General features: G+C 46.0%; 2 protein-coding genes across 2 annotated transcripts; both read right to left on the reverse strand.

The window, feature by feature from the left end:
• Nucleotides 1–505: 505 nt before the first annotated feature.
• On the reverse strand, nucleotides 506–10,132 carry LOC135990642 (CUB and zona pellucida-like domain-containing protein 1). The gene is made up of 9 exons (XM_065638461.1): nucleotides 10,051–10,132; nucleotides 8,147–8,282; nucleotides 7,730–7,941; nucleotides 6,503–6,653; nucleotides 4,752–4,975; nucleotides 3,707–3,879; nucleotides 2,721–3,106; nucleotides 2,137–2,405; nucleotides 506–681 (listed from the first exon to the last, which is right to left on the reverse strand). Exons 1-9 carry the CDS (start codon nucleotides 10,130–10,132, stop codon nucleotides 506–508), a joined length of 1,809 nt encoding a protein of 602 aa, XP_065494533.1.
• An 8,100-nt stretch (nucleotides 10,133–18,232) lies between these two features.
• DMBT1 (deleted in malignant brain tumors 1) lies at nucleotides 18,233–103,032 on the reverse strand. Its single transcript, XM_065638984.1, is given in 43 exon segments — nucleotides 18,233–18,375; nucleotides 18,870–19,164; nucleotides 19,457–19,496; nucleotides 24,711–24,790; nucleotides 26,955–26,984; nucleotides 27,467–27,787; nucleotides 31,850–31,974; nucleotides 44,921–45,192; nucleotides 45,813–46,201; nucleotides 46,768–46,940; nucleotides 47,185–47,396; nucleotides 47,705–47,924; nucleotides 49,448–49,759; nucleotides 50,752–51,063; nucleotides 52,055–52,366; nucleotides 52,799–52,840; nucleotides 53,328–53,639; nucleotides 54,090–54,131; nucleotides 54,631–54,960; nucleotides 55,934–56,277; nucleotides 57,201–57,516; nucleotides 57,949–57,990; nucleotides 58,478–58,789; nucleotides 59,781–60,092; nucleotides 61,181–61,609; nucleotides 62,654–62,965; nucleotides 70,930–71,201; nucleotides 72,339–72,727; nucleotides 73,125–73,297; nucleotides 74,396–74,604; nucleotides 74,816–74,965; nucleotides 80,169–80,192; nucleotides 81,553–81,559; nucleotides 82,336–82,647; nucleotides 82,892–82,939; nucleotides 96,936–97,150; nucleotides 97,379–97,532; nucleotides 98,724–98,938; nucleotides 99,167–99,320; nucleotides 100,512–100,726; nucleotides 100,955–101,108; nucleotides 102,300–102,514; nucleotides 102,743–103,032. Coding segments are annotated over 43 exon segments (9,225 nt in total).
• Between the last annotated feature and the right edge of the window lie 25,162 nt (nucleotides 103,033–128,194).

Genomic DNA, 128,194 nt, shown 5'->3' on the forward strand with positions numbered 1-128,194 from the left:
CCTACTATTTTCTTCTTCTTCAGGAAAACCGGTGGCTTTTGAAGACTGTCGCATCTTGATGGTAGCATCTCACAGGAGCAGATTTTGGAGAGACGATCATTTCCTTTGAACAGACATTTCACAGTTGTCTCTGCTCAACTCATGCCAAGCGCAGTTTCAAAGTGATTAGAAAAGAGTTGTTTTGTTTTTGTTTGTTTAAGAACAGAGGACCTAAATTATCTCATACTTGACAAGTCACTTTACACCTGTAAAGTTAGTTTTTTAGATGCTAAGAAACGCCCTGAGGTAGACACATTCATTTTCAGCTCAGTGATTTAAGATACAATGCTGGGTCGAGAGGGTTTTTTAAATTACAAAAAAGTTGAAATATGTTTCCAAGTATTGTTGTATTCCAAGGCTGTTAGTTTATTGCTTTTTTTAGTCATGGTGGTGTTTTTTTCCCCTCTCCCCTCTTTGGGTGACATATCTGAATAGAAGTTGACACATTTGAAATATCCCAAAATAGTTAATAGGAGCTCTGGAGCTTTTGGTAGCTGTATCCTGCTTGATGTTTGATGTGATATTTTAGTATCACAGCTACCACAATGATAATATTTGAAATTAAAACCACAAATGAAAGAGTGTAGAAGCTGTGTTGTTGCAGGTTCGGGGTTTCTTCAGCCTCTGCTTTAGTGAGGGATTCTGTGTAGAGAAAAAATAAAGTGAGGTGTTTAAAGTTTTGAGCACCATGTCATTTCGATTAAAATTAAATAAGTGGTTTTTTTCAGATGTTCTGGTTCTGAGGAGTTGACCCACACCTATTGCAAATTCTGAATCTGTAGTACTGAAGAGCTGTAAAAACTTGTAATAATTGTGCAAAAGAGCATCACAATGGTACCAAATTCCTTGTTGTTGCTGCAGCCAAGTTTCTGCCAAGCAGAGCTGTCGTTACTTTAGAACCGGCTGGATGGGAGACACGTTGCTGAAGCAAAGCTGGGCAAAAAAGAAACTCGTGGTTCTAACTCTGCACCTTCTAATGGTTTACCAGCTGGTCCTGAGTAAAACTTGATATTTTTATGTAAATCATGATACTACGAGGATTAATCTGTGCTTCGTAGTACTTTGAGTGTGGTCTATTTGCACTTGAATCCTTTTCACGTTATAGATGTGCCCAGTTTTTAGTGTATGGGTGCAGAATCTTTACTGAAATAAATGGCAACATGTTTAAAATGCAAGAGTTCAGAGAGGCTAATAATTATTAAAAAAAGGAAGAAAATATGCCTACTGCTATTAAGAGCACAATTAATTCTAATTTTTTTCTAGATGTGACCCTTGAAAGCAGGCGGCACAATGTGCTTTTCTCAGATGAAACTTTGGGCTCAGTAAAGGTTAGAACAGTGAGCATAGTGGGAGTGACAATACAAGCTTTTAAAAATAGCTTTTCCATATCTTGTAGTCTACGTAAACTCTCAGTACTCGCCCAGACCACTGCAGAGCTGGCTGCAAATTGTGCTGAAGAGTTGGGGCACTAAAGCTTAATTGTCTTATAAACAGCTTTGCAGTTCTAATTGAAAAGTGTGATGCTTTTGATTTCTGCTCCAGTGACTGTCCTCTTCCCATTTTTGTTCTAATGGGTAATGTCTGCAGTGTGAGGATTTAACCCAGCGTGGAATAATAATTCATCTATGTTTATAATCTGGCAAAGCTGCTCTGTAGTATCGGCAAATAAAACTGAGTGAACCGAGTGGGCTGTTGTAAACACACAGGTTATAACAAAGCTTGGCTACCATTTGCAGCGTGCCTTTTATGTGGTCTGTGACTTGAGAAATGAGCCCTGGTTCCTATTTATGCTTCATCAAAAAATGTCACGCTTGAAAATCTGGAATCTCTTGCCATTTGTGACTCTCTCTGAGTACACAGATCCTGCATGTGCTACTTTTGTAACTAGGAGTGAGTGCTGCTTTGTCTCCTTAACCCAAAAGAACCTCAGTCTGTCAGTTTGAAAAGGACTTCTGGGATCTTACAAAACACAAACTGCCTCGAACCTGTTGCTCTGATGCCGCAAACTAGTGTAATTCACTTATTAGTGGAATGAAGGTAACGGATTTACACAAAGGAGGAGCTTAATCAGATTCTTAATGTATCTGTTGTTCTTACCTGAGTGACCAGCAGACCTGAGGTCTCTTTTCAGGCGGATGGGACCGACAACAGCGTTAGTTTTCCACAAGTATGAAGAAATATCTCTTTTTTGCCTGGAGATGCAGCCTCTGGTACAGCGGGAGTCGGTGTCGTTGCTGTCACAAATTACAACATCGCACTGGAGATAAACTGATGGGAAGTACCGCAGGAACCTGAAGGCGTTAAATTTGAATCTTCCATAGTGTTCAAGTGGTGGGTAGGTCACCACAGTGTCATCTTTATTGCAGCTGCAACAGAATTTACAGACATGTTAAAATAGTCCACATATAATAATCATTCTTGCAAACTGTCAGCTGTAACTACAGCATTTAGCTGGGGCATTATTTTTACACGAGGCCGTACAATAATGTGGTTTTTTTTCTTTCCCCAGTGCAATGTGGCGCTTGTTTTTCCCAGCTCTGTTTAGGTAATGCCTTTAAATTTCTATGAAGTTTAACTTTAAACCCCGGTCTGCCGAAGAAGCTAAGTGGGAGAGAGACAAAAATAAAAGTGTGTCTCCATCTCCTAATATGTGAGGAAATAAAATTAGTGTAGAGTCTTACCCACTTCTGATTAAGTCATACGTTGGTGATCCAAAATCGGGTTGTGGTGATGCTATACAGGTATCGACAAACACCAAAAGATTTGGGTCGGTGGAATGAAGACTGACTTGAGTAAAAATAGTTTCGTTCAGGTCTATGTAATATGGGGACTCAAGTATAGGATTGGAGAATGAATCCGAGTCGTAGAACGAGATGCTAACGTCGTATCGTCCCACAGAGGTTATATTTTGGATTATGTTATTTTTTGTTATGTACATGATTTCTACGGTTGAATTGTTTTCCATTTTGCATTTCGCAATAATCTCTAGGCTCTTTTGACGGGTGATGACGTTCCCAGTTGGAGAGAGGGACACGATGTTGGTGTAAGTGATGCTCTGACCGTCATCCTGCAAAAGGAATCGTATGAAGTGCTCAGTTGTCATTACAAGAGCAGCGCACTTGAAAGCAATTGTGCTGAAGTTACAAAGCCGCCCAGCTTATCAGAGGCTCAAGGTACCCTTGAAACGTGAAAAAGGTTATAATTAAAAAAACATTATTGACCATCCTGTTTTTTTCAAAACACTGAATGTGCTCAAAAAGGTTAAGGAATGCTGTGCAGAGCGTGGAAAATACCAGAGCTGCGCTTTTGGGAATCTTAATGTTTTAGCGTTTTCCTCCTTTCCTTGTGACTCCGGGATAAGTCCCAGCCGTATCGCTGGCAGAGAATGTTAAATTACATACCTAACCTGGTGCTACTTCTGATAACCTGGGCTGGAGAGGGAACGAAACATTTGGGGTTAATCTGTGTAGATTCTCCTGCCCTCCCTTTGAAAGGAAGAGGAAAAATGTTCTTTCTGCTTCAAAACTGGAAACATATAATTGGGTGAGCTAAGTGAAAAGTAGATCTGCTGTTACCTCATTCGCATCCTGTTCATAAACTGCTCTTACAAGCCCCTGTCATTCACAAGCTATTGTTGGCTTCACGTGACATTTTCTTCCCCCTTTACCTGTTTAGTTGTTCCACAGCTGGTTAATGGGAAGGAAAAGACGATGGAATCTGTTACAACTGGTCTGCAAGATGGATCGTTCAGCTGCAGCTGGGTTTCATCATAACCAAGGGAGGCCAGGTAAGACTTGCTCAGAACAATTGTCATGCTGTCTGAAGAGCAGGTAAGGGATGCTGCCATTCAAAGAGAAATTTAAGAGAAAAAACACAGGACAAAGCAGGTTACCACAAACTCTGCTGCGCTCATTTCTCCTTTAGTCTGGATCCTTGAACCGGTTGCATGGTTCTTGATTTGTCCGAGTCTGAAATGGCTCATCCGCATCTGAGGCCACGCAGAAGTCAAAACAAAATTTCATGCTCGACTTAAAAAATATTGGAGAAGCAAAACCATGTAAAACTCATGCTGGAATTTTAACTTTAAATCCAGTAACACAGAATAAATCACAGCCTTTTTAAAAGGGAAAAGGAAGCAAAGTGCTATTGCAGAGTGGTGGGTGAGAAAATTGATTTATGACAAACATTGAAGCTTTAGAAGGTCCCTTTCCACGTCAGTTGATGAGAAGGTGGGCATGCAAATGTATGGAACCAATAAGGAAAATAATCCAGCTCTGGGGGAATGGAAATTACAAGACACCTGAACCCCATTTGACCAACCAGTGTTGGACCATTTTCCGGAGTACATTGGAGGGGAAAAAAGCTATTTAAACTAACCAGTCAAAAAAGTTTTATCTTTACATCTCGAGGATGCTAACAATGCCTCTTTTGTCCAAAAGAAGGGAAAACTCAGACTTTTAGTGGTGCTGGCCAGAAAAAGGAACAAAAAGTGAAAGAACAGACTTTCTTTTGCAATGGGTCAGTTAATAACTCACACTCCACAGGTGAGACTAATGTGGGGCTTTTGTATGTAAAGAGGGTTGATGACTACCAATAAAAAGGCTTAAAAGCTCACTATCAACCATCGATTCTTTTTGATATTTATAAGGGGAGGGAAGAATTGTGTGTGAGAATAAGAAACAGCATCCTCTGCTTGTATCGAGTGCACTCACCATCAGGCTGCACAGGAGCGGGCAGTGGAATGCTGGTGTATTCAGCCGAAAATCCTCTGTAGGAGTTGCTGTCGTCTGTGGACAACACGACTGTAATAGTGTTCGATGAAGACTCAAATGAGGGCTGAGTACGGCCACAGACTTTCCCTATTAACCCGGTGTTAGTGGAGGGACCGTCATAGACCGCCACGAAGTCAAACCGGCAGTTTTGGTCGAGTTCCAGGCTGTACGCAGAAAAAAAAATAATAATTACAGGGAAATCTGAGTGTGGAGAGCGTTGCTCATACTGGATAGAGGATCCAGTGCAGATAAAGCGTAGGAGGAATCTGGTCGACTGAAATAAGAATGGAGAATAAAAGAACAGCTAAATAGACAGTGTTAAAATCAAATAAACTATGGAAAACTCTCTAAGGCAAGAAATGCTTAATAAGAGCATGATTCTGCTCCCCTTGAAATAGCAAACATTTTGCTATAGCTCTGAACAGAAGCTGGATCAGCTATGGTTTTAGATCTCTGATACTCTATATTTTGATTGCTACTTATTTACTAAAAATAACCACCCTTTCAAATAGATATTTATATATATAAAATATATAAATAATCCTTTATCCTAAAGAGGTTTTAAAGCGTAGGGTTGACTTATGGAGCCTCTTGTGTATGTCACCAGGAGAAGGCTCTTGCGCTTTTTACCATATCTTGGTACTCGCTGCCCTCGGTGAAAAGCACCAGCTGTGGTGGGTGGACACCTGGGCACCTCCAGAGCATCATCGCTGCTCCTGAATCAGCAGATGGACCCTGGCCAGGACTGGTGAGAAGATGCACCGCACTGCGCAGAGTTCATCATCTCAGAGCGTGGTGGTCAAGGTAACGGTTTCCTATAGAATCCTACACATTTCATACTGAATTCTTATACAGCGTTCTGCAGGCTGAATATCTCAAGATATGTTCTTGAAGATACTGCCCTTGGAATTCCCTTGGTCTTGAGAGTTTGCTTCCTGCACAGTGTCAACTGATGCAGGGAAAGCCAAAAGAGGGCTCCCAGCCCACCACATACGGGAGACCAACCCTGATGAAGGTCAATATGGGCCAGTAAAGCCCATGCCAGTGTGGTTTCCTTGTGCCAAGGCATCCATTAGCACCTTGGAGGTGTTTAAAAGATGCATAGATGAGGTTCTTAGGGATATAGTTTAGTGGTGGACTTGGCAGTGTGAGGTTAATGGTTGGACTCAATGACCTTAAAGGTCTTTTCCAACCTAAATGGTTCTATGATTTATACTTGGAAGTGCTTAAGCCAGGGCTACACTATTTTCTTTGCTGAACGGCCAGCAATACTGAGGAAGACGTACTTGGGACAATTTTTGCTTTATTCTTTTGATCCTCAATTCTAAATTGCAATTACAATGCACGGGATGGTTTTAAACATGTTCCTTATGTAGCAAAAGCTTTATTTGTATTGATGGACTTAGTTAAGATCATTCAGGCTAGCTTAAAATGGACCTGCACCTCATGGCTGCTCACCTGAAATGCTTTCCCTGTTTCACTGATGGACACTGCAGTAGCTATAGAGTAACATATATAGTGATGTGGAACACATTGCAATTACTTTATCATAAGAGTCAGCAAAGCACATTTGGTTTAGGGGTATAGATGTTCTAAAAGTTTGGAAGCATTTTTGCTCCTGTATTTAAAAGTGATGCCTTTAAACAATGAAAAAAAAAAAAGAGTAATAGAGCATTAGGGTATTTACTCACAAAAAATCCTGGAACTGTAAGTTTATCTTTGAGTTTTTGTCTGTTTGTATGTGCCAGATGCAGTATGTAAATTCAGGGTGAGCTGCTGGGTAGTTGGGGCTAGTAAATGTCCCGTTGGGACCAGTTAATTCTCCTCCACAATTTACAGCATCTGAAAAGAAGAGTAGATAATGGTATATTAATGAGCCATAAAAAATAAAGATCTAAAGTTATGTGACTAGCAGGATTGTTTCTTTAGGATTCCGTTCCTCTGGAAATCATTAAAGGTACTAAAGACAGAGCTTCTATAGAGTTTCAGGTCAGGTGGATGTTACAAAATGAGCCTGTTGTCACGGTGGTATATCTGTGAGGCACAGTGTAGTGACAGCCGAGACGGCTGTAGAGGAGCTGGCTTTGATTCTGTGAGTAATTAATTATATCTACATTTTGAGTAAATCAGGTGCCATCTTGAAAAACTGGTAATGAAGATGCTATATCAGCCAAAAGAGACTTTGTATTAAAGGAATCTATGAGGTCTTGGCCATATGGAAGTACAAAATTTTCAAGTTTGAGTGAGATTTTACTTGATAAACAAAGGCAAAATAAGATCAAGTCAGTGGAAACCTCAGAAAGACAAATGTAGAGTAGAAATAGGACACAATTTTTCAGCAGCAAAGTTCAACACGGGAGCAGCACAAACTAGGATGTGGTGACTACTCTGTAAAATTGAAGCTTTTAAGAGTTTAATACCATGCCATTCAGATCAGCGGAATCCAAGGAAGTGGTCACAAGCTAAGACTGGTTTTGTTCAAGTTATTCTTACCTTTTAAGGAAAAAAGTAAGGAGCTTGATGAATGAAAACCCCTACTGACTTCTGGGACCTGTACTCGGCTGTTCTGACTGCATGGTCAGATTTTCTTTCTGGGTAAACAGCATAATATTTGCAAACCGAGTAAATTTAGTAGGAGCCTGTAAGTAAAAGTAGACTCCCATAATGCCTTCTTTGCAATTGTTTTTCTGAGTAAAATTTAACTTTTTAGGCTCTCTGCAAGTGCACTGTTGTTTTGCTGCTCTTTTCCTTTTACTGGTTTTCCTCCCACACCATTCTCTATGAGCTGAAGGAGTGAGACTAATTAAAGATTCTTCTAATAGTCTCTAATTGCTGTCCTAAACTTTCCCTTAATAGGAAGTTTTCTTTTAACGGTGTAATTCAACTGGTATGAATGACTGCATTAAGTTCCGACTTACCTGTTTCTGAAAAGAAATAATAGAAGACAAAGAAGTTTCGTGTGAAAACCACAGAGTTTGTTGTTATGAGGAAAGTTAAACTGTCAGAGGATGATTCAAGTATTGGGATGGCATCAGTGTCACTACATATTTGTCCAAGAAGAGTCGAATTCGTTGAGGGACCATCATATACTTTAATACTTTCTGTTTCACAGCTTGAAGAAGGAGCAAATCTATTTAAAAAATAAAAAACCAATCAGACATAATAAGAACTATCTAAGCTTGCTGATAAATATACAGGCTCTTTGGATTCCACAAAACAGATTCAATACTCATTTTACTAAAGTAAATGCAGAGAAATATTTGGAGGCAATATTTTTCTGTGCTGTCTTCTAATGGAATGAAACAATACAAAGGCATCTGGAGAAAAACACCTACTGAAAATAGGAGAAAATGGCCCGAATCGTTTCATCTGTAGTCCTCTGAATTTGCCAGATGCAGTTTGCGTCTGCATTTAGTTCAATGGCCAACGCTTTGCTGGGCTGATTAAGTGAAGCACCGCAGCGAGGCGTACCTATTGAAAATAGCAACAAAAACCAGTTTACAAGGACATCTCTCAGGTTTTCTCTTGCAATAATATTTTACCCTCCCCTATGCAAAACCCCTGGGACAGTCCGCTGTGGAACAGACAAGCAAAACCTTGTACTATTTTTTTTTCCCATTTATATTACTGCAGTTTATGAAAGAATCAAATAGTAAAAGGATATTAGGAAATACTTTTTATCCTCATTTTCCTAGTAGCTGAGGGCAACGCGTATCACAGATGAAGCCAATGGCAAAACTGGATAAGCGAAGTTCCTAAAAATCATTGAATCCAGTTCTGAGGCTCAGCCCTAGACTTAAAACTTTTGGGAACCTGCGCTCAGGGTATCAAACAGGCTTTTCAGATTTGAGCTTCTAAAGGACTGTGTGGGATTACTGCATATTTACTGCTGCACACAGTTCTGATCCTCTGTCTCCATAAGGTGCTGCTAAATGGGAAAATCTTCAGAGAATGGCAATGGAGATGATAAAAATAGAAAAGAGGTGCTAGAGGTCTGTAAATTTATAAAGAGGGTTAATATGACATATTCTCTTCCAACACATTAAGTCTGTGGCCTGGGAGGAAATCAGTAAATTGTAGTTTTTGAAACAAAGAAAAGGAACTGGCTCTTTGCACGTGGGTCTTTGCTGCAGGGTGATGCGGGTGGTAAATTAAAACATAAAACAGGCCAAATCCGTGGAAGAAAAAGCCTTTGGTAACTGTTAAACGCAGAGGTAATACTTCTTCTCTGTTTCAGAAGCATGTTTGTTGGTGACTGGGAGAGGATTCTGGGGAAGTATTATGCAGACTTGTATATGCATTCCTGTCTGAGCATCCTCTCTTGGCTGTTAGCGGGTTCAGGATATGGGGCTTGCTGGGTTTAGACCCAGTTCTTTTATGAAAAAAAAGAAGATGATCCAACCATGGTTGACATCACTAATATCACTTAATGAATGTTAATAAATTATGAAGTAGTTGCGGAAATGGCCATTGTGTAGGAAACTTTAGGAAAAAGTTTATAATCCAGTTTAAGCATAAGATCTTTCTAATTTAGTATTAATCTAAAACTCATGGTCTAAAAGAGCAGGAAGAATTTCCTATACAGTGTGTGTGGTCCCAGGTAAAAAGATGAGGCTTTCTGACGAGATGCAGAGGGAAAAGCAAGGTTTAGGAGAGACCTTTCTTGTTGCTTATGACACCTCCCAGTTCTAAGAGCATTACAAAAGCAGTTTTGACCTGCCCTCCCTCTGCATCCCTCTGGACTCTTCTGCAGCCCTGCATTAAAACTTTATTATCTTACAGTAGCCACCCAGCATTAATCAGGTAAATTGCTGATTTGAGCACAGAATGGTGATCCCAAATCAAGCAATAAATGTCTACCTATTGCTTCTGATTGAAGAAGGGAAAAAGGAGCAAATAAAAGCAACTGTTGCCCAACTGAATAACTTTATTCCTGTTACACCAATATGGTATTAATTTATAAATGCAAATTTCAGTTCCAGAGTAAAATATCTTCAAAATCAAGTTCTTAAGTTGAAAATGTGCCATAGGGAGTCATGTTGGAAGTACATTTTTTGTTGTTGTTTAACATTTTTAACACTTGCTGGCACATTCTGGCGCTACTATGGCGCAGCGGTCCATTAAAATAAGATGCACTTTTAGAGATATGTTTAACGTTTTCCCCTTTAGTTACCTATATTACCTATTGTGCAAAAACTAATAAGATTTCACGGGTGAAAAGAAGACTAGATTTCCATACCTTTGGGTTCTATTGAGTTGTCTTCAGCTAGGACTAAAGCGGCGACGAGAGGCAGGAGGAGGAGCCGTCCGAGCACCCGCATTTTGGTGGCAGCTGGGGAGGTGAGGCTTTTCTGACTTTTATACCCCCTGCTATTTCATAATCATCTTCTATTACATGGTATTGCGGAGGGAAGGTTTAATCAGTTACTATTCCTTTCTAGCAGATATAAATGAGAAAGTAACAGCTGCGCCCATTTTTTTTTTTTAATATGTACTGCATGGAGTAAGTTTAGCTGTGCTTTTGTCAGCTCTCGTGGGTTCAAGGCGTGTTTTTCAGCTGATTTTGCTGAGCGTCTGTTGGGGTGTGTTGATGTGAGCAGGAATGTTCTGGAAGGGACTGACGGATTCCCTAGGGAGCAGTTGTACTTTGTACTAGTTGGCAGGAACTTGGCTCTTCCCACTTTCATTTTGACACCTTTCCCTTTAGGTTATGCCGGGCAAATCGTCCCCTGTCGTTGCTGAGGTTCCTCAGGTTGTGAAGTGTCACTATCATAGTAGAGTTGTCGTTAGTAATAATTTCCTTTTGCTGAAACATTCATGGATGAACAAGGCCAGATTCATGTTAGTCACAGATTTAGAAGAAGGAGATCGCAGTGCAGCCACTTTGCAGGTGAAACTTTATTAGTCCCATAATAATAGTAAAAAAAAAAAAAAAATCAAAGAATCAGCTTTTTTTTTTTTTTCCTCAAGGTAAGGACACAAACACAGTCCTCAATTCCTTGTAGCATGAGTTTCTCTTGCAATATATTTATGCTGCTTTCTCTGTCTTTCCACAAGGACCCAAGCTCTGGAAAACTAGAGTATTTCCCCATGCAGCGGCGGGTGCCCAATCTTTAAAGCTTCTGGAGGCTGCGGTGGTGCCAGGGCCGCAGATGTGCCGGTGCCCGACCTTGGCTCGGTACCCGCACCGTGTGGGAACAGCCAGGAACCCGGCTCTGTGATTATTCCCAACGCAGGGAGCGGGTATCCCACAGCTGCGCAAACAGCTCGGCTTTGGAGTCTACTAGAAAAATCAAATTGTGACGCAGACCTCCTTGGAACACATCCAGGTACCTTTTATAAAAACGAATTTTTCTGCAAAACTTTTTTTTTTTCCTTTTATTAACAAACTTGAAATATGATGCATCTGTAATGATCCTGTATTTCTAGTCTCAGATCTCTGACACCTTTAAAGCAACTAACTCTGATTTTTAGCTCACTTTAAGGATTTTGAATGTAACTCTCTTTATCATGACAACGTACTTATACTGCTTTTAAACACGGAGGCATTGAACACATGTATGAAGATGTTGCATAGCATTTGAATTCCCTTTAGCTTTTGGAAATGCTAGATTTGCATTTATTCTGTGTAGCCTTTCATTTCTTAAACCCACACACATACGTGCCAGGAATTTTCAAATGCTAACACCCATTTTTGTACACACTTAATGTGAGAACTGGTGTGTGGAGCCCTGCCAATCAACGGTGTGTCCATCAGAACTAAGAAAAAAAATGCCAATGGCTATGATACCCTGGTAATTTACTCTGGTAGTTACAGGCTGGTAGCCAAACTGTTTGGAATCAGGTGTATATGAGGGATTAGTAAATGTTTTTTTGTGCTGGAGTTGATACTAAGGGACTGGACCCATAAACAGTGTCCCCGTGCTCGTGCTACCAAGCTGAGCATCCAAATTGTTTTCAAATCTTGTGCACTAAGCCCATGTTCAGATATCAGGTGATGCTGAAATATTAATGGCCCGCTTTGGGGTTCCTGCCTCAAAAGAAAGTCTCTTAAGAATGACTGTATGGGAGATGTGTTAGAATTGCAGCTCCTCGGAACAAATTAGCGCACCTTTGAGTACAAATGAGCAAGGATTCAGCTGTTGTGACACTTATTTACAGGTGCTTTCTCTCACTGCCTGCAGCCAGGAGCGCAACAGCAGGGAAAATGTGATTTCGAGGACTTTAAATCATCACTGGTGAGAAGCCAACGCTGAGGCTGAACCACCAGGTAGGAGATTAGATCCGGAATGTTCATGGCAGTTCTGCGTGATTTTTGACATTTGGGAGGTAAGTTATTCATGGAGAACATGAGTTTCGGAATAACTCTGGCCCCTTTTTTGAAGAGATGAGGCATAAAAGGAAAAATAGCTGGAAAAAGTGGGGTTTTTTTTGCCTTGTGTGGCACAACCTCTAGGTGTGGGCGTCCTTATTCACTAATCTACAAGCGTTCACCATATAGAAGCTGAGAACTGGCCTTAAAGATGCTTTTCACAGTCAGGCCAAGTTCACCAGATTCTCAAAATTTAATCCATCTCTTTCCCTGAGTTGATTGCTGCACTCCTGTACAGTTCTGCAGTCAACAAGATATTTATCTATATTATGAATTGAAAATTATTATTTTTTTTTCACTAAGTCCTTCCGAGTGGAACAAGTGAGCATTAAAGTACAGAAACACTTTCTTAGCTCAAAGTGATACCATTTGAACAGATATTGAAAGAAAAAGGAAGAAGCAAATGCTTATAATGAAGTAAATTTAGATGTAGAAGAAGCAAAAGCTTATAGTGAAGTAAATTTAGATGTAAATTGTTTTATAGTTCTAAACCCCAGTAATAAAAACTGACATATAGAAAGACTATAATTGTTTATAGGTATTTCAGAGATTGTATCTCAATACATGTACAATTTTTTTCCAAATATTTTTGAGTTCCTATTTGAGGAAATTGCTCAGACATTTTTGGTTACAAGGGATACTTATCCTTTACGTCTCTATGAGCTCAGAAAGCTGATAGACAGGTAAGACAGGTTAATCTTCCTTAAATGCGCAGTATTTGAGCTCATTGGTACAATGCGGAGAAGTGGAAGAACTATGAGAGAGGGGAAAAAAAACCTTGATGAGAAAAATCAGCCAGCTGATCCAGTTACTTTTTGTCACTGAGAGTATTTACTGAAGTTTAGGGTTTTACAAATCTGGAACACAGATCCAAATGATCTGAAATTAAAGGAACACAAGTACAGTTAAGATTAAAATACCTTTAGATTTACACCCGTTAGTAAAACATATTTTTAGGAATTAGTAACAAATATGCAACACGCTGGTCATGTAAATGAATGATTGACAAGTTATGGTTAGAAGAACCATTGTTGGGGCTGTTGTTATTGGGGGAATTATAATAATGACTGGGCCACTTGTGCTTCTTTTGCCTCTTGTCCTGTAGCCCCAGTAGCGTTGGGAAGGATAATCGTATCTGCTGCACCCCAATACTCTGTCTTGGGTAAATGGGACCTCTGAACTTGAACTGGAGAATCCTCTGGCCTAGTAAATAGTAGCTCCCACAGGTTGGGTGCCTTACACACCTGAGGAAAAAGGAAAAAACCTTTGTCATACAAAAATTGTGATATGGTCACCAATTCCATTTGTTTCATTGGTTACAAGAAACTTTCCTTCATGAATTTCTAACTCTGACGTTAATCACAATTCACAGCACGGAACTCCTGAACATAGATGCAACTATATGGAACTTAGATATGCATGTACAATATGTAACACAACATATGTAAATATCACCTATGTAAATGTGTAAGTGTAAAGCACCTGATGGAATTTTAAATATGTGCAAAAGAGTTACATACGGTATAATCAGCTGTACACATTAAGACTAGGAAATGGTAGTAGCAACAGTTCTGAGGAATAGAGTTGTCACAGACAAAGGGCTCTTGTCAAGAAAAGTCTATGGGCTTGAATACTAAATATGACATAATTACTAGCATTAATGGGAACAAGATTTAATTCTGTTTATTCCTTTGTGTATGTAGGTAGTCCAATGCTCAAATGCTGCTTTGCATCTGAAGTTCAGTTTTCTGTACATTGTCAACACAAGTATGTGTGTTTTATCGATGCAGCCGAGTGCCCTTTACCTATGTGTAGCTGATAGGGCCAGACTTTAATAGAAAACCTTACCTGTTATCTAAATATCTGAGGCAGAATATTTTCAATTAATGAGCAGAACTTGCAATTCCAATTTTGCAAAAGATAAATCCCATTGTAGAAAACATTATGTAAGGTTCAAGCCAGATACCACTGAACACGTCCAAAGACTCACATTCCAGTGGGGATGCAACTTTGGGAAGTGCAGAGAGGTGACATTCTAGGAGTGAGGTGATCTAAAACAAATCTGAATTTATATTGGTGTAGTGTGTCTGCAGTTTCCTATTCCCTAGTGCTTTCATCATTGCAGGTTTGGTTGTTTCTGTTTTTTCTTTTCCTTATTGAGATTGAGAGCATTTTCCATCCTTTGATTTGTATGGAAGCCAAAGGAATTATCCCCTAATTTTAATCCTAGATCCATGAGATTGTACACAGAGTGGAGACAGGGAGCTGTGCCAACAAAAAAATCGTATTATGACTTTGATAGGTAACTAAGGATGTAAACCAAAGTAATGCTGTGTTACTTAGGCATGGTAATGTCTGCTGCTTTGGGAGCTGGAGCCGCTGACGGAGTGGATGAGTTTGTTGCTGTGAGAAGGGAAAATATAAGATTAAACATTGTCCACACTCTTGATGATTGATGATTCACATGCATTGATGATTGATGATTCACATGATTGATGACTCACATGCAAAACAGTAAACTGTTCACCATGGTTCAAGAAACGACCAGAAATAACTGCCTGGTTCTTCAGCCGTCGTGGACTCAGTCAGGGCTGTCAAAGAGAAGGTAAAAGCCACATTTCAGTGACCGTTCCATTACCAAGTGAGCAAAGCAAGGATTGTTAATGGGGAGGGAATCAGTTTACTCCCAGGATCAAACATTAGACCAGTTCTACTAAAGCTAAAGCCACACATACCTGCTGTTTCTGATGTCGTGTCTTCTGCAGGGGCTGATGCGAGACAGGAGAGAAAACAAAACCGCAGTTAGCTGTTGTCCCAGCACTGGGCAGGCGCGAGGTACCCGAACCCCAGGAGACCTGCAGGTCTCATTCGAGGGGCATCAGCCGCAGCTCCTGGAAGATGCTGCTCTGCCCAGGGTGGGCGTCAGCAACGGTGGTGCTCCTGTACTGATACCAAGCCCCTTTCCCTCCTTTATTGTGTATGGAAGCCAAGGGAAAGACCATTGGGATTACCCCAGAAGCTAATGGTTAAATCCACAACATTATGCACACAGTGGAGACAGGAAGCCAGTCAATATGTGTTTAGAGTTTGGGCAGACAACTAAGCCCGTGAACCAGAATAACGCTATATTACTTACAAGTGGTAGTGTCTTCTGGTTCAGGAGTAGGAGAGACTGCTAGTGTGGGAAAGAAAAGATGAAATTAAATCTCGTCTGTGTTTCAAATGTATATTTTTGCCCCAAGACCCATAACAGCAGCCTCAGCTGCTTACAATATAACAAGAAGCCATGTGAACCATCAGGAACACTTGACTGCAGGGCTGAAGCCAGCCCAAGTACTACTGCATTTGACTCCGAACATACGCGCTGCGGTGACACAGCCGGAGGGATGCTGTGTGTCACCTCAGAAAACCCTACAGCAGGACCCTGAGCTTGGGCAGGGAAACCAATGGTGCAGCCGCACAGGGCACAGCTCTGGCAGCCTTGCCAGGAAGGCAGGTAGTCTGCTAAACCCTGACTTGAGACCCAAAATGGGAGTGCCTGACATTTAATTCCTTGACTTGGTTTGGGACCACCGTGTGAGCCAGGGATCCTTCTGTCCTTCACGGTCCGACAGCACCTCTGCTCACCACGGCTCAATAAGTGACCAGAAATAAATACCTGGTGTGTCAGCCACTGTGGACTCGGTCGGGACTGTCAAAGAGGAAGGAAAAGCCACGCTTCAGTAATTTTTCCAATCTTGAGTGAGCAAAGCGACGTTATCATTTGGGTGTAATTAGGTATAATGAGATCCTAAACCAAACTACATTATAGCAGTCTAGCCCATAGTTTGGAATTTGTATAAAGCAGCTTGTGGTATTTACACTGCTCTTGGGGGTGGATGGAAACCAGGAGCTGGTGTCCATCTGAGCACTTGAAATTCTTTGGGGCTAACGATGAATTAAGTGCTCTCTCAGCTCCAAGACAGCATGCATTTTGGCTCAGTGCTGCTAATCAGCACTCTGCGGTGGGATAAGTTGTATTTGACTAAACATGAGATAAACGAACAAACACTGAAATACTCCATACCTGTTGTTTCAGGTGTGGTAGGCTCCAGAGGGACTGTTGGGAGAGAAAATAAAAACTATCAAAAGAAGGAAAAAAGATTGATGGTTTCAGTTATAGAGTGATAAAAGCACCAGCACAGACCGGGCTCTCCCCAAAACTGTGATTGATGTGATGTTTTCTGAAGCCTTAGAGAAATCTACAGATGTTTCTGCTTAGCTATTGGTGTTTCTGACATGCCATTTGCATTGTCTCCCCGTTCAATGAGTACCTCTGTTGACATGGGGCAGAGAATAAATAACAGAGAATTAATAAATAAAATGAAAAAGGTGAGCACCTTCACAGATAACACCAGCGTCCTCCTTGTGGTAGCAGTCACAGAATCACAGAATCACAGAATGTTAGGGATTGGAAGGGACCTCGAAAGATCATCTAGCCCAATCCCCCTGCCAGAGCAGGAACACCCAGATGAGGTTACACAGGAAGGTGTCCAGGCGGGTTTTGAATGTCTCCAGAGAAGGAGAATCCACAACCCCCCTGGGCAGCCTGTTCCAGTGTTCCGTCACCCTGACTGAGAAGAAGTTTCTTCTCAAATTTAAGTGGAACCTCTTGTGTTCCAGCTTGAACCCATTATCCCTTGTCTTACTGTTGGTTGTCACCGAGAAGAGCCTGGCTCCATCCTCCTGACACCCATCCTTTATATATTTATAAACATTGATGAGGTCACCCCTCAGTCTCCTCTTCTCCAAGCTAAAGAGCCCCAGCTCCCTCAGCCTTTCCTCATAAGGGAGATGCTCCACTCCCTTCAGCATCTTTGTGGCCCTGCGCTGGACTCTCTCCAGCAGTTCCCTGTCCAGTCGTGCGTGCCCAGCCCCTGGTGAGAGCACTGCTCCAGGGAGGACTCGTCCCCGCTGCATGCCACCTCGTCCAGGAGAATAACTCCTGTGCCTTCCCCAAAAGAGGTTTCGTATTTGACCGAGAGCGCCTGCCCGCAGCCCAGCTGCCTGCACACAACCGCGGCGGCGCTCATGTCCCAGTCTCAGGGACATGTCTTGGAAAAGCAGAGGGAAACGTGTGGGCACTCGGGAGCCTCAGAAATGGGCTTTCCAGGTGCATTTATCAAATAGCAAAAGCCAGCTTTGTGGTGATGTACAAAAAGTGGCAAAACCATGAAATTAATCTTACTGTAACAAGCCACATTGTGTCAGTTCATCACCTATCATAAATCCTTAGTCTCATGGAGTGCCATATACACCTGAGTGTAAATATATCTCTATTTTTTTTCTCTTTCAGGCTCTGATGTATATGTCTGTAGCTAACATAACTATTCCTATTGATACCAGCATTCTTTAACAGCAAAACTCCTCGCATATCTCAGAAACTCAACTTACACACATTTACTTGCTCTGAAATTTTTACCTATAAAATTTTTACCTTCCTACCAGTGTTTAAGTTACTATATAAAATATATCAGCTGTGAAAGCTTTGCAAGACCCATTTAGGGAAAACTCACCAGGTGGAACGGGCTCTGTTGTGACTGTGGGAGTAACTGGCTCTAGGAAAGGAAATGGAAAAGTACATATCTAGTTTTACTACAGAAGATACTAAATAACATTCTTCAGGTACTATGTGAAAAAACAAACCAACCAAACAAAACCCAGTAGTGACTTCGAGCACCTCATTCATCTACCGAAACATCATCACCAAAAGGCAGAAGACTGCAAACTTTTTAAAATGTCAGTGGTTAATGGTTGCAGTTACCTCGCAGGTGTAACCTTTAATTGTGTTAAGTGTCAGACATACCCACCAAAGAGACAAGTGTCTGCTTGGGCCATATGTTTAATTCCACTTGAGGCCTTTACTAAAAAAACCTAACTCTATTAAAAATTTGCTTTAATTTTTCCCCAGGGAAAGGTATCTCTGGGACAAGCTGTAAACCAGCATTCTTTGTGCCAGATCCCATCTGCCCCTTTAAGCCAGTTACATTAAATCTTGGTCATTTTGGGCTCATAGAGGATATGGATCATCATATGGATGAGCTTTGCCCATGGACCACCACTTGCCCCGGCACTGGTGGCACAGATGCTGCAGTGACTCGGGTTCTCCAACTGCACACGTGTTTGCAGTCAGAATACAGAATTGCTGGAAAACTGGGAATTGATTTGGAAAAAATCCTAAAGGAAGTTACTAAAAACAATTTCCTACTAAATACAAGAAAAGGAAAATTGATTTACTAGTCATATTTCATAATTTATGGGAAATCAATGCTAGGAGGACTGAAATGCAATAGTGATGGTGTAAAATTATGACTCAATTAGTAATGCATAAAGCAGTCTGATAATGGAATAGGAAATGGCATCAGATAAGACTGACAGTGAGGTTCCAGGTTGCCAAAGGGTTTGAGAATTAAAATAAAAATATAAAACCCATATAAACCATAAAACCCATATAAAACCTCACATAAATGAATCAACAGAATGAGCTAAAAAGAAAAAAAAAAATGTGATAAAACACAGCAGTTCTCACAGTTGTTGTTTTCGTGCCTGAAACCATTCCACTGATGGGAGCGAGTTGCGCATCACAGTTTGAAGGTCAGCTGGCATTGCTCACGAAGCGATGGTTTACGGGACATGTGCTAGCGTACCTGCGCAGATGACGCCGGCGTCCTCCTCGTGTCGGCAGTTATGGACAGTGACACCTCGGTGGGAGCACTGCCACAGGTTGTCCTCGTCCCCTCTGCACTGCACATCATCCAGGAGGATGTTCCCAGAGCCTGGACCAAACTGGGCTTCAGACACAGCCGGGAGAGCTTCTCCGCACCCCAGGCTCCTGCACACCACCTGGGCGTCCACCAGCTCGCAGCCGTCGTTGCAGACCGTTCGACGCCCCCCAGCATCTGCTGTCACCGTCTGCCAGTCGCAGGGACAGAGCGGAGGCATCTGCCGTGGAGAAAAAGCCCACAGCTGTGTCAGTGATGTTCAGCCGGTCTGCAGGCCAGGTGCCACTCCAGGGAAGACAGGAGCAGATAGTCTGCTCTGAGAAAGAATCTCCCCTTGTATTTCAGTGCTGTTGTGGGATGTTATGAACACTTGAACCCATCTTTCTGCCTCCAGTACACAGGGGGCATGGACATAGTCCTCTGCTACAACCTGTTGATCTTGAAAACGATCCTCCCCATGAAGCTAGCTGTCACCTCTCCCCACTTTGTGCAACAGAGGGAGGGTTTTCTACCTTTTCTTCACCCTCGTTCTCATCTATACTGTAGTGCCGTCTAAAGGACGAACACAAATACCCAGAGCAAACTTTTTTCCTGGGATATCTTGCAATTTAAGGGATTTTTTTTTTCCTTTAAGTAATGCCTGGTTCAGCTGCTTTTCCCATCCTTGCAAACCCTCTGGCATAACAGATGGTTGGCGCAGCATCATTTCCCCAGAATAGTAGCAGAGCTATTTCTACAGGCCAGGCTCATTTCTGAGTGCTGGGTACTTACAGAATACTCCAAACATCTATCTCACTTTCAGAGAGAAAGGCTGTTAGAGATCTGAAGTTTCAAATTAGTTTTATGGGCCTGGAGTGTATTTTTCTTTCAGAGAAAGAAATCAGAGACACTGCTGACAACATAATTGAGTTCCTCCTATTTTGTAGCCATCATAAACTGCACCAAGTATACACACCTGTCTTACTCCTTGGTGGGTCAGTGATTACAAGGTTTTCATTTTGGGACATTTTGCTGCCACCTGGCAGCCGTTTGTAACCAACTAATGCACATCTATTCAGAATGAGAGCCATGTTTCCTAGGACTCTTTCTCCTTAATTCCTTTTTGCTGACCATGATCAAAGCTCCTTCCACCCAAGTACCATGTTTATCGTTTGCTTCTGCAAATGTTATCTGTAAAGAAATGCCAGCAGCAACGTGCTTGGCTCATTTCCCAAGATCTAGGTCTAAACTCCTGCAAGACCGCCAAACGCGATTTCGGGGAGAAAAGATGATAATTAGAGACAAAAGGTAATAAACCTGTTGAGCCAGGTGTTGAGTATTCACCAGCAATGGGCAATTAAAAAGTTTAAGAACTAGACTACATTAGCTGTCTAAATCCGGGTGGGAATCATGAGAAAGAGACACATTAAAAATTCTATATTCAGATCTTGACTTAAATTACAGGCAGAAATAAATTTGTTGTGATTCAGCTGATGTTAAAAATGGCTGTGTTGGGAGGGAGGCCTCTTTCCTATTCAAGTCTAAGTAAATGAAGTATTTCATTCACCTGAAATATGAACAATCTGAAATTTTGGGAGGCTCTTTTTCACAAAATAAAGGACTGATTAAGTAAGAGTCCCAAAAATCTTTAATGTATTCCTGTGGAGGTGTCTACAGACAGCTGAAAGGCAAGTTTTTAACTTTCAACAAATTAATAGAAGAAAATAATATTTGCACCTCTTCAAAAATCAATATTTTTTTCTTAGTTAAGTGCAGAAAATAATCAAAGGAATTAAAGAACACTTAGTTATCCTGAGCTTTTAACCCAAAGAATAGTTTACCTACAGTTTGCACAAATAAAAGTAACGAGATTATTATTTGCAGCTACAGAGGAGCCTTCCCCCCACTACTTTACCCATTCAACAGTATCCCTGTTACATGCAGTATGGATAAATAAGACGAAGTTGTTTGCTCAAGTACTTGGTTAAATAATTACAGGCAAAGCCCTTAATAGTTGCAAGCACATAGTTCCATAGTAATGAGGGTATTATTAGGAAACCATATATACACTGTGTATTATGTTCCTTAAGGCTGAATAACAGTCAACTCACTCATTTAAGAAATTCACATTCAACTTCTGAAAGCCACGCAAATAAAAGTAAATCTTGAGTAACCACATTTATTTCTCATTTTCACTGGTGTGTGCAGAGAAGTGCAAACTCCTTTCATTCAGCTGGAATAGAGCCCAGTCTAAGTAAGGCAAGTGGCAAAGTCTGATCAAAGCTCTGTAAAATGTTCTTCAAAGTAGGAAAGTTTTCATTTTGAAAGTGAAGTGACTGGCAGGAAAAAAAGGCAGAAAACCACTGACTGAAATGTCTTCTTCACTGTGCTGAAGATTTGCCTCTGAATTTCTAAGACAACACTTGTAGAAATTAGGGTGGATGGATCCTGGATTTGGAACACGCAAATATTGCTCAAAATACGCTGAACGGACGGAGTAGTAAGCAAATCTGTATTACACTTCCCAGTGCTGCTACTACTGGTATTGAGTCACAGCTCTGACCTTCTGACAGCATAGATAAGGCTGTAGAAGACAAGCGGTGTTTAAAAAAAAAAAAAGGTTGTAAATAGAGGAGTTATCAGTTACTTTGCTAATTGTTTGTCGTGTTATGCAGCATCTTGGACTAGCAGATAGTAGGGGTGTTAAACAGAGCTGCTGTACTGTAATGAGATCCTCAGCTCTTGCCACTGAAACTGGAACAGGACAGACAGAGTGGCAGAAGGCAAGGAGGCAATCTGTGCCCTCTCTGGAGAACACGATGAGAACTCAAAGTGATTTTCATAAACTGAATAAATGTCAAAAATCAGCAAGCTGAAATTCAATAAAGACAAGTGGAACGTGCTGCTCATTGGCAAGAGAAAACCAATGCACAAAGGCAAAATCATCCTTTCAGCTGGCACAGAAGGACCATAGAAAAACTGGAAGATGATAATATTTACACTCCAGTGAGCCAGTCCAGCCTCAGTCTTGCAGCTACTTATTCTCCGTGGCATTAAAGAGACCTCAGCTGCTCTGCCGGTGATTGCACATTTAAGAAAGATAGAGGTAACGAGGAGAGCTTGGATGAACAAATAAAGAACATAACAGGCTTGAAAAATCGTGAGCTCTGAGGAAAACTTTAGAGAGCTGAATTTAGTTTCTGTGAGAAGCATCTTTTACTATTCTGAAAAGGGCTTTAAAAAGAATGTCCACCTGACCCTCTGCTCCCTGGAGTCCACAGAGCTAATAAACCAGCATCTGGAGGCACTACAGAAAGTGTCCATGGATAAAAGGACTTGGAATATACATTTTTTGGTGTGTCTTGGAAATATCTGTCAAGTTCAGAGGTAAAGTACACACAGTCATCTCCCCTGGTGGAGTTTTGCATAGGAGTTTAAAGCCTGTTGGTGCTATCAATGCTTCATTAGGAGGCAGGACAGCATGTTCTCTATATTTCTACCTGAGTCTCTATTACCACATAATGCCACGATAAATAAATATTTAAAGTTTGGATTTTTAAGCTTCTTAGCTAATGGAGAATGAAGCAGCATGTTCTTATCCCTCTTTATTAAAACTTCTTTGCGTACATTTTCCATACAGTATGGCTTTCCCTTAGCTTACTTAGACTCAAAATTGATTTTACAATTATGAACTTGACTTTGTAAGCTGTGCTTAGGATTCCTGGTGTAGATACTGCCTCAGTTTCTTCATGTATTGAAGTAGATTCAAAGGAGGAATACAGGTATGTTGAAGGGACTGTGAAAGGGTTGAGGAAACACATTACTGGAGAAAAATATCAATCTCTTTGGTGGAAGAGTCCAACAGGCATGAGTGGGAAGGTACAAAGAACCAGTTTCTGTACCGTGTCAGGTGGTGGGATCTCCGTCTTTAGGACTGGGAAAGAATTGTCAAAGATTATTGAATCTTTAAGGTGATGATGTCACAATCTGATTTAACAATTGATGCTCTCCAGCATAAAGTATCTACTTTTACCCACACAAAACCACCAATATTTGGGAACTTGTGCTGATACAATAGTATAAGCACCTTAAAGCCCCAAATCATTCGTAAGTACATATCTCCCAAACTTTGGCAGCCGAATATTTTAGAAATGAAGGTTTTAGAAGTTGGATTCTTTCTTCACTGAGATGATTAGTTAGCAGTTGGCTGATCTTAAACTTTATGAAGTTATTGTAATCCTACCAATGTAATCTAATTTAAACAAACTTAAACACTATTATTGTGAGATTTTATGGCATAGAGTCTGTTCTTACCTGTAGTCGCTGTGGAAGAGATTTCTGGATTTGAGGTACTATCACCTCCTATAAGTGGGGTGGGTGAAATCGATGATTCTCCAGTAGTTTCAGAGGCTGTGAGAAGGAAGAAACATGGAAATGAGAGGGAAAGAGAATTCAGGTAATGCTGAGTGACTGAAATCCGCTCTTGGTGAATTTAATTGCCTTCAGGCTTTGTGGAAAAGGGAGTCTGTGTATTAGCTGTCCCCCGCATCCACAGACATGGCTCAAACATGGATCTTCACATTAATATTTTGCATTATAAGCATCACAAAAAGTTTCAGATTTCTCTTACTGAGAGTAACAAAAGCAAAAAGAGTGTGAGAAGCAAAAATAGAAAGGAATGTTGTAACTTAGCAGTAACATTTATCGTTAGTTTCCCAAAACTGCAATAGGACAAGTTTTGTCAACTTTATTAAGAAGTTCAAAAAGTAAAATAACAAAGGGTATTCTGGCTGAAAAGAGGGAAATGTTTCTTACTACTGCTCCTGGCTTATCTAACTGAAAATCTTTCTCCCAGAGGTAGAGTAGTCAGTGGCGAAAGGAGAGAGAGAGGCCATCAGGACTGCTGCTGAAATACAGCATCTATTTTTCCTGCGGTTCTCTGCTGGATCTCCTTGCCCTGTGAAACGTCACTGTTAGCAGGTAGGAGCTATGACGAAGACGGGAGGAAGGCTGGAGGTAGAGCCAGCTCTCCCATCCCCAGCTTGCTGGGCTGAGCCTGCAACACCCTGGGCTGGCAGAGGCTGAATCTGAGCTGAGAAATACTCAAGAGGGACTACAGGACCTGCTGGTCCTCCTGGGATGGCTTGATAAGAAAGTCCAAGCGTGGAGGCTTATAAATGGTTTAAAATCCACATAGGTAATGTTATAAATGGTAAGAAACATAGATTGGGTGGCTTTCCCCTAAATCATGCTTCTTCAAGAAATAAAAATAATTTCCTCCAGATTCTATGGTTCCAACTCTGTACTATTCAGCTTGCCCTGGAGCAGGCGTTGCATTTGCAGCTCCTAACTGGAGTATATAATCATAGAATCACAGAACAGTTTGGGTTGAAGGGACCTTCCCAGCTCCCCCAGCGCCCCCCCTGCCATGGGCAGGGACATCTGCACCAGCTCAGGTTGCTCAGAGCCCCGTCCAGCCTGGCCTGGGATGTCTCCAGGGATGGTTCAGCCACCACCTCTCTGGCCAACCTGGGCCAGGCTTTCACCACCCTTCAGCTTTTTCAAGCGACGTATGAACTTTTCAGCAGTAGTAGCAGTACCGGTGATAGCCTGCCCATGCTGCCAGAAAGCGAGCAGGTTGGTACCACACAGATGAAATTCATGGACAAACATAAGCTGCACTGAGAGACAGTAATTTTCTTGGCATCTCCACTGATGTCCCCTCCAAACCAAAACTTATAACCATATTCTTTCTAACCTGCTGGATGTTGTGCAAAGGCCCTTTACCTGTCGGCAGCGTAGTCGGGGTTTCTGATGTCGTGTTCTCCTCTGTGTGGTAGTAGAGGCATCTGTGCTGCCAGAGGAGACTATAAGGATGAGAAATTAAATGGTTGCAAGCAGCAATTAAAAACATAATTGTGATTTGAGAAGTTAGTGGCTCGCTTAGTGTCTCAAGCTTGATAAAAAACTGCATTTTTGGTTTGCTAAATAACTGGAGAGGGCAGAGCTCCAACCAAGGGAGCTAAGTACAAATGCCTGGCTGTGCTCCTTAATGTTTCTCAGGTTTTTACAAATCTTAGACACATGAATCACAATGATCTGGACACTTTTGTTTATAAAATTAAAAGTGTAGTATTTATAGCTACAAGGTCAGAGGTATTAATTATTAAATGCATATTTCCTGCTAGCCTAATATTTTTAGAGTGAAGTTGTTGTAAGGACATTGTTCCTTGACATAAACATTTAATTCGTGGTTGTCTGCTGTGAATATTTTACAGATTTACACGGTCACACCTTAATCCATCTGAAAACCCCAAATTAAGAGAATATATATTTTAGATAGCACTTGCAAAATGTCTGTTCTTACCTGTATAAACTGTGGTTTCAGGATTTTCCTCTGGGACAACGGTGGACTCAGAATCTATAACTGAGGCCAAGAGAAAGCTGACGAAATCAAAAGAAGAGAGACTGTCAGTAATTGGGAGTGGACATATGAACTGAAATCTTGATGAAAGTAAGTAGATTGGGCTTTGCAGGACAGTGAGTCAATGCACAGCCCTTTATTTTTGCTGAAAGAAAGACTTTCGCCTTCATTTACTGTTTAATAATAGAGACAGCAGATATTTCTGGCTGCAATCTTTGACTGCTAGAGATGCAATAGTAATTTGGAAAGATGTAAAGGGACCACTGTCAGGGGAAATAAGAAAAGAAAATCCCTGGACTCTGAGCTTTGGTAACGTGGCTCAGAAGAACATCTTCTAATAAGTGATTGGAGACTGATGCAACCAGTGCACCCCTCAGCAGGTTATAAACACACCTGATTTCCATCCTACCTTTGCACTAACTTGAGAACCAGGAAAAATTATGCAAGATTATTAAAAGAATTGAAGCTCAAGAAAATATCCAGGTAAGAGTGCCTCAGACGAACTGATGGTAAAGATCTCACTATACATACATGCACTCTTGATAAATGTATATGCAGATAGACTTAATCACATGCCCATTTTCCAATCACATTTTCCTGTGAAAATGAAGATGATTGTCTCTTCCAAGGCTAATTACATGCAGGGTTACTAAATATTTTTACTGAATTCCCAGTGTTCCTCTTGTCTGCTCTAAACGAATGGCATATATCATTCAACATTTCCACACATGACATTTGCAGTTTCTTTTTTCCCCCTTGCCTTCGTCAGTAGGAGTTGGGTTTTCTGTGGTAGTTGTCACAGCAGTGCTGTCTGTGGAAAATGTTGATGCAGAAGTGGAAGTTTGGGGGTTCTCTGGGGATGCTGGAAGTTAGAGGAAAGAAATTATTAGATAACTGTAAGAATGGTCATGAGAACTGAGACACTGGTGAAAGGATTTAAGCATCAGGTTTTGTGCAACACTGGCTTAATGCAAAAGACTTCAGCTTCTGACAGAGTGATATTTCTGTTGATTAAGAGCAGTTCTAAATGAACGTCAGAGATAGAGATGTGCAGAGCATGGAGCACCAGTTCAAGACTACTGCAATGTGGTTTTGCAGGTTCAAGTCTTGAGAAAAATGATTTTGTGAACCACTCCTTCACTTCTGGGCTACATAGGATCAAACCCTGCATTTTAGCGGCCACTCCTCTGTGGCTGTGTATTATGAAAAGCTTTAGTACTTAATGCTTAAAAACCCTAGGACACATGAGTAACATCCGTACTTTAAGGTTTCCAGGGTGCTATCACTATTTCAGGAACAGCAGAAAAAAATAGAAGTCAGAAACCTAGACATGGAGTGTTAAGACTCACCTTATGTTTTCCCTAATTAGTAGTAGACAAGTGGCTAATACAGTTCCTATGAGCAATCCAAAGAACAGAAATAATGTTACAGTGGATGAATAAATAGTAATTTGGGGCAATAATTAGTGATTCAGAGCATGTACCTTTCCAGAATACTGTCTGCCAAGGAGCTGCAATCACATGATTTTTGAGTTAAATATTAATCCTTGGGCATTTGGGAATACTGTGAAGAGCTAATGGACTTACGTCTCAAGAGCCCTGCCCTACCTGTCGGTGCAACTGTGGAGCGTGCCGCACCTGCGAACATGGAAGAAAAGCAGAAATTCACTTCTACTGTGCAGTTATTTATATTGCTTCAAAACAGGCTGCTTCTAGCTATGCAATCATTGATTTCAGATATGTTTATGACAAGAGTATGAGCTTTTATTTTCTATTCAGACATACTTGGTTCATTTCTGGATGTGCTTCTCCTCTCAACTGGCTGCCTTTCTGCTTTTTGGGGAATGGCCTGTAATCAGATGTTGACTAAAGCAGTCCTGAACTACCTTCTTTCCACCATTTTTATACTCACTGCTTGCCACCACCTATCTTGGTATTTTATCCAGGACATCCTTTTGTTCCTTGATCACACAGACCAGCTTAAACACAAGGAGCCTCCACGAGCACACAGTTCAGCTCTAGTCTGATTTCCAAACTCTGTTTCTTGCATTTATGGTCAACAGGAAAATCCAAAGAAATTATTAATAATGCATAACTACTATTTTTTTTTTTTTTCTCACCTGAACAGATGACACCAACATCCTCATTATGTCCACAGTCATGCGTGCTCCAGCCAGCATGCCGACAGTCCCAAAGGTAAGATTCGGTTCCTTCACATTGGACATCATCCAGAAGGATGTCTTCTTTGCCACGGCCAAAGTAAGACCATCCGAAGACAGAAACAACGTGGCCACAGCCAAGTTGCCTGCATACAACATCGCCACTGTTCTTACTGAAGTGATCGTCACAGACTGTCCCCCATTTCCCTTCATAATAAACTTCAACCCTCCCGGCGCATTGGTCTCCTCTAGAGACCAGTCGTAGTTGTGGCTCTCCTGAAACTAAACCAAAAAACAGGTGAACATCTCAATTTGTTTATTGCCAGGATATCTACACTTCTTATGTGTAAGGCTGCATCCTCGTCTGTGCAGTGATGGGCTGCTCAGTGTTTCTGTCTTCCCAGTAGCCAGAGCTTACTGGGGAACACCCACAGTGTGCAAAGCTGGGAGCTGAACAGCAGAGCCCAAATTGTGGTTAATTCAGCCCTGTTCACATGGCTCTGCTGCCTACAGGACCTGGTCTGCCATGGTAGGTTATTGGCTGTGCTGATGAGATAACCAGCTCACCTCATGTCACTCCACAGGGGTGCCAGGTAAGTTCTTAGTCAGGACCATGTCTCACCCTCTTACCTTTGTGTCTCAGGTGGTCTCTTATCCATTTTGAAAGTTTGTTCCATATTAAGTTTTGACCTCCAGTTGAGCCTCCCTGTGAGTTCCACCACACACCACTTGCTGTGGCAGATAAGAAAACGTATTAGCATTAATGTAACATATCACAATTCTAGGCATATTTTATGTTTTACTGTGAGATGGTACCCGGTATATGTTGATATAGAGTAAGATACAGTAAAGTGTTGGTATGTGGTGTGTTTTCAAAGCAATCCTGTGGTTCCTTCCTGTGTTTGGAAGGACATGCTCATGTCCTCAGTGGAAGATGACTGTAGAGGACTTTATTTCATGGCAGCACAAAGAACAAAGGGATCCAGCCCCAGAAATCCTAGTGTGCACCCTTCAGCTCCAGTGAAGATGTGGTCTTCTAGGAGATGAGCTCTGCCCAGTTTCACTGGGGCAGTAGAAAGGGTTTACTCACCTTTGCCATATGTGATTACTGCAGTAGCAGGGGAGGCTGTGGACCATTTGTCTGTGCAGATCATGCCAGTTATTTTGGCTGACAGCCCAGCATGTTAGATTAAAAGACATAGGTGAGGTTTTTAGGGACACATTTTAGTGCCAGAGTTAGGTTATGGTTGGACTTGATGATCTTGTGGGTCTCTTCCAACCTAAATGATTCTATGATTCTATTAAACCACTTTCTTCGCAAATGTCTGCTCAGGTCTGCATGGGAAGCCCAATTTTGTCTGACTTTGCAATGAAGAATATACTATATACTGCATAAGATATTTAAAAATGTATGTTTGATTAAACCAGACCATGGCATCATTAACTCAAAAAACCCTCACCCTAGCTCAATTATGCACACAAGCATGATAGGGATTTGAAAAAAAACCCAGAAACCACTAAATCAAACGTGGTTCTGAAGGTTGCGTGACAGGTGTTTTGTAAGAAACCTCTTTTTTTTTTTTTTTCTTTCTTTGGCTCTCTGCCCTATGTGCCCACATAAGTTCAGGGACACTTTAGAGATGGATAGGCAAGTATAGAGAAGATCAGAATTTTCAAAGTAAACTGGAGGCTTTTTCTTTGTTTTCAACAGCAAGGGATGGATTCGTAGGTGTCTAAAAATATGTAGCAATGTTGGTGTTAGAGCATTTCTTAACTGGTGCAAGTTGTTTTCCTAAACTTTCTATGACTGAAGTGTTAAGTTGAACAGTTATAGTAAACAGAGTAATATTTTGATTGGTATGAAACCCTTCATTTCTTCTTGATGTCTAATTAGCGTAGCTCTGAATGTCAAATATTTATCTGCTCTACCCAGCGTTGTGCTCACTTAAGTGGGCTCCATCTGGCTCTGCCTTCCTTAAAGCCTGTTCCTCTCCAAACCAGCTTGCCCACACTCAGCACTGGTGCTGGATCCCACCTGTCGCCCATCAGGTTGCTTGGATGGGGAGGGAGCTCTTCCTTCCAACAAATCTGGATGGCAAAGTGATGCTGTGCAAAACCACAGATGAGCCAGTCTGTAACTCCTTGAAAGGAGTTACACTTTGAGTGTAACTCTGAAGCCCAGTTTGAGAAATGTCACACTAAGTCCTTCCTAAAAGCTGCTGGTTGCTTGCAGATCCTAGGGGATGAACTGGTCTTTCAAAATAATGTACAAACATGCAGTGTTATCATATGCTATTGATGATCTGTAGTTTTAGTCACATAAATACCTTTGATAATCTACATATATTCATTGAAAGAAAAAAAGGATTTAGGCTTCCAGGAGTCAAAGCAGTGTTTTTCAAATGACAGCTTTTAAAAATAATATCCTTGCTCTTTCATAATTAGCATGCTCTGAAGAGCTGTACCTTTTTCAGTCACTAAAATCAGGAGAAATTTCATTTGGAGATTTTTTTTCAAATCTTCAGACATTCACTTTCACAGACTTTAATGATACTGAAGTCTTGGGTTTGCAAGACAGTATCCTAAGTGATTTTTCCAGTCAAAGTTAATCCAGTCTACATACATCAGGTCAAATCAAAGACAAGAGTCAGCCTATTGAATAAGAATAAAGACCATAACATTACCGAAGTGCTGGGATTTGACCACCTTCTTGAAATGCAGCTTAGTCCTCTTTGATGCTGAACTTTCCTCTGGGCTGCCTTTGCTCGTTGTATAAATAATTCAATGTAGCCAACCTCTTAATCTACACTCTGTAAAATTATCTCTTTTTGTAAGGGATTGACATTACTTTATTCATGGTGCCTATGCTGATAACTATAGATCAAAGTATCTAATTCAAACTAGCAAGATTATAAGGAAGGTTTGGGGCTATTGTTTGAAGTTTGAAGGAACATGGCACTGCATTAAAGTATATTTTCACCTGGGTCTGGCAGGCTGCTCTGTTTCTTATTCTGTCTTTCTCTACATTTTTAAATGCAGAAGTGTAGAAGAATTTAAATTCAAAACTGGAACATAAGAAGAACATTTAGAGAACAACTTAGCCAAACTATTCCACTTTAGAGAAGAGAAACAACAAAAATATTCTTCAGATTTCTTCAGCCTATGGATATACGGATTTGATCTGAACCTTTGAATTAGAAGACAAACCATCAATTTTATGGAACAAATCTTGCCTGCAATAGTCTAGGATACTCTTTTCCATCACTTCCCAGCAAGCTGGTCTGTATTAGTAACTAATTCTGTCTGTAACATTTCCCTGCGAACATGAAAAGGTTTTAGACACAGAGAGAAGAGAAGCACTTAACAGGAGCAGCCAAGTGAGACTCACTTGAAGGTGCATTTTCATTGCAATTGTCTGTTCTAACCCAATGCAGTTTCAGAATTTATACTAAATGGGTTCTGGTCTACACCAAAGGTGTGTGCTGTGCAATTTGATCTTTCTTCCTCAGCTTCCAGATCAATGTCAAGGAAGTGATTTACTGACTATTTTCATTTCACAGGGTACATCCAGACATCCGGATAAGTAGATCCAGATCACAGAGCTGTTCCGGACTGGCTACCGAGATCTTCCCAAACACTCCCCAGGCACCTTTGTGGCTGTGTCCTGATGATGTGGTTGTTCCAGGAAGCAACAATTTACTTTTGGAGATTAGGCTGTTTGGTAAGGATTCTCATACCACTTAGTTAAGTCTCTTTCCAGCTTACAACCCTACTAAATGAGATTAAATTGATGTGAGAATTCTGCCAAAGGAAGAGTAGCATCCTAAAAATGCCAGGAAAGTCTCAACGAAATTATCTGTCTGCTACAGGTTATTCCTGTAAGAAGCAGTTTCCATGATTTTTTGTATTTCTCTGGATCCTCTTTAACCTGGGACTAGAGCCCTCCAGTGTGTTTCAGATCTGCAGGTCTCTCACTTGCAACCTACAGAGCAATAAAGCGGCTGTAAGAGGTATTGGCCAAGGCGTGGTTGGGTAAGAAGAAACTAGAAGGAGGTTTTTATTCTACTGGCAAGAGACACGAGATCATAGGATGGGAGGTGGAAGATATTGCAATGTCAGTATAAATACAAATTAATAAAAGTCTAGGAGAAAACATGAAAAAAAAGTCATCATGAAGAGAAAATACACAACAGGTCATGACAGATATTGTCCTTTGGCACCTGTTTTCCTGGTAGCTTTTCAGATTAGGTGACTTGCATGAAAAAAAAGAATCCCACCTGGAATGACTATGCTATACAACTGCCAAAAGACTGGCACCTAGCAAAGCCATCTCTATCAGGATACCTCCAGCCACACATTTTTCTCCCTGGCATGAGGTGGTGGTATCAAAACTACTCTGGCATCTGATACTCCAAGGGATGCTTCCAGCTCCACCTCACCCTGTACTACAGGGCGAAGATGGGTCTCAGCTAGAGACATAAACCAAACAAAGCTCAATCTTCTTGGCTGACTTAGAAATGAACATAAATTCTTTCTTTCTGTGAATGCTTTTCTTGTTTTCTTAGCACAGTATGATGTGTGATGTCTGTCTAGATACCCCTGTTTTTACCTTCACAATAACTTATTGAGCAAAACCAGTCAAGTATCTAAACTCCTAGTTCCATGTGGGGATTACTTTAAGTCAATGTCATTTCCTGAAGTGACTAAGTGGGTTTATCGTAGATCCTTATCAATATATTGCAATCCAAATAGCTCTAAGCTGGGCCTGAACAGTATGGCATGTACAACTTTTCTTTCCTGACAGCAATTAACCTACAATTAACCTATTTTATACAAATATTTTTGACTTCTGAATTAAAAAAAAAAAAATAGCCCAAAACTCCAACAGAAATCTCATGAAGGTTTTCTTCTCAAGCCAAAGAGAAACAGATTCTTTATGTCTTGTGATTTAACCCAAGTCTAAGTGCTCTGGATTTAAAGATTTGGATCTGAGCAATGTTCACAGAAGACACAGAAATCTGATACATGTATGCCATTTCAGTGCACTTCATGACTATCTGATAATGAACCTGTTTATTCTTTGGCTGTTGCTGGACTTTCAATGATATCCTCTCTAGGAACTGTAGAGTCCTGTAGAAATAGCTAATGTGTCAATCTGCTGACTCAGCCAAACAGCACGCTCAGCAGCAAAGCTAATTGCCTAAGATATCCCGTGCAGCTGGAGCATGGCTATTAATGGAAAGTGGGGCTGTAATTCACATTATCTAGTTGTAGGCACCTACTTCATCTATGAACTAGGCTTTTAATCAGTGGCATTTCAGTGCAACTCTGTTTGGAGCCTAGGCATTGGGGTGGGAAAATGTGGGGGACATGGCTGAATGCAAATATCTTGAATATGAATCATCAAGATTTGCTTTTTCAGCATTCCTCAACCTTTTTTATAAAACAGGTCCCCAAAAAGACATCAGTCCCAGCAAACATGTGAACAGCTGAAGACTCCATTCTCCAGCTCTTGCCTAATGAGGCTGGATCTCACCTGAGTCTATTTTACACCATATCTAAGAAGTAATGGTGGTAGGTGTGAATGCTAGCAAGGGCTAATCTGTAGTGAGAGGTGACAAAATAATGACCAGTTTTCACATTAAATACTGCAGCTCCTGTCACAGACATTGAAGGCACTATTAGAAAGGAGGTGGTAAGTCTTGAGTCCAACACTAAGCAAGCAGATTAATCCCATGTGGCAGGAACCAGCAGTGATGACAGTAGGGTTGACCTTTGTGGTCTTGGAATAGCAAAGCTGCTTCCCAGAACATCTTCTTAATGAAATCTGTCAAAATTCACTCATAGAAAACAAACAGCATTTGTCTGTAGTGAAATATTTTCACTAGTTTGGGTGTTAAGCTTTCTTCACGGAATGAAGTTTTGCTGCATTGGCAAAACTGCCCCTCCCTGGAAATAGCTTTTGTCAGCTTCTTCAAACTACATATGGATTTCAGAGCATATTTCATATTGTGAAATACGAACACACAGAGGTCAGTATGCACAGAGGTACTTATATTTGTAAAGGTAACATATTCTCCATAAGACACCTTATACTAAGGGGCAAGTTCTCCATGCTGCTCTATAGCTTTGATCAGGCAGCTTCTCCATCTCTAGTGACCAGAAGTAAGCTCACCAAAGGCATTTAAACATCTAATTTTCATGGAAAGCTGTAGCGTTATAATATCCATGAGTATGTGGGTCTAATGTAGTTTAAGGGGCTAAAACCAGCAGGAAAACGCAAAGCTGTTCTGGAGGCTCCTGCCGCTGGAGGGCAGCGAGGCACTGTCCTTAGGGAGTGAGAACACCTCTGGATAGCATGGTCTAACGTCACAGTGCTTTTGTAGAGTCCATCAAGAGGCCTCCACTTTAGCAAATACCTTTGAAAGTAGACAGAGGTGAAAATAAACATATGCAGAAGAGACAGCTACAAACAGCAGGACAGATGTTTGCATTCCTTACCTGTCTTCCATCAAAGTCGGAGGAGGTGTCTCTGGCCAAATGGAGATCAGGAGAAACTCTGACCCATTTCAGGCACACACCTGGTTCATATTCCTTTGCAACTCTTCACTTGTTATCAGTTAATTAGGTAATAAACCATCACACCTGACAGCTCTCATATCTACTGTTTGTAAAGAATGCCATTGAAATATCTTTGAAGGGATCAACTAGGGCTGACTGCCTTTCTCCCGTGTGTATATTTCTTGTACAAATACTTATTTGTATTTCTTCTTCCCTGAAAAACAAAATTACTAATGTGTGTGAACTCAAAAAATTATGAACTTTTTTCTGTGCTATTGTGACTTATTTGTTATTTCTTTAAATATACTTACTGCACTTTTGAGAACATTGCTTATGTAACAAATCCCAGGTTTTGCTGAACCTGTCACATTCCCAACAGTCTGGTAATGGCCATGTCTAGTGTCCTGCCATAGTGGGGGTGTTTGCAGTGCCCTACAGAAACAATCCCAGGAGGTCTCACCCAGTGGGGCTCTGGTGATGGATCATCATGCTGAAACCTGGATTCCCACACACCTGAACTCATCTGCTCTTTCAGGGCTGACCTGAGGAGACAAGGGAAATATTTCTCTTGGGTCATGAAACACCATTGGTAAGGACCCGCTTAGCTTTTTAAAAAATAGTGTCTTTTGAAGCATGATGAAAAGTGATTTAGTTAAATACAGTAAGGGCAAGAAAAAACATTGATTTTGGAAGAAATTTCATGCATTTTTTCATCTTTTGTTTCTAAAAGCAGAGAAGAAGGACCAAGTCTGGAGGGATTTTTGAAGCCTTCAAGATGTACATGTAAATGAAGGTTCCTTATTTTTTCTACTTTGAAAAAAGACCTGAGAATGAGCATGGGAATAAAATAATATATTGTCAAAGAGCAGCAAGGTGGAAAAGACGCAACAGGAAAAGTGAACAAGCAGGGGAGCCAAAGGCTACCTTTTTTCTGCTTTTGCCAGCCACAACCCTTGCTGTCTCAGGGACGGCAGTAATTCTCTGGTAACAGTAGTCCTTGCCCTGGTGTACACACTTATCTCTGCACGCCTGAGATTAGCAGGGCTCTGGGTGATACGTGTGCGTGATAAAGGATGATAAAAAGCTGTTGTACAGCTTTGCAGTATGATTAGCATTTGGAAATGGAATATTCTGTGGAGGTTTGGAGACCCTGGGTACGTATCTGGTTGCTTGCTCCTGTTAAGGCCCATGACATTATACATTCACTGCTAACATTACCTGTGTCACCTATATGAAGCTGTGTAGTGCCCTAATATTTGTTGCTTAGCTGCCCAGACATATTCTTAATTACAATTAAGATGTGTATTTTTGCAATGCATCCCTTTTTCATGTTTTCGCTCTGCCAGCCATTCCACTAAATTAAACCCTGGTAAGTTTTGAAGTGAAAGGTATTTTTGCACACTGAAGAATGTATAGAGAAAAGAGAAAAGTCCAGGTGAAGTAAATCACATCCCTGATGATACAACTTTCAAACAGGTTCCCTGCATTTATGGTGAATTTATTGATAAAGCAAAGTGGAAACTTTACATGTGAAGCCATATTCTGTGGACAAAACTGAATATCGAGTGCTTGTAACAAATTCCCAGTCCCAGAGGAGAATTGCCTTGGGATAAGGATGTCACCATCCAGCCTCTGGAAGCCCCAGTCCACCCTTGTGAATCCTGTGAGGGCAAATCTTTATCAGAAACGAAGGCTGTGCCAATGTAAATTGGATATCGGTGATCTTGGCTCTGCAGGCAGTAGGACAGGCCGTTTCATCCTGTTACCAGCTAAAGCTTTGTGTCAACACAGGTTGCTTGTCTTGGTGTGGGCTGCATTCTTGCAGTTTTCCTGCTTTTCATGTTCACATGGAGAATAATAAATTAACAAAGAGGTTTTCTCGGCCCCTAGCAAATCCCTTTCATCTCAGTAGGTACCATGGGTCATACAGCACACAGTGCACCCTAAAAGCATTTATTATCACAAAAATGGAAGTGGACTTCTAGTGCACAGAGGGTGCCAGGGAGTTAGATGTGATTAATACCGCCTTTAAATTTGTTTTAAGTAGATTTTGATAGTAAAAACAATGCAATAAGAAACGGGGACTGAAGCGCACAGTCTAAGCAAATGCCAACCCTGTCAAAGCCAGATTTCTTCAAGAATAAGATTAATTCATGAAAGACACATTTCTATTTAGAGCTTTATCTCTTGAGAGTTTGAGGAGACCATAACTGCTCTCAGGATTTTGATTCAGAGACATCTCTATCTAAGAATAACCAACATATTACTGATTTAAAAGTGCACTAAGACAACACAAAACCAAGCACATAAATGGCCAAACCCCAACCCAATCAACTTCCAAATTAAAGTCATCAAAGCTCACATCACACAAGAGGAGTGAGGAGTACCCTGAGCCAATGTTTCCACTGATTGTAATTAATTGACTCCTTCTGGCACTCTTTCTCATGAGTACCGCTCAATTAAGAAAAAAAAAAGGAAATTCACAAATGCTTCTCTGGAGAAAACACTGGGTATTGTGCCTGCATAAAATTCAAGGACTTTGATGCAATATTAGAGCCCTAGTAGAAGACTTCAGCAGGGCCCTTTCATGGTTCCTGCTGTCCATCAGCCCCTGTGGCACTTCTGAGAGAGCAAAGAGAATGGGAAACTTTGATTTTCCTCAGGAAATTAACGTAGCAATGCTGAATCTCTAGCCATGAAAATGTTTCTACTTGATCAATCTGCTTGTAATATGGCTTATTTTCAGTTTATTTGAATACCTAGTTGTTTCCAAGCATGAGGAGAGAATCAAAGCACAGGACCAATAGATTTCCAACACAACATGTATAAAGGGAGATTACTGCAGGAAGAACTTATTGTTAGATGGATTATATAAATATATCATTTTCTGAAGAGTGTTTTGACATGAACAAACAGCACTGTTAGCTAAGGTGAAAGGCATGGGGTGATGGGAGGATAATACAAACACTACTTCTCTGAGGAGCTGTGGTCTCCAAGAGAGGAGGCTGTTTGGGATGTCATGTGGACCTAGAATATCTCTGCAATGGAGGACACATGGCTTCCCTTTCCTCATTCCAGATTGTGGAATCCTGTGTCAATCAGGTTAAAAAAGTTTGTCTCGCAGTTTTCTTACTGGGTACATCAATCCTAGTGGACTCTCTAGAGCAAAGAGAGCAGAAATGGTTTGTATTCTCCTACTCGAGCTGGAGGTCAAGAACGTCAGTCATAATATACTCAAGCTTGTGAATCTCAGATAATTAGCAGAAGAAATCACTGAGACTTTGAGTTTGTGATAAATAAAATTCATTAGAAAGAGGCTTTCCTCATCATTCCTCATGGAGAAATCCAGTTCTCATGGAGACTGGGGATCTGTAATGTGAACCCATGATACCTACTGGTTTGAGTGGGCTTTGACGCAGGTTACAAAATTTGCCAATATTGATTTTGGAGGAAAACACAAGAGAGAGGGAGGTAGCTCTGAATAGTGTAAAGCACAGTACCTGACCCCTGCAGACATCCTCCGCACAGCATCTTAACCAGTCAGCATGGGACTCATGTTGACTGCATTCCCTATAACGCTGATAAAGCAGGTTTTGAAATTTATAAGCATGTAGAATTAAAGGGTGCATGCTCTGCAGTTTGACCAGCCTTATTTTGTTTGAATTTAGTGATTTCATACAATGGAGGTATTTTTAAATTTTAAAAACTTTCTCTTACTTTTTTTTTTTTTTGGCAAGACTTTGTTTATGTTATCTTGATTTTTTGGTTACTTTAATTACTGTTTGAGGCTTCTCTCTTCTACAGACCAGTGGTTAAACCCTCCCCTTGGCATATCCAGTGGCAGCCACTGGCCGAGAGGAACCAGCTGTTTGCAGCCATGGAGAAAATAAGTGATGTCAAGCAAAAAATGATGGCAGACAGTTTCTCCACTGTCCTGCAGCTGAGCTGGGCTGGGTGTGTTCCTGTGTCCCCTCACAGACCACAAGCCCCAGCCCACGTCCGTGGTGGTGGCTCTGCCCGGGGTACACTGGGGTGGGCTGAGAGGGTTGCAGGGATTTGCAGCACCTCTCGCCCTGGCCCGCTTGTGCTGTCCAAGAACCCAAACAGAGTGAGTTTGAACAAGCAAAGCTGCATCTTGGGAACCTTTCGGGGCAGAGGTACCACGAGCAGCTGAGGTCTCAGCTCCATGTTCCTGTGGCTCACACAGCCAGGCCCTGGGCACCAGAGCAGCTGTAAGCATTACTGGAGCAATGCGCTGCCTAGGAAACAAAATGCTTTTTTTTTGAAATGCAATGCCAGAACCCCCTTAAGACTGTACAAATTCTAGTCTCAATTTCAAACAGTTAATTTTCAGCTTGTTCCGCAAGCGTCATCCCAGCTGTCATACTTCACAGCCTTCAGAAAGCATCTCATGTGATGCCTGGATTAATCCTTGCAATGTTGGCAGAGAGAAGTCCACTTGTCTTCCTCAACAATGCATTCCTTGGAGAAATCCAGTGAACTTTTAAGAAACAAAGAAGGCTTGTTTCGCGCTGGCAAGGCTCGGATTGAGTGTTTACTCTACATGCACAGAGTGCAGCTTTCCAAGGCTCTCTGCCCAAGCTGCCCAGGAGCTCAAGAAGAAACTGAAGCAACAGGTTTTGGCCACCGTCCTGTAACTGGGGCTTCGCAGTTGACTTTCTGGGCCTGCAACTAGGGATGGCAGGATCCAGTGTTTTGGAAAGGCGTGGATTTGCTATATTAATATGAAGTCATGCTCCCCGCCACTTCTTTGCACGGGAGAAGAGACTTCACACCAGCATAACTCAATTTTCATAATATCTTATGCAAAAAAGCTCTGCTCAAATCCAGGCTTAGCAATGGAAGACAGTTGGAACTAATACCAAACACCTCAACATCCCCAGCTGAACCTGTGTGTGAACCTTTTATAACCAGGTAACTTCAGCAAATGAGGAGCCCTCAAGTCAGGGTCCCTTTGTTCTAGCAGCTGGTCAGGCACAGAAGAAAATTCAGTCTTTGCACTGAGTGCCTAATTTTATTCAGTGCCTAAATCAAAAGGCAAAAACGGATGAGGGAGATAAAGCAAGGAGTAACAAGATCTTGACATGCACTGGGAAGTTAACTATGTGGTAGGAGCAGGGGTGAGAGAGGAGGAAAAAGAAGGAAGAAAGGAAAAAATCATATGGAAAAAACATAAGAGACTTAATCCCCATCCTAGTAGATGGATTTCAGCCTCCAAGACTCCTATGCAACACTCATCTGACTGCAACTGTTCAAAACCCCACATTTTATCTATTCTGTTTAGACACTCACAGAAAACTTCCTTAGACTCAACAGGTTTGTATGGATATATCTGAGGACAAAATACGGCTCTCACAGTCTTCATACAAAAAGAGAAAAGAAGAAAGAAGCCATCTCTCTGAAACTATAGTTTCTGAAAACTGAAAAAAAATACACAAACAGAAGACAACCTTCTTCAAACTGGGTGTGTTCTTCAGAACAACAGCAGCACAACTAATTTCTACATCACAACCTGTGACTAATTCACTTATTTCAGAAAGAACAACGAAAATCTGCTTGCATGGGTACCAGGTGATTCAGGGCAAAAGAGCTGATCCAAGTGTTATCCTAGGAAATCAAAACAAATGTCACTTCCAGTAACCCAGTTGGGTCACTCACATGTTTCCTCAGCTACGCAAAACTTATTCAAATATACTTTTTGTGTCATAGTTCATGAGCCTGAGATAGAAAATCTCCTAAAATACATGAGCTGCTGTGAGAATTTTAGTGTCTCCTTAGTTTTTTCCCAGCTAGACAGAAACTGCCAAAACAAATAATAATAACATTTTAAAACCCCATGAAAACAAAGCTACCAAAATAGAAAAAAGCATAAGGAGTTTAACAGAAAGTGTGCAAAAGGTTGTGTTTGGGTTCAGAGATGCTGGACAGCAAAGGGCTGCAATGCTTATTATTATTATTATTATTATTATTATTATTATTATTATTATTATTATTATTATTATTATTACTAATCTTGAACTTGTCACAAATAAAGGGCAATGTTGGGTCAGGCTCAATAGATGCCTTTGCTGCTTTCTCTGAGTTTATTAAGTGTGGTGGAAAATTCAGCAACCCAGCTGCAGTGGCTGGCTGCCTGATTTCCCATTCAAGGTAGATTCTAGTGCAATCCTGTTAAGAAAGCTTGGCCTCGGCTGGTGAGTCTGGAGGAGTTATTAAAAAAAAAATCAGTCCGGTGAAAGTGATATCCAGAGCATATTAATTTAGTTCTTTAATTGGAATTTGCTGCAAGCTTTCAGTCTCAGGCATTAAAAGACACCTAAGTCAGAAGCGTGAACAGAGGGTTATGCTTAGCAACTTAATTTGGCTTGATATCAATGAATATCTGTGAACTTCTGTGTCAAGGCACAGGGAGAAAGTAATGAAAATTACACAAGAAAAATTGTGTTTCTTACTGATATGCTGCCAACCCAAATTAGCTTTTTTTAGTCTCAATCTACAAAACATGGGGATTTGCTATGAAAAACAAATCTACTTGCTAGCTATGGGATCCAGAAAAAAAATGACATTTATTTATACCCAATTATAAATATTTTTATAGCATGTTCCTGGGAAGGAGGACTACGGAAGTGAATTATCTGCTTCATACTTCAAAATTAGAACAGCAAGATAAACAGGACACCAAAGCACAGGAAATTCAGCATACAAACAAGCAAACAGAACTTTGTTTCTGAGCTTTGCTTTAACTCCACTGCTGGGCAAACAGGTTGTACAACAACGCTGGGAACGGCACACTGGAAGCAAACCATGGAGCCTATACAATATTTTATACAAAAAAGGTGTATGTATTTGAAACAAAATTGCTATGGATCCATTCTCTTTCCATGAAAAAGCCCTCCTCAAATGTCACTTTAGGGGAGTTGTTCAAGGATGTGCAGTTTTGTTGGAGTTATGAACACCTGTAGCTGCACGGTCTGCATATACATGGTATAATTCAATTATTATCTTCTCCCCACACAGCTCACAGTACACAGGTTGACACTTGTAAAGGGATTTTAGCATGATGTTACAAACAAGATGTTCAGTTGGTGCTGAGATTGTTGGTTGAGTACATACTACTGAGTGGACAAGTACGTACTACATGGTTAAGTAGTGACAGACATGCCAAGTGATGGCTGGTGTGTCTGCTCTAAGGGTGGAGGAGGTGACAACAACTGCAGCTTCCAGAAAGCTCATTTAAAAAGAATAAGTGTCGTGTGCTCCATGTGCTCCTGGTTCTTGACATTCTTGTGTTTGCAAGCATCACTAAGTAGTAATAGTTGGCATAACACTAAACCCCCCCCGAAATGAACAAAATAACAAAACAAAGGGAAAAAAACCCCAATTTTAGTTTGTGTTTTGGCTTTAATTCTCTGTATTTTCAACTAGGACATGAAAGGCAAAACCCACCAGATCTTGCTTTTCATGTTTTCATGCACCAATGATAAATGTTTATGTGGTATTTGGCTGTTTGCGTTGCCAGCATATTTCAGTCTGATTTATCAATGTTCACAATACACTCTGAAAGGCTGGGTGAGTCCTGAGAAGCCGAACTCTTCATAACAACAAAGCATACACCCATGGGGGGGGAAATATATATATATATATATATAAATATATATATATTGTCATCAGCAACCAGAAGCACTAAAAATTGAACAAAAATCCTGCTTTTGGAAAGGACACACAAAATGTCTTTCAACATTTAAATGACATTTAATTGAGACTTGAAAATTCTCCTGACTGAAATTTGATATCTTGGATGAGATTTATGGTTTTTCCAGGTTTAGGATGTATGCCAATGGGAAGGCATCCAATTGACTTGACAAGCCTTTAGATAAGATCGTGTGATTCAGCCTTAAATATTGCAAACAAAACACCTTTAACAGTTCAGTATCTTTTGAATTTAGATTTATTTAATCTAGAAAAGTGAAAACTTATTGCAAAAACCAACATCAATCTTCAACTAGGTAAAATGCACCTAAAGAGAAAGAAGAGAAAATGACTCCTCATGACCAGGAGGGACAGACCAAGAACTGAAGGGCTTGACCAGCAACAGTGAAAACTGAGGATAGATATCGTGAAAAGCCTTTTCAACAGTGATGCTAATTTCAATAGTGAGTCTCGTTAAGAGAGAGATTCGGCAAGTTAGGGACACGTCTCCTGGGAAGAGGTTGGGCTCAGGTGGTGGAGCTGAGGGTGCAGATGGAAGCTCCAGCTGATGTGCTTCAGATGCTCTGGGCGAGCAGCAGTGCCCGTGGCCGAGGAGGAGGAGGCACCGGGGTGGGTGGCACAGAGGATGAAGGCAGCAGCAGCAGGGACCTCACAGCTCCGTGGTGTTCATGGGGAAAAGTGCCACAACGTGGCCACGTGGAGAACGTAGTAGAAACCAAAAGAAAAGGCATTTCTGAATCAAGAGTCAGCAATCTGGCTTCCCAGGGCAGATATTTTCTGTAAATTTGCATGTGCAGAAAGAAAAAGAATTAGCTCATTCCTTTTGAAGCTTACATTAACATATTTAGAAATTCCCCATGCAGTATTTCAGAAGCAGGGGCTCACTACATCACTTGGAAAAAATTTAATCCAACAGACCACACTCTTCAACACACTAAAACATCGGTTTGTATTTTAATCAGAGACACATTAATTTGAAAGACAAAATAGAATTATTGCTTTGTAAACTTTCCTTCCTTTGATTTTAAATTACACTCTTCCCATAACAGATTACTTTAGCTTGGAAATCTCTGCATTTTATAAATAAACACAGATCTATTATTGTTTCAATGAGAAATTTAGCATTAAAAACACTGCTCGAAGTTATTAGAATATCGTATAGCCGCAATTGCAGATGCCATGGTAAGATCAATTTTTACATTGCCTTTCCAGAAATGACCTATTGCTGCTCCCCAAGTTAAATCTTCCTCCCTTTTAATAAACCTTGAAATATTTATTGATGCCTCATTCATATTTTCTCTCCAGCTCACAAAATTACGATGCATTAGATAAATGGTCTTAGAAGCATGTGGGAAAAGAATTGAAGAGGAGAAAAATGATAAAATTATTGTACCAAACAACTTGTGAAATGAATGTTGAAATTATTTCTTAATCATTTAAGGGGTGTTAGGATTACAAAGGTGTTCTAAGGCATTCTAACAGGCTGGGATTGATTGTAGATAAAGATATTGCAGCTTCTGGCAAATGGCACATATGTGACTGTCATCAGTGAAGCAGTTTGGTGGCTCGTAATATGTGACATTTACCCTGTAGTCATTTAGTGGATGATGCCGACCTTTGATCTCACATTATCCCATGCGAAAGAGGTTTCTTCAGCACAGGCTTCAGAAGAAAACCAGCGAGAACAAAAACAACAACAGCCAGGACGGCAACAGCAGCAATGAGTGGTGCGAGGGGACCGTCAGCAGCAGCGGGAGGCGCAGAAGGGTCCAGCCCTGCGAGTGGAGGCACAGAGGGTTTGGTCTCAATATATTAAAGATCAGGGCACAAAGAGCTGCTGTGTTAAAAGGGATAGATCCTAGATGAGAGTCAGAAATAAGCTAACTTCCTACAATTTCATTGCTTTGAACTGTTTGATCAGGCTTTGTATTAGCAGGGATGACAGCTTAACTAAGCAAACTTCATAAGCAGAAGACAACGGAGGAAATTGGATGTTTCTCAAGAAGGCTGGGAGTTTTCCCCCTGCTGGCCACCGCGTTACACAATCAGACTGGAGCTAATTAGATCAATGGAGTAGTAGCACTAAAATGGGTTACACGCTACCTCTCCCTTGGGACAGCCAAAGAAGTTTTATTTTTTATACAGGCAGGTGAAGACAGGAGGTTTGCAAGGTGTTGAAAGAAGAAGAGATTTGTAGACATTTGGGTCAACCAAACAATCCCTCCTTTTTATGGCAAAGTTAACAAAAGCAGATTTCAGAGACAAATGTCAGAATCAATCATAGAATCATTTTGTTTGGAAAAGACCTTTAAGATCATCAAGTCCAACCATTAACCTAACACTGCCAAGTTAACCTCTAAACAAAGTCCCTAAGCACCACGTCTCCATGTCTGTTAAACCCCTCCAGGGATGGTGACTCCACCACTGCCATGGACAGCCTGCTCCAGTGCCCGACAACCATTTTTGGGTGCTTTTGAAATGAAGCAGATAGCAAACTACTGTGTACAGATTCACTTGCTTTAAGTCAGACAGCACCTAACACCAAATAACCCTTCACATGAATCCTCATCAGAAACATGAAGAAATTGGCAACAAACATTTCAGAACAGTAATTCAATTACTATGAAAACCACAGTCATAGATTTTACTGAGTGGCAATCACTGGGAGGAGTACACGACATTGTCATATCATAGAATCATAGAATCATTTTGGTTGGAAGAGACCCTCAAGATCATCGAGCCCAACCATAAGCTAAATCTAGCACTAAATCCTGTCCCTCAGAACCTCGTCTAAACACCTTTTAAACCCCTCCAGGGATGACAATTCCACCACTGCCCTGGGCAGCCTGTTCCAGTGCCTGACAACCCTTTCTGGGAAGAAATTCTTCCTAATAACCAATCTGAATCTTCCCTGGCGTAACTTGAGGCCATTTCCTCTTGCCCTATCAGTTGCTGCTTGGGAGATATCACAGAGCGGAATGCTAGGAGGGAGGCTATTTTATTGCAAAGTGAAACGGTGAGTTAATGGTAACATGATTTTATAAACTGCAAGCACAGCTGTGGCTTTTCTCAAAGCCCGGAGTGGTCTTACAGTAAATATGAGAGAAATTTATTTCACTTTACCAGTTTTCCTACTCTGAGCACCCGCTTCTCGAAGCCGAACTGGTCCGGCAACCACATGCACCCTTTCCTCAGCAGAACTTGATTCTCTCTTGGACCTGCTAGTGCAGCCCTGGTAGCAGCGGGAGGAATAGTCCCCGAGCCTGCACACCAGCAGCTCGCACTGCAGGTACACGGACGTGTGGCGCCTGATGAACTCAAAGGCATTAAACTTGAACCGAGCCAAGTGGCTGTCGGGGGAGTGGTAGGTGGCATAGGAAGAATCTCTAACACATCTAGAAAGAAATGAAAAAAGAGAATTAGTCTTCATGGGTACACGTATATACATTCCTGCAAAAATAGATTTTAAAAAATTATATGATAGACAGGACTAAGAATATAATGACATAAAAACGAAACTTTTATGGCATAGTATAAACTTTTTAAATCTAGACTTAAGCTCTATGAAGCAGCAAGAGAATTGACAATTTTTTTTTTTCCCAAGAGAAGGAGACTATAACCAGAAAAGAGGGGAGAACAGACTCTTATTAATGTCTGTGCTATACGAGGCATAAAAAAATGAGTCTAAAGCTTCACCTGGTTTTACTAAAATATTTAATGCCTAAGATGACAGATTCCTCCTGCCAGTTTTCGCTATCTTATCTACCTTACTCCCACTACTTTGAATTTTGCATATAGGACAAAGATGAAGTAAGTGAAACAAAATGTTAGTGAGGTCTAAATGGCATTTCTTATTGCCAGGCTCACACTGTTAAAAAAAAAAAAAAAATCAAAGACCGATTTTAACAGTCTTTCGATAACAAGATCTAAACCAATTCAGATTGGCTCTAGTACTTTAAATAAATGCAGAAAGGCTATTACAGCTATGCTTCTAATGACTTCAGAAAGCTCTTACCCATGCTTGATTATATCATAGGCCAGAGTGTTAAAATCATGAGGATCAGGTGATGCCACACACGTGTCCACAAACATCATCAGATTTCGGTCAGAGCTGTGAAGATAAGCTTGAAGGTACAAATTTTGGTTCAAGTCAACGTAGTATGGAGAGTCGTGCACTTGCCGCAAGAACGAGGAGGAATCATAAAAAGTGATGTTCACATCATATCTTCCGAACTGATACTCATTCACGTCTATAGTATCCTCAGCGACATACATTATTTGCATCCATGTGTTCTCTAGCATTTTGCAACTGATATGTAAATGAATATTCTTTTTCCTCTTGATTATGTGCCCAGAAGATGTAACTTTGATCGTGTTGGAATAGTTGATTGTATCATTGTTCTCCTGTTTAACATGTAATTTAAAATGAGGAATTGCGTTTTTGTCACGTTCCATGTTCTAAGCTTCGATAGAGTAATATGCAATTAAAAAATATAGATTCATCTTAAACTCTTTAAACCAAGAAGCTTGATGTTGGTCTCTCCTGCTCACGCATTGTAAATAAACCTTCTGAAGTATCCAATTAAATAGAAATCAGTGGAGAAAAATTCTTTGTTAAATCCAAGGCAGAACCAACTCATTGAACATCTGTACAAAACACCAGTTGTGTGGAACACAATCATCCCAGACCTCCATGGCATTTACAGGACTATGTCTGCTTTAAATCACAGAAAGTTATATACTTCCTCCCATATTTTCCTCCCTAGAAGCTCAGTTCTAAGTTATATACTTCCTCCCATATTTTCCTCCCTAGAAGCTCAGTTCTATTAAGTATGAGGATTCCCTAAGACATGGAAACCTAAAACCCAGGTCTTGTTGGTTCGCTTCTTAGCACTGTGGACCACAATGTTCCTTTCATGACCGTTTTCAAGTCGGATCTTACAATTCCACATGCACAATGGTGACCGTACCTCTTGTATCGTCCCACAGCCATTGTAGGGAATGTTGAATACGACCTCGCGTGGCGTGACTGTTGGTGTACAGCGATGGTCATTCAGTGTGACCATCTGCACTGAGTAGCCTTGGGACCGGAGATATTCTCTGCTAACCGCAGCACGCATGTAGTCTGGCAAGCACAGAAGGGCTGCCAGGAAAAGATGATACAATATATTAGTGACTTCAGGAACTTGTTAATGATTAAAGGTTGTAACTAAACCACATGCTGATTTTTTCTTAATTTAGAAGGTTGGCAGTTCACATCCCAATCCATCACATTTCACACGCATCATTTCATTTCCCTAACGTCTTTAAATATACATAAATATTTATTTTTCAAACAAAAGCAATAGACAGCCTTGTCCATTGAGAAACACTGACTGGGAACTTACTGGTGTTGTGATGTGTTGGAATAGAGGAGTAGTGAGCTTGAAACCCTCTGAAGGTGTATCTAGAATCGCTGTGAAAGCGAACGGTCATCATGTTTGAAGAGGATGTGTATGTGGGAAAGGAACCAGAACAAAGTCTCCCAAGAAGCGGGGAAGAGTGTGGAGGCCCATCATAGACTTCAATGTAGTCGTCCTGGCATCCACCGCTTTGCATCCTGGTGAACAAATGTCAGCACCTTGTCAAATGTGTTTCAGAAACTCTGATTTAACTGCCTAACATGTGACAGAATCAGCACCTAAATTTTTTGTGGCAGAAGTTTTATTCATTTTATATGTAGCTTTAGCAGAAAATCGTGAGCAGAAAATACTACAGTAATCCAGATTTTTTTCTAGCATTCCAACTGCTGGATGTTATTGAAAATATCTTTAAAATTGGGAAGGTTGTTTATTTCAAATAAGTTTTCAAACTTCTCAAGTAAGTTTTGACTTTGTTATTTGCCCAGGGAATCAATATTTTACTTACACAATATCTCTAAATGTGAGCATAACACGGAAATTGTTCTCTACTTGTATTTCCCACACACAGTCAGCGTTGTTTGGGTAACTTCTAGGGTAGAAGGGGCTCTGCAGTATCCCAGAGGAATTTGAGATTGAGCCACCACAAAAATAAGGTGCTGCAGAAAGAAATGGAAGAGAATTTACTTAGAGTGACCTCCACAATATTGTACTTGAGCTGTATGTGTCTCATCCACAGCTCCTGAGAAGCGGGTCTCCCTCTGACTGCAGATGATATTCTGTATGATTCAAATCAAAACAAATATTTGGGTTTGCATTAGGTTTTCTTTCATATTGTATTCAGCATTCCCTGCTACATCCATGGTGTCAGGCCACCCTCTTCAGGCTGGGCTGGTAATATTGTCATGCTTTATGCTCTGGTCTCTCCTTTCTGTAGTTGGGATCCGATTCTGGGAAGTGTCAAGATGGTAAAAATGGAAGTCTTAAATATATCTCATTTCTCCTATAAGCATAGCTGCAAAAAGCTTTTGTGTTCCTGCCAGCATGAATGACGTATGATTCTGATGTTAAACACATAGTTAATCCTAAAAGTTTCCTTATAGGAAGGAGAGCACAAGCTCTGAACTTAATTCCTGCAAGATAAGACACACAAAGGCAACAACTCCCCATTTTATATTCCAGCACACTCCTCTCTGCCTCAGGATTTTGGGGTTCTGGGGTATCCCAAGCTTGGCAGCATCAGCTGTATGTACACACTCCCTCTTTCACTGATTGGCCTGGATGGGCCCTCAGAAACTTCCCTACTATTTTCTACTGTGAATGCTCAAGCTCTAAATCTAACATCTGCTTTCTAATGCAAAAATAGCAGGCTGAAGACCATAAGAGCTCTAAGTAAGCAGAAGAGCCAAAAATTACCCACTGCACACAGCTTCTCTGAGAAATGACCTGTGACTCTGAAAGCAAATGAAGAACATTTCAATCAAACACGTATAATTTTGAAAAAGAAGATATGTTTCTTAAGGATATTCTAAAAGAAGACAAATTAAGTTATGCCGTCAAGGAAGTAGATAAAGACAAAATGGAAAATTTTAAAAAAAATCAGGAGAAAAAATGATTTATGAGTGCTATATAGAAATCATGACAATAAGGAAACTACCACACACACACAAATAGTCAGTCAAATAACACTGTGCATTTCCTGGAGTGGTTTGATGTCATTACCCTTTGGATCTTCAGTTCTGAAGAAAGTACATACATCACTTTGCCAGTACCGATACATGTGGTTAAGTGAGATTTAGACAACACTTTCTAAGCCTTGACCCAGCTGAAGAGCCCCGTGAAGAAATGACGTGTCCACAGCTAACAACTATAACTGCACAATAAGAATCACAGAGGTGCAAGGGGTTATCACAGCTGGTCTAAGAATTACCACACAAGTTTAAAGTGATATTGCCACAGATACAAAAATCCAATTCAAAAACCCTGAGAGGGAGACACCAATAAGAAAGGTGAGAAGAGCTCCAGAAGAGCATTACCTGATGAAGGTGTCGTGGTGTCCAGAGGATGTGCGGGTGAGGAGGAAGAAAAGCCACAAGTGAGATTTGTTGTTCAGAACAAAGATGCTGAGGTGTGAACGTGGCTCCAAACTGAGTCACAGGGTACCACGACAGGGATCATGGCAAGGAGGGAATGGGGACATGGGGGACCATGAGGTTCACGGGAGAGCCGGTGGCCTCTGCTCCCCACACACCTGCACAGATGACGCTGGCATCCTCTCCGTGCCCGCAGTTGTGCACACCCCAGCCCCTGTGCCTGCACATCTGGAGGGAGGGCTCGTCCCCGCCGCACTGCACGTCGTCCAGGAAGATGGGTCCGGAGCCGGGGCCGAAGCGCGCGCTGCCCGGGGCGTCCATGGGCTGGCCACAGCCCAGCTGCTGGCACACCACCCGGGCTTCGCTCAGGTCCCACAAGTCATCGCACACCGTCCCCCAGCTGCTGTCCCTGTACAGCTCCACGCGTCCCTCGCAGCCGTTCCTGCCACCGGAGAGCCGCAGGCTGGTGCCTGTGGGGAGACATGGAGCTGGGTCAGGGTCCCTCCAGCACAGCACCCACGGTCCCCACTCCCTGTCCATTTTGGAGATTTGCCCTCAGGGACCGTGAGCTGGGGTGGTGTAGACCTACACGGACCAGGGGAGGACAGTGAAAGAGCAACAACCCTGGGTGCACAGAGAGCAGATGTACCTGCCCAGGGAAATGCTGGTGGTCCCTGGGACCTGTCTTTGGGGCAGGGGTGCTTGAGGCACGGGGAGATTTGCAGAAAAAGCCTTTGTACAGCTGAAATGTAGCCCATCCCCTGAAGGGGACCAACCATGCAGCCTGGAGATGTCATGGGCAGAGGGGAGCAGCAGCCTCTGCTGGGCAAATTCAGGCCAGCCCCTCGCTTCCCCTTCTCTCCTCTCCCCTCTCCTTTCCTGCCAGGGCTCAGCGCAAGCGTGTGAATAAGCTGGGTGGGCATGAATTACCTGGTGTGTATGGCCATTCAGCAGGAGGGGTTGAATGTGGAGCTGCAAGGAAGACAAGAGAGCGAATGAAAGGGCAGTGAATTCAGCAGGCTTGTGGCCATAGACATAGACATGGACATAGAGATGGCCACGGCAACGGCAATGGACAAGGACGTGGAATAGCAAGGCTGAAGTACTGATGGGTGACAAGAGTGTTAAACTGTGTCCTGCAATCCCCCATACAGACAACCCTGATGTGACCCCAGGGCTCACCCATTCTCCCCACACCGCAACCCCACCATCCTGCTTTTTTCCAGGAGCCCACACTAAGCACCTACACGTGTGAGTGTGGAGTTCCTGCTGTGCCCTCTGTGTGCAAAAAGGTGGATTTTGTGTGATATGTGCTCCCAGCACCAGGCAGCACAAGCCCCCAACCTCACAGCTCTGCCCCGGCTCTACCAAGGAAGGGAAGCACGGCTGCTGCCAAGGGACAGCACCCAAACGTGCCCAGTGGGACCACCAGGAGAGCCAGTGTCCTCTGCTGCCCACACACCTGCACAGATGACGCTGGCATCCTCTCCGTGCCCGCAGTTGTGCACACCCCAGCCCCTGTGCCTGCACATCTGGAGGGAGGGCTCGTCCCCGCCGCACTGCACGTCGTCCAGGAAGATGGGTCCGGAGCCGGGGCCGAAGCGCGCGCTGCCCGGGGCGTCCATGGGCTGGCCACAGCCCAGCTGCTGGCACACCACCCGGGCTTCGCTCAGGTCCCACAAGTCATCGCACACCGTCCCCCAGCTGCTGTCCTTGTACAGCTCCACGCGTCCCTCGCAGCCGTTCCTGCCACCGGAGAGCCGCAGGCTGGTGCCTGTGGGGAGACATGGAGCTGGGTCAGGGTCCCTCCAGCACAGCACCCACGGTCCCCACTCCCTGTCCATTTTGGAGATTTGTTCTCAAGGACCGTAAGGTGGGGAGGTACAGACCCATAGGGACCAGTGGAAGGCAGTGCGTGAGCAATGACCTTGGGAGTGCAGAGAGCAGATGCTCCTGCCCAGGGACATGCTGGGGGATCTGTGGGAGCTGCCTGGGGACAGCGGTGCTTGAGGCATGGGGGCTTTTGCAGAAAAACCCTTTGTACGGCTGGAGTGTTGCCCATCCCCTGAGGGATAACAACCATGCACCCTAGGGATGTGATGGGCAGAGGGGAGCAGCAGCCTGTGCTGGGCAAACACGGGACAGCCCGGCCCCCCTCCTCTCCTCTTGTGCCGTACTGAGGCTCAATGCAAAGCTGGGAACAAGCTGGGAGGGCATGAATTACCTGGCGTGTATGGCCATTCAGCAGGAGGGGTTGAATGTGGATCTGCAAGGAAGACAAGGGAGTGAATGGAAGGGAAGCAAATATAGCAGGCTTGGAGCAATTGAGATGGCAATGTATGCAGAGACAGCCATGGTAATGGCCATGGCAAAGGACAAGGACATGGACATGGAAAAGCAAGGCTAGAGTATTGATGGTTGACAACAGCATTAAGCTCTGTCTTAGCATTCTCTGTTCAGACACAAATCTGATGTGCCCCCAGTACTGCCCCATTCTCTCCATGCCATGATCCCACCATCCCGCTCTTTGCCAGTGAACAAAGAACCTACACCTATGCATGGGGAGAGCCTGCTGTACCTTCTGTGTGCAAAAATGGGGCTGTTGCATGACTTCTCCTTCCAGCCACAGGCAGCAGAAAACCCCAGCCTTGCCACTCAAGCCTGGCTCTGCCAAGGGAGGGAAGCACGGCTGCTGCCAAGGGACAGCACCCAAATGCACTCAGTGGGACCACCAGGAAAGCCAGTGTCCTCTGCTCCCCACACACCTGCACAGATGACGCTGGCATCCTCTCCGTGCCCGCAGTTGTGCACACCCCAGCCCCTGTGCCTGCACATCTGGAGGGAGGGCTCGTCCCCGCCGCACTGCACGTCGTCCAGGAAGATGGGTCCGGAGCCGGGGCCGAAGCGCGCGCTGCCCGGGGCGTCCATGGGCTGGCCACAGCCCAGCTGCTGGCACACCACCCGGGCTTCGCTCAGGTCCCACAAGTCATCGCACACCGTCCCCCAGCTGCTGTCCCTGTACAGCTCCACGCGTCCCTCGCAGCCGTTCCTGCCACCGGAGAGCCGCAGGCTGGTGCCTGTGGGAAGACACATGGAGCTGGGTCAGGGTCTCTCCAGCACAGCACCCATGGTCCCCACTCCCTGTCCATTTTTGAGATTTGGCCACAGTGACCATGAGCTGGGGTGGGGTAGACCCACAGAGACCAGGGGAGGGCAGCGAGAGAGCAATGGGAGTGCAGAGAGCAGATGTACCTGCCCAGGGACATGCTGGGGGATCTGTGGGAGCTGCCTGGGGGCAGAGGTGCTTGAGGCATGGGGACGTTTACAGAAAAACCCTTCGTATGGCTTGAGTCTTCCCCATCCCCTGAGGGAGACCAGCCGTGCACCCGGGAGACGTCACAGGCAGAGGGGAGCAGCAGCCTGTGCTGGGCAGACACAGGACAGCCCGACCCCTCTCCTCTCTCGGGCTTAGTGTGAGACTGGGAACATGCTGGGTGGGCATGAATTACCTGGTGTGTATGGCCATTCAGCAGGAGGGGTTGAATGTGGAGCTGCAATGAAAAAGAGGGAGTGCATGAAACGCAGTGAATGTAGCAGGCTTGTGGCAATGGAGATAGCTATGGACATGGAGAGGGAGATAGACATAGCAATGGCAAAGGACATGGAAAAGCAAGGCTGGAGTACTAATGGTGACGAAAGCATGGAGCTCTCTCCTGCCATCCCCCACCCAGACCCAAACTGGATGTGCCCCCAGGGCTGGCCCATCCTCCCCACACCACAATGCCGCAATCCTGCTCTTCACCACCACAGCAAGTACCTATACCTGCAAGCATGGAGAGCCTGCTGTGCTCTCTGTGTGAAAAGTGGTGGCTTCTGTGTGACACGTGCTCCCAGCACAAGGCAGCAGAAGATGCCAACCTCACTGCTCCGCCCCAGCACTACCAAAGGAGGGAAGCATGGCTGCTTCGAAGGCACGGCACCCAAATACGCCCAGTGGGACCACTGGGAAAGCCAGTGTGTCCTCTGCTGCCCGCACACCTGCACAGATGACGCTGGCATCCTCTCCGTGCCCGCAGTTGTGCACACCCCAGCCCCTGTGCCTGCACATCTGGAGGGAGGGCTCGTCCCCGCCGCACTGCACGTCGTCCAGGAAGATGGGTCCGGAGCCGGGGCCGAAGCGCGCGCTGCCCGGGGCGTCCATGGGCTGGCCACAGCCCAGCTGCTGGCACACCACCCGGGCTTCGCTCAGGTCCCACAAGTCATCGCACACCGTCCCCCAGCTGCTGTCCCTGTACAGCTCCACGCGTCCCTCGCAGCCGTTCCTGCCACCGGAGAGCCGCAGGCTGGTGCCTGTGGGGAGACATGGAGCTGGGTCAGGGTCCCTCCAGCACAGCACCCATGGTCCTCACTCCCTGTCCATTTTGGAGATTTGTTCTCAAGGACCGTAAGGTGGGGAGGTACAGACCCATAGGGACCAGTGGAAGGCAGTGCGTGAGCAATGACCTTGGGAGTGCAGAGAGCAGATGCTCCTGCCCAGGGACATGCTGGGGGATCTGTGGGAGCTGCCTGGGGACAGCGGTGCTTGAGGCATGGGGGCTTTTGCAGAAAAACCCTTTGTACAGCTGGAGTGTTGCCCATCCCCTGAGGGATAACAACCATGCACCCTAGGGATGTGATGGGCAGAGGGGAGCAGCAGCCTGTGCTGGGCAAACACGGGACAGCCCGGCCCCCCTCCTCTCCTCTTGTGCCGTACTGAGGCTCAATGCAAAGCTGGGAACAAGCTGGGAGGGCATGAATTACCTGGCGTGTATGGCCATTCAGCAGGAGGGGTTGAATGTGGATCTGCAAGGAAGACAAGGGAGTGAATGGAAGGGAAGCAAATATAGCAGGCTTGGAGCAATTGAGATGGCAATGTATGCAGAGACAGCCATGGTAATGGCCATGGCAAAGGACAAGGACATGGACATGGAAAAGCAAGGCTAGAGTATTGATGGTTGACAACAGCATTAAGCTCTGTCTTAGCATTCTCTGTTCAGACACAAATCTGATGTGCCCCCAGTACTGCCCCATCCTCTCCATGCCATGATCCCACCATCCCGCTCTTTGCCAGTGAACAAAGAACCTACACCTATGCATGGGGAGAGCCTGCTGTACCTTCTGTGTGCAAAAATGGGGCTGTTGCATGACTTCTCCTTCCAGCCACAGGCAGCAGAAAACCCCAGCCTTGCCACTCAAGCCTGGCTCTGCCAAGGGAGGGAAGCACGGCTGCTGCCAAGGGACAGCACCCAAATGTGCTCAGTGGGACCACCAGGAGAGCCGGTGTCCTCTGCTCCCCACACACCTGCACAGATGACGCTGGCATCCTCTCCGTGCCCGCAGTTGTGCACACCCCAGCCCCTGTGCCTGCACATCTGGAGGGAGGGCTCGTCCCCGCCGCACTGCACGTCGTCCAGGAAGATGGGTCCGGAGCCGGGGCCGAAGCGCGCGCTGCCCGGGGCGTCCATGGGCTGGCCACAGCCCAGCTGCTGGCACACCACCCGGGCTTCGCTCAGGTCCCACAAGTCATCGCACACCGTCCCCCAGCTGCTGTCCCTGTACAGCTCCACGCGTCCCTCGCAGCCGTTCCTGCCACCGGAGAGCCGCAGGCTGGTGCCTGTGGGGAGACATGGAGCTGGGTCAGGGTCCCTCCAGCACAGCACCCATGGTCCTCACTCCCTGTCCATTTTGGAGATTTGTTCTCAAGGACCGTAAGGTGGGGAGGTACAGACCCATAGGGACCAGTGGAAGGCAGTGCGTGAGCAATGACCTTGGGAGTGCAGAGAGCAGATGCTCCTGCCCAGGGACATGCTGGGGGATCTGTGGGAGCTGCCTGGGGACAGCGGTGCTTGAGGCATGGGGGCTTTTGCAGAAAAACCCTTTGTACAGCTGGAGTGTTGCCCATCCCCTGAGGGATAACAACCATGCACCCTAGGGATGTGATGGGCAGAGGGGAGCAGCAGCCTGTGCTGGGCAAACACGGGACAGCCCGGCCCCCCTCCTCTCCTCTTGTGCCGTACTGAGGCTCAATGCAAAGCTGGGAACAAGCTGGGAGGGCATGAATTACCTGGCGTGTATGGCCATTCAGCAGGAGGGGTTGAATGTGGATCTGCAAGGAAGACAAGGGAGTGAATGGAAGGGAAGCAAATATAGCAGGCTTGGAGCAATTGAGATGGCAATGTATGCAGAGACAGCCATGGTAATGGCCATGGCAAAGGACAAGGACATGGACATGGAAAAGCAAGGCTAGAGTATTGATGGTTGACAACAGCATTAAGCTCTGTCTTAGCATTCTCTGTTCAGACACAAATCTGATGTGCCCCCAGTACTGCCCCATCCTCTCCATGCCATGATCCCACCATCCCGCTCTTTGCCAGTGAACAAAGAACCTACACCTATGCATGGGGAGAGCCTGCTGTACCTTCTGTGTGCAAAAATGGGGCTGTTGCATGACTTCTCCTTCCAGCCACAGGCAGCAGAAAACCCCAGCCTTGCCACTCAAGCCTGGCTCTGCCAAGGGAGGGAAGCACGGCTGCTGCCAAGGGACAGCACCCAAATGTGCTCAGTGGGACCACCAGGAGAGCCGGTGTCCTCTGCTCCCCACACACCTGCACAGATGACGCTGGCATCCTCTCCGTGCCCGCAGTTGTGCACACCCCAGCCCCTGTGCCTGCACATCTGGAGGGAGGGCTCGTCCCCGCCGCACTGCACGTCGTCCAGGAAGATGGGTCCGGAGCCGGGGCCGAAGCGCGCGCTGCCCGGGGCGTCCATGGGCTGGCCACAGCCCAGCTGCTGGCACACCACCCGGGCTTCGCTCAGGTCCCACAAGTCATCGCACACCGTCCCCCAGCTGCTGTCCCTGTACAGCTCCACGCGTCCCTCGCAGCTGTTCCTGCCACCGGAGAGCCGCAGGCTGGTACCTGTGGGGAGACATGGAGCTGGGTCAGGGTCTCTCCAGCACAGCACCCATGGTCCCCACTCCCTGTCCATTTTTGAGATTTGGCCACAGTGACCATGAGCTGGGGTGGGGTAGACCCACAGAGACCAGGGGAGGGCAGCGAGAGAGCAATGGGAGTGCAGAGAGCAGATGTACCTGCCCAGGGACATGCTGGGGGATCTGTGGGAGCTGCCTGGGGGCAGAGGTGCTTGAGGCATGGGGACGTTTACAGAAAAACCCTTCGTATGGCTTGAGTCTTCCCCATCCCCTGAGGGAGACCAGCCGTGCACCCGGGAGACGTCACAGGCAGAGGGGAGCAGCAGCCTGTGCTGGGCAGACACAGGACAGCCCGACCCCTCTCCTCTCTCGGGCTTAGTGTGAGACTGGGAACATGCTGGGTGGGCATGAATTACCTGGTGTGTATGGCCATTCAGCAGGAGGGGTTGAATGTGGAGCTGCAATGAAAAAGAGGGAGTGCATGAAACGCAGTGAATGTAGCAGGCTTGTGGCAATGGAGATAGCTATGGACATGGAGAGGGAGATAGACATAGCAATGGCAAAGGACATGGAAAAGCAAGGCTGGAGTACTAATGGTGACGAAAGCATGGAGCTCTCTCCTGCCATCCCCCACCCAGACCCAAACTGGATGTGCCCCCAGGGCTGGCCCATCCTCCCCACACCACAATGCCGCAATCCTGCTCTTCACCACCACAGCAAGTACCTATACCTGCAAGCATGGAGAGCCTGCTGTGCTCTCTGTGTGAAAAGTGGTGGCTTCTGTGTGACACGTGCTCCCAGCACAAGGCAGCAGAAGATGCCAACCTCACTGCTCCGCCCCAGCACTACCAAAGGAGGGAAGCATGGCTGCTTCGAAGGCACGGCACCCAAATACGCCCAGTGGGACCACTGGGAAAGCCAGTGTGTCCTCTGCTGCCCGCACACCTGCACAGATGACGCTGGCATCCTCTCCGTGCCCGCAGTTGTGCACACCCCAGCCCCTGTGCCTGCACATCTGGAGGGAGGGCTCGTCCCCGCCGCACTGCACGTCGTCCAGGAAGATGGGTCCGGAGCCGGGGCCGAAGCGCGCGCTGCCCGGGGCGTCCATGGGCTGGCCACAGCCCAGCTGCTGGCACACCACCCGGGCTTCGCTCAGGTCCCACAAGTCATCGCACACCGTCCCCCAGCTGCTGTCCCTGTACAGCTCCACGCGTCCCTCGCAGCCGTTCCTGCCACCGGAGAGCCGCAGGCTGGTGCCTGTGGGAAGACACATGGAGCTGGGTCAGGGTCTCTCCAGCACAGCACCCATGGTCCCCACTCCCTGTCCATTTTTGAGATTTGGCCACAGTGACCATGAGCTGGGGTGGGGTAGACCCACAGAGACCAGGGGAGGGCAGCGAGAGAGCAATGGGAGTGCAGAGAGCAGATGTACCTGCCCAGGGACATGCTGGGGGATCTGTGGGAGCTGCCTGGGGGCAGAGGTGCTTGAGGCATGGGGACGTTTACAGAAAAACCCTTCGTATGGCTTGAGTCTTCCCCATCCCCTGAGGGAGACCAGCCGTGCACCCGGGAGACGTCACAGGCAGAGGGGAGCAGCAGCCTGTGCTGGGCAGACACAGGACAGCCCGACCCCTCTCCTCTCTCGGGCTTAGTGTGAGACTGGGAACATGCTGGGTGGGCATGAATTACCTGGTGTGTATGGCCATTCAGCAGGAGGGGTTGAATGTGGAGCTGCAATGAAAAAGAGGGAGTGCATGAAACGCAGTGAATGTAGCAGGCTTGTGGCAATGGAGATAGCTATGGACATGGAGAGGGAGATAGACATAGCAATGGCAAAGGACATGGAAAAGCAAGGCTGGAGTACTAATGGTGACGAAAGCATGGAGCTCTCTCCTGCCATCCCCCACCCAGACCCAAACTGGATGTGCCCCCAGGGCTGGCCCATCCTCCCCACACCACAATGCCGCAATCCTGCTCTTCACCACCACAGCAAGTACCTATACCTGCAAGCATGGAGAGCCTGCTGTGCTCTCTGTGTGAAAAGTGGTGGCTTCTGTGTGACACGTGCTCCCAGCACAAGGCAGCAGAAGATGCCAACCTCACTGCTCCGCCCCAGCACTACCAAAGGAGGGAAGCATGGCTGCTTCGAAGGCACGGCACCCAAATACGCCCAGTGGGACCACTGGGAAAGCCAGTGTGTCCTCTGCTGCCCGCACACCTGCACAGATGACGCTGGCATCCTCTCCGTGCCCGCAGTTGTGCACACCCCAGCCCCTGTGCCTGCACATCTGGAGGGAGGGCTCGTCCCCGCCGCACTGCACGTCGTCCAGGAAGATGGGTCCGGAGCCGGGGCCGAAGCGCGCGCTGCCCGGGGCGTCCATGGGCTGGCCACAGCCCAGCTGCTGGCACACCACCCGGGCTTCGCTCAGGTCCCACAAGTCATCGCACACCGTCCCCCAGCTGCTGTCCCTGTACAGCTCCACGCGTCCCTCGCAGCCGTTCCTGCCACCGGAGAGCCGCAGGCTGGTGCCTGTGGGGAGACATGGAGCTGGGTCAGGGTCCCTCCAGCACAGCACCCATGGTCCTCACTCCCTGTCCATTTTGGAGATTTGTTCTCAAGGACCGTAAGGTGGGGAGGTACAGACCCATAGGGACCAGTGGAAGGCAGTGCGTGAGCAATGACCTTGGGAGTGCAGAGAGCAGATGCTCCTGCCCAGGGACATGCTGGGGGATCTGTGGGAGCTGCCTGGGGACAGCGGTGCTTGAGGCATGGGGGCTTTTGCAGAAAAACCCTTTGTACAGCTGGAGTGTTGCCCATCCCCTGAGGGATAACAACCATGCACCCTAGGGATGTGATGGGCAGAGGGGAGCAGCAGCCTGTGCTGGGCAAACACGGGACAGCCCGGCCCCCCTCCTCTCCTCTTGTGCCGTACTGAGGCTCAATGCAAAGCTGGGAACAAGCTGGGAGGGCATGAATTACCTGGCGTGTATGGCCATTCAGCAGGAGGGGTTGAATGTGGATCTGCAAGGAAGACAAGGGAGTGAATGGAAGGGAAGCAAATATAGCAGGCTTGGAGCAATTGAGATGGCAATGTATGCAGAGACAGCCATGGTAATGGCCATGGCAAAGGACAAGGACATGGACATGGAAAAGCAAGGCTAGAGTATTGATGGTTGACAACAGCATTAAGCTCTGTCTTAGCATTCTCTGTTCAGACACAAATCTGATGTGCCCCCAGTACTGCCCCATCCTCTCCATGCCATGATCCCACCATCCCGCTCTTTGCCAGTGAACAAAGAACCTACACCTATGCATGGGGAGAGCCTGCTGTACCTTCTGTGTGCAAAAATGGGGCTGTTGCATGACTTCTCCTTCCAGCCACAGGCAGCAGAAAACCCCAGCCTTGCCACTCAAGCCTGGCTCTGCCAAGGGAGGGAAGCACGGCTGCTGCCAAGGGACAGCACCCAAATGTGCTCAGTGGGACCACCAGGAAAGCCAGTGTCCTCTGCTCCCCACACACCTGCACAGATGACGCTGGCATCCTCTCCGTGCCCGCAGTTGTGCACACCCCAGCCCCTGTGCCTGCACATCTGGAGGGAGGGCTCGTCCCCGCCGCACTGCACGTCGTCCAGGAAGATGGGTCCGGAGCCGGGGCCGAAGCGCGCGCTGCCCGGGGCGTCCATGGGCTGGCCACAGCCCAGCTGCTGGCACACCACCCGGGCTTCGCTCAGGTCCCAGAAGTCGTCACACACCGTCCCCCAGCTGCTGTCCCTGTACAGCTCCACGCGTCCCTCGCAGCCGTTCCTGCCACCGGAGAGCCGCAGGCTGGTGCCTGTGGGGAGACATGGAGCTACATCAGGGTCCCCCCAGCACAGCACCCATGGTCCCCACTCCCTGTTCCCCTGGATAGGTCACAGACAGAGGGGAGCAGCAGCCTGTGCCGGGCAGATTCAGTCCAGCCCATCCCGCCTCCTCTCCTGTTGTGCTAGGCTGGGGCTCATTGCAAGGCTGGGAACAAGCTTTTTGGGCATGAATTTCGTGTTGCGTATGGCCATTCAGCAGGAGGGGCTGAATGTGAAGCAGCAAGAAAGAAGAGTGAGTAAATGAAAGTGCAGCAAATGCAGCAGGTTTGTGGCAATGGACATGGATGTCAACATGGAAATGGAAAAACAAGGCTGGAGAGCTAATGGGTGATGAGAATGCACAGCACCCACGGTGCCCAGATGGGCCCCTGCCGCAGGGAACCTGCATGATTGCTGCGTGGCCAGGGATGGGTCTGGTGGGCAAGAATTACCTGCTGAATCCATCCAGTCTGTGGTGGTCTCGAGAGCTACGGATGCAAGTAAAAATCTAGTGTCAATGAAAAAGGCTCCGTGGACAGTCAGCACATGTCATGTACCCTGTAGTAGCCCATCTTCAAGGAATCCTTGTCCTGTGGCGCTTATGCGGAGGTTTTTCATTCACTTGAAATGACCATTATCACTTTTTTGTTTCACACAGCCTTGTGTTCCCTAGACAGGAACCTCAGGCCCATAGAGGTCTAACCTGCATTACAAAACATTTCATGCAGCAGGTCTCTCTATTCCAGTTATATCCCAAATCCCAGAGCATGTCTAGGAAATACCTACGGTACTATGCATGCAGAAACTGCAGGGGCAAAGGCAGAATGATCCCTTGTCACAGTCCCCGCAGCTGCAGTGAGAGGAAATCCCCCCCTGAACAGTTTCCTTCACCAGGAATGGCTACAGAGGTCCTGGCCCCAAGCCTCAGCCTCCCCAGTTTACCAGCTCTTCTCCATGCTCTGCTTGCATCCTCTCTGTGGACTTGGGTGTCAGGAGTAGCCTAACTGGAGTGACCCAGGGATGGGAGAATCCGTCCAGTGCACTAAGGAGATCAGTGAGTGACAGTGGACAGGGTTACCTGCTGCGCTGGTCCCTGCTGTGGTTGTCGTCTCTGCTAGGGTGGACATCTTCAGCAGGGTGGTCTGTGGTGGTGTGCTGGATGTCTCTGCTAGGGTGGACATCTCCACTGTGGTGGTCAGTGGTGGTGCGCTGGACATCTCTGCTGGGGTGGACATCTCCACTGTGGTGGTCAGTGGTGGTGTGCTGGACATCTCTGCTGGGGTGGACATCTCCACTGTGGTGGCTGGTGGTGGTGCGCTGGACGTCTCTGCTAGGGTGGACGTCTCCACGGTGGTGGTCAGTGGTGCTGTGGTGGTTGTCTCTTCAGGAGAGGTCGTTAGTGCTGCAGTGGTTGAGTCCTCTGTAGAGGTCGTCTCTGCTGTGAAGGTTGTCTCCAGTGTTGAGCCTGTTTGCCCTGTGGAGATTGGCAGTGCTGTAGTGGTCTCCCCTATGAATGTGGAAGAAAAACATCACCCACATGAGGATCAGCTTGTGCAATGGGTACATCTGTGTGTTAACTATGATTATGGATCAGACCAGCGTGAATATGGCCATCTTGAATATGGCCAGTCTGTTGTAGCCACTGGAGCTACAAATGCAAGCAAGAAATAAATGGCACCTAAACAGACATCAAACATAGCACACATATGGTAATAGAGGTATCGGAGCAAGTTTTGTTATCACCAGTGATTTCTCGGTTCATAATGATTTGTTGTTATTACAGGAGAAAATAACCTACAAATGAATTACCTTTTCTTAAAAAGTAAGGGGAAAGTAAAATCAAAAAACAGCAAGATGACACAGTACTCAAAAGGGATGGATATTTGTAAAGGAAAAGAATATTGATGGACCTAAACTTGAAGAAAACTTGAAAAATACAGAAACAATGCAAAGTGAGCTGTCAGCTATGGCAGTTTGGGTTGTGACTGTGAAATTTTTATTGCCCGTAATGAATGCATTAAGGCTTGTGACGAGTGTCACATAGCCTCATCCCTCCCTGATGAACATTGCCTACCAGACATAGCTTTGCCTCTAATTTCAACTTGTTTCCTTATTCTTCTTGTCACTGTGGGGTGATTAGACGGGAACAAAAGTTTTGCATATTGCAATGCATCTCTGATCCTTGGGTTTTTTAATTGCTTTGCATGGAGCGAGTGAGGACAATTTGTATATTTAGTGAGAAAGTCATGAGTCTGTGCTGGCTCTGCAGGGTCAGTGGAGTGAAAAGACAGGATTGCTGGAAGATTAGATGCTGCTTCCTGAGAACAGGCCTTTTCAGAGGGTGCACGACCTTCCACAGATAGAAAATTCTTCATAATGAAATAGAAAGATTATACATGCACATATGTTATATCTGGTATATCTTTCTATCACATTTCTTGAATGAATGAAATGTTATCTCAGAAGAATGTCTGCATACCCCTACGCTGACACATGTAAATTGAGTGCAATTTATCGCAAAATTATTTAGAAAATAAAAATGTGACAGCACCTGAACAGACAACACCAGCGTCTTCATAGTGGGCACAGTTGTGCATCCTCCATCCCTGGTGAGCACAATGTTCCAAGGAGACCTCCATTCCATTGCAGTTGACATTGTCTAGCAGGATGTCGCCCGAGCCTTGGCCAAAGTAAGCACTTCCAAGAGCTGCGATGGCCTGGCCACATCCCAGCTGCCTGCACACAACCTGGGCATCGTAAAGGTCCCAGGAATCATCACAAACTGTCCCCAGTCTTCCTCTGTAATAGACCTCAACGCGACCTTCACATCTGTGCCTTCCATTCACCAGCTGGAGATAAGTCTCTTTGGGAGAGAGGGAATTGAGAACAAACACAGTTGAACAAATAAGCTAGAACTGACCTTAAGAAGGCATCTATTCAGTCCTCTTACCCCATCAATCCTAGTAGGTTCTTGCCTGGCCTAATATTAAATGTCTGTGAGGACAGAAGTGATTACACACCTTTTTTCTTCCTCTCTTCCAGATCTCAAAATCAGCTGCATGTATTTCATGCAAGATTTCTACAGAAAATTTAGATGGCAGGCTAAGCACAAACTATTTCATCAAGAAAGGAAATTCTTTAAAAATAAGAAAAGCATAACAAGAAAGGTGAATATGGTTGAATATGTTCCTGCTCAAGCCAGGGGCTTGGACTAGATGACCTCTGAAGGTCCCTTCTGACCCGAACTTTTCTATGATGATTCTATGAAAGCAAAGGAGAGAAAACGCATTTCAGTATCTGAATGAAATCTAAGTAAAACTGTATTAAGAAAACAGCACTAATTTTTTTTCACTTTGTTAGCAGGAAGAAAAGGACATGTTTGAAGAACGTATTTCATATTTATGTATTTCTTTTATTCATTGTCAATTTTTTCTTATGTTAAAGAACAAGGAGATGTAGTTATTTATATTGAATCCTACTGTACTTTAGAACGTACAGCACAGCTTTCCTGCCCTCAACCTGTGTGTCTTATCAAAAATACATACGCGTAGCAATTCTATGTGATGTACAAAGCCTCTTGTGACCTGGGTGCAGGAGGAGAAGCAGAATGGTGGCTCGAGCAGATCACTGAGGCTTCGGGGACACATCAAGATGCAGCCTGGACAGCCAAGGTTTAGGTTTCCTAAACCTAAACCTCATGGGGCTGCAACAGTGCTGCCATACCAAAATTACCAGGCGGGCAAACTGTAATTCATGAGATATTATGCATTACTGAAAGACAAGAAGTAGTGCTTAAAATTATGTCAGAATCAGGACAAATAAATCCTTCAGAAAAACTACAGAAATCTAGAGAAAACAATAGCTATTCTTTATTTTTCTCCTTGGTTTATTCAATTTAACTAGAATTTCTCTTCTTCCTCTAAAATTTTAGGAAAATTTCAAGGACCTAGAATCCACACATCAACCAAATCCTGGAATTTTTAAGAGTTATTTTAGTGGAAGAATTCCACTGAGTATTCAACAGAATGGACAATGCTTTCAGCAGGATTATAAAAAATTCAATAGAAATCCACTGGCTTTATTTCTTTTATGCCTGTAAAGTGTTATTAGAGTTTGAAATAAAAAAATACCTCATAATTTATCATGTATACATCTGATTACTTCATTCATTCAGGTAAAGCTCGTCTGCCTACCAGTTTGAGCTAGCTTGTTTAGACATTCTGCAGTGAACAGTATGAAAAAACTGATTTTAGAGATCCTTTTTTTTATGAAGAAGTTTACTGAAGACTTTGCCACTAAGTGAGCAAATAAATGTTGTGACTTAAGACCTGTAGTATTTACACTTTGGAAATTGAAACATGCACACTGCACTTGTTATACTTTGCCTCTCTGCCAAATACATGTTTAGCTTGTTATTAAACACTGAGTCACCCAAAGCAAAACAAATCTAAGAAGTTAACATCTCTGGATTTTTTCACCCTGTCTGATTTTTGTTGTTAGACTAGAACAGTCAAGACAGTGTCCAAATTAAATTTGTCCCTATCTGTATGCATTTAACTGCCAGGGAGAAGATACAAAAATGCCCCTTGACTTGTATCTTATTTGTTTCTTCAAATATCTATTTGGACATTTTTGAACCATACTCATAGGATTTTTGGGAAGTGAAACAGCAAACCTGGCAAAAAGTCAGAATGGGATTAGGAAATGAAAGCTGATCTAAACCAGTTTTATTTGCTTTCATTCAGGGTCTGTCATCCCTGTGAGAGCGTAACCATCAGCTGCACATGTAACTGGGTAGGTTGCATCCTGCCTCACACTTTAAAGGTGTCAAAAAGCCAAAAGCCTGTGAAGATACAAATACAGCACTTGCTCTGAGCCAGGAAACAGAGGCAAGGATGGGGAATGGAGCCAAGAGCAGAGAGAAGAACTGGAGCAGCAAGAGTGAGACGGCTTGTCACCAGGCAAGCAGAGGACAGATGAAGAAAACTGGTTGAGGTGGATGATGGCAAGATAAATCCTCACAATCGTGCTTAAATAACTCATTAAAAATAATTGGCAATTGTTCTCGGATATACATAGAATGATTCAGCTCAAAGTCACCTAAGTCACTGAGGAGATAGAAAATAATGATGTAACGAAAATGTCAATGACCAAAAAAATTTGAAGTAAATGCATTCTATGTCTTTAATTATTTTTAAATGTCCCTCAATTATCCACAGTGCTAGAATATGAAAACCAACTTCTTGTTATATTTCATTAAATTAACAAAAATCAAATAATACAAGCAATATTAAAAATATAGCATGTATGCGTGCATATACTCTGGAATAAACATATATTTAAAAAAAAAAATTTTTCCATAGTTCTTAGATCAAATTTCTGGAACTGGAAGATTGACTCATTCATAACATACTCACAGACACAGGTATCATAATGATACAAGGCACTAAGACAAGCATTACCGTGTGGTAGCAGAATGAACTCCACAAAATGGTTTAAATAATTCTTATTCACTATGATGATTAGTTAATAATTTTAGTAGAAAAAACCCTGTGCTATCTCTTTCATCCAGTTTCCCCTTTAATCTTTTGCCCAAACCGATACCAGCATGAATATGATTTCTATTCAAGGAATCAACAGAAAGAACCCCAAGCAGTCTTTTATATGTATTTTTATATGCCCTGGGACAAGTCTAAGTGCTTTACCTGATTTGACCTCCAGAACTGCTGGACCTAACAAGAGTAGCCATGTCAAAATCATAGTGGTACCCATCTCATCCAGTGCTGCTGATAGAAAGGACCGTCAGAATATATAGTCTCTATTTCTGAAGGGGAGTGGCTCTATATGTTTCTCTTTCTACAGGAGAATAAACCAACCGCAGTCCTATGATCCGAAAGAAAAATATGTTTGATTTGTTATTCAAGATTTTGTAACTTCCTGGGTTTTGCAGAAAGATTATATCCCAAGAGTATAATTTTCCGTTGCCTGGAAGGAAATATTTATGCCACTATAGGTTTCACAATCATCTTATTGCACAAAGCAAATGAGCGCCTATGCAAAGATACCTTTTCATTCTGGCTGATGAATCTCAGCATTTTTCTTTTATGGGAAGATTCCCTGGCAGGTCTGGGGAAGGTAGTGGAATATTGAAATGTAAACAGATTTCCTCCAATGAAGTAATAAAAGAGCTTAATAACTTGGTTCCAGCTAGTGAGGTAAGTCTCCCTGGGGAGCCAAGAATTCCTTACAGCTTTAGCATATTTCAAATAAAATGAGATAAGACCCGGTGGCCCTATTCAAGCATGACCGGTGGGTCTCTGAACATAACCCACCAGAACTGTGGTTGTTGCTGAATGCAACGTGACGATACCTGAGAGATGCTTAATCAAGACAATTGCATCCCATCAAATTTGCCAGCTTCACCACGACATCAATACCTTTGCTGTCAGCAGCAGAGCCAACAACAAGAAGGTTAAGGCAGAAGGTGATGCAGTCACTTGGTGGATGTAGGAGCCACTGGAGATGAGAGGAAAGAAGAGGAGGCAATCAGTGGTCCTGGGCGGAGCTACTAGTCCAGGACCTTGTGGAAAAGGAGTTGGAGTGTCAGCAAGAGGAGCTGACTTGAGAGAGGTGTGAAATATTGCTTGCCACTTTCCTTGCTGAGAGCCACAGCTGTAAGTGCAGAGGAGCTCATACCGTAGCGTGCAAGTGATAACTTTGCCTCAACACATGGGTAATTTGCTCCAGATAATTAAGGAGACTGAGCAAAATCTTATAAACAAATGACTGTGAGACATCTGAAGAACCCTGCAGCTGAAGTCAACACCTCCAGCCGCAGTAAGACCCTTTTGATACTTCCACGTTCAAGTCCAAACTCTGTTCACTGAGAGACTCTTATATTGCAAAAAAGTGCCAGGAGAATCAGGGTCAGCTGATAACTTTTTGTGAAAACTGTGCAGAAAAATTGGTGGATTTTATGCATAGTTAAGTAAATTCCATAGGCTGCAACTTAACTTTATTCTAAAATTTCCTTTGATCCTTTGAACCATGAAATGAAAACAGGTTCAGATTTGTATTAAGAATCTTTCTTGACATATTCCTTGTTTAATTTTGCATAGTGACAATTACAGCCATGTCATTCTTTGAAGAAGGAATCCAAAGTTTTCCTACAACATGGAATAATGCTTAATTGTCATTCATAGTTTTCTTGCCAGAGTGGTTACTTTCCTGTGTTTCTGTGTTTTAACTACTTAATGAGAAAAGGCTGACGACCATCCTAACACTGAAGAGCCAGAATATTGTTCTTCATCTGATTCAAGCCTCTACAGCCATCATGGCTTGGCTGACATCACCAGGGGTTAAAATTTGTGGCACAATAGTTGTCATATACAGATTTATTGCCTCCAGGGGTAGTCATCAAGGATGAAGACCAAGGGAAAATGACTTGAAGGTCTTTCCACAAAGGCCAACATTATTGGAATGGAAGAAGGAAAAAGTAAGAGGCCAAAGATAATGTTGGAAGCTTTGAAAGTGAACACTGAGAAGGGTAAATATGTTTCTTCTCTATACAAACAACCACATTTGCAGATGAATGAGGAAATGTACACAACACCTGGTATTCACTATTCATATTCTCCTGGTTTTGACATCTTGGCAAGAAGTAGAGAAAATCCAGTATATTTGACTGACCAATCAAACACTGCCAGCGGTGAAGCACAAGTAAGTGATGGATAGTGATTCTCCAAACTCTTGTAATAACTGAAAAGAGTGGAGAGTAAGGGAAATAGGAAAGTGACTCCCAGATGGTTCGAGTGAAAAAAAAAACCACCAACCATTTCAAACTGTCCAGGTAAATGAACAACAGCAATTGACTAATTCTTCCCTACATTCTTCACTAATTAATTCTTTACTACAAACTTCAAAGATCTGCATATTTCTAGAGATTTTGATTATCAGACAATCTCTGCAGAGTAGGAACAGGTAAATGTTATATTCCAATTAATTAATTCATGCAAATGCCATATAGCACATCTTTTCATCCTTCCCTTCGGCTAGGTAAGTCTCTTGAAGTAATAATTTCTGCTCTATACAGCTTCTTCTGGCAGCTTGAAGTGTTTCTCAGCACATTAGTCTGTGAAAGAAGCTCCACTGAACTTTGAAAACACTTTCTTTTCTACTGACTGTTGTAAGGACACTTCTGCAGACATACCTGCTTTTGTGAAGTCCAAATGAAAACCATTGAAAGGACACAGAAGATTCATCAGCTTTCGTCTGTGACTATAAGGAAGTATCTAGAGTGGAATGAGGGTATCTGCAGATTTTTGGACAAAGAAACTATAGTCCATCCATGCATTAAGATGCAATGAGGCAGCTTAGTCTAATTTGCTGTGTTCCTTGACGGCCTCTTGGGCTCTGTTGCATGTGTCATGTGAAGCAGGTTGTTGAATATCAATTTGCATTTGTTTAATTGTGAGGATGCAAGTAGATCAGGGCTGTCTACCACTGAGAGTCAAATCCATTGGACTTACTGGTAGAAGCTTTCCTGAATGTGATTGGGGCAGGAGGTGGGAAGGAAGGTTCTTGGCAGAGACACCATTCACCAGGCACACATACTTTAGAGTATGACCCTTTCCTCATCACCAAATCCAGTTTTATCAAATCCTGCACTTTTATAAGACTTGTGGATCAAGGAACGTGACAGAAAACAAGAAGGATGATTCTGAGACACCAGATGCCTGCCTGGAGTCACTGGGAAAAGGCAGCTTGCATGAAGAAATGGTATAATACAAGCTGTAATGATAATCCCTGTCAGAGCTGCCCACATCCTCCTTGTCAGGACACGATGTCACCCTAGAGTACAGCTCACCTTCCTTACACATCACTGCGTTATCTCTGGCTCACCTCACACACAGTACATTATACTGTTCCCAGTGAACCTTCCTCTTTCACAGCTGGCTAGAAAACAAGAAAATATGAAGAGGTGCATTTCTCAATCAAATAACAGTGACCTTTCCACGCGTACTAAGTGGTTTCTTCCAAGCAGGATCTTTCTTTATTAATTTTTTAATTTTGATTTCGCGTGGGGGTAAGAGACAGGTCACACTTCCTTATGGCAACTTACATACATTCTCTCTTCCCCTCCCCATTACAGGTGTAGAAATGCATAAGAAGAAGAGCGTAAGCATTGCTTGGCAAAGTCATTTTGTCAGAAGCCACGTTCTCCAACCTGATGATGTGTTAGCTGGAAGTTCAGACACATACGTTGCATGTTTGCAAGTACGGAACAAAAGCATTGCTCAAAAAACATTTTCTTTCCTGCTTTTTTTAATGACACATTTACATAACAGATTTGATCATATCTGTCCTGTATACCAAAGCTTATAAATGGCCTGCAATTTCTCAGAGAAACATGTAATTGTGAAGAACCATACCCCAACAATCAGGAACGGTCTAGAGGAGCAATTCCTTATGTGCAGCCCCTGTGCCTTTTTGCTTATGGCTCATTATTGAGATATTTTTAGTGCAAAGTAACATTTTTCTTGGACTACTTTCCAGGGTAACTCATGGTGCTACACAAGTGTTTTATCTGCATATCAGCAAGGGCAAAAGACGTCAGTTCTTCTTTCTCAAGTCGCCTAAATCAGTCTTCTCACACAAACACTCAAACAGAAGCTCAACTGAGATGCTCTGAAATGTCCCGCATTGAAGATGGCAGCTCATTTGGATGCTGGGATGGAAGAATCAGCCTTTCTTTAGACTTAGGTGTATTTGGACTTGAGGATTTTAAAGTCAGACTCCTTTGTAAGTTCAGTTCATGGTAACACTGGCTGTTATCTTGACGCAGCACATTCTTCAAACAAGATCTGAATGGTGGAATAGTCAGGTAAGAGTTACCCTCTACACAGATTGCAAAACCTAATCATGAAGCAGATGGCTGGGGAAAATATCCTTCTACCTGCAAGTCTTGGGTTGCCTCTCACATTATCTGGTATGGGATGGGTTCCTGTAGTTTACGCTTCAAAAGGAATCCTCCCGCCATGAGAACAGCAGCTACCAGCACCACGATGGTCACAGCCAGAGGAACGCGGGAGCTGGCAGCAGGCGCTGGGCTCTGGGACTCCTCTTTCACCTGGATGTCAGAGGCCAGCTCTGTGCAGAAAAGAGAAAGAGAGAGGCTTATGTTTGTTTTCCCAGGCAGGTTCATCTCAAAGGCAATTAGGCAATGAGAACTTGAAGTAAAATGTTGCAATCTGGATCTGATCAGAAATCAAACTGCTTTATTTCAGATTTATTTCACAAATGGTTCTGTGGCTGTGCCAAACAAGTAAAGATTATGGCAAGAAATTAATGAGCAACTAAGAATTTGCAATGATTACACTCTTAAGACCATAAGATGCTGTTTTCTGATAGCGGAGACAGCAGCTACAGAACACTGGAAAACAACATTTCCAAGGGGACCTACTGATTGGTTGCTAAAAAATAAGAGATGTCAACAAGGCACAGACAGCTTTGAAAAATTAACATAAATCCTGCAGGGAGATGAGTAACATCTTATCCCTGTTCCCACAGAACCGAACCAATTGCCATTTGACATGTGCAGAACAAATAATGGATCTAAAGTATGGTAGAAGGCAAATAATTTGCAAACATTATAAAATAAAACTATAAAACAAAATTATAAAAATTAATTTAAAAAAAATCTCCATAAGAATTATAACAGAGTTGCAAACAGATGAGCTAAGGCATATTGCAAAGCTGGATTTTGTGTCTGAACTGACACAAACATACACACAGTAATAAACAGTTATTGAAGTTATTTAAACTTACCAACATTCCTGTTCTCAGCCTGAGCTTCCCGAAGCTGGACAGGTCCAATAACAATATTCATATTTTCCTGGGAAGAACCTGCATTCCTCTTGAACCGACTAACGCAGCCCTGATAGCAGCGGGAAGAGTAGTCAAGGTACCTGCACACCACCAGCTCACACTGCAGGTAAACTGATGGATATCGGTTAACAAATGAAAAAGCATTAAATGCAAACCGAGAAACACTGTTGTATGGTGAATAGTAAGAAGAGTAGGTGGGATCCTTAGGACACCTGGAAAGAGAGAAAATTAACAGGTTAGCTATTGTGAATAGAAACACCATTACACTATCTCTGTGCAGTATGCTTTGAGTTCAAATATAAAACTAGAAGGTTAGAGTACAAGACAAAAGGATTTTTAAAAAGTGTTTTTAGTGAGAAGAGAAATTAATAGACAAAAATAAGTGAGAACGACAGTGATTTCTACCACAATCATGTATACAGCACAGAAATTTCATAGCTCAATGAAATTTGTGTAAACACAACTGAAAAATAACCAGTGATTCTACTGGTTTCTGTGTTCCAGGTGAGGACCTGGTTTGCATTTCCAAACTGGTTTACCTGTTTGCAAAGAGGCCCCTGCAGGTTGCTGCAGAAGTAGAAAGGGCCCCTTTCTACTCTGGAAGGACAAACCTAATTCTAATAGACACCTATTTTGGGGCAATAAACATGCTCTTTAGTCCTTCGATGTTTTCAGAGTACCTTGCTTGAGTAATCACAACATCTGACAGATTTCCAGATGTTTCACAGAGCAAGTTGCTAGATTAACTTTCCTGTCAATGAATTTCACTTCCTGACAATTACTAGTCTTAGAAGTTACCTAACTTAGATCCTGGTCATTCTGGTTTAATTTAACTACCCTGCAAAAATATCACAATAATTCACCCTCCCCAGGATATTTCAAAATTGTCATTAATTATGTTTGAATCCATTGTGCTCATTTCCCTAACAAAGACCTCAAGGATTTTAAGTCCTCTCATTCTTAAGTTTATTTTATACTGCAGCAATATTCCAACACATATGAAATTTATAGATGGACATTACTGATTTTATATTTCGTAAATACATTTGCTTTTGATAGAGCCCTTGACATCCCTACATTTAATGCACCTATTTCAGAAACAAACTGAGACCACAGTTTCTACACTGCCTCCTTGAGTGAAACCTCCAGTGCTTGACTGCAACTTCTGAATGGCCTTTCTTTGGCATATATTTTATTCAGGCTTTGCCAAAAAGTCTTTCTTAGACGTCTACTTGTATTGAGAATTGCAACCAACGTACACTGACCCTAAATCACCTCTTTCGTAAATGGAGCTCTTTCAGAACTACACATAGAGATACTTCTAAAATAATTCTTTAGAAATTTCTTACCCACTTCTGATCAATTCGTAGGCCAGTGTTCTAAAATCGCTAGGATCTGGTGATGCCACACATGTGTCCACAAACAGCACCAGATTTGGGTCAGAGCTGTGAAGAGAAGCTTGAAGGAATAAATTCTGATTCAGGTCAACATAGTATGGAAAGTCGTGCACTGGCCAGATGAAAGATGAGGAATTGTAGAATGTCAGGTTCACATCGTATCTGCCATACTGGGTTTCAGTGACACTAATGATGTCATTGGCAATGTACACTACTTGTACCCAGGTGTTCTGGAGCATTTTGCAGCTGATGTGCAAGTGAAGGTCCTTTTGCCTCTTGATGATGTAACCAGAAGCAGGTACTTTTATCACATTGGAGTAGGTGATGGTTTCATTGTCAACCTATTTGACACATTAGATGAGTACACAGTTATCACATGTAGTCATGTTCACAATCTGTACCATAAACTTCTGTATTTGCCAGGTCCTAGTATTAGTCAGGAAGAACATGTCATACTCAAAAGTCCCAAACTTCCTGGATAGGTTTGTTCATTTAACTGTCTTCTGTACTTTTTTCTCTAAAGCATCCCCTTGAAACAGATACAGGGTTTACCTAAACCATAGGAAGGATAATTAGGAATGTTTAACAAATATTTGCCTCCAGAAACACATGTCGCTTTTCTGTGTTTTGAACATCTGTGGACTACAACATCCTTTGCAATTCATGACAATTTCCCAAGAGTCTATTTGATATCCATGCCCAGACTTGGAGAGCTCTCCAAAATATGTTGACACCAACCTGTCTATGTGTACCACAGCTGTTGTATGGAACACTGAATATAACTTCAGTTGATGTAATTGTTGGTCTACAGTAGGAGTCAGACAAGCTGATGTTCGACACTGAGTAGCCCTGCGACTGGAGGTAGCGTCTGTCTACAACTGCACGCATGTAGGTTGGTAAGCACACAAGGGCTAGGGAAGAAAATATGAATTATTAGTGATTTCAGGTACTTGATAATGTTTGCATATTACAACTTTGACAAATGCTATTGCTACTGCCATTTAGGGGAGAGAATTCATAAGCCAAACCACTTAGTTTTACACCTTAGACTTAGATACAAATAAGCAACAGTCTCTGACAAACTTCAGCTGACCCTAAGTTACTCTCCTACAAAAACATGTAACTTACAATAGGCTTTTACTGAGACCTTGAGCCTGTATCAGCACTCACACAAAAATGCTAGGAAGTGGGAATCTTTCCTGAATAAGAGTCCAAAAGCTATTGTGGAAGGCGTAGAGTTAAACATGCACTCTGGCTTGCAGAAACATTACTTGGGTGGGAATGGATCCTGAAACCATCTCCATGATAGTTCACTGAGTCCGTGACATGTAAAGCAATGATCGCAGGGAATGTTAGGCCTTTGATAGAGAGAGATTTCTGATGCCAAGGACCAACTGGCAACACATAGCCTCTTTAAAAGCAGTTACAAAGAAAATGGAGCCAAAGACAATGGCGATTGTTTGTGCCTGGGGAGGTTGTGAGTGCATGTTAGACAAACTTTCTCACTAGGGCTGCAGGCCAGTCCTGGAACAGGTCACACAGAGAAATTGTGGCTTTGAAAATTTTGTCCTCGGAACATTTCTAGAGACCCAGCTAGACAAAGTCATAATGGACTTGATCTGGTGTTGGCAATAGCTCTGCTTTGAATAGTTGGGGTAGGAAGCCTCCAAAGGTCCTTTCTAACCAATATTTCTACAGTTCTATGAAAATCTGGCTGAAAAGGTAGAAAAAATATATATGAATAATGATGTGATAACAAGAAATAAGGATTTAGACTGGCCATTGTAGAAAACATCTAAAGGCAATTAATTCAATACTTGAAGATTTTTTTAAATGAAAAGAAATATTGTCTGAAAGTGACTAGTCAATAACCAGTTATGAAATTCAAGTAGGAATGCCATCTATGTACAAGCTGTTCAACAACATTAAGAAATATTAGTTTGGAAAACAAAATCAGGGTATAAAGTCTTCTGAGCAAAGACAGCATTACAAACTGAACAGAAACTTACTGGTGTTCTGGTCTGCTACGAAAGAGTGATATTCAGCATAAAACCCTCTACTGGAATATCTGGAGTCACTGTTAAATCTGACACTCATAAAGTTTGAGGATGATGTGTATGTGAGATGAGAACCAGAACAAATTCTTCCAAGCAGAGGAGAAGAATTGGGTGGCCCATCATAGATCTCAATATAGTCATTCTGGCATCCACCTTGCAACCTGAGGAAGAAACACGAATATATAGTAAAATGCATTTGGTAAACTTTGTTTTTTAAGTGCCAAAACCCCAATAAACTAGGATAGTGCACTAACACAATTTCCATCTTATATTTATAATTCTCTCATAAGCACTGGAAATGTGCTTAGCAACTGTGGGTTTAGTTAAGATTTGGGACCCGTTTATTGCCCAAGCAGCGAGTGGTTTACTTACTCAACACGTTCAAATGTGAGCATAATACGGAAATTATTCGCTACTTGTATTTGCCACAAACAGTCTGCATTATCTGGATAATTCCCAGGATAAGAAGGACTCTGAAACGTTCCAGACGAATCAAAAAGTAAGCCGCCACAAATGTATTTTCTCGCTAAAAAGAAAAAAAAAAAAGTGATTGACTTAGATTTAGATGTACTTTTCATCAAAGGAAAATGCATTTTTTTGTATCCAAGCCATAGCAACAGGAGGTGAAATCTCCAGAGAAATCAAATGGTTGTGCTCTTCTCACTCAGGCTGCAGGTGTGATGATCTCTTGAGAAAACTCCTACTCTACCTTGCTATTAACATTTGGTAGCATTAACATGTAAGTGTATATGAGAGAATGAAAGAGGAGCTAGACCAAATAACGTAAAATCTAAAGAAGAAAGGATTTCCCACAAAATCAACATAGTCTGAAATCCACCCCCAGTGACAGAATCAGAAAGACACAGAGGAGCAGTATGTAAGATTTAAACAGTACAATAATGATTTTTTCAAAAAGTATTACAATGTGCAAATGATACAACTCCAAATTATAAAATACTAACTAATACACCTCCAAAATAATGCATCCAAAAGGTGAAATAAGGCATACCTGGTGTAGTTGTTGGTGGAGTGGTAACACTGTTTGTGCTTGTGTCACCTGTAGAGCAGGAAGAGAAAGAAGCAAGTGAGGATCTTGTGTATGAAGGAACACGGACAGTTTTTATCCCAGTACTGGGGATATTCCTACCACCCAGACACATGGGTGGTGGAGAGCTTGAGGATTTCCGCAGGTTGGTCTTCCATGGCGGGCACAAAGAAAAACACAATAATTGATGGTGTGACACACAAACCGGTAGCAGCAGAAGTAGTGGCTACAAAAACCAAGACAAATTCAGACTCACCTGGAGGAATGGTCGTTGGGAAGCTGGTTGTGCTTATATTTGTGGCATCTGTAGGGGAGGAAGAGAAAGAAGCAAGTGAGGACCTTGTGAATGAAGGAGCATGGACAGGATTTCTCCCAGCCCTGGGAATGTTGGTGCCACCTTGACACATGGGTGATGGAGAGCCTGGGGGTCTCTGCAGGGTGGTCTTCCATGGTGGGTGCAACGAACAGCACAATCTCTGATCGTGTGAGCCACAAACTGGTCCCAGCAAAAGTAGTGGCGATAAAAAACCCAAGAAAATTCAGACTCACCTGTCGTAGTCCTTGGTGGAGTAGTAACAGTGGTTGTGCTTGTGACACCTGTAGATGAGGAAGAGGAAGAAGGAAGTGAGAACCTTGTGGGTGAAGGAACACGGACAGTTTTTCTCCCAGTCCTGGGCATATTGGTGCCACTCTGTCACATGCGAGATGGAGAGCTTGGGGGCCTCTGCAGGGTGGTCTTCCATGGTGGGTGCAAAGAAATACACGATCTTTGAATGTGCCTCCAAGACATGGCTAATTGCAGCCAACAAGGGCCACTTTTTGAAAGTGTCCTGGTATTTAGGAAGGAAAAGCCATTCACCAGGCTCAGAGTTGCACCTTGGAAAGGAGGAGACAGGGAATACATGAGAAAATCCTCTAGCAGCCCAGCACCTTCTCTCGCTGGGGCACTGGCAATGCTCTAGGAGTTCCAGGCCACCAGGACTGTTACCCTTTGCTAGATTAGGCTCTGTGTTTCCCTGGGTCTGCCCTCCCATGGAGAAGATCAAGACCCAGCATGGGAGCCACTAACCGGTACCACAAAAATAGTGGCTACAAAAACCAAGACAAATTCAGACTCACCTGGAAGAATGGTCGTTGGGAAGCTGGTTGTGCTTATATTTGTGGCATCTGTAGGGGAGGAAAAGAAAGAAGCAAGTGAGGACCTTGTGAATGAAGGAGCATGGACAGGTTTTCTCCCAGCCCTGGGAATGTTGGTGCCACTGATGGAGAGCCTGGGGGTCTCTGCAGGGTGGTCTTCCATGGTGGGTGCAACGAACAGCACAATCTCTGATCGTGTGAGCCACAAACTGGTCCCAGCAAAAGTAGTGGCGACAAAATCCCAAGAAAATACAGACTCACCTGTCGTAGTCCTTGGTGGAGTGGTAACAGTGGTCGTGCTTGTGACACCTGTAGATGAGGAAGAGGAAGAAGGAAGTGAGAACCTTGTGGGTGAAGGAACACGGACAGTTTTTCTCCCAGTCCTGGGCATATTGGTGCCACTCTGTCACATGCGAGATGGAGAGCTTGGGGGCCTCTGCAGGGTGGTCTTCCATGGTGGGTGCAAAGAAATACACGATCTTTGAATGTGCCTCCAAGACATGGCTAATTGCAGCCAACAAGGGCCACTTTTTGAAAGTGTCCTGGTATTTAGGAAGGAAAAGCCATTCACCAGGCTCAGAGTTGCACCTTGGAAAGGAGGAGACAGGGAATACATGAGAAAATCCTCTAGCAGCCCAGCACCTTCTCTCGCTGGGGCACTGGCAATGCTCTAGGAGTTCCAGGCCACCAGGACTGTTACCCTTTGCTAGATTAGGCTCTGTGTTTCCCTGGGTCTGCCCTCCCATGGAGAAGATCAAGACCCAGCATGGGAGCCACTAACCGGTACCACAAAAATAGTGGCTACAAAAACCAAGACAAATTCAGACTCACCTGGAAGAATGGTCGTTGGGAAGCTGGTTGTGCTTATAGTTGTGGCATCTGTAGGGGAGGAAGAGAAAGAAGCAAGTGAGGACCTTGTGAATGAAGGAGCATGGACAGGTTTTCTCCCAGCCCTGGGAATGTTGGTGCCACTGATGGAGAGCCTGGGGGTCTCTGCAGGGTGGTCTTCCATGGTGGGTGCAACGAACAGCACAATCTCTGATCGTGTGAGCCACAAACTGGTCCCAGCAAAAGTAGTGGCGATAAAAAACCCAAGAAAATTCAGACTCACCTGTCGTAGTCCTTGGTGGAGTAGTAACAGTGGTTGTGCTTGTGACACCTGTAGATGAGGAAGAGGAAGAAGGAAGTGAGAACCTTGTGGGTGAAGGAACACGGACAGTTTTTCTCCCAGTCCTGGGCATATTAGTGCCACTCTGTCACATGCGAGATGGAGAGCTTGGGGGTCTCTGCAGGGTGGTCTTCCATGGTGGGTGCAAAGAAATACATGATCTTTGAATGTGCCTCCAAGACATGGCTAATTGCAGCCAACAAGGGCCACTTTTTGAAAGTGTCCTGGTATTTATGAAGTAAAAGCCATTCACCAGGCTCAGAGTTGCACTTTGGAAAGGAGGAGATAGGGAATACATGAGAAAATCCTCTAGCAGCCCAGCACCTTCTCTCGCTGGGGCACTGGCAATGCTCTAGGAGTTCCAGGCCACCAGGACTGTTACCCTTTGCTAGATTAGGCTCTGTGTTTCCCTGGGTCTGCCCTCCCATGGAGAAGATCAAGACCCAGCATGGGAGCCACTAACCGGTACCACAAAAATAGTGGCTACAAAAACCAAGACAAATTCAGACTCACCTGGAAGAATGGTCGTTGGGAAGCTGGTTGTGCTTATACTTGTGGCATCTGTAGGGGAGGAAGAGAAAGAAGCAAGTGAGGACCTTGTGAATGAAGGAGCATGGACAGGTTTTCTCCCAGCCCTGGGAATGTTGGTGCCACCTTGACACATGGGTGATGGAGAGCCTGGGGGTCTCTGCAGGGTGGTCTTCCATGGTGGGTGCAACGAACAGCACAATCTCTGATCGTGTGAGCCACAAACTGGTCCCAGCAAAAGTAGTGGCGATAAAAAACCCAAGAAAATTCAGACTCACCTGTCGTAGTCCTTGGTGGAGTAGTAACAGTGGTTGTGCTTGTGACACCTGTAGATGAGGAAGAGGAAGAAGGAAGTGAGAACCTTGTGGGTGAAGGAACACGGACAGTTTTTCTCCCAGTCCTGGGCATATTGGTGCCACTCTGTCACATGCGAGATGGAGAGCTTGGGGGCCTCTGCAGGGTGGTCTTCCATGGTGGGTGCAAAGAAATACACGATCTTTGAATGTGCCTCCAAGACATGGCTAATTGCAGCCAACAAGGGCCACTTTTTGAAAGTGTCCTGGTATTTAGGAAGGAAAAGCCATTCACCAGGCTCAGAGTTGCACCTTGGAAAGGAGGAGACAGGGAATACATGAGAAAATCCTCTAGCAGCCCAGCACCTTCTCTCGCTGGGGCACTGGCAATGCTCTAGGAGTTCCAGGCCACCAGGACTGTTACCCTTTGCTAGATTAGGCTCTGTGTTTCCCTGGGTCTGCCCTCCCATGGAGAAGATCAAGACCCAGCATGGGAGCCACTAACCGGTACCACAAAAATAGTGGCTACAAAAACCAAGACAAATTCAGACTCACTTGGAAGAATGGTCGTTGGGAAGCTGGTTGTGCTTATAGTTGTGGCATCTGTAGGGGAGGAAGAGAAAGAAGCAAGTGAGGACCTTGTGAATGAAGGAGCATGGACAGGTTTTCTCCCAGCCCTGGGAATGTTGGTGCCACTGATGGAGAGCCTGGGGGTCTCTGCAGGGTGGTCTTCCATGGTGGGTGCAACGAACAGCACAATCTCTGATCGTGTGAGCCACAAACTGGTCCCAGCAAAAGTAGTGGCGATAAAAAACCCAAGAAAATTCAGACTCACCTGTCGTAGTCCTTGGTGGAGTAGTAACAGTGGTTGTGCTTGTGACACCTGTAGATGAGGAAGAGGAAGAAGGAAGTGAGAACCTTGTGGGTGAAGGAACACGGACAGTTTTTCTCCCAGTCCTGGGCATATTAGTGCCACTCTGTCACATGCGAGATGGAGAGCTTGGGGGTCTCTGCAGGGTGGTCTTCCATGGTGGGTGCAAAGAAATACATGATCTTTGAATGTGCCTCCAAGACATGGCTAATTGCAGCCAACAAGGGCCACTTTTTGAAAGTGTCCTGGTATTTATGAAGTAAAAGCCATTCACCAGGCTCAGAGTTGCACTTTGGAAAGGAGGAGATAGGGAATACATGAGAAAATCCTCTAGCAGCCCAGCACCTTCTCTCGCTGGGGCACTGGCAATGCTCTAGGAGTTCCAGGCCACCAGGACTGTTACCCTTTGCTAGATTAGGCTCTGTGTTTCCCTGGGTCTGCCCTCCCATGGAGAAGATCAAGACCCAGCATGGGAGCCACTAACCGGTATCACAAAAATAGTGGCTATGAAAACCAAGACAAATTCAGACTCACCTGGAAGAATGGTTGTTGGGAAGCTGGTTGTGCTTATACTTGTGGCATCTGTAGGGGAGGAAAAGAAAGAAGCAAGTGAGGACCTTGTGAATGAAGGAGCATGGACAGGTTTTCTCCCAGCCCTGGGAATGTTGGTGCCACCTTGACACATGGGTGATGGAGAGCCTGGGGGTCTCTGCAGGGTGGTCTTCCATGGTGGGTGCAACGAACAGCACAATCTCTGATCGTGTGAGCCACAAACTGGTCCCAGCAAAAGTAGTGGCGATAAAAAACCCAAGAAAATTCAGACTCACCTGTCGTAGTCCTTGGTGGAGTAGTAACAGTGGTTGTGCTTGTGACACCTGTAGATGAGGAAGAGGAAGAAGGAAGTGAGAACCTTGTGGGTGAAGGAACACGGACAGTTTTTCTCCCAGTCCTGGGCATATTGGTGCCACTCTGTCACATGCGAGATGGAGAGCTTGGGGGCCTCTGCAGGGTGGTCTTCCATGGTGGGTGCAAAGAAATACACGATCTTTGAATGTGCCTCCAAGACATGGCTAATTGCAGCCAACAAGGGCCACTTTTTGAAAGTGTCCTGGTATTTAGGAAGGAAAAGCCATTCACCAGGCTCAGAGTTGCACCTTGGAAAGGAGGAGACAGGGAATACATGAGAAAATCCTCTAGCAGCCCAGCACCTTCTCTCGCTGGGGCACTGGCAATGCTCTAGGAGTTCCAGGCCACCAGGACTGTTACCCTTTGCTAGATTAGGCTCTGTGTTTCCCTGGGTCTGCCCTCCCATGGAGAAGATCAAGACCCAGCATGGGAGCCACTAACCGGTACCACAAAAATAGTGGCTACAAAAACCAAGACAAATTCAGACTCACTTGGAAGAATGGTCGTTGGGAAGCTGGTTGTGCTTATAGTTGTGGCATCTGTAGGGGAGGAAGAGAAAGAAGCAAGTGAGGACCTTGTGAATGAAGGAGCATGGACAGGTTTTCTCCCAGCCCTGGGAATGTTGGTGCCACTGATGGAGAGCCTGGGGGTCTCTGCAGGGTGGTCTTCCATGGTGGGTGCAACGAACAGCACAATCTCTGATCGTGTGAGCCACAAACTGGTCCCAGCAAAAGTAGTGGCGACAAAATCCCAAGAAAATACAGACTCACCTGTCGTAGTCCTTGGTGGAGTGGTAACAGTGGTCGTGCTTGTGACACCTGTAGATGAGGAAGAGGAAGAAGGAAGTGAGAACCTTGTGGGTGAAGGAACACGGACAGTTTTTCTCCCAGTCCTGGGCATATTGGTGCCACTCTGTCACATGCGAGATGGAGAGCTTGGGGGCCTCTGCAGGGTGGTCTTCCATGGTGGGTGCAAAGAAATACACGATCTTTGAATGTGCCTCCAAGACATGGCTAATTGCAGCCAACAAGGGCCACTTTTTGAAAGTGTCCTGGTATTTAGGAAGGAAAAGCCATTCACCAGGCTCAGAGTTGCACCTTGGAAAGGAGGAGACAGGGAATACATGAGAAAATCCTCTAGCAGCCCAGCACCTTCTCTCGCTGGGGCACTGGCAATGCTCTAGGAGTTCCAGGCCACCAGGACTGTTACCCTTTGCTAGATTAGGCTCTGTGTTTCCCTGGGTCTGCCCTCCCATGGAGAAGATCAAGACCCAGCATGGGAGCCACTAACCGGTACCACAAAAATAGTGGCTACAAAAACCAAGACAAATTCAGACTCACCTGGAAGAATGGTCGTTGGGAAGCTGGTTGTGCTTATAGTTGTGGCATCTGTAGGGGAGGAAGAGAAAGAAGCAAGTGAGGACCTTGTGAATGAAGGAGCATGGACAGGTTTTCTCCCAGCCCTGGGAATGTTGGTGCCACCTTGACACATGGGTGATGGAGAGCCTGGGGGTCTCTGCAGGGTGGTCTTCCATGGTGGGTGCAACGAACAGCACAATCTCTGATCGTGTGAGCCACAAACTGGTCCCAGCAAAAGTAGTGGCGATAAAAAACCCAAGAAAATTCAGACTCACCTGTCGTAGTCCTTGGTGGAGTAGTAACAGTGGTTGTGCTTGTGACACCTGTAGATGAGGAAGAGGAAGAAGGAAGTGAGAACCTTGTGGGTGAAGGAACACGGACAGTTTTTCTCCCAGTCCTGGGCATATTGGTGCCACTCTGTCACATGCGAGATGGAGAGCTTGGGGGTCTCTGCAGGGTGGTCTTCCATGGTGGGTGCAAAGAAATACATGATCTTTGAATGTGCCTCCAAGACATGGCTAATTGCAGCCAACAAGGGCCACTTTTTGAAAGTGTCCTGGTATTTAGGAAGGAAAAGCAATGGTACCTGAGCACACAACACCAGCATCTTCACTGTGGTCACAGTTGTGGACGCCCCAGCCACGGTGGCTGCACTGGAAGAGGGAGGACTCACGCCCTGTGCACTGCACATCATCCAGGTAGATAGTGCCAGTGCCTTGTCCAAAGTAGGCGTTTGACGGTGCAGAAACAGCGGAGCCGCATCCCAGCTGCCTGCACACGACCTGGGCATCGTTCAGGTCCCAGCTGTCATCACAGACAGTGCCCGGGCCTGCGTAGTAGTTAATCTCTACGCGTCCCTCGCACCGGTTCCTGCCGTTCACCAGGCTCAGGGTTGCACCTTGGAAAGGAGGAGATAGGGAACACATGGGAAAATCCTCTAGCAGCCCAGCACCTTCTCTCGCCGGGGCACTGGCAATGCTCTAGGAGTTCCAGGCCACCAGGACTGTTACTCTTTGCTAGATTAGGCTCTGTGCTTCCCTGGGTCTGCCCTCCCATGGAGAAGATCAAGACCCAGCATGTGAGCCACTAACCGGTACCACCAAAAATAGTGGCTACAAAAACCAAGACAAATTCAGACTCACCTGGAAGAATGTTTTTTCGGAAGCTGGTAGTGCTTGTATTTGTGGCATCTGTAGGGGAGGAAGAGAAAGAAGCAAGTGAGGACCTTGTGAATGAAGGAGCATGGATAGGTTGTCTCCCAGCCATGGGGATGTTCCTACCACCCAGACACATGGGTGATGGAGAGCTTGGGGTTCTCTGCAGGGTGGTCTTCCATGGTGGGAGGAAAGAAAAACACAGTTTTTGAACACATCTCTAAAACCTTTTCTCTTCAGGCAAAGAAATGCTTATTTCTTGGTTGCCTAGGCATGTTGTACTTATCCCATCCCTGGAATCATTCAAGGACAGGTTAGACAGTGCTCTGAGCCATCCTCTAGTTGAAAATGTCCCTGCTCATTGCGGGAGGGTTGCACTAGATGATATCTAAAGGTCCTTTCCAACCCAAACCATTCTCTGATTCCATGATTCTGTGAGTCTTGTGGTAAACGGCTGCTTTTAGTGAACGACTAAGTTGGACAATGCAAGTGATAAACAAATCCAGATGAAGTATGTTTTCCCTGGAGATTTGCATCTTTTGGGACCTGGTTCAATCCACCTTGGAGCTTTGCTCTCTTTGGATTTCCATGGCACATGCTCGATAGCACCAAGGGCACAACTGGCAGACCAGTGCCCTGTCCTGGGCATGTGGTTCACAGCACCGTGCTCCGATGTGTCCCACCTACCACCAGGTAGCTTCAGACCCCTGGGCTGAGATATTAACTAGTACAGCCCAAGAATAACACATAGACAGAAAACATGAAAATGCAGATACAACTCAAGACATTAGCATGGTGGCACTTTTGGTCCTGAGATATGAAACTGTTCAGGGTAGAAGAGAAAAAAGCAAGTAAGAAACTTTTAATCTTCATAAAAACTAGGAAGATTACCTCTCCCGGATTCCTTAATTTCCCTTTAGGCAACCGCTTTACAAATTAAAACCAAAACGGTAGTGAGGAACTTGTTTCCAAGGAGACAAACTCATTCCCCATGGTGACTAATACAATAACAGATTGAGGCTTTGGACAAGACAGACAAGAGAGGTGTATGTGGGGGGCGGGGGGTTAAAAATGGAAGTTTATCAAAACAATGTTTTGCATATTTCGCCCAGTGATATACATACACTGAGGATATAAAAGCATTCATTGCTCTATGACACAGAAGTAATCAATTTTTACAACTTCTTTATCAAACTGCTAAGGATAAACCTTTGCTTGTCTCTCTTACCACTCTTAGGATCATGAAAATCAAGGGACAGAGCCTATGCATTGTATGCATGCGTAAGTGTGCCAGTAATTCATTTGACTCTGAAAATAGATATAGAAACACTTATATATTGGGGAAGAACAAGTGATGATCGACCTGACTGTCAGAAATAGTCTTTTGCACGTGTGTGTAATGTTAAAACATTTAATTAAAGTTTAAAGTAGCTCACTTCTGTCAAACTCAATTGAATGTGGTTTAAATAATCTGAAGCCAGAGGGGCAGGCAGGGCTGCACCGCAAATTCAATCTGCATGAGAGAACATCCTACAAAACACCGTACAAGCATCGCAGCAAAGTTTGCTCTTTTACACTAAACCTGTGGCACAAAGTCTCTGGGTAACGAGACCCACAATCCACAAGGGCTTAGTAACCTCCCAAAATTGACTTTTCAATTAATAAAAGACTGTACACAGACAACCGAGGGCCAATCTGCCATCTAGCAAAACATTTTTCATGCATGCAGGTTTGGATTAATGTTCTGTCAGACTAAAGAGAACAGTTTGGATTTTTTACTAATGTCTGCATTTTCTGTGGTAATCCTTAGCGCGTATTTGTTAGCAATAATGCACAGAAGGTGCTGGGAGCTAAATAAACCGAGTATCGCATAGACTTATTGTCATCATAGTAAAAAGAAGCAGTCAAAGTTTACAGAAAGATGTGACTGGGTGGGAGTAATATAGAAAATTTGTGGTACTTTCTTAAATCTGTGCTTCTAATTTGAAATATCCATGGTATTTATAGTTGTGGGACATAGGTTGTTTATTTGCATTTTTTTTTTCTGTAAACTTAAATGCATCGTGAAAAACATGTAAAACAAGCATAAAGAAAACTCACATAGGGAGTTCATTTAATGTCTGATAGGAAAAATGTATGAATCATTTTCACATAGAAGTAGTGACATGCTTAGCCATCATCCATGGTCTGATACAGCATTTTAGAAGTGCTGTGTATTTCACAAGACTTTTTTATTTTGAATAGCACACAAAAAATACTTAGTAATTCTCACAGATTCAAAAAGTTACTTTATACAGTGAGACAGATAGTGGATTTTAGCATAAAATGAAGAGCAAACAGTGATCACCATGTAAATTCCTCCTTAACTTCCAGGCTGGGCCATGAAAATTCTATTGGGCATTGCAATTGAAATATATAGTCTTTAACAGGGGAAACTTTTTGGAAAACCAGAGTAACTTTCAGTAAGTAATAGTTTGTGCATCCTTCAAAGTTGCACAGCTTGATTTAAAACATACAAACCCCCCCAGTGCTCCCCTCAGCCCTCCCCAAATGAAGTGCTTTTCTTTAGGCAGTGATGTATAAAGCCCTGTGTCTGCTGGGAATAGCAAATCCAAGAATTAATCCCTGTAAAATACCAACAGTTTTAGGAAAGTCCTCAATGGCACTAAATATTGGTTTCTGAGAAAATCCAACACTGTTCTGATTTGCATGTATAAATGTGCAGACTGGATTGTTACAGTCTCCAGATTTTTATTGTATGTGCATCAAAGACTCAAGGGCGCATCTGTGAGCACAATACACAACTCTGGGACTTCATGATACTGTATGGGGTAGCAACTGTGTCCTACTAGTGTGCTTCCGTTAAATTATATAAAATTAAATAAGTATGGAGTGGTTTCATGTGCATATGCAAAGTTGAATTTGCAGTCATTTTAAGCTTATATGCATTGCAGCCGAAGAAACTATATTCCATCTTAATTCCATGCTGAATCCCACAGATTTATAGAAACAAAGTTCTTCAGTAGTATTTTCCTGGTAGTTTTGTTTGTTTGATTGTTTAAACTATGCAAGACACTACTGCAAAACAATTAGAGTAATATTATTTTCACTGCACTAAATTTACTTCAACATGATTAATAGTTAAACACAATACTGATTGGTTCATATTTTTAATTAGACAACATCACACTATCTAATTTCATTCTGTCTTCTAATCTTTGCACAGAGTCAATTATACTGGCGTATGAATTACATGTATGGAACCAGTATGGAGGAGTAAGACATCTCCCTTTTTACTACATTTTTTGGAAGAATGTTGTTTAAAGATTTGAAGCGGTTTACCTGAGGTGGCATCCAGGAGTGCTGTATTTAAGATGAATAACCACAGCCAGATCTTGGTGGTACCCATCTTGTCAAGAGATGCTAATAAAGCAGAGCATCAGAATTTATACTCTGCACCTGTAAAAGGGTGAGGCTCGCAACGTCACTCGTTGTATCTGATGTTGTATCCAATTTCTTATGCAATATCTTTATGGCTACCTGTTCTTTACAGAATGATTACGTATGAACAGTAAAGTTCCCATGTTATGGATAATTAGTGCTATTGCCCTTATTATAAATTATCTTAACAGTATGTGCAGGCACAGCATTACCTTTGGAACCAGACTGGTGAACCTACGTGTTTCTTTGCCTCCACCATCCCAATTTTATTTATTTGCTGCTTGTAACTAATGACTTAATTAAGCAGACTGTAACGCATTGCAAGGTGAAGCAGTAAATTCGTAGCAGGCTTTCTGATAAATCCTTCAGCAGAGAGCCCTGGTCTCATAAATGTTTATATTTCTGATGGTTTCCACTTGAAATCATAGGCTTGTTTCCCTGCTGCTTGTACACAAACAGCACATCACAAACAGGATTATGTCAAGTATCAAAAGTAGATTAATGCCAGCAATTTGTAACATACCCTAAGTGGACCTCATCTGGGACCAGCTTGCTCTGGTTGACCGATCCCTTCCCTCAATTTACTGCTATACTCCTTAGCTGAGTTTGCCAACAAGACTTCCTTCAATCCTTTGAATCATGAAGTTTATAGAAAGGGAAAGAAATATAGGTTGAAGTAAAATCAAAAATCCTGTTGAAATTATTTTCTCTGTTGGTCTATGTGAAGTCTTAGTGGAGTTATAGATCACTTTGGGCACAACAGCCCATAATCCTGTCCTGCTAATCTATTTGCTGGAGTCACTATATTGCATTTTTACTGTTTCTCCTCATCTGATGAGGAGAAATGTAGGCCAATTAGAAACAGGACAATTATTGGTCTAGTATCTATTCATTACACTTCATCCAGGCTGTACCTATCTGACAAACATCAACCAAACCACAGTAGCTGACATAGCTCATGATCCCTGGCTGGTGTATTCCAACCTTCCTCTTGCAGAAAAGCACATTTTGGGTCTTGAGACATAAGGACAAAGGAGTTCTCTTCCTGCAAATGTTCACAGCGCTAGAGTAGAGGAAGGAACAACAAAAGGTCAGAGTCCAGAAAAGGAATCAGAAACTGTCAAAGCAGTTGTTGAGAAGAGCAAACAAACTGGAGGACAATGGTAAATACAAGTGATTGTATTGATATGTTAATAAAGAAATGTAAGCCTGAACATTGCTATTCACAGCTCTACTGCTCCTGACTTCCTGACAAAAGCAAAAACAATACCATGTGTTCAGTGGAGTCATCACACAGTGTCATTGGGAAGGGGCTACGGGGTCATAATCCTGACTCTAAACTCTTGAAAAATAAGGTCTTTGTATAGACCAAGGAACCCAAGCAGTTGGGAAGCAGTTTTGCAGCAAAGAACTGGGAAGTCCTGGGGAACAAATCGACCATAAGCCAGCAATGTGCCTGTGGCATCCTGGTGCTCGGAGGAATGTTGCCAGCAGGTCGAGGGAGGTGATCCTTCCCCTCTACTCAGCACTGGTGAGACACATCTGGGGTGTAGGTTCCAGTTCTGGGCTCCTCAGTACAAGAGAGACATGAACATACTGGAGCAAGTCTACCAAAGGCCACTAAGATGATTAAGGGACTGGAGCATCTCTTATAGGAGGAAAGGCCCAGAGAAGAGAAGGCTCAGGGGGATCTCATCAGTGTGTGCAAATACCTGATGGGATGGAGTAAAGACAGAGCCGGACTCTTCTCAGTGGTGCCTGGTGGCAAGATGAGAAGCAATGGGCATTAACTAAAGTAAATTCCATTTAAGCATAAGAAAGAAGAATGAGGGTAGTCAAGCAGTGGAATGGGTTTCCCAGAGAGGTTATAGATTCCTCTGTTCTTCAAGATATTCAAACACAACTGGACACAGTCTTGAGCAACCTGCTTTCTCTGAACCTGCTTTGAGCAAGGGGATGGACTACAGGATCCCCGAATCATCCAGCCTGACCTGGTCTGTGACACCATGAATAGAAAATTTGTGGATGACATCAAGGAGATTCAGGAACTGAGGAGGACTAAATGCACTGTGGTTAAGTTTATCCACAACAATTAAAACTGCTGGCGTGGTTCTTTAACAAAAACTTGACTGTCAGCATTCTTGCCAGGCTTCACCAGTCCCAGCTTCCTGGTTCGTTTCTGAAACTTCCAGTAAATGTTCTTTAACCTGTATGAGGACCTATGTCTACAGCTTTGATAACAGATGCCTTTGATTTGCAGCTGCTGAAATGCCAGCGTCCTCTGTACAAAATACGCCTTAGATTATGTCTCCTTTCTATTGCACATACTGACAGCAGAGAAGCAGGAAGTTTGCCACAAAATAAAGTACCATAAAAAAGTGTAAAGAACCTGACGTATGAGGCTGCATTCCGCATTCCTGACAGTGTATCAGCAGTCTGCTGCTGTTTTCACAACAGTAGGAAATGGAAACTATTGCCTTGGCCCTTGACTGTGGATCCCTGAGACAGAATACATGGGACTGAATTTGTCTTACCATAATACGAAAGATTTCAGGCACACAAAACCTAAAGGAGTTTGTCCAAGAAAATCAGCCAGAGCTAGCTCATGATATCTTCTATGAAAGGTCAGCTGTTCACTAGAACAAGTGTTCACTAAATTGTACTGTTATACTTGGAGTAAAAAAACCCCAAATAACCAAAACAACAAAACCCAAAACACATCTTTCTTATGCAATTTCAATTAAAAACGCAGGTCCAAACTACAAAATGATTGTATTTTTCAAACACAGTTGTCATTTTTAGTAGCAGTTAGAGCTGTTGAAGACCATAGAAATCTCTGCCATGTCCCTTGATCAATCATTTTCTTTTAGTTTGAGAAACAAAAAAATAAAACATTTTACTTACCATAACATACGGGTTCTAGATCCATGTATTGGTTTTCTGCCATGTGCTTCTTGCAGAAGGGAGATTGAACACATCAGTCTTCATATTGATCCTTTGTATCTGCCCAGGAACACTCTGCAGGACTGAAGTTCTTAGATATGTTCCCATTCATCTCATGATGTACACAGATGGTCAATACGCCATCAGGAGACCACTCAGTATTTCACAGACTTTTATTCTTAGCCTGCTTTTCTTTGTTCCTACAACAGGAGAAGAGATCAGTTGTGAGTCTAAGAAAGTAGAAAAAAAAATCAGAAATCTTATTAAGAGCAATATACAGGTGAAATAAATCTGTACACTATCTGTACCCAGGTCTGTCATTTCAATAGTGTCCTGCTGGGTAGGCTCTCATATTCACAAAAAAATCTGGAAAAGCTAAAGAAATTTCAAATCAAGATTTTGCAGCAATGTTCTATTCCTCAAATACCGCACATTTTTAATCTCTCTGTAGCAGAAAAGTCGATAGCCAAGTTTTAGCTTCTGTGTACCCTCACTCCGGGTGCCAGCACATTTGCATTTGAAATCTGACTACAGCCATATTTGACGACTTTGCATGATTTTTCTTCCATTGTTAAGTCTTAATCAGGCAGAAATAGAGAGACTGTATATAGCCTTCAGATGGTTTTCTTGAGGGTGGGTGTTTTGGGCACCTATGTTATTCTGCATATGCCTATATGGCAGGGGCTGTTCAGCAAGGTGGTTGACTGCCGCATCTGATATGCAGAGCTGAATATATGCCCTTAATCCTTCTATAGATCTGTTTACACTTCTCGTTATAATAAATAGTATACATACAGAAAGATGGGCATATATTCTGCTAAATTTATAAGTACCTTTCCATAAAGATTTCAAGCAGTGCATTACCAACTCCAGTGGCAGACCACACCGCTTGGTTTGGTCATGCCTGAACCGACAATCCAATCTTGCCTCTGTTACTGTCCCTAGCTATTGCCTTTTTATTTTAATAGTCACCCATTTCATGCTATTTTCACCTCTTTTACAGTTTTATTGCATTTGCTTTCTCATTGGCCACTCCCATATTTTATTTAAATTCTTCTGTAGACCTCTAGTTTTCTGATCTCTAATTTCTATGCACTGCTCTGCTTGCACTTACCCCATTGGGCCTGGAAAATACAGAATAAAGCATGGAAGAGGTGGCTACACCTAACAACTGCGGCATACTTTCCCACCATTTAGATTTGATCCTCAATCCCGGCTTTTGCTTTCCAGCCTCTTATTATACTTTTCTATTCAAACCATCCTTAGTTCTTTGAAGCATTTTTAGTTGAGCGATTTTTAGTCGTCGAGTAAGGCCAGTTTCCTTTCTAAGCTTTGCTGAGATAAAATATACCAGATGTGGGTATGGAGCAGCTGGCTGCTGAAAGAGAAGGTGTGAACTGAGAAGACAACTTGTCTCCAAGACTTCCAACTCTCTTCAGTTGGAAATTCCCCCTTCACTCCTTGCTCTTGCCTTCAAACCAGGAGAAGGACCAGCAAGAAGGAAGTTATGCTGCTAATTGCCAATAGAATTGTTCAAATAAAATAATTGCTTTATGTGCAAAAATACTCAGATGCACGAAAAGCCACCTGGTATCAAAACAGAGAGTTCATCAGAGGTGTTGTACTGCAGGAGTGGGCCATTCAATTTATGTATAAACCCAAGGAAAGTATATAAGGAAGCAATATGTAGTTCTTTCTGTGTGAGGGATTATTTCAGTATAGGGGACAGAAGTCAATCATTTAACAGCTTCACGGTGATTACTTCTCGACACTGATCCACTTATAACATGTTACTCAACTTTTATGCAGCTTGACAGCTGAAAGGAAGTAATAAACAGCATAGTCCTCACGGAAAGCTAAAAGTACCATTTTGTCTAAATGCTTTTAACCATTCCATCTCCTTTCATTAATGTGTTTGGATGTCTCGTTTTAGCTACCCTCCATATTTTTCCCATTGATCTCACAACTTGAAAACATTGGCATATTTCTGAAGCATATTTGTGTAAACAGGGAAAATAATTTAGTGAATTTTGTCACGCTAGATGAAGTCAATTTTACATGCATATTGCTGTATTAGATATTGCACTATGTACTGACATTTAACTGGGAGGCGAGATAGGTCATTAACATTGTATATTTGAATTAGCAACAAAACTTTGCAAATGTTTAAATAAGGTATGTGCACAACTTTTTCATTATTGCCCCTCAGTTCAAGAAGGATAGGGAACTCCTGGAGAGAGTCCAGCATAGGGCAACAAAGATACTTAAGAGAGTGGAGCATCTCCCTTATGAGGAAAGGCTGAGCAAGCTGGGTCTTTTTAGTTTGGAGTAGAGGAGACTAAGGGGAGACCTCATTAATGTTTATAAATATATAAAGGGTGAGTGTCACGAGGATGGAGCCAGGCTCTTCTCAGTGACAACCAATAATAAGACAAGGGGTAATGGGTTCAAACTGGAACACAAGAAGTTCCACTTAAATTTGAGAAGAAACTTCTTCTCAGTGAGGGTAACAGAGCCTGGACGAGGCTGCCCAGAGAGGTTGTGGAGTCTCCTTCTCTGGAGACATTCAAACCCGCCTGGACACCTTCTGTGTAGCCTCATCTGGGTGTTCCTGCTCCGGCAGAGGTATTGGACTGGATGATCTTTTGAGGTCCCTTCCAATCCCTAACATTCTGTGATTCTGTGATTATGAATAGTCTCCCAAAATCTTTAGAAATTAGTGAGGTAATTAAATGTTTGCCTTAATATCTGCAAGATCAGGCCTCTAAAGCCCTTCTCAAAATCCATTCTGAAGATATTTATCGAAATACTTACTGCTCAACTGATAACCTCAGCTTATAAATTTCCCAATGAGGGTGCATACCGAGGGCATCACACCTCAACCTATACATTGGAAAACTCCCAAAGTCCAAAGCAGACTGTGCTATACCTTTCTATAGAGCCTGGCACACCTGGGACATGACCATATCAACACCAAGTGGCAGGTTTTGTTCTTTAGCACGAAGAGAAAACACAGGAATGCTCTCAGATAGTCTGGGCAAGGGATGAGGTCTCCAGCCTGTGCTTGCCTTCACATAAATAACAGCGAAGTGTGAGTATGAAGAAGAGAGCCTAGAAGTTGGCCATGGCATAATGCATGGCCAGGCACCACCTGTATTATCTGACCACCCAAGTGCTCACAGCCTGCTGAGAAGGATGGGCAAGGCTTAGCTGCCTGATTCAGTTACTTCAGACCTTGCAAACATATATCTGTTAGATAAGAGGAATTGTGTATTGATCTATTTGTCTAAAAAAACCCCAAAAAACCAAACCAAACCAAACAAACCCAACCAACCAACCAAAAAACAACAAAGAAGAAAAAAAAGGGGGGAGGGTGTTGGAGACACCTTAAAGTGAGGTGATAGAAAATATCTTCTTACGGCTTTGACATTTGGATTTATTAGAATGATTGTAAGCTCAACAAATAGGATCCAAGAACAGTGTAGGTCTATAGAAATGTTTAAAATACCCCCAAAAAAGATTCTGCATTATGTTAGTGAGTTATCTGTTATAAGAATGTCATACTCCTCATCCTCTCTATGACCTATATTTTTTCCTGGGGATTTTACTGCTCTGCAACTGCCTTTGGGTTTGGTGTTCCCTGGTTCACGTGAATACAACAACACAATGAAGCTACTCTGTCTTGTCATAAGGATGCATGAGTCATTCCTTAAAAAAAGAAAAAGACAATAGCCATTGACTTATTCCATTGTGCCCTTTGTAGCTGCCACCCTACAGTGTAAGAATATTGTTGTAGTTTTGAACCAAGAACCTGAGCTAAGAATAGTAATAATCAAGGCTTTTACTGAACTGACAAAAAGCCTTGAAAGAGAAATAAATGCTAACACGAGCCTTTTCAAACAAGAATTAGGAAGGAAAGAATGATTAGGAAAGAAAATGTGAGATGTTAGTTATTAAGAACCATTATTGGTATTTATTACAAGCACTTTAACGACTATACCCTTTGACCTAAAATTTGAGATTTGATATATAGATGAGGGAGACTTACCTTACATAACCAAGGAATGGTGGGGAAAACTTCAGACCTTAGTGCAAATATGACCCTGCAGATATCACTGTAGTGATGCTCATGTACTTTTTATTCATTCACCAGTATTTAACAAAGGGGGAAATTACGGGGACATTGGGGATTTTGATGCAATTATGGAGGTTGTAGTTTCATGATAACAGAAATTTATTATAGCTCTTTAGCTACTCCATATACTTTGGTCTTAAACATTAAGTACTTGTGAATCATTGAACTTTCATCCAGTTCAGTCCTCAATCTATGTTGTCTTTTAGTCCTTTCTTCTTCAGAAACCTTCCACTGAAAAATTTCCTCTGACTGTATGCAATTACGTTATCACAGTGATAAGTCAAAAGGCATTGACGTCTGATCTAGGCTTTTTCCTCTTGGGAAGTTTTGAATATGTTCGAACACCAGAAGCGGTAGCAGTAGCTCAGTTTGCCCATTCACAGCTCCAGTTACACCTAACCAGGTTAATCTTAGGAATAATAAAAGGCAGAGCTTTGCTATCTCTGGCATCATAAGCTTTTAAATGCTGCAATAGAGGTACCAAACGTCTGTTGACTCAGGTGGAGCTGCCCTGAGAGCAGCCATTGAAGTCCATTTCCACCTGCCTTGGCCACAGTCCAGGGCCAGCCTTAATCACACATGATCCAGTGCTAAGGATGAAAAGGCACTTTCCAGAGACATCAAAGTAAAGTGTCTCTTCAATAAGGGCTCCAATGAGATGTGCTCCACAGCAAGGAGCATTGTGCTCTGTCTGTGCTATGCCTCATCTCGTGCCATGGTCAAAGGTGCAGCAGGAGAACAGCCTGGTTCATGCAGGCAGGGGACAAGGAAGCACAGCACTTCCACAAGGCATCAACTTCTTAAAAGATCTTTCTAGAAGCTGCCTACTGATGGCTTGGCAAATGAGGATCTCCCAGTATCTCAGTCCAGCATGTACCATCCACAATACGTATTGCTATTGATATTCCATCCCACATGATGTCATGCTCAGCATTTAAAGCTGGGAGAAGAATAAGGGAGGAGGGACATTCAGAGTCATGGCATTTGTCTTACCAAGTAACCACTACACATGATGGAGCCCTGGTTTCCTAGAGATCATAAAATCATAGACTCATAGAATCATCTAGGTTGGAAAAGACAGGCAACTGATGCTACATGGAGTAAGCGGATTGCACTGATTACATAAGGAGCTCAAACAGGGAGTCCCAGTCATCCAGGAATTTTAGAAGTCATGACAGACTGGCCAGAAGGTGAAGACTTTGGAATGTTGCCAGATGAAGGGGAAGTGACATGTGCTGGAGAAGCTCCACCACATAATAAACTACCAGAGAATGAGAAGCAATATGCCCTGTTCACTGATGGATCCTGCCATCTTGTAGGAAAGCATCAGAAGTGGGAAGCTGTTGTGTGGATTCCCATATGACGGATCATAGAAGCCATTGAGGGACAAGGTTAATCACGTCTGTTCACAGAGGTGAAAGCCATCCAGCTGGCTTTAGACTTTGCTGAACAGGAAAAGCGGCCAATACTTTATGTCTACACTGACTCACGAATGGTGGCAAATACCTTGTGGGGATTGTTACAGCAACGGAAGAGGAGCAACTGGCAGCGCAGAGGTGAACACATCTGGGCTGCTGCTTTGTGGCACGTTAAGAGAACCTGTCTGTAAGAGTACGGCATGTAGAAACCCATGTGCCTAAAAGTCAAGCTACTGAAGAACACCAAAACAACCAGCAAGTGGATCAGGCTGCTAAGATTAAAGTAGCTGAGGTTGATTTGGACTGGCAACACCAAGGTGAACTTTTTCTAGCTTGGTAGGTCCATTATGCTTCAGGTCATCAAGGAAGAGATGCAACATATAGATGGGCTTGTGATCGAGGGGTGGACTTCACAATGGACATTATTGCACAGGTTATCCATGAACGTGAAACCTGTGCCGAAATCAAACAAGCCAAATGGTTATGCCTGTATGGTATGAGGGGTGATGATTAAAATATAAATATGGAGAGGCTTGGCAGATTGATCATATTACACTTCCACAAACCTGCCAAGGTAAGCACTATGTACTTACAATGGTGGAAGCAACCACCAGATGGCTGGAAACATATGCCATACCCCATGCTACAGCCCAGAATACTATATTTGGCCTTGGAACGCAAGTCCTATGGCAACATGGCATGCCAGAAAGAATCAAGTCAGACAATGGGACTCATTTCAAAAACAGGCTTAGAGGCACTTGGGCCAAAAAGCATAGCATTGAGTGGGTATATCACATCCCCTATCACGCACAAGCTTCTGGGAAAATTGAAAAGTACGGTGGACTGTTAAAGACTACACTAAGGACAATGGGTGGTGGAACTTTCAAAAATTGGGATTCGCATTTAGCAAAAGCCACTTGGTCGGTCAGCACTAGAGGATCCTTCAATCAAGCCAGGTCTGCCCAATCAGAACTTCTAAGTACTGTAGAAAGGGATAAACTCCCTGCAGTGCACACAAAAAATAAGTTAGAGAAGGCAGTTTGGGTTACTCCTGCCTCAGGTGAAGGCAAATCCATTCATGAAAAGGTTTATACGCAAAGACCTGGAAGCACTCTCTGTATATATATGCATGTATGTGCATATGTACATAAGTATTATATATAATAGTAGTAATTAATTAGAAAGCATTGAAAAGGCCTAAGCATGCAGTAAATGGTATAGAATAAGGGGTGCAATGTACTGGTTTGAATGAAAGTGAGTTAATTTTCTTCATGCAGTTAGAAATCATTCTTTTTCATAGCTAGCACAGTCATTGTTGGGATTTAGCTTGAGAAGAAGAAGATAACATCCCGGGACAGAATTAATGTTTTTATTTGTTGCTGTCGGGAAGCCAAGGTCTGAGCACTCTGCCCACAGGTGTGAGGCAGTGAGGAAGAGGGGCATGGGTGGGGCAGACCTTTACTGACATCCAGGCTGATCAATGAGAATATTCCATGCCATTAGCATCATTCTTCATATTTAAGGAGAGTTGGGATTTTCTGGCTAGCGGGAGGGAGAGACGGAGACTCATTCCCGTTTCTGCTCTGTTTCGGTGCAGCTCTATTTGGGAGATCTTTTGGTACAGCCTTTTGCCATCCTGAAATTTTGAAGCGGCCTCTGAGCCTTTCTGCCTTTTTCTCTCTTCTGTTTCCGTGATCGGCTGTTCGGGACAAGGGTGTGCTCTTCCTGAGACTGGCTGCTTGATACAGAGAGAGTTCATGAGGAACTGTATTTAGTATTTTCTTTTATATTCAATTTTCATTTTATATATAGTAGTAGTACATTAGTAATATTTTGTTAATTTATTAAACTATATTTACTTCAAACCACGAGTTTCTCCTACCCTTTCAAATCTCTCACTTATTCAGAGGTGGAGAGAGGGGGAAGTGAGCAAGCAGCTACTGTGGTTTTGAATTGCTAACTTGGGTTAAACCACGATGTGTTGGAGGACCCAGAGGGTCTGGATGCCCAGGGGTCCTAGAGCCCACAGGAAGGCCATTCAGGAAGAGATTGTTCTTTTGCCACAGAGAAGAGTGAAAGACAGACGGGATCTTACCTGTGCTGCTGTTGGACGCAGGAAATGAGCTGTAGGAAGCCTCAAAGCCTCTGAACGTGACACTGAAGTCACTGTGAAACAGGACGGTCAGCTGGGGCCTCGATGAAAAGAAGACACTATGGTTGTTACTGCAAACGGAGCCGAGGAGCGGGCTGTCTATGGACCCGCCGTCATAGACCTCGATGGTGTCGTACCGGCAGCTGGTGCCTTCCAGCCTGCAGAGGGAGAGGAGAGTCTGTCAGCACCCCAGGCTGTGCCACCTCCGAGCACAAGGACCAGCAGGAGCTGCAGGTCTTGAGCACTCGACCCCATTCTTGGCCTTGCTCAGGCACTCGGACAGAGGTGGCCAAGACCCCGTGACATAGATGAAGCTGCCCCTGAGCCCACAGCTGGCACTGGGCACGCTGCCCACACCACCACTGCTGCCTCCCCACTGGACTCACTCGACATCCAAGAACTGGAGCTCCACTCTGAGATTCTGCTCTGGCAGCTGGATGTTCCACACACAGCGGGCGTCATTGGGGTAGGCGTTGGGATAGCCGGGGCTCTGGAATGAGCCGGACAAACCCTGAAGCAAGCCGCCGCAGGAGTTGTTCCCTGTGGAAAGGAGCAGAGCCCGGGAACGGGCAGAGAGCTCTTGAAATCCTGTGGCCTGAAGCTGTTGCAGAAGGGCACTGCCAGGAGCTAGGAGGCTCTGCCACAGCCCCACAGAGACCCTCCCTCCCACACACATGGCTGCACCTGAAGCCTCATCCCTGTGTCCCCCCAGCCAACAGCACAACTTGTGCTCGGCACACACACTCACCCCTTCGGTGGGACCTGTCTGTCCAGCGGGACACCTGGATCAGGAGATAACCTGACCCCTTAACCCCTCCAGACCTTAACGTGGTCAAGGATGCAGGAGGAGTAGAGATAGAGCTCTCTGGTGCCACAGGGAGAAAGCAGCAGGTGAGTGAGCAGCATTTGGTCTAAGAGGAACAACCTGCTGGGAGTCAACCCTCTCCAAAAGCCAGGCCCATTCCAGTGGTGCCCAGCGATGGAGTAAGTGGTCTTCTGTGGAAACTGAAGCACAGGAGGTTCCCTGGGAATGTCCGGAATCCCTTGTTCACTGTGAGGGGGACTGAGCAGGGGCACAGGTTCACCACAGAGGTGTTGTAGTCTCCATCCTTGCAGAGAGCCAATAGACGTCTGGACATGGCCTTGGGCAGTCAGCTTCAGGTGACCTTGCTCTAGGCAGGGGCTGACGCCACATGGACTCCAGAGGGCTCTTCCAAGCTCAGTCATCCTCTTAATCTATGATCCTGAGATAGATCAGCATAGATCAACAGATCACTCAGCCCCTCCAGGCCTTATCTCAGCAACAAGGGGGAAATGGAGCTGGAGCTCCCTGGAGCTGCAGGCAGAGAGCAGCAGCTGTGCTGCCTCATCCATGGCTTCTCAGCTCCAAGAAGTTGTTCATGGCACTGCACGTGAACTCATTTGCCTTCGTTTGTTTGGAAAGACAAGTAGTAACACTGGCCGGGAATATTGGCCTCTGCGACTGAAGCAGAATGGGTGTTAGCAGTGGCTGAGGTGGAAAAAGCCCTGTCCCTGCCATGTGGCAAAGAATCCTCCTTCTGCCAGCAACGTGGGGGCAGTCCTGTCCAAAACGATGACGCCAGGACAAAACACCTGTCTGTGGGGCCTGAGGGTCTGGATGCTCGGAGGTACCTGGACCCCTCAGAAGGCCCTTCAGGAAGAGTTTCTACTTCTGCCACATCACAGCATGAAGGACAGATGGGATCTTACCCGGCGTACTATTGGATGCAGGAAATGAGCTGTAGGACGCCTCAAAACCTCTTTGGGTGACGCTGTAGTCACTGCGAAACAGGACGGTCAGCTGGGGCCCCGATGAAAAGAAGACACTATGGTTGTTACTGCAAACGGAGCCGAGGAGCGGGCTGTCTATGGACCCGCCGTCATAGACCTCGATGGTGTCGTACCGGCAGCTGGTGCCTTCCAGCCTGCAGAGGGAGAGGAGAGTCTGTCAGCACCCCAGGCTGTGCCACCTCCGAGCACAAGGACCAGCAGGAGCTGCAGGTCTTGAGCACTCGACCCCATTCTTGGCCTTGCTCAGGCACTCGGACAGAGGTGGCCAAGACCCCGTGACGTAGATGAAGCTGCCCCTGAGCCCACAGCTGGCACTGGGCACGCTGCCCACACCACCACTGCTGCCTCCCCACTGGACTCACTCGACATCCAAGAACTGGAGCTCCACTCTGAGATTCTGCTCTGGCAGCTGGATGTTCCACACACAGCGGGCGTCATTGGGGTAGGCGTTGGGATAGCCGGGGCTCTGGAATGAGCCGGACAAACCCTGAAGCAAGCCGCCGCAGGAGTTGTTCCCTGTGGAAAGGAGCAGAGCCCGGGAACGGGCAGAGAGCTCTTGAAATCCTGTGGCCTGAAGCTGTTGCAGAAGGGCACTGCCAGGAGCTAGGAGGCTCTGCCACAGCCCCACAGAGACCCTCCCTCCCACACACATGGCTGCACCTGAAGCCTCATCCCTGTGTCCCCCCAGCCAACAGCACAACTTGTGCTCGGCACACACACTCACCCCTTCGGTGGGACCTGTCTGTCCAGCGGGACACCTGGATCAGGAGATAACCTGACCCCTTAACCCCTCCAGACCTTAACGTGGTCAGGGATGCAGGAGGAGTAGAGATAGAGCTCTCTGGTGCCACAGGGAGAAAGCAGCAGGTGAGTGAGCAGCATTTGGTCTAAGAGGAACAACCTGCTGGGAGTCAACCCTCTCCAAAAGCCAGGCCCATTCCAGTGGTGCCCAGCGATGGAGTAAGTGGTCTTCTGTGGAAACTGAAGCACAGGAGGTTCCCTGGGAATGACCGGAATCCCTTGTTCACTGTGAGGGGGACTGAGCAGGGGCACAGGTTCACCACAGATGTGTTGTAGTCTCCATCCTTGCAGAGAGCCAATAGACGTCTGGACATGGCCTTGGGCAGTCAGCTTCAGGTGACCTTGCTCTAGGCAGGGGCTGACGCCACATGGACTCCAGAGGGCTCTTCCAAGCTCAGTCATCCTCTTAATCTATGATCCTGAGATAGATCAGCATAGATCAACAGATCACTCAGCCCCTCCAGGCCTTATCTCAGCAACAAGGGGGAAATGGAGCTGGAGCTCCCTGGAGCTGCAGGCAGAGAGCAGCAGCTGTGCTGCCTCATCCATGGCTTCTCAGCTCCAAGAAGTTGTTCATGGCACTGCACGTGAACTCATTTGCCTTCGTTTGTTTGGAAAGACAAGTAGTAACACTGGCCGGGAATATTGGCCTCTGCGACTGAAGCAGAATGGGTGTTAGCAGTGGCTGAGGTGGAAAAAGCCCTGTCCCTGCCATGTGGCAAAGAATCCTCCTTCTGCCAGCAACGTGGGGGCAGTCCTGTCCAAAACGATGACGCCAGGACAAAACACCTGTCTGTGGGGCCTGAGGGTCTGGATGCTCGGAGGTACCTGGACCCCTCAGAAGGCCCTTCAGGAAGAGTTTCTACTTCTGCCACATCACAGCATGAAGGACAGATGGGATCTTACCCGGCGTACTATTGGATGCAGGAAATGAGCTGTAGGACGCCTCAAAACCTCTTTGGGTGACGCTGTAGTCACTGCGAAACAGGACGGTCAGCTGGGGCCCCGATGAAAAGAAGACACTATGGTTGTTACTGCAAACGGAGCCGAGGAGCGGGCTGTCTATGGACCCGCCGTCATAGACCTCGATGGCGTCGTACCGGCAGCTGGTGCCTTCCAGCCTGCAGAGGGAGAGGAGAGTCTGTCAGCACCCCAGGCTGTGCCACCTCCGAGCACAAGGACCAGCAGGAGCTGCAGGTCTTGAGCACTCGACCCCATTCTTGGCCTTGCTCAGGCACTCGGACAGAGGTGGCCAAGACCCCGTGACGTAGATGAAGCTGCCCCTGAGCCCACAGCTGGCACTGGGCACGCTGCCCACACCACCACTGCTGCCTCCCCACTGGACTCACTCGACATCCAAGAACTGGAGCTCCACTCTGAGATTCTGCTCTGGCAGCTGGATGTTCCACACACAGCGGGCGTCATTGGGGTAGGCGTTGGGATAGCCGGGGCTCTGGAATGAGCCGGACAAACCCTGAAGCAAGCCGCCGCAGGAGTTGTTCCCTGTGGAAAGGAGCAGAGCCCGGGAACGGGCAGAGAGCTCTTGAAATCCTGTGGCCTGAAGCTGTTGCAGAAGGGCACTGCCAGGAGCTAGGAGGCTCTGCCACAGCCCCACAGAGACCCTCCCTCCCACACACATGGCTGCACCTGAAGCCTCATCCCTGTGTCCCCCCAGCCAACAGCACAGCTTGTGCTCGGCACACACACTCACCCCTTCGGTGGGACCTGTCTGTCCAGCGGGACACCTGGATCAGGAGATAACCTGACCCCTTAACCCCTCCAGACCTTAACGTGGTCAAGGATGCAGGAGGAGTAGAGATAGAGCTCTCTGGTGCCACAGGGAGAAAGCAGCAGGTGAGTGAGCAGCATTTGGTCTAAGAGGAACAACCTGCTGGGAGTCAACCCTCTCCAAAAGCCAGGCCCATTCCAGTGGTGCCCAGTGATGGAGTAAGTGGTCTTCTGTGGAAACTGAAGCACAGGAGGTTCCCTGGGAATGTCCGGAATCCCTTGTTCACTGTGAGGGGGACTGAGCAGGGGCACAGGTTCACCACAGAGGTGTTGTAGTCTCCATCCTTGCAGAGAGCCAATAGACGTCTGGACATGGCCTTGGGCAGTCAGCTTCAGGTGACCTTGCTCTAGGCAGGGGCTGACGCCACATGGACTCCAGAGGGCTCTTCCAAGCTCAGTCATCCTCTTAATCTATGATCCTGAGATAGATCAGCATAGATCAACAGATCACTCAGCCCCTCCAGGCCTTATCTCAGCAACAAGGGGGAAATGGAGCTGGAGCTCCCTGGAGCTGCAGGCAGAGAGCAGCAGCTGTGCTCCCTCATCCATGGCTTCTCAGCTCCAAGAAGTTGTTCATGGCACTGCACGTGAACTCATTTGCCTTCGTTTGTTTGGAAAGACAAGTAGTAACACTGGCCGGGAATATTGGCCTCTGCGACTGAAGCAGAATGGGTGTTAGCAGTGGCTGAGGTGGAAAAAGCCCTGTCCCTGCCATGTGGCAAAGAATGCTCCTTCTGCCAGCAATGTGGGGGCAGTCCTGTCCAAAACGATGACGCCAGGACAAAACACCTGTCTGTGGGGCCTGAGGGTCTGGATGCTCGGAGGTACCTGGACCCCTCAGAAGGCCCTTCAGGAAGAGTTTCTACTTCTGCCACATCACAGCATGAAGGACAGATGGGATCTTACCCGGCGTACTATTGGATGCAGGAAATGAGCTGTAGGACGCCTCAAAACCTCTTTGGGTGACGCTGTAGTCACTGCGAAACAGGACGGTCAGCTGGGGCCCCGATGAAAAGAAGACACTATGGTTGTTACTGCAAACGGAGCCGAGGAGCGGGCTGTCTATGGACCCGCCGTCATAGACCTCGATGGCGTCGTACCGGCAGCTGGTGCCTTCCAGCCTGCAGAGGGAGAGGAGAGTCTGTCAGCACCCCAGGCTGTGCCACCTCCGAGCACAAGGACCAGCAGGAGCTGCAGGTCTTGAGCACTCGACCCCATTCTTGGCCTTGCTCAGGCACTCGGACAGAGGTGGCCAAGACCCCGTGACGTAGATGAAGCTGCCCCTGAGCCCACAGCTGGCACTGGGCACGCTGCCCACACCACCACTGCTGCCTCCCCACTGGACTCACTCGACATCCAAGAACTGGAGCTCCACTCTGAGATTCTGCTCTGGCAGCTGGATGTTCCACACACAGCGGGCGTCATTGGGGTAGGCGTTGGGATAGCCGGGGCTCTGGAATGAGCCGGACAAACCCTGAAGCAAGCCGCCGCAGGAGTTGTTCCCTGTGGAAAGGAGCAGAGCCCGGGAACGGGCAGAGAGCTCTTGAAATCCTGTGGCCTGAAGCTGTTGCAGAAGGGCACTGCCAGGAGCTAGGAGGCTCTGCCACAGCCCCACAGAGACCCTCCCTCCCACACACATGGCTGCACCTGAAGCCTCATCCCTGTGTCCCCCCAGCCAACAGCACAGCTTGTGCTCGGCACACACAGTCACCCCTTCGGTGGGACCTGTCTGTCCAGCGGGACACCTGGATCAGGAGATAACCTGACCCCTTGACCCCTCCAGACCTTAACGTGGTCAAGGATGCAGGAGGAGTAGAGATAGAGCTCTCTGGTGCCACAGGGAGAAAGCAGCAGGTGAGTGAGCAGCATTTGGTCTAAGAGGAACAACCTGCTGGGAGTCAACCCTCTCCAAAAGCCAGGCCCATTCCAGTGGTGCCCAGCGATGGAGTAAGTGGTCTTCTGTGGAAACTGAAGCACAGGAGGTTCCCTGGGAATGTCCGGAATCCCTTGTTCACTGTGAGGGGGACTGAGCAGGGGCACAGGTTCACCACAGAGGTGTTGTAGTCTCCATTCTTGCAGAGAGCCAATAGACGTCTGGACATGGCCTTGGGCAGTCAGCTTCAGGTGACCTTGCTCTAGGCAGGGGCTGACGCCACATGGACTCCAGAGGGCTCTTCCAAGCTCAGTCATCCTCTTAATCTATGATCCTGAGATAGATCAGCATAGATCAACAGATCACTCAGCCCCTCCAGGCCTTATCTCAGCAACAAGGGGGAAATGGAGCTGGAGCTCCCTGGAGCTGCAGGCAGAGAGCAGCAGCTGTGCTCCCTCATCCATGGCTTCTCAGCTCCAAGAAGTTGTTCATGGCACTGCACGTGAACTCATTTGCCTTCGTTTGTTTGGAAAGACAAGTAGTAACACTGGCCGGGAATATTGGCCTCTGCGACTGAAGCAGAATGGGTGTTAGCAGTGGCTGAGGTGGAAAAAGCCCTGTCCCTGCCATGTGGCAAAGAATCCTCCTTCTGCCAGCAACGTGGGGGCAGTCCTGTCCAAAACGATGACGCCAGGACAAAACACCTGTCTGTGGGGCCTGAGGGTCTGGATGCTCGGAGGTACCTGGACCCCTCAGAAGGCCCTTCAGGAAGAGTTTCTACTTCTGCCACATCACAGCATGAAGGACAGATGGGATCTTACCCGGCGTACTATTGGATGCAGGAAATGAGCTGTAGGACGCCTCAAAACCTCTTTGGGTGACGCTGTAGTCACTGCGAAACAGGACGGTCAGCTGGGGCCCCGATGAAAAGAAGACACTATGGTTGTTACTGCAAACGGAGCCGAGGAGCGGGCTGTCTATGGACCCGCCGTCATAGACCTCGATGGCGTCGTACTGGCAGCTGGTGCCTTCCAGCCTGCAGAGGGAGAGGAGAGTCTGTCAGCACCCCAGGCTGTGCCACCTCCGAGCACAAGGACCAGCAGGAGCTGCAGGTCTTGAGCACTCGACCCCATTCTTGGCCTTGCTCAGGCACTCGGACAGAGGTGGCCAAGACCCCGTGACGTAGATGAAGCTGCCCCTGAGCCCACAGCTGGCACTGGGCACGCTGCCCACACCACCACTGCTGCCTCCCCACTGGACTCACTCGACATCCAAGAACTGGAGCTCCACTCTGAGATTCTGCTCTGGCAGCTGGATGTTCCACACACAGCGGGCGTCATTGGGGTAGGCGTTGGGATAGCCGGGGCTCTGGAATGAGCCGGACAAACCCTGAAGCAAGCCGCCGCAGGAGTTGTTCCCTGTGGAAAGGAGCAGAGCCCGGGAACGGGCAGAGAGCTCTTGAAATCCTGTGGCCTGAAGCTGTTGCAGAAGGGCACTGCCAGGAGCTAGGAGGCTCTGCCACAGCCCCACAGAGACCCTCCCTCCCACACACATGGCTGCACCTGAAGCCTCATCCCTGTGTCCCCCCAGCCAACAGCACAGCTTGTGCTCGGCACACACAGTCACCCCTTCGGTGGGACCTGTCTGTCCAGCGGGACACCTGGATCAGGAGATAACCTGACCCCTTAACCCCTCCAGACCTTAACGTGGTCAAGGATGCAGGAGGAGTAGAGATAGAGCTCTCTGGTGCCACAGGGAGAAAGCAGCAGGTGAGTGAGCAGCATTTGGTCTAAGAGGAACAACCTGCTGGGAGTCAACCCTCTCCAAAAGCCAGGCCCATTCCAGTGGTGCCCAGCGATGGAGTAAGTGGTCTTCTGTGGAAACTGAAGCACAGGAGGTTCCCTGGGAATGTCCGGAATCCCTTGTTCACTGTGAGGGGGACTGAGCAGGGGCACAGGTTCACCACAGAGGTGTTGTAGTCTCCATCCTTGCAGAGAGCCAATAGACGTCTGGACATGGCCTTGGGCAGTCAGCTTCAGGTGACCTTGCTCTAGGCAGGGGCTGACGCCACATGGACTCCAGAGGGCTCTTCCAAGCTCAGTCATCCTCTTAATCTATGATCCTGAGATAGATCAGCATAGATCAACAGATCACTCAGCCCCTCCAGGCCTTATCTCAGCAACAAGGGGGAAATGGAGCTGGAGCTCCCTGGAGCTGCAGGCAGAGAGCAGCAGCTGTGCTCCCTCATCCATGGCTTCTCAGCTCCAAGAAGGTGTTCATGGCACTGCACGTGAACTCATTTGCCTTCGTTTGTTTGGAAAGACAAGTAGTAACACTGGCCGGGAATATTGGCCTCTGCGACTGAAGCAGAATGGGTGTTAGCAGTGGCTGAGGTGGAAAAAGCCCTGTCCCTGCCATGTGGCAAAGAATGCTCCTTCTGCCAGCAATGTGGGGGCAGTCCTGTCCAAAACGATGACGCCAGGACAAAACACCTGTCTGTGGGGCCTGAGGGTCTGGATGCTCGGAGGTACCTGGACCCCTCAGAAGGCCCTTCAGGAAGAGTTTCTACTTCTGCCACATCACAGCATGAAGGACAGATGGGATCTTACCCGGCGTACTATTGGATGCAGGAAATGAGCTGTAGGACGCCTCAAAACCTCTTTGGGTGACACTGAAGTCACTGCGAAACAGGACGGTCAGCTGGGGCCCCGATGAAAAGAAGACACTATGGTTGTTACTGCAAACGGAGCCGAGGAGCGGGCTGTCTATGGACCCGCCGTCATAGACCTCGATGGCGTCGTACCGGCAGCTGGTGCCTTCCAGCCTGCAGAGGGAGAGGAGAGTCTGTCAGCACCCCAGGCTGTGCCACCTCCGAGCACAAGGACCAGCAGGAGCTGCAGGTCTTGAGCACTCGACCCCATTCTTGGCCTTGCTCAGGCACTCGGACAGAGGTGGCCAAGACCCCGTGACATAGATGAAGCTGCCCCTGAGCCCACAGCTGGCACTGGGCACGCTGCCCACACCACCACTGCTGCCTCCCCACTGGACTCACTCGACATCCAAGAACTGGAGCTCCACTCTGAGATTCTGCTCTGGCAGCTGGATGTTCCACACACAGCGGGCGTCATTGGGGTAGGCGTTGGGATAACCAGGGCTCTGGAATGAGCCGGACAAACCCTGAAGCAAGCCGCCGCAGGAGTCGTACACTGCAGAAAGGAACAGAGATCGGGGACGGGCAGAGAGCTCTAGAGATCCCATCACCAGAAGCTGTTGGAGATGGGCAAGGCCACCAGCAGGGAGGCTCTGCCACAGCCCCACACAGACCATCCCTCCTACACACGTGGCTGCACCTGAAGTCTCATCCCTGTATCCCCTCAACCGACAGCACAGGTTGTGCTCAGCATGGCCAGTCACCACCATCCATGGGGCCTGGCTGTCCAGCCAGACACCTGGGTCAGGAGATAACCCGCCCCTTCATTCATCTTAACCATAGCGTGTTGAAAGAAAAGAGGAGTATCAAGCTGGAGCATCGTTGTGTTGCAGGGAGAAAGCAGCAGGTGAGTGAGCAGTATTTGGCCTAAGAAGAAAAACCTGCTGGGTGTCAAGCCTCTTCAAATGCCAGGCTCTTTCCAGAAGTGCCCAGTGATGGGACAAGTAGCCCAGGGCACAAACTGAAACAGAAGGTTCCCGCAGTACATCAGGAATCCCTTTTGCACTATGAGCGTGACAGAGCACAGACACAGGTTACCCACAGAGATGGTGGAGTCTCAATCCTTTGAAAATACTCAGGAGTCATCTGGACATGGACTGGGGCAGCCAGATCTAGATGATCCTGCATTAGCCAGGGGCTACAAACACATAGACTCCTAACGTCCCTTCCCAGCTCAACCATCCTCTGATTCTGAGATTCTGAACTGGGGCAGGAGATCAGCAGACCCCTCAAGCCCTCCAGGCCCTACCTAAGCTCAGTGACAAGGGGCAAATGGAGCTGGAGCTCCCTGGGACTGCAGGCAGAGAGCAGCAGCTGTGCTCACTCATCCATGACTTCTCAACTGGAAAAAGGATTCACTGCAGTGCATGTGAACTCATTGGCCCTCATTGATTTGGGAAAACAAGTAGTAACCATGAAGGAGGACACAGGCCTCTTCAGCTGCAACACAGAGGGTGTCATGAACAAGCAACTGGTCTGCCTGTAATCAAGGTCAGAAAAAGCGATGATTGTTCCCCAGCAGTACTGGGGGTGAAGAAAGTCCTGTCCCTGCCATCAAGTAAAGAAACCACCTTCTGGCAACAGTGTCGAGGCAGTCCTGTCCAAAAAGATCCCCCAAGACAAAATACCAGTCCATGGACAAGAGGGATGGATGCCCAGATGTGCAGGGACCCTTCAGAAGGTCCTTGGGTAAGACTTGGTGCTTCAGGCACACCAAAGAGTGCAGGGCAGCAGCGAGCTTACCTGAGCTGTAGGAGGCCTCAAAACCTCTACTGGTGATGCTGCTGTCACTGTAAAACAGGACGGTCAGCTGTGGCCCAGATGAAGAGAAGATGCGAGAGTCATTGCTGCAGACAGACCCAAGGAGAGGGCTGTCTGTGGACCCGCCGTCATAGATTTTGATGGCGTCGTATGTGCAGCTGGTGCCTTCCAGCCTGCGGAGGGAGAGGAGGGTCTGTCAGCACCCCAGGCTGTGCCAGCTCTGAGCATGAGAATCAGCAGGAACCGCAGGGCTCCAGCATCCCAACCCCTTTCCTGGCCTGGCCCTGGCACTCAGGCAGAGGCGGCCAAGACCCCACATTGGTGACAAAGCCACCCCTGAAACCACAGCCTGCACTTGTCACTCTCCACAACAGTGCTGCCACCCCACCAGACTTACTCGACATCCAAGAACCTGAGCTGAACTTCGAGATTAGGATCTGGCAGCTGGATGATCCACACGCAGCGGACGTTGTTGGGGTAGGTGTTGGGGTAACCAGGGCTCTGGAATGTGCCGGACAAACCCTGAAGCAAGCCACCACAGGAGTCGGACACTGCAGAAAGGAACAGAGGTCGGGGATGGGCAGAGAGCTCTAGAGATCCCATCACCAGAAGCTGTTGGAGAAGGGCAAGGCCACCAGCAGGGAGGCTCTGCCACAGCCCCACACAGACCATCCCTCCTACACACGGCTGCACCTGAAGCCTCATCCCTGCATCCCCCCAACCCACAGCACAGGTTGTGCTCAGCACGGGCTGTTACCCCCACCAGTGGGAGCTGTCTGTCCAGTGCAACACCTGGGTCAAGAGATAACCCGACCCATTCATCCTTCTGACCACAGCATTTTGAAGGATATGAGGGGTGTTGAGCTCAAGCTCCCTGGTGCTGCAGGGAGAAATCAGCAGGTGAGTGAGCAGCATTTGGCCTAAGAAGAAAAACCTGCTGGGAGTCAACACTCTCCAAAAGCCAGGTTCTTTCCAGTGTTGCCCAGCCATGGGACAAGTAGCCCGGGCCACAAACTGAAATAAAGAACTTTCCCGCGGAACTTCAGGAAACCCGTTTTCACTATGAGGGTGACAGAGCACGAGTACATGTTACGCACAGAGATGGTGGCGTCTCACTCCTTTGAAAATGCCAAGCACCATCCTGACATGGACCTGGGCAGCCAGCTCTAGGTGATCCTGCTTTAGCCAGGGGCTACAAACACACGGACTCCAAAGGTCCCATCCCAGCTCAGCTATCCTCTGATTCTTAGAATGTGAGCTGGGGCAGAAGATCCACAGACCCCTCAAGCCCTCCAGACCCTACCTAAGCTCAGTGACAGGGGAGAAACAGAGCTGGAGCTCCCTAGGAGTGCAGGCAGAGAGCAGCAGCTGTGCTCACTCATCCATGACTTCTCAACTGCAAAAAGGAGTTCACTGCACTGTGTGTGAATTCATTGGTCCTCGTTGATTTGGGAAGACAAGTAGTAACCATGAGAGAGGACACAGACCTCTTCAGCTGCAACACGGAGGGTGCCATGAACAAGCAACTGGTCTGCCTGTAATCAGGGTCAGAAAAACGGATGACTGTTCTCCAGTAGTGTCGGGGGTGGAGAAAGCCCTGTCCCTGCCATCAAGTAAGGAAACCACCTTCTGGCAGCAGTGTGGGGGCAGTGCTGTCCAAAAAGATCCCCCAAGACAAAATACCAGCCGATTGGGCCAGGGATTCTGGATGCCCAGTGGTGCCAGGACCCCTCAGGAGGCTCATCTGTAAGAATTTGTTCTTCAGCCACACCAAAGAATGAAAGACAGCAGCGAGCTTACCTGAGTTGTAGGAGGCCTCAAAACCTCTCCTGGTGATGCTGCTGTCACTGTAAAACAGGACGGTCAGCTGTGGCCCAGATGAATAGAAGATGCGAGAGTCATTGCTGCAGACAGACCCGAGGAGAGGGCTGTCTGTGGACCCGCCGTCATAGATTTTGATGGCGTCGTATGTGCAGCTGGTGCCTTCCAGCCTGCGGAGGGAGAGGAGGGTCTGTCAGCACCCCAGGCTGTGCCAGCTCTGAGCACGAGGATCAGCAGGAACTGCAGGGCTCCAGCATCCCAACCCCTTTCCTGGCCTGGCCCTGGCACTCAGGCAGAGGCGGTCAAGACCCCACATTGGTGACAAAGCCACCCCTGAAACCACAGCCTGCACTTGTCACTCTCCACAACAGTGCTGCCACCCCACCAGACTTACTCGACATCCAAGAACCTGAGCTGAACTTCAAGATTAGGATCTGGCAGCTGGATGATCCACACGCAGCGGGCATTGTTGGGGTAGGCGTTGGGGTAGCCAGGGCTCTGGAATGTGCCGGACAAACCCTGAAGCAAGCCACCGCAGGAGCTGGGCACTGTGGAAAAGAGCAGAGCTCAGGGATGGGCAGAGAGTTCTTGAGATCCCATCCCAGAATTTGTTGGAGAAGGGCAAGGCCACCAGCAAGGAGCTTCTTCCACACGGACCTTCTTAGCACGCACGTGGCTGCATTTAAGCCTCATCATTGTGTCCCCCCCGCCCACAGCACAGGTTGTACTCGGCACAGGCAGTCACCCCCATCAGTGGGTTCTGTCTGTCCAGCCGGAACACTGGGTCAGGAGATAACCTGACTCTTTCATCCTTCTGACCGAAGCATGTGAAAGGATACAAGTGGTGTCAACCTGGAGCTCCCTGATGTTGCAGGGAGAAATCAGCAGGTGAGTAAGCAGCATTTGGCCTAAGAAGAAAAACCTGCTGGGAGTCAACCCTCTCCAGAAGCCAGGCTCTGTCCAGAGGTGCCCAGTGATGGGAAAAGTAGCTCAGGGCGCAAACTAAAGCAGAGAAGGTTCTGGTGGAACATCAGGAGTCCCTTTTGCACTGTGAGCGTGACAGAGCACAGACACAGGTTACCCACAGAGATGGTGGAGTCTCACTCCTTTGAAAATGCCAAGAGCCATCTGCATGTAGACCTGGGCAGCCAGCTCTGGTGATCCTGCATTAGCCAGGGGCTACAAACACATAGACTCCTAACGTCCCTTCCCAGCTCAACCATCCTCTGATTCTGAGATTCTGAACTGGGGCAGGAGATCAGCAGACCCCTCAAGCCCTCCAGGCCCTACCTAAGCTCAGTGACAAGGGGCAAATGGAGCTGGAGCTCCCTGGGACTGCAGGCAGAGAGCAGCAGCTGTGCTCACTCATCCATGACTTCTCAACTGGAAAAAGGATTCACTGCAGTGCATGTGAACTCATTGGCCCTCATTGATTTGGGAAAACAAGTAGTAACCATGAAGGAGGACACAGGCCTCTTCAGCTGCAACACAGAGGGTGTCATGAACAAGCAACTGGTCTGCCTGTAATCAAGGTCAGAAAAAGCGATGATTGTTCCCCAGCAGTACTGGGGGTGAAGAAAGTCCTGTCCCTGCCATCAAGTAAAGAAACCACCTTCTGGCAACAGTGTCGAGGCAGTCCTGTCCAAAAAGATCCCCCAAGACAAAATACCAGTCCATGGACAAGAGGGATGGATGCCCAGATGTGCAGGGACCCTTCAGAAGGTCCTTGGGTAAGACTTGGTGCTTCAGGCACACCAAAGAGTGCAGGGCAGCAGCGAGCTTACCTGAGCTGTAGGAGGCCTCAAAACCTCTCCTGGTGACGCTGCTGTCACTGTAAAACAGGACGGTCAGCTGTGGCCCAGATGAATAGAAGATGCGAGAGTCATTGCTGCAGACAGACCCGAGGAGAGGGCTGTCTGTGGACCCGCCGTCATAGATTTTGATGGCGTCGTATGTGCAGCTGGTGCCTTCCAGCCTGCGGAGGGAGAGGAGGGTCTGTCAGCACCCCAGGCTGTGCCAGCTCTGAGCACGAGGATCAGCAGGAACCGCAGGGCTCCAGCATCCCAACCCCTTTCCTGGCCTGGCCCTGGCACTCAGGCAGAGGCGGTCAAGACCCCACATTGGTGACAAAGCCACCCCTGAAACCACAGCCTGCAATTGTCACCCTGCCCACACCACCGCTGCCTCCCCGCAGGACTCACTCGACATCCAAGAACCTGAGCTGAACTTCGAGATTAGGATCTGGCAGCTGGATGATCCACACGCAGCGGGCGTTGTTGGGGTAGGTGTTGGGGTAGCTGGGGCTCTGGAATGTGCCGGACAAACCCTGAAGCAAGCCACCGCAGGAGTCGGACACTGCAGAAAGGAACAGAGATCGGGGATGGGCAGAGAGCTCTAGAGATCCCATCACCAGAAGCTGTTGGAGAAGGGCAAGGCCACCAGCAGGGAGGCTCTGCCACAGCCCCAGAGACATCCTCCCTCCTCCTACACACGGCTGCACCTGAAGCCTCATCCCTGCATCCCCCCAACACACAGCACAGGTTGTGCTCAGCACGGGCTGTTACCCCCACCAGTGGGAGCTGTCTGTCCAGTGCAACACCTGGGTCAAGAGATAACCCGACCCATTCATCCTTCTGACCACAGCATTTTGAAGGATATGAGGGGTGTTGAGCTCAAGCTCCCTGGTGCTGCAGGGAGAAATCAGCAGGTGAGTGAGCAGCATTTGGCCTAAGAAGAAAAACCTGCTGGGAGTCAACACTCTCCAAAAGCCAGGTTCTTTCCAGTGTTGCCCAGCCATGGGACAAGTAGCCCGGGGCACAAACTGAAATAAAGAACTTTCCCGCGGAACTTCAGGAAACCCGTTTTCACTATGAGGGTGACAGAGCACGAGTACATGTTACGCACAGAGATGGTGGCGTCTCACTCCTTTGAAAATGCCAAGCACCATCCTGACATGGGCAGCCAGCTCTCGGTGATCCTGCTTTAGCCAGGGGCTACAAACACACGGACTCCAAAGGTCCCATCCCAGCTCAGCTATCCTCTGATTCTTAGACTGTGAGCTGGGGCAGAAGATCCACAGACCCCTCAAGCCCTCCAGGCCCTACCTAAGCTCAGTGACAGGGGAGAAACAGAGCTGGAGCTCCCTAGGAGTGCAGGCAGAGAGCAGCAGCTGTGCTCACTCATCCATGACTTCTCAACTGCAAAAAGGAGTTCACTGCACTGCGTGTGAATTCATTGGTCCTCGTTGATTTGGGAAGACAAGTAGTAACCATGAGAGAGGACACAGACCTCTTCAGCTGCAACACAGAGGGTGCCATGAACAAGCAACTGGTCTGCCTGTAATCAGGGTCAGAAAAACGGATGACTGTTCTCCAGTAGTGTCGGGGGTGGAGAAAGCCCTGTCCCTGCCATCAAGTAAGGAAACCACCTTCTGGCAGCAGTGTGGGGGCAGTGCTGTCCAAAAAGATCCCCCAAGACAAAATACCAGCCCATGGGCCAGGGATTCTGGATGCCCAGTGGTGCCAGGACCCCTCAGGAGGCTCATCTGTAAGAATTTGTTCTTCAGCCACACCAAAGAATGAAAGACAGCAGCGAGCTTACCTGAGTTGTAGGAGGCCTCAAAACCTCTCCTGGTGACGCTGCTGTCACTGTAAAACAGGACGGTCAGCTGTGGCCCAGATGAATAGAAGATGCGAGAGTCATTGCTGCAGACAGACCCGAGGAGAGGGCTGTCTGTGGACCCGCCGTCATAGATTTTGATGGCGTCGTATGTGCAGCTGGTGCCTTCCAGCCTGCGGAGGGAGAGGAGGGTCTGTCAGCACCCCAGGCTGTGCCAGCTCTGAGCACGAGGATCAGCAGGAACTGCAGGGCTCCAGCATCCCAACCCCTTTCCTGGCCTGGCCCTGGCACTCTGGCAGAGGCGGTCAAGACCCCACATTGGTGACAAAGCCACCCCTGAAACCACAGCCTGCACTTGTCACTCTCCACAACAGTGCTGCCACCCCACCAGACTTACTCGACATCCAAGAACCTGAGCTGAACTTCAAGATTAGGATCTGGCAGCTGGATGATCCACACGCAGCGGGCATTGTTGGGGTAGGCGTTGGGGTAGCCAGGGCTCTGGAATGTGCCGGACAAACCCTGAAGCAAGCCACCGCAGGAGCTGGGCACTGTGGAAAAGAGCAGAGCTCAGGGATGGGCAGAGAGTTCTTGAGATCCCATCCCAGAAGCTGTTGGAGAAGGGCAAGGCCACCAGCAAGGAGTTTCTTCCACACGGACCTTCTTAGCACGCACGTGGCTGCATTTAAGCCTCATCATTTTGTCCCCCCCGCCCACAGCACAGGTTGTACTCGGCACAGGCAGTCACCCCCATCAGTGGGTTCTGTCTGTCCAGCCGGAACACTGGGTCAGGAGATAACCTGACTCTTTCATCCTTCTGACCGAAGCATGTGAAAGGATACAAGTGGTGTCAACCTGGAGCTCCCTGATGTTGCAGGGAGAAATCAGCAGGTGAGTAAGCAGCATTTAGCCTAAGAAGAAAAACCTGCTGGGAGTCAACCCTCTCCAGAAGCCAGGCTCTGTCCAGAGGTGCCCAGCGATGGGAAAAGTAGCTCAGGGCGCAAACTAAAGCAGAGAAGGTTCTGGTGGAACATCAGGAATCCCTTTTGCACTGTGAGCGTGACAGAGCACAGACACAGGTTACCCACAGAGATGGTGGAGTCTCAATCCTTTGAAAATGCCAAGAGCCATCTGCATGTAGACCTGGGCAGCCAGCTCTGGTGATCCTGCATTAGCCAGGGGCTACAAACACATAGACTCCTAACGTCCCTTCCCAGCTCAACCATCCTCTGATTCTGAGATTCTGAACTGGGGCAGGAGATCAGCAGACCCCTCAAGCCCTCCAGGCCCTACCTAAGCTCAGTGACAAGGGGCAAATGGAGCTGGAGCTCCCTGGGACTGCAGGCAGAGAGCAGCAGCTGTGCTCACTCATCCATGACTTCTCAACTGGAAAAAGGATTCACTGCAGTGCATGTGAACTCATTGGCCCTCATTGATTTGGGAAAACAAGTAGTAACCATGAAGGAGGACACAGGCCTCTTCAGCTGCAACACAGAGGGTGTCATGAACAAGCAACTGGTCTGCCTGTAATCAAGGTCAGAAAAAGCGATGATTGTTCCCCAGCAGTACTGGGGGTGAAGAAAGTCCTGTCCCTGCCATCAAGTAAAGAAACCACCTTCTGGCAACAGTGTCGAGGCAGTCCTGTCCAAAAAGATCCCCCAAGACAAAATACCAGTCCATGGACAAGAGGGATGGATGCCCAGATGTGCAGGGACCCTTCAGAAGGTCCTTGGGTAAGACTTGGTGCTTCAGGCACACCAAAGAGTGCAAGGCAGCAGCGAGCTTACCTGAGCTGTAGGAGGCCTCAAAACCTCTCCTGGTGACGCTGCTGTCACTGTAAAACAGGACGGTCAGCTGTGGCCCAGATGAATAGAAGATGCGAGAGTCATTGCTGCAGACAGACCCAAGGAGAGGGCTGTCTGTGGACCCGCCGTCATAGATTTTGATGGCGTCGTATGTGCAGCTGGTGCCTTCCAGCCTGCGGAGGGAGAGGAGGGTCTGTCAGCACCCCAGGCTGTGCCAGCTCTGAGCACGAGAATCAGCAGGAACCGCAGGGCTCCAGCATCCCAACCCCTTTCCTGGCCTGGCCCTGGCACTCAGGCAGAGGCGGTCAAGACCCCACATTGGTGACAAAGCCACCCCTGAAACCACAGCCTGTACGGGGCACCCTGCCCACACCACCGCTGCCTCCCCGCAGGACTCACTCGACATCCAGGAACCTGAGCTGAACTTCGAGATTAGGATCTGGCAGCTGGATGATCCACACGCAGCGGGCATTGTTGGGGTAGGTGTTGGGGTAACCAGGGCTCTGGAATGTGCCGGACAAACCCTGAAGCAAGCCACCGCAGGAGTCGGACACTGCAGAAAGGAACAGAGATCGGGGATGGGCAGAGAGCTCTAGAGATCCCATCACCAGAAGCTGTTGGAGAAGGGCAAGGCCACCAGCAGGGAGGCTCTGCCACAGCCCCACACAGACCATCCCTCCTACACACGGCTGCACCTGAAGCCTCATCCCTGCATCCCCCCAACCCACAGCACAGGTTGTGCTCAGCACGGGCTGTTACCCCCACCAGTGGGAGCTGTCTGTCCAGTGCAACACCTGGGTCAAGAGATAACCCGACCCATTCATCCTTCTGACCACAGCATTTTGAAGGATATGAGGGGTGTTGAGCTCAAGCTCCCTGGTGCTGCAGGGAGAAATCAGCAGGTGAGTGAGCAGCATTTGGCCTAAGAAGAAAAACCTGCTGGGAGTCAACCCTCTCCAGAAGCCAGGCTCTGTCCAGAGGTGCCCAGTGATGGGAAAAGTAGCTCAGGGCGCAAACTAAAGCAGAGAAGTTTCTGGTGGAACATCAGGAATCCCTTTTGCACTATGAGCGTGACAGAGCACAGACACAGGTTACCCACAGAGATGGTGGAGTCTCACTCCTTTGAAAATGCCAAGAGCCATCTGCATGTAGACCTGGGCAGCCAGCTCTGGTGATCCTGCATTAGCCAGGGGCTACAAACACATAGACTCCTAACGTCCCTTCCCAGCTCAACCATCCTCTGATTCTGAGATTCTGAACTGGGGCAGGAGATCAGCAGACCCCTCAAGCCCTCCAGGCCCTACCTAAGCTCAGTGACAAGGGGCAAATGGAGCTGGAGCTCCCTGGGACTGCAGGCAGAGAGCAGCAGCTGTGCTCACTCATCCATGACTTCTCAACTGGAAAAAGGATTCACTGCAGTGCATGTGAACTCATTGGCCCTCATTGATTTGGGAAAACAAGTAGTAACCATGAAGGAGGACACAGGCCTCTTCAGCTGCAACACAGAGGGTGTCATGAACAAGCAACTGGTCTGCCTGTAATCAAGGTCAGAAAAAGCGATGATTGTTCCCCAGCAGTACTGGGGGTGAAGAAAGTCCTGTCCCTGCCATCAAGTAAAGAAACCACCTTCTGGCAACAGTGTCGAGGCAGTCCTGTCCAAAAAGATCCCCCAAGACAAAATACCAGTCCATGGACAAGAGGGATGGATGCCCAGATGTGCAGGGACCCTTCAGAAGGTCCTTGGGTATGACTTGGTGCTTCAGGCACACCAAAGAGTGCAGGGCAGCAGCGAGCTTACCTGAGCTGTAGGAGGCCTCAAAACCTCTACTGGTGATGCTGCTGTCACTGTAAAACAGGACGGTCAGCTGTGGCCCAGATGAAGAGAAGATGCGAGAGTCATTGCTGCAGACAGACCCAAGGAGAGGGCTGTCTGTGGACCCGCCATCATAGATTTTGATGGCGTCGTATGTGCAGCTGGTGCCTTCCAGCCTGCGGAGGGAGAGGAGGGTCTGTCAGCACCCCAGGCTGTGCCAGCTCTGAGCACGAGGATCAGCAGGAACTGCAGGGCTCCAGCATCCCAACCCCTTTCCTGGCCTGGCCCTGGCACTCAGGCAGAGGCGGTCAAGACCCCACATGGGTGACAAAGCCACCCCTGAAACCACAGCCTGCAATTGTCACCCTGCCCACACCACCGCTGCCTCCCCGCAGGACTCACTCGACATCCAAGAACCTGAGCTGAACTTCGAGATTAGGATCTGGCAGCTGGATGATCCACACGCAGCGGGCGTTGTTGGGGTAGGTGTTGGGGTAGCCGGGGCTCTGGAATGTGCCGGACAAACCCTGAAGCAAGCCACCGCAGGAGTCGGACACTGCAGAAAGGAACAGAGGTCGGGGATGGGCAGAGAGCTCTAGAGATCCCATCACCAGAAGCTGTTGGAGATGGGCAAGGCCACCAGCAGGGAGGCTCTGCCACAGCCCCAGAGACATCCTCCCTCCTCCTACACACGGCTGCACCTGAAGCCTCATCCCTGCATCCCCCCAACACACAGCACAGGTTGTGCTCAGCACGGGCTGTTACCCCCACCAGTGGGAGCTGTCTGTCCAGTGCAACACCTGGGTCAGGAGATAACCCGACCCATTCATCCTTCTGACCACAGCATTTTGAAGGATATGAGGGGTGTTGAGCTCAAGCTCCCTGGTGCTGCAGGGAGAAATCAGCAGGTGAGTGAGCAGCATTTGGCCTAAGAAGAAAAACCTGCTGGGTGTCAACCCTCTCCAAAAGCCAGGTTCTTTCCAGTGATGCCCAGCCATGGGACAAGTAGCCCGGGGCACAAACTGAAATAAAGAACTTTCCCGCGGAACTTCAGGAAACCCGTTTTCACTATGAGGGTGACAGAGCACGAGTACATGTTACACACAGAGATGGTGGCGTCTCACTCCTTTAAAAATGCCAAGCACCATCCTGACATGGACCTGGGCAGCCAGCTCTAGGTGATCCTGCTTTAGCCAGGGGCTACAAACACACGGACTCCAAAGGTCCCATCCCAGCTCAGCTATCCTCTGATTCTTAGACTGTGAGCTGGGGCAGAAGATCCACAGACCCCTCAAGCCCTCCAGGCCCTACCTAAGCTCAGTGACAAGGGAGAAACAGAGCTGGAGCTCCCTAGGAGTGCAGGCAGAGAGCAGCAGCTGTGCTCACTCATCCATGACTTCTCAACTGGAAAAAGGAGTTCACTGCACTGCGTGTGAATTCATTGGTCCTCATTGATTTCGGAAGACAAGTAGTAACCATGAGAGAGGACACAGACCTCTTCAGCTGCAACACGGAGGGTGCCATGAACAAGCAACTGGTCTGCCTGTAATCAAGGTCAGAAAAACGGATGACTGTTCTCCAGTAGTGTCGGGGGTGGAGAAAGCCCTGTCCCTGCCATCAAGTAAGGAAACCACCTTCTGGCAGCAGTGTGGGGGCAGTCCTGTCCAAAAAGATCCCCCAAGACAAAATACCAGCCAATGGGCCAGGGATTCTGAATGCCAAGTGGTGCCAGGACCCCTCAGGAGGCTCATCTGTAAGAATTTGTTCTTCAGCCACACCAAAGAATGAAAGACAGCAGCGAGCTTACCTGAGTTGTAGGAGGCCTCAAAACCTCTCCTGGTGACGCTGCTGTCACTGTAAAACAGGACGGTCAGCTGTGGCCCAGATGAATAGAAGATGCGAGAGTCATTGCTGCAGACAGACCCGAGGAGAGGGCTGTCTGTGGACCCTCCGTCATAGATTTTGATGGCGTCGTATGTGCAGCTGGTGCCTTCCAGCCTGCGGAGGGAGAGGAGGGTCTGTCAGCACCCCAGGCTGTGCCAGCTCTGAGCACGAGGATCAGCAGGAACTGCAGGGCTCCAGCATCCCAACCCCTTTCCTGGCCTGGCCCTGGCACTCAGGCAGAGGCGGTCAAGACCCCACATTGGTGACAAAGCCACCCCTGAAACCACAGCCTGCACTTGTCACTCTCCACAACAGTGCTGCCACCCCACCAGACTTACTCGACATCCAAGAACCTGAGCTGAACTTCGAGATTAGGATCTGGCAGCTGGATGATCCACACGCAGCGGGCATTGTTGGGGTAGGCGTTGGGGTAGCCAGGGCTCTGGAATGTGCCGGACAAACCCTGAAGCAAGCCACCGCAGGAGCTGGGCACTGTGGAAAAGAGCAGAGCTCAGGGATGGGCAGAGAGTTCTTGAAATCCCATCCCAGAAGCTGTTGGAGAAGGGCAAGGCCACCAGCAAGGAGTTTCTTCCACACGGACCTTCTTAGCACGCACGTGGCTGCATTTAAGCCTCATCATTGTGTCCCCCCAACCCACAGCACAGGTTGTACTCGGCACAGGCAGTCACCCCCATCAGTGGGTTCTGTCTGTCCAGTCGGAACACTGGGTCAGGAGATAACCTGACTCTTTCATCCTTCTGACCGAAGCATGTGAAAGGATACAAGTGGTGTCAACCTGGAGCTCCCTGATGTTGCAGGGAGAAATCAGCAGGTGAGTAAGCAGCATTTGGCCTAAGAAGAAAAACCTGCTGGGAGTCAACCCTCTCCAGAAGCCAGGCTCTGTCCAGAGGTGCCCAGTGATGGGAAAAGTAGCTCAGGGCGCAAACTAAAGCAGAGAAGGTTCTGGTGGAACATCAGGAATCCCTTTTGCACTATGAGCGTGACAGAGCACAGACACAGGTTACCCACAGAGATGGTGGAGTCTCAATCCTTTGAAAATGCCAAGAGCCATCTGCATGTAGACCTGGGCAGCCAGCTCTGGTGATCCTGCATTAGCCAGGGGCTACAAACACATAGACTCCTAACGTCCCTTCCCAGCTCAACCATCCTCTGATTCTGAGATTCTGAACTGGGGCAGGAGATCAGCAGACCCCTCAAGCCCTCCAGGCCCTACCTAAGCTCAGTGACAAGGGGCAAATGGAGCTGGAGCTCCCTGGGACTGCAGGCAGAGAGCAGCAGCTGTGCTCACTCATCCATGACTTCTCAACTGGAAAAAGGATTCACTGCAGTGCATGTGAACTCATTGGCCCTCATTGATTTGGGAAAACAAGTAGTAACCATGAAGGAGGACACAGGGCTCTTCAGCTGCAACACAGAGGGTGTCATGAACAAGCAACTGGTCTGCCTGTAATCAAGGTCAGAAATAGCGATGATTGTTCCCCAGCAGTACTGGGGGTGAAGAAAGTCCTGTCCCTGCCATCAAGTAAAGAAACCACCTTCTGGCAACAGTGTCAGGGCAGTCCTGTCCAAAAAGATCCCCCAAGACAAAATACCAGTCCATGGACAAGAGGGATGGATGCCCAGATGTGCAGGGACCCTTCAGAAGGTCCTTGGGTAAGACTTGGTGCTTCAGGCACACCAAAGAGTGAAGGATAGCAGCGAGCTTACCTGAGCTGTAGGAGGCCTCAAAACCTCTCCTGGTGACGCTGCTGTCACTGTAAAACAGGACGGTCAGCTGTGGCCCAGATGAAGAGAAGATGCGAGAGTCATTGCTGCAGACAGACCCGAGGAGAGGGCTGTCTGTGGACCCGCCGTCATAGATTTTGATGGCGTCGTATGTGCAGCTGGTGCCTTCCAGCCTGCGGAGGGAGAGGAGGGTCTGTCAGCACCCCAGGCTGTGCCAGCTCTGAGCACGAGAATCAGCAGGAACCGCAGGGCTCCAGCATCCCAACCCCTTTCCTGGCCTGGCCCTGGCACTCTGGCAGAGGCGGTCAAGACCCCACATTGGTGACAAAGCCACCCCTGAAACCACAGCCTGTACGGGGCACCCTGCCCACACCACCGCTGCCTCCCTGCTGGACTCACTCGACATCCAAGAACCTGAGCTGAACTTCGAGATTAGGATCTGGCAGCTGGATGATCCACACGCAGCGGGCGTTGTTGGGGTAGGCGTTGGGGTAACCAGGGCTCTGGAATGTGCCGGACAAACCCTGAAGCAAGCCACCGCAGGAGTCGGACACTGCAGAAAGGAACAGAGATTGGGGATGGGCAGAGAGCTCTAGAGATCCCATCACCAGAAGCTGTTGGAGATGGGCAAGGCCACCAGCAGGGAGGCTCTGCCACAGCCCCAGAGACATCCTCCCTCCTCCTACACACGGCTGCACCTGAAGCCTCATCCCTGCATCCCCCCAACACACAGCACAGGTTGTGCTCAGCACGGGCTGTTACCCCCACCAGTGGGAGCTGTCTGTCCAGTGCAACACCTGGGTCAAGAGATAACCCGACCCATTCATCCTTCTGACCACAGCATTTTGAAGGATATGAGGGGTGTTGAGCTCAAGCTCCCTGGTGCTGCAGGGAGAAATCAGCAGGTGAGTGAGCAGCATTTGGCCTAAGAAGAAAAACCTGCTGGGTGTCAACACTCTCCAAAAGCCAGGTTCTTTCCAGTGATGCCCAGCCATGGGACAAGTAGCCCGGGGCACAAACTGAAATAAAGAACTTTCCCGCGGAACTTCAGGAAACCCGTTTTCACTATGAGGGTGACAGAGCACGAGTACATGTTACGCACAGAGATGGTGGCGTCTCACTCCTTTGAAAATGCCAAGCACCATCCTGACATGGGCAGCCAGCTCTAGGTGATCCTGCTTTAGCCAGGGGCTACAAACACATGGACTCCAAAGGTCCCATCCCAGCTCAGCTATCCTCTGATTCTTAGACCGTGAGCTGGGGCAGATGATCCACAGACCCCTCAAGCCCTCCAGGCCCTACCTAAGCTCAGTGACAGGGGAGAAACAGAGCTGGAGCTCCCTAGGAGTGCAGGCAGAGAGCAGCAGCTGTGCTCACTCATCCATGACTTCTCAACTGCAAAAAGGAGTTCACTGCACTGCGTGTGAACTCATTGGCCCTCATTGATTTGGGAAGACAAGTAGTAACCATGAAAAAGGACACAGGGCTCTTCAGCTGCAACACAGAGGGTGCCATGAACAAGCAACTGGTCTGCCTGTAATCAAGGTCAGAAAAACGGATGACTGTTCTCCAGCAGTGTCGGGGGTGGAGAAAGCCCTGTCCCTGCCATCAGGGAAAGAAACCACCTTCTGGCAACAGTGTCGAGGCAGTCCTGTCCAAAAGGCCCCCCATGATAAAATACCTTTCAATGGGGCCAGAGGGTCTGGAAACCCAGAGTTGCCAGGATCCCTGAGAATGTGCTTCAGGAAGACTTGGTGCTTCAGGCACACCAAAGAGTGCAGGACAGCAGCGAGCTTACCTGAGTTGTAGGAGGCCTCAAAACCTCTCCTGGTGACGCTGCCATCACTGTAAAACAGGACGGTCAGCTGTGGCCCAGATGAATAGAAGATGCGAGAGTCATTGCTGCAGACAGACCCGAGGAGAGGGCTGTCTGTGGACCCGCCGTCATAGATTTTGATGGCGTCGTATGTGCAGCTGGTGCCTTCCAGCCTGCGGAGGGAGAGGAGGGTCTGTCAGCACCCCAGGCTGTGCCAGCTCTGAGCACGAGGATCAGCAGGAACTGCAGGGCTCCAGCATCCCAACCCCTTTCCTGGCCTGGCGCTGGCACTCAGGCAGAGGCGGTCAAGACCCCACATTGGTGACAAAGCCACCCCTGAAACCACAGCCTGCACTTGTCACTCTCCACAACAGTGCTGCCACCCCACCAGACTTACTCGACATCCAAGAACCTGAGCTGAACTTCGAGATTAGGATCTGGCAGCTGGATGTTCCACACGCAGCGGGCATTGTTGGGGTAGGCGTTGGGATAGCCGGGGCTCTGGAATGTGCCGGACAAACCCTGAAGCAAGCCACCGCAGGAGTCGGCCCCTGCAGAAAAGAGCAGAGCCCAGGGATGGGCACAAAGCTCATGAAATCCTGTGGCCAGAATTTGTTGGAGAAGGGCAAGGCCACCAGCAGGGAGGGTCAGCCATAGCCCCACAGAAACTCTTCCTCCCATGCACGCGGCTGCATCTGAAGCCTCATCCCGTCATCCCCTCTGCCCACAGCACAGGTTATCCTTGGCACAGGCAGTGACCCCCACTGGCATGGTCTCTGTGTCCAGTGGGACACCCAATTCAGGAGATAACTCGCCCCTTAACCCCTCTGGACCTAAACATAGTCTAGGACATGGGGGTGAGCTTTTTCATTACAGTATTTTTTCCCAAGAACAAATATCTTGTGTATATAAAGCTATCACTATCATATAACATAAAAATACAATAATTTCTACTTACAAGTAGTGAGCTGATGTGTTGTTGGGAGAACTGTACTTGGTGTGTCTTCTAGAGAAGAAAAAATCATAGATGAAACCATATGGGGACGTCAACAAGGGAAATAGAATTCGAATCTCCCGTAAAGATGGTTCCAACCTCTAGCTATTTGTGCCTGATGTACTTTAGATCCAGGAGTTTTCTTTCTATTTTAGTAGACCTCAGCAGTTTTTTCCTCCAAGGATCATCAAATCTCCTTGTAAAGCCACCAAAACCTGCAACTGCCTCAGAGATTGCCAAATGCCCTTGAAGTGTAAAGAGTCTCTCTTTGCTTACTTTGAATAAGGTATCTGCTGTTTTCACCTGATCCGATCAGAAGTTGGTGACTCTGCTTCTTGCACGAGTATGGGCTGTGAACTACTGTGTCCTCTCTTTCTCCATACCAAGAAAAAAAAAAAAAGCTACCCCAAAACTCTTAAGAGAAATTAAGATGACAGAAAACTATCTGGGGAGCTGGTCAGAACACGGTCAGTGAAGAAGGGAGGCTGCACATACCATTATCTTCTTTTATTTTGCACAGCTGCAGACAAAAAGGGGTCTCCAAAAGCTATCAGTGACAGGTTTTGCTCACATTCCCACCATATTTAAGCTACTCTTGCTCCCTTCCACTGATTTCATCCATACCTTGCTGCTAAGCCCAACTGGTGGGATAAACTCTGGGTCAGAGAAGAGTTTTCCCCTCTAAGGTTCCTGTACAGGACAGCTGACGGAAAGCCCTCCAGGTGGCACCAACAGATCAAAGGTGTCCTGTGGGATAGGGCTCTGGCAGACTGAGAAACATGATCTCCTTCATACTGCCTCCTTTCATCTAATCTAGAGAGTCAGGCTTTCTGAGCTAGGGCTTTATGGGGTTATTCAAACTCTGGGGTCAGGACAGCGTATAGATGACCATGACCATTCTGCACCAGGGCTGACAATTCTCCAAACGTCCTCAGAGGATTATGCATTAATTTTCAGGAATTGTTTCATTTGAATTCAGATACACTCTGAGATAATTCTACAACCTTGTTAAAATGAATTTGCATTTTATATACCAGAATATTTAACTGTGTATTTGAGAAGAATGTAGGTGTTTGTTGGCAGAAAGCATATGCTGTTAAGAAAACAACTTGGCTCTAATTGGGAAATCATCCTTCACAAAATGCAGTACTCTGAGTGCTAACAATGTCTACAGACGTATTGCCGATCTTCTTAGGTTTGGAAAAGTCAAGCAGTTATCAAAGGAATACTAATTCATAGATGATTAAAGATTTAAATCTACATGGCTGGAGACTACTATTATTCTCGTCACTGGTCATACATACCAGTAAAATTCAACAAACATCTCCGAAAACATAGCTGTGAGTAAACTCATCAAGTCAACATCAATAAACTCAGCAGGTAAAGCTAGATATTTCTGGTTTTCTGTTTTCATATTAGATTAAAACCTCACCTTTAAGAAAAAACAAACAAACAAACAAAACCCAGAAAAATGTTCAAAAGGATTTAGAATAGGTAGTTCAGCTGTTTAAAAACAGGTTTCAAAACATAAACTGTGTTGTTTCAGTGTTTGGCTTGTTTTAATAATTGTGGTTACTGAAACAAATAATATTTCTGTATTGCCTTAATCACTGTATCACTATATTACTTTGAAAGAATTGCCATTTTGACAAAGATGAGCTGATGGGTCTGGTAATACGAGAGTGAGCATGGTAGAGCATGGAAAAATGTGGTGACAGCACCAATCCTATGATCAAAATGAATAAGGGCATCTCATGGGGGCAGTGAAATCCTGTTCTGTCTCTGTGTAAATCACTGGAAAACAATCTACAAACCTGTAATCAGTTAAAATTTGTCTGTTCAAACCACGGATAACTGTGCTGCCAGATACCGAGAAACTGCTGCATTTATACAGCCTTCATTTTTCACACGGCATTATCACCCCAAGGCTTTAGCCCAAGCACTGGTTTGTTTAAGCTCTTCATTGCAGCAATGACTTGCATTCATTCTTGGAGAGAGTGACATATACATACAATTATATGCTCTATTTTAAGTGCATGGGTACATTTCAGCACCTGGGAGCCCAGTCTGAAGGACACTGAATCTCCAACAACATCCGTAGGTTGGCTACATCAGCTACAACTGGACTAGAAAAGTTTTGAAATGTAAGCATCAGCTTGGAGAGAATATTTAGCAATACCAACTCTATTAAAAAAATGCACATTTTAATATAACTTTTTAGTTACCTGTTGTTAGAAACCTTTGTGCTGTAGAAGCTGCCGATGTCCAAAAATGCAGACATTGTTGTCAGAAGCAACAAACAAACAAACAAATAAAAAAAGTTGGAAGAACATTGCATGAATTAGGTAACATAGAAAGTTGGCCCTTAAACACATACTTTGTATATTTAAAGTGATTTCTGGATGTAGAGGAAGATCCCAACAGGGAACCCCATCATTTATTCAGTTAGTAAGGACCTTTCCAACATGTTCCACAAACTGCTCCTCATGCATGCAAGGCTTCAAATCTAAATTAATTAGATGGTAATGAAAAGATTAAGCAGTAACTCAGTATTTTCCAGCTCAATATCAACATTAAATCTTAGTTTTCAAAATCACTAAGTGCACCTCAAATATTTATGAGGGGAGGAAATAAGAAGAGTAATAAAAACCTGAGCCCAGAAACAACCCTGAATAGTTATTTTGTATGTGGGTGTATGGGAGCCCAGGAAGGGAAAGCAGGTTTTTGCTTTTGGTTCATTAGTCCAAGTCAAGTTAAGGTCAGAATGTTACATCTGAAAGAGGCAGGGATGGAAAGTCAGCAGCTCTTGCAAATACTTTTGATCTTTTTCCACTCCTCCCTCCTGCACAAAAAATGCAAGAACAGCTGCTTAAAAAGAAATGCCTTGATACTCATGATACCACGCTGGCTCTCTGCTCAGCCAGAGAAGCCTCACCTAAAAGAGGGGAAATGTTTTTTGAACACAAGGGTACCATTTTACCCTATTTGAAGCATCCTCTCTCCCATCAAACGCATCAATATTTGTATTGGTCCCCCAAGGGATGAAAGCAGCCGGGCAGATCACTGCCTCCATAACCAAATCAAATTACACTCGTAACAGGAATTAGGCTATGGGAAATTAGAATAGTATAAAATTACAGTAGTTCTTGTTACATTCTACTAATTGCAACGACAATAGGAACAGGGACATGTGCCATACTTGTTTTATCTAGGGCACTCTGTTACTAAACATCAATGTGTTAATCCTTAACAACATACTTAATCAAAGATAAAACACCTCATTCAAAAAGCACCTCACACTCTTTAAAATAAGCATTAATTTCATCCAGAAAACACATATTAGTCTTTAAATTCATTACCCCAATACAACAGTTTCAGAAAGTATATAATTTGCTTTACAGTATATTCATTTGGATTTCCTTTACTAGCCTCTTTACAAAAAACGGTGAGAAAAACAATCTAAATTCATTCAGCAGTTTCAATAAAAGCTTTTGAATTAATGCGTACAACAATTGAATTCCTCAACTCATAGGTTTGACCTGCCTATGGTTTTTGAAAGAGCTAAGCCATGCTGCTAAATCTTTTACCCTTAAATCTCAACATTAGCCTGGTATGAAATACCACCATGAAGGTGATGAGAAGTGAGAAGCTTTACCTGCATCCACCTGAGTCTGGAGACCTATCATCACCATCCAAAACAATATCATGGTGGCAGCCATCTCCGTGGAGCTCCCGATCTAGGAGAGAACCAGAATTTATAGGCAGAGACACTGAAGGGCGTAGCTCAGCAGCCCTATCTGTCCTTCGGTTAAGCCAATACCAAACATGTTCCCCCACTGCCCTTACTTCCCGAACTTCCAAGACTACGTGTTTGATTAGTTATCTAAGATTTATATCTTCCTGGTTCTGAGGAAAGACACCACCTGACATTTCTCTCAGAGAAAGGTAGAGCTCAAAAGTGGCTGTAACAGCTGCTATTTTCCCATCCCATCCCTCTTTCAGCTGTGAAATTCTGTTGCTGTCACAAATGTAACATGTCCCTTTCTCAGGTTTGAGTTGTATCTGAGCCACAGTTGCTTTTTAAGCTTGTGTAGCAGACCCTTCCTTTTTGTGACTGCAGATGTGGAAGGGTAAGAGCGTGGTGGCAACCAAGCGAGGGTCTTGTGGAGAGTCTTCTGACTGACCTGGACTTGCTGGGGGAGACATGTCCACCAGCTGCTGGAAGGGCATCCCCCAGAGACAATCGTCATGTCTACAACCCCTTAAAATGGTTGTGAAGCTAGTTTCAGGAATTGTCAAATATCGCACATAACTTACCATCACATATTTCTCAAATATTAGTTACACCTTAGGTAACTTTCTGGAGGTAGAAGAGTTTGGAACTAGTTTGCTGAGCTGCCTTGAATTCTCCTAGACTATTGTTATGAGTATTTTTGTTCTAATAGATGTCACATAGAAGTGCAGTAGAAAGTGAGGACATTCATCTCTTTCTGATCTCCTGTGTTCATCCTTCATTGTGCTTTATCTTCACCAGGGTAGCAGGACTGACAGTACATTTCAGCTCTGCAAGTCATCTGCTGCAAAACTGAAACCACCAAAGTCATCTTCTGAATTTTGCCACAAACCCAAGTCAAAATTCAGTGGTCATACACTGATCATTGCCAAACTGCACAAACCTCCCCAGAGAAGGAGGTGTTTAAGAACAGGAATAGGGGCAAGTAAAGAAAATAAGGGAAAATTAATCCTAAATTCTCTGGTTTTGAAGGTCTTAAGAACTTTACAGATTCCTTGACATAGTCCTCCTCCTCTGGGATTTAAAATTTATTTAAGATAACAAACAATAGGATCCAATGGAACTCTGCAATGGATTTTTATGAAGAGAAACTATATTTCATGTCACAGTCGGATTTCAGTTGATCCAAGTGCCCATCAAAGAACTTGCGTTTGCACAGCACTGGTA

The sequence above is a fragment of the Caloenas nicobarica genome, chromosome 7 (assembly GCF_036013445.1).
Source record: "Caloenas nicobarica isolate bCalNic1 chromosome 7, bCalNic1.hap1, whole genome shotgun sequence".
In the NCBI taxonomy this organism is placed as follows: Eukaryota; Metazoa; Chordata; class Aves; order Columbiformes; family Columbidae; genus Caloenas; species Caloenas nicobarica.

What these genes read in the sequence shown, in the direction of transcription:
- LOC135990642 (XM_065638461.1), bottom strand. Translation starts at nt 10,132, where the DNA reads ATGCGGGTGCTCGGACGGCTCCTCCTCCTGCCTCTCGTCGCCGCTTTA. An exon ending in CAACTCAATAGAACCCAAAG is followed by an intron (nt 8,283 to 10,050) that starts GTATGGAAATCT and finishes TATTTTCAATAG; the next exon opens with GTACGCCTCGCTGCGGTGCT. An exon ending in TTATTTCTTTTCAGAAACAG is followed by an intron (nt 6,654 to 7,729) that starts GTAAGTCGGAAC and finishes TCTTCTTTTCAG; the next exon opens with ATGCTGTAAATTGTGGAGGA.